General features: G+C 38.4%; 6 protein-coding genes across 14 annotated transcripts; 3 read left to right on the top strand and 3 right to left on the bottom strand.

The window, feature by feature from the left end:
- Window positions 1-16,326: 16,326 nt before the first annotated feature.
- MAP3K7CL (MAP3K7 C-terminal like) lies at window positions 16,327-44,567 on the bottom strand (the record flags this gene model as incomplete). Its single annotated transcript, XM_080612906.1, has 5 exons — window positions 16,327-16,507; window positions 24,895-25,010; window positions 35,034-35,092; window positions 44,193-44,301; window positions 44,550-44,567. The coding sequence occupies 5 exons, from the start codon at window positions 44,565-44,567 to the stop codon at window positions 16,327-16,329; spliced, it is 483 nt and encodes a 160-aa protein (XP_080469032.1).
- A 16,972-nt stretch (window positions 44,568-61,539) lies between these two features.
- Window positions 61,540-72,799, top strand: CCT8 (chaperonin containing TCP1 subunit 8). 3 transcript variants are annotated; one of them, XM_080613429.1, is made up of 15 exons: window positions 61,540-61,653; window positions 63,250-63,340; window positions 63,900-63,979; window positions 65,052-65,201; window positions 65,466-65,646; window positions 66,372-66,433; window positions 67,089-67,226; window positions 67,667-67,845; window positions 68,742-68,808; window positions 68,886-68,973; window positions 69,074-69,189; window positions 70,489-70,560; window positions 70,716-70,880; window positions 71,290-71,409; window positions 72,574-72,799. In XM_080613429.1, exons 1-15 carry the CDS (start codon window positions 61,594-61,596, stop codon window positions 72,649-72,651), a joined length of 1,647 nt encoding a protein of 548 aa, XP_080469555.1. In that variant the 5' UTR covers window positions 61,540-61,593; the 3' UTR covers window positions 72,652-72,799. The 3 variants fall into 3 exon arrangements, with proteins under 3 accessions (XP_080469555.1, XP_080469554.1, XP_080469556.1); XM_080613428.1 differs by lacking the exon at window positions 61,540-61,653 and adding an exon at window positions 61,767-62,089 and having other exon boundaries at window positions 63,260-63,340; XM_080613430.1 differs by lacking the exon at window positions 61,540-61,653 and adding an exon at window positions 62,000-62,089.
- Window positions 72,800-74,897: 2,098 nt separating this feature from the next.
- On the bottom strand, window positions 74,898-95,641 carry USP16 (ubiquitin specific peptidase 16). 4 transcript variants are annotated; one of them, XM_080614025.1, is made up of 18 exons: window positions 95,519-95,641; window positions 93,417-93,512; window positions 90,669-90,847; window positions 89,937-90,040; window positions 87,447-87,550; window positions 85,513-85,694; window positions 84,366-84,458; window positions 83,554-83,684; window positions 83,103-83,190; window positions 82,231-82,309; window positions 81,277-81,368; window positions 80,838-80,894; window positions 79,510-79,677; window positions 77,873-78,542; window positions 77,082-77,173; window positions 75,811-75,897; window positions 75,335-75,491; window positions 74,898-75,229 (listed from the first exon to the last, which is right to left on the bottom strand). In XM_080614025.1, the coding sequence occupies exons 2-18, from the start codon at window positions 93,475-93,477 to the stop codon at window positions 75,105-75,107; spliced, it is 2,469 nt and encodes an 822-aa protein (XP_080470151.1). In that variant the 5' UTR covers window positions 93,478-93,512; window positions 95,519-95,641; the 3' UTR covers window positions 74,898-75,104. The 4 variants fall into 4 exon arrangements, with proteins under 4 accessions (XP_080470151.1, XP_080470152.1, XP_080470153.1 ...); XM_080614026.1 differs by having other exon boundaries at window positions 85,513-85,691; XM_080614027.1 differs by lacking the exon at window positions 75,811-75,897.
- A 472-nt stretch (window positions 95,642-96,113) lies between these two features.
- On the top strand, window positions 96,114-98,545 carry RWDD2B (RWD domain containing 2B; the record flags this gene model as incomplete). Its single annotated transcript, XM_080612912.1, has 4 exons — window positions 96,114-96,320; window positions 96,399-96,466; window positions 97,230-97,595; window positions 98,308-98,545. The coding sequence occupies 4 exons, from the start codon at window positions 96,114-96,116 to the stop codon at window positions 98,543-98,545; spliced, it is 879 nt and encodes a 292-aa protein (XP_080469038.1).
- A 2,145-nt stretch (window positions 98,546-100,690) lies between these two features.
- LTN1 (listerin E3 ubiquitin protein ligase 1) lies at window positions 100,691-132,862 on the top strand. 4 transcript variants are annotated; one of them, XR_013956471.1, is made up of 31 exons: window positions 100,691-100,793; window positions 102,669-102,872; window positions 103,182-103,280; window positions 104,203-104,433; window positions 105,478-105,530; window positions 105,970-106,150; window positions 106,830-107,003; window positions 108,095-108,285; window positions 108,898-109,045; window positions 109,421-110,206; window positions 110,708-110,749; window positions 111,792-111,984; window positions 115,220-115,459; window positions 116,442-116,595; window positions 116,896-117,046; window positions 117,762-117,963; window positions 118,870-119,029; window positions 119,188-119,292; window positions 119,546-119,688; window positions 120,504-120,639; window positions 122,097-122,241; window positions 124,073-124,286; window positions 124,571-124,808; window positions 125,935-126,009; window positions 126,928-127,114; window positions 127,556-127,727; window positions 128,474-128,694; window positions 129,200-129,394; window positions 130,053-130,220; window positions 130,992-131,119; window positions 132,227-132,244. XR_013956471.1 is itself a non-coding variant. In XM_080614005.1 (30 exons), exons 1-30 carry the CDS (start codon window positions 100,752-100,754, stop codon window positions 131,052-131,054), a joined length of 5,142 nt encoding a protein of 1,713 aa, XP_080470131.1. In that variant the 5' UTR covers window positions 100,691-100,751; the 3' UTR covers window positions 131,055-132,862. The 4 variants fall into 4 exon arrangements, 3 of the variants coding, with proteins under 3 accessions (XP_080470131.1, XP_080470130.1, XP_080470132.1); XM_080614005.1 differs by having other exon boundaries at window positions 104,203-104,262; window positions 130,992-132,862; XM_080614004.1 differs by having other exon boundaries at window positions 130,992-132,862.
- Window positions 132,863-135,384: 2,522 nt separating this feature from the next.
- HEMK2 (HemK methyltransferase 2, ETF1 glutamine and histone H4 lysine) lies at window positions 135,385-142,168 on the bottom strand (the record flags this gene model as incomplete). The annotated part of the gene is made up of 6 exons (XM_080614227.1): window positions 135,385-135,841; window positions 136,854-136,995; window positions 137,723-137,806; window positions 139,271-139,361; window positions 140,565-140,654; window positions 142,026-142,168. The coding sequence occupies 6 exons, from the start codon at window positions 142,166-142,168 to the stop codon at window positions 135,690-135,692; spliced, it is 702 nt and encodes a 233-aa protein (XP_080470353.1). The 3' UTR covers window positions 135,385-135,689.
- Window positions 142,169-144,179: the final 2,011 nt, after the last annotated feature.

Genomic DNA, 144,179 nt, shown 5'->3' with positions numbered 1-144,179 from the left:
TCATGTTTCACATACGGAAAATGGGGAGAATGAGCTGAACTGAGCCAGCTAGTGACTGTGCTGTATGGTGGCTATTGGATGACACAAGGAGGTGTATTATACTGCACATTCCTTTCAGGCAGAGAAACTTAGCAGAGGCTGCACAGCTAACAGTGTTAGCAGCAGAAATCTTAAAATGACAGTTTAATTAACAAAGGTATGCAATTTTTTGCATGCAGAGAGCAAAACAAGAATTAGATACTTTTCTCTATGAACTTATTAAATACATGCAGAAATAGAATGTAGATACAGAGTCGTGACTGTTGCCTTATTAATAGATTGTAAGGTGTAGGAAAGGAGGAACAATCCAAGGGCATGTTTTAACAATGTTTCAAGACCAAAGCACTAGATGAAACAGAAACATTCAGGAATGCAGATGAGCTGCCACTGCAGCTGGGAACATAGGCTTTGGGATTGGCATTTATAGCCTATGTAAGTAATGTTTATACAAAATCACACAATTCTAGTGTTGTAAGCTAAATGCTTCAGAGAGAATAAAGTATAGTATATTCTGAGTCCCTTCTCTGCTAGGACATTTAGTAGAGTACATGTCAAAAAGCAGAGGAGTAGTCCCACTAAGATCTGAATGAGCAACTCTTCAAACATCTATTCAAAACATATCCCCACTTTGGGATATATTGGAGACCATTTTTTCTCCATCATTACTACCACTTGGCAGTTTCATCGGTGGCACAATATGATTTAGAAGATGGAAATAATGTAGCAGAATGGGAGGGAAACTTCCAAACACCATTCTTAAAAGAACAAGGAATAACAGCTAGCTTGTATGAAAACCTTTTTGAGAAAATGCTCTTGTATAATAATCAATTACTGTCTTTGGAAAATTACCTTTTTTCCCAACTGGTCCCTACTGAGGCTTCTAAACCTCCGTGTCAAAGTTCATTCAAATCAGCTAAAACTGTAAACTGATATGTAAACAAAACACAGTTTGAGGTTATACCAGTTCTCTCATTGTGCAAATCTTGTCCCTTTGACTGAGAGAGGTCATATGTCAGCATAGTCATGTTTATTTGGATTAGTGGCTGTTCTTCTACCAACAAGAAAGTTGTAACTGCTTTCATGTTGTTTGCAGTTGTTTGTAAAGGCATGATGACTAAGTGTCGTATGTTTCTATTAATACAAAGATGGTTGTCTTTGATATCAATACTTGCTGTTGCATAAAGCAAGAAATACCTTAGATACCTCTTAGAAAACAGTAGAAACTTCTCAAATGCACATTGCAATATAAATTTGGTTTTAAAAGATCTCGGTTGTACAGTGCCAAGGAAGCCTTGTTTCTGTCAGGGCATGAACAGTTTACTTGTTTTCTTGTTATGTGCCAATTGCAGTAGAAATGATGTGGCACAAAAAACTGCTGACTGAAGAGTTAGTTGTATTTTCTAGGTATTTTTTTGGTTTTGAAAGAACACTGTCAATTATCTCAAGTCCTGCAGTTGTTTAAATTCAACTTCTGCCAAGTTATTACACTGCTAATGCTGGTAAGAATAGAGAAACCTACCTTAGAAGCTGCCTCCTAAGTCATATCTTATTGTTTTCAATATTAAATATAAAATGGTATTAAATGTCTCATCTTATTTGTCATGACATTCCTTAAATGACATTGTATCCTAACAATTATGTAAAGAATAATATTGCATATCGTAGAGCAGCCATCTGCTGCTGCAGATAGGTGTGATTTACTAGAATGGAGAACAACCAGAAGGATGTGAAGTCATGTGCACTGGTGCAAGGTGACACAACACCACAGGTACTATAAATCAGTATACCTCAATGAACAATAATAAAGATGAATCAATCAAGAAAGACAGCATTTTTGCCAGATGAGGCATGTGATGGGGCCCTCTGACAGCTAAAGCACGATCTTACAGGCCCTCAGCCATAATCTGAAAGCAAGTGCCCCTGTGGAGAGCTGAGCAGACTCACAGCCAGGAGCTTTCCAGTGGTTTGTACAGCCCAGACTTGAGGGGATCTGCTGGGCTCAGTGTCCGTTCTTGGAAGGCTCACTGTATTATCTGAGGTTTATGCACCCATCTGCACTTCTACCCCAAGTTTAGGTGGGACATCTAGATTATGCTTAAATTATTAGCAAAAATGTTAACAAAAACTTGTGCTGAAAATTTAAGAACAACATTTTATTTGCAAGCCCTGCTGTTCAGTCGTTCTTCTGGGGAGCTTGAAGATGTGAAATATTAACTAGGGCAGGGAGGCAGCTTCACAAATCACACAGCTAGCGTGTTTTAAACATACTGCATGAGATACGGCAGTTAAAACAGCAGTTGTGAGCTGGTGATAGAGTAGCACAACGGCAAACACTGGGCTGTGGGAGGAGTTTGGAAATATACCTAGGTATATCTAGAGATACAAATATACCATTATCTAAACCTGAGGTCCAGCTGTGGCCTGAGAGAGCTGGTGCCTCATCGCTGCTTAAATGCTCTGCTTGAGTTTTGGGGTGCAGGAGTGCTGAGTGGCATTTCCAGTGTCCCCGGTCCGTGATCACAGTGCATCTCACATCTGATGGGCACAGGCAAGGCCCAGCCTCCTACAAAATGGAAGAAAATGCAGCAGTTTTCCTTTTGATGGGGACACCTAGCTAGAAACAGAAAGTACTCAGACCCTCACCTCGGGGCTATGAATTATATCAATAAATATAAGCATAAAATTTGGGTGGGGAGCCCCAGTACCCAAAAGTTTCTTGTTTGCTCTCCCCCCACTCACAAATATTACAAAATCTGCTGCACAAGGACCCATCTGCCATGTGAGAGGATAAGCATTCATCCTCCACATGTGTGCTTTGTCCTGTTTCACCTGCTTTCTAGTGATGGGGACACTGTCTTCAAAGCTGACAAGGCTTTACATTTCTTTCCTCTGAGCATTTTTGAACTATTTTGGTAGAAATTACTAGAAAGTCACGGATAACAAAAATGCCATCACCAGTTTTCATTCATGCTTCTCATCTCTTTCTATTCATTAGCTCTTCAGACATAAGCCTGTTTCTGTTGATCAGATGAAACAGCTACTCTCCAGAACACATCACAAGGATTTTATTTTAATCCATGTGCATTATTTTAAGCGTGTAATTGATGGGTTATAAAAATAGGCAGCAGGCCATTAAATATGTGAAAATTAGCTTGACATAAACTGAGCTTGTTCTGACACTGTCAAGGTTTCACACAGCAAAATACAACATATTGCCAGACAGATTCAAGATGTGCTTGATTCATTGGCTAGATGGCCACCATAGTTGAGCAAGTATTATGCGATACATATATTAAAAATTAAGCTTCATCCAAAGGGAAAAAAAAAGTGGTATTTAGGTTGATAATACCCCAGAAAATCCTTACTGTGAAAGCATAATATTTAACCACTGATAGAATGGAGTAGAATTAGTTAACCAAAACCTCCTTCGGTAAACAAATTTGAAGTGCTGAGAAAAGTTGTATTGTTGTCTGTTGAACATAAGCTCACCCTGCTGACAGAAACTGTTGAAGTACAAAATATGTTTGCATTAGCAGATAAAGGCAGGAAACAAACTTCTAGGAAAATGGGTTCCAGGCAGGAAAGGTGCCTCCAGACTATCAATACCAAAGCAGACATAGTAGAGTCCTCTCCCTGCCGACAGCTGGTGAAAGAGCAATAAGGGTATACTGAAGAGAAAAGTTGATGCTGTTGGTTAAAAACAACCCCAAAAAAGAAGGATCCCAGAAGAGCACTGAGGAAAAATGAATGAAGTGGTCAGTACAAGGCTGGAAAGCAGAACAATTATAAACCGAGTAGTTTATTGCCAGAGACTTGAAATCAGGGGAAAACCCATTCAGAAATTTAATTGACTGTTAGTAAATGAAGACAGTTATTATGTTGCTCCCAATAAATTCCAATGTTTTTAAATGAAATTTTGGTGTGTATATTAAATTAATTCTTCTATAGAAGCAGCCATCTGACAGCAGGTTGGAGCAGTTCTGGTGAAAAACGCAGTGAAATGGTTCAATTCCCGAAAGGAAATGAGGAACAAAAGTTCTAGCAGAACAAGAAAGTTCAGTCCTGAAACTACTCATAAACAGGATTAGAAAGCAAACATTTCTACTTTATAAGAATGGACTGTTGGTCCATACCAATGATGCATGGGTAAACTGCACATAGATCTTCCAGAAATAATTAGGCAGAAGGAAGGATGAAATTGGAGCTGACTTCACAGAGTGCATAGGCCAGCTTTAAAGAAAATTAGTAACAAGATCCAGGAAGGAATCACCTGGAATAGCAACTGAAAAAAAATAGCAATCCAGATCAGCTTGTCAGCTGTTCAGAGTGAATGCGCAAAGTGGGCTGCAGATGGGGACACGGCAAAGGCTGCCGGGGAGCCAAGGTTCTGGCCTCGTTTCCTCTCCAGTGTGCTCCTGCTTGGGGTCCCCAAAAGCTCCTGCAGCAGCGGGGGTGAGCCAGCAGATCTGTCCTGGGTTTTTAGGTCCCACAGACTGACTCTGGGGAGGAGGGTGGCAAGAAATCGCCGTGTGCTTTTCTCTCCGTCCTCTGCACATGAAGGGAACAGTCCAAAACAGTTTTCCAGGGAAGCCTCAAAAGGCCCACCTACAATGTCATAAGGCTTACAGTGCATATCTATCTTCTTTCCAGATCTTTATTACTCTGCTAAGATAGAATGAAAAGTATATTCTTAAGCTGAGACATCATCAAAACCCTCTGAAGGTAGAAGTGCAGAAGAGCAAATATGTTTATTTCCCCTATTTCTTAGCTCAAATCACCAAGTAATTTCTTCTTTTAACATATGAAAATGCAGTGTCCTACCACTAATCAGCTGTTGGACTCCAGGATTTTCATTTATCAGGCTTCAGACCAGAAGCAGTACAAAGATGACACTTCTTTGGTTTGAGTTTCTTTAATGTTTTTCTTTCACAGACTACGTAAGTACCAAATGATCTTGTGCCATTTTAAAGAAGCTTCAGGCTAAACCCTGAAAAAGACCAAGTTCTTCTTGAATATCGATGTCTATATAGAACAAACAACTGTCCATTTGTATCTCATACATCTTCATTGCAGCACCACAGTAATATTTGATAACTTCTAAAACTGTATATGAACAGGACTGTTTCCATTGTGTTTTCATCTCGTTTTCTTCTGTATCTCCTTTCGCTGTCGAGTGCTCTAGAGCCTCTGTGGAGTTGCAGGAACATTTGCTCTGCAGGTTTGAAGTCTTCTTGGCTTCTTCTTTGCCACCTGATGGTGCCTCTGGAGCCCTGGTGACAAATGGCCACATTTTCTGTCCTCTGAAGACCTCCCTGCCTTTTGCCAGTCACATGGAGAGCAAGAGGCAGAATCAGCAGGGCAAAGTGTGGAGCAGTCACTTTTGCTCCACTTTCACCTGCAAAAGTTGGAGGTGGCTCCATAAGGAGGGTAAGTCACATGTATATGCTACACTGTGCATGGCACACAGGCAGGCTTTATTCCAGATCCTTAAATTCAAGAGAGCAATGGCTGTAGCTGAACAGACATACCATGAGAATTTCGAGTCCCCCTTCATGTGTGCTCAGTTTGTACTCATGCCATACCCGCCTTTGTGTGGTTGGCAGAATAGTTTGTTAATATGTATTTGGTTTCTGAGAGGGGTTTTTCAAGCGAAGACAGAGCAACTTGTTGCTGATACTACTCAGAATCTGAATTTTAGGTGCTTTTTGTGTCCACATAGCATGACTCAAAGTACCAGGAGTCTCAGTCTTAACAGCATTCCCAGAAGGCTAATACTTAAGTGCAAAGAGCCAAGTTTTACATGAATGAATGGCTCCTTTATACAGATGCAAGATCCAGTAAGGAAGAGGCCCATGGAGACCCAGCTGGTGGATGACTGGACTTCAAAGTCCATATACAGTCAGGGAAAAGTGAAAGACCTCTACAGAAGGCATGCACAGTCTGAATAAATGCTTACTCCCTGCTTTGGACTCTGTTCCCAGAATAGAATCAGATAACACACAATCTGAATTGCTTACATCTTTTTTGAACTGGGGGACCGTCTGCGTTATCTAAGTCCCTGTCAGATGTCTGAGGAGATCTTCATGTAGTCCAAATTTTCAAAGGTAAAATCTGGCTTGCTGTGATGTGTCAGGTTTGATTTATTTCAAAACTGAGATATTCAGAAAGCCCTATCGCTCAGTCCCTGAGAATGAAGCCCTGAAAGACATGCTGCTTCCCCAAACACTGCTTCGCTTTGAAAACTTGATTTAAATTATATAGCGGGCCGTGTAAGCCCACTGTGGACTACTCCTCTTCTTCTAACCTTATCCTTTAAGTGGCATTGACTTTTACAACTAAAACAATATTTAGAAATTTATTTAATAAATATTTATTTATTTAACAAATACTTATTTAACAAATGAGGCTGGAAGTTCTTAGTTATTTATTTATTTTGAAATAAAAGTCCTCAATAATGCTTCAGTAAGGCTGAGACTAGCTGAAGATGATGTGTTTCATAAATCCTCTGCTTGCTTCAGACAGATATTAAGTAACTCCTACTCTTGAAATAGGAAAGTGTGTAATCAGAGAAAAAGCTCCAAATGCTTAAGTTCATACTGAAATAGTCATCTTGTTTGTTCAGCTGTACATATCATGATAGGTCTGAGCTCACTATGTATCTTATAAAGACACTCTAAGTTCCTTATCTTTTTTAAGTGTATGTTTTAATACTCCTGGCTAGTTAAAAAGAAAAAAAAAAAAAAAAAAAAAGACAAAGGAAAAAGGAAAAGAAAAGAAAAAAGAAAAGGAAATGGAAAGGCAGGGGGAAAGAAAGGCAAAGAAGGGAAAGCTTTGACTTTGATAAGTAGTGATTAATGATAATAAAGCAAATCAGAAAAGTAGCAATGGATTCTAGCCAAATTTAAAGGCACAATATTCTTCGTTCCTGGGTCCAGGTGTTTGATCATTTTGTATTTGAACATGAAATCTTCCTCCTCACAGTTTACAATGACCAAAGGAAGGGTATTGACTACATGGGAGAATCAAATTGCAAGATGACATCACAAGCAAAATTGTCTGTGGTCATGTATGCCTGTCTGAAGAATGCATTTGCAGGGGTGAGCAATCTGTGTGCTGAACTGTCTCCAATGTACTGAAGCTCTTGGGTTACGGAGTAGGTTCAGCTAGGAAATACTTTAGCTCTAAGTCTCTTTTTACCACATACAAACTGAAAATTTCAAATGCTTATTACACATCTAAATTTGAGCAGGCATTTACGTGGATGGTAGAGAACACACTTTTAACCCAAGCACTCCTCTTCTGCCCAGTTCCTACATCAAAAGAAGGGGAAGTTTATCCAAGAAAATGGTGCCGCAACTACAACTCTGAGAAACATTTTATTTCTCTATCTCATCCTTGAAGCAGCTGAGTTCTCCTCTTACTGGAAGAACAGGGAGGAGTACATGAAGGGAGAGGAAAGGAAGAATGGGACCTATCTGACAGACACACTCATGGCATTTTTATTCTACTCCAGTATTTCTGGTAAATTTTTCCAAAGAAAAGGAGCATTTCTAAAATTCTTTAACAGTATTATGCTGTTACTTTTCTAGTTAAGAGCCATTTCTAGATGTGTTTTGCAGTGCTTTGTAAATATTTGACATTTCTTCTGTGTTTGCTTGCTTTTTTTTTAAACTCATATAGCTCCATATAATGACCCTACAGAGCCGCTTCATGAGAGCTTGCATAGCTGCAGTTGGGTGGGTGGGAATAAATGCGCTTACCAGCAATGACAAAAGAGAATGTTTTCTTCATTACTTCTGACGTCTTATGCCAGCATCTGGCTTATTTGGCAGCTGCAACTGGACCTAGACTCAGCCCAAGGCACTGGAGCAAGATGCCTGAGTTCTGTATGTACCTCATGGCATAAAGGTCCCCCCTGCTATTAGATGCTGTGAGGCCCTGTTTAGCTCGTTGACAGACAGCTCAAGGGAAAGGTCCCAATGTAGCACAGTGTTTAAACACTCCAAGCACATAATTAAATTCCAATGAACTTTTAACAGTCAAGTTTCAAGCTGAGGTGCTTGTCTCTCTGGCCTTAATCCAGCAAAACACTTCAGTGCATGAATAAAACTTTACTACTGTGAACAGTCCTATTGGCAGATCAGTGGGAACTACTCACTGCTTATAGTTAGGTATGTGTTCAAGAGATTTGTTTGATGTGGCCACAGTGCCCCACGATAAGTGCTGTTTTGAACCAGGGCCTAAATCCAGTTTACCATGTGGTGCCTTTTTGGCGTTGCTGATTACCTATGAGAGAGCCTTGTTTGCTTAGATGTGGACACCCTAATTTCAGAAGCAAAGTGAAGCACTTTTAAATGCCACTTTCTCAAAAATTCAACAATGATTCCCTTTTGGACAGCAATACAGTAGTAGATTTACATCAGAGCACTCTGGCAGCCACACTGTGAATTAGAAGTCTCTTCAATAGAAATTACAGGATTAGGAGAATATAATAAACATCTGAAAACACTGCACATACAGTCATACTCAGGACATACACAGCTATCTAAAACTGCAAGTAAAATGTTGTCTACTGCCTTTGGTAAAATCCTCCTATTTTCTTTCATCCTCACCTCTAAGTGCAGTGCAACTAGAATTTCATCTCCTGCCAGGTTTTAGCGAAGTGACAAAACATAAACCTCTCAAAGGGGAATTCTGAAACAGCTAAAACAGAAAAGCAAACCTATCGGCATGCTTTTTTTCTGCTCTTCTTCCTTCCAAAACATTCGAGGAACCCAAATTTTCCAAAAGCATGGTTGTTCAAATAAACTGTGGGGTGGCAAGAGCCACCATATTCATTGCTGGTTAAACAATCCTAATATTCCAGCACAACCACTTTGGGTTGTTGAAACTTGAACTGTGGCTGGAACATTGCCCATCCATTAGGACACTCTTCTGAAGACTAACACTTCCCGTGTTCAGATTACTTAACCTAAATGCAAAGAGAAAAATAGGAAGATAGCACTTGCGTTTTCTTTTAGAAAAGTATAACTCATGAATGCCAGGCTGTATGAGATTTAAGGCATATTAAAATTTGCCAGCAAAAAAATAGGTACATTATTCAGTTGTTCTGTACTGTGTTATTTAAAGAATATTTGATTCTTAGTTTTTGTATCATTAAATAAGTGCTTTATACAGAAAGTGCCTACAAAGTCTAGTACTTTGAAAAACTGAAGCCCCATAGGCCAGATTTCCAGACACATAAATTCATCTGACCTCAACAGAAGCACTCTGCACAAATAAAGGTATTACTATAAAATTTCTAAGTATTATGAGCTATTTCAAATTCTCCAGGGTGCCAGAACTCATTTAACTTGGGTGCTCATGTTAGCTGTTTTCCAATGTGTTGCTGAAAACTACACCTCTGTTCAAACTGCACCTTTTGTACAATGCATCTGTACTTTCTTAAAATTATTGGATATCAATCTTTTGGTAGTTTCAGATGTGATCAGATGGTGAGAAATTAGTATACTGCCCTATATCTAGGTATATAAACAAGATATATAGTTTAGTAGCTATAAACACTGAAATAAACATAAACCACTTGGACAAACATAATCGTTTACCCAAAACTTTTTCTGAGAAATCTCCATTTGTTTTGTAATGATAGTGGTAGATATCACATTGCCCACCAGAGGGAGCTCATACAGGCAAATGTAAGGGTCTGTTTTATAGGCATAAACTAATGAGAACTATTTAAAGGGTTGTAAAAAGGTTTAAGCACATTTTTAGCTGTTACTGCATAGCTGGAAGTAATTTATATTAACTTGTAACTGTAACGTTTTTGGTTTGGTTTGGTTTTCCTTGAAAGAACACTCATTTTTTGAAATTATTTCACATTCTCCTCAGTGCATGTAACTTCATGAGGAGGTAGTATTTCATATGTGAATAGTAGGCTTTTTTTCTGATTAGACACGAAACCAGGGAGTAAGGTCCCTGAATAAGCCTAATATTTAGAACAGTATTTATAGGAGTATGCTTGAATGCGCCTCTGTCTTCCATAAATATTAACACTTCCCTTGTATTTCTTTTTATGTGTAGACATCTAATCAGCAAGTGTATATACTGACATACTTGCAGAACATGAATACAAAAGGGTCTGACTGCAAGACAGTTAAGATTTTTGGCAGGCAATGTTTTTAAATTATGCATTTACTTCTAACTACTCTAAAGAATACGGAATGGTTGGTTTATTTCAGCTATCCAGGCACTGCAGAGGAATCTGACAGGCAAGAGTCAAAGGAACAAGCTGGGGAGAGTACTGCAATGAAACGGCTGTGGAGAAAGTCTGTAGATGTGGATGTTTTTTTCATCACAGAACATCACATTACCATCCATTCATGTGGGTAACTGGGGATCTAGTTAATAAAAGCACCAAAGTCTAACTGTGCAGTGAAAGCAGCAAAAGCCCATTAGTGGGGATGCATTTATTTCAGTACTAACATGTCCAACCTTCAGTATAGTTTTTACTATACATAGCCTATTTATCAAGGCTGTAATTTGTTTATCTTTAATGTAAATACAGCACTTGGCATAATATTGGCCTCAATGATCCTTATGGGTCCCTTCCAACTAGAGATATTCTATGTTTCTATGATTAGCAAAATAGTCATATACTGATACTGGTTATTCCTCTTTCTATAGAAGAACCATTTGCAATGCTGTGAGCACCTTTATCACAGTAAAGCTCTGTTTATACGAGACATTAGACAAAACCATAAACTTAATGAAGTAAATATTCCAGTATAAAATATTCGTGTAGGCTAGGCTTGGAAAAGCCTTGGGAAACATCCAAACAAAAACTGCTTAATGTTAAGGACAACATCCTATACATCCCACTGGTGCAAGCCATAAAATGCAAGAAAGCAATGAGTTAAGGCACACAGCTCACTCACCGGTTCCTCTTCCCAGCTGTGACTACTTCCTTTCCATCACTTACATTTCTCATATCGCTTTACTCATTCTGAGCACCCAAGGCACAGTCTGGCATCTGGCTGCACATTTGTTACATCAGCACACAGATCCTCATTTCATTTCCCTAATTTCTGTATTAAAATTTAATACAGAATTCAGACAACTACATCCACAGGCCACCCGCTCTCATGTTTTCCTAACAAGTTCGAAGAAAGCAAGCATATCTGACAGCCAGCACCTGCAGGCTGTCAGAGTACCTTGCTGCCATATACAAGCAACGAATCACAACACATTGTGCGACTGTAACGTTTGGAAACCATCTCAAGCACATGGTGATCATCAGACCACGTCATGAGATCACAAGTCAACCGGATCTGATCTCTAGACTCATGCTGGTAACTCAATAGGGGGTACAGATCCATGGCTTGTGGTTGGGGTTGATTAAAGGAACTGAGGTTTGGAAGGGGGAACTGAGGATTGGTGTGTGGAAAAGCTGAGTGACTCGCACTCTAAATCTTGTGCTTTCTACAGTGTAAACCACCAAACTGCAGTCTAGAAAGCCTGGGTCTAGGTTAACAGTAATTTGTGGATGATGGTCATCTTTCATTCATACAGGTATGAGTAACACATTACATTCCTTGTCATGAAGAACTGAAGAACATAGAAATGACTGGCACTGTCCCAAGTAAGGTAGATTTTTTTTTTTCCATTGTTATTAAAAAAACCCAACTTTTTTTGAATTTAAAGTGCCAGCTGCATAGTTTTGATGCACATCTGAAGGACCATCTCAGTAATTCCCAATTTAACACTGCAAAACCAAGGGACGCAGAGGAGGAAAAGGTAAGATCGAGGCTGCCCGTTCAAGTCTGCCTCGCTACATTTGCTCCCTCCTTACTGTGTACTGTACTACAGTAATGCAGTCACAATGTCTGGTCTTGTCCCAGCAAAGCCCAGCCAGACGGACTAGAGGGGCCAGCTTTTTGGTACTTGTTCCATAATAGCCCTAGGCCTTCATTGCTGTACACCTTCCAGGCCTGTCATGAAGAAAGTTAGTAGTTTCATCCTAGGCTTTCCAAGGATGTTCGGCACCATATTATCCATGCATATACATGCCAGGACACTCTTACAGGAGGGAAAAGACCCTCAGCACTGTGGGTGTGCATATATGTCTGTGGAAGTATGTGCATAGGAGAGAAAGGTCATGCCAGACCTCTGGTTTTGTCAACTGTCCTTGCAATTCTGCTGGCCAGAGCCAGCACCCCTCTTGCTACATCCCTGCCTGGATCAAACTTCCTAAATTCCTTTCCCTGCAGCTCTCTTCTTTGATTCTTGCACATCGTGCACCCTCCACAAGGAGAGAGGCAAGACTCCTCCAGGCAGCAGTCTCCTTTACACGCTTCCATCTTGTGCATTGAACAGGGAAAGAATTTTACATAGGAAAAAACAGTGACCCCATGACTAAGACTGCAACTAGTTCATTTCTGCAAGGTGGTTTGTGACTGGAGTTGGAGCGGCACATGCCAGAGCTCCCAAGCACATAGCCCAGAGGAAGGTGGAGAACACCTTTGTCAAATCCTTGCATATTTGTGCCCCCTATGAACAATGTGTAATGCTCACTAAGCCCAGATGGCAATAAAACCCCTGGGGGGAGGTGGCACACTTTGAAAGATCATTAACTCACAAAACCAGCCAGTGTAAATTTAATCCTGGAAAGGGAAACATTAAAAAAAAGCTGCCAAACCCAAACCTGCTGCTCCTTATCTTCCAGGCTTTTCAAGTGTAAAATTGCGCTGGCCTCTGGCTGTTTCAAGACTGCATGAGTCATATCCGTCCTAACTGGAATACTTAAATTGAGCTTGTTCAGCATTTGTTACGATGGAAGGAAGTTAGTAATAATAGGAAATGGAAAGCACAGATCTTGTTTTTTCAAACCCATGTACTTCACTCTTTTCTTAAGGGGTCCGAAGCAAACACCTTTGTCATCATAGTGGTATGCTTACTTTTGCTAACCTGAATAACCTGGATAATAGCAAGAAATATACTTTATCTGTGTATCGGACTGTATCTATGCAGCTGTATGGATTTCGCAACTTCTTTTGTCATCTGAGCCTTTCACATGTCTTTCCTTGTCTTCTGACCACTGGTGAATTGCCAGCAAGAGCCTCAGACTGCACTGCTGTTTTCCTGAATACAGCCGCAGTTGTCCCAGGCTGGAGTCATAAGTTATAAAATTGAACCTTTCATTGGCTGAACTCAAAAGCTGAAACTACCTTCTAAGTCCTTGGGTGAAATATGGTGTAAAAAGATCTTTGAAATAGTTGTATAGATCTCTTTTTTACAGTGCTATGCTTACAATGGACCTATCTGCAGACCAATTTAAGATCTCTCCTTAAGTACCAGAAGGATATAAATCATATTGTCTGTTTGGAAATTACAGCATAAATTTGATACATGTTTTCTTTAAAAACTTAATTTCAGCTATTGAGTCAGCAGAGCTACACAGTTTGAAGTTATATATAGAGGAAAAGTTCATCATGTCAAAATCGGAAATTTATTGAATATGAAATGGTTATCATTATTATGCTCTTGATAAAGAAATCAACAGGCGGATGATAGATACAGCAGTTACCTCTCAGAAGGCTGTTACAGCCAGTTTTACTCTTTGCAACACTTGAATCATTGTCTGGGTTGTGTTCATTTTTCTGCATTTTTATTTCACTTTCCTATGAATATTTTTGGAAAATTCCATTCATCTGCACTCCTGTCTTTGAATCCCATTTCCCCTGACATTTTTTCTTTAAAAAATTGTTTTCACGAGACACTTTCTCTTCCTTGGTAGTTCTATATCAGTTTTACTCATTTGGACTGTGATTTCTATGAGTCACTATTCTCAGGCACATGAGCTGGCAGGCAAATATATTGATACAAAGCAGTTATTTTTTCTTTCACCAGAACTAAAAGTAGGGGGAAAATTTGACTGCAAATAGCCACAGTCCAGATTAAATACAAATCTATTAGTTTGGGGTGTTTTAAGAGTTCCCTATTTGTCCAGTCTGGTAGCTGGACACCACCATGAATTCGGTGTTTGTACACCTGTAAAAACGTTCCCTGAAGACTTCCATACTGGTCAGTATCTATCAGTTAGGAAGACCATATTCCCTGGCTACTCACTAATTGCTCTGTGCCACAAACAAGGCCCAGCTTTCCTTCTCCACACGACTGTGAAGAAGGAAAACCCTCAGGTTTTTCTCTGAGATATGATCTGTTACTATTCTGACATACAAAGCATAATGGCTGCACTTAAATAGAAAATTTTAAGGTGAACACTGTTATTTGCAAGTAACATTCCACTGTCTGATCCATTTCCATCCAAAGCCAGTCTGTTAATGAAACAATTTTATGTAATTTGCACAGTTTTCAATTAATTCACTGAAATCACCAGACTGGCTGACATTTTCAATGCTAGATGGAAAAATCTCTGACTAAAATGACAAATCAGTTTTTAAAATTAGAATCCTCTTGTTCAAAACACATAAATACAGACAAAACTAACACATCCTGGATTCTGGAGTGACCTGTGCTCAGAGCAAAGCTCTGAAGTCTGTACATGGTGTTTCCTATCAGAGCAAAACTCAGACAAGGCTTTTCCAGCATTCCCAGGCTTGACATCCCAAGTGCATTTTATTCATTATGTATTTTTTCTCTTCAGCTTTCACAAGATGTAGTGAAAACTGGACCAATGAAAGAGGAATAAATACAGTGGTACACTGCCTGTGAAGCATCCCAGTAGAAAGCATGTGCCTCAGATCGGGGATTTCCCTTCGTGTCTCTGCAGTGGCCAGGGTAAGGTAGTAAGCAGTGTGGGGCACCTACACAGCCCCTGCTCAGGTGGCTCAGGAGGAGAAGTGGAGACAAGGCCGTCCTCTCCCGCTGCCTCCTCATATTCTCCTACTGCAATGTCAGGGGCTGGTAGTAGCCTGGAGCCTGTTCTCATGCCTGTGCTGCAGGGAAAACTGTAGGTAGTTAGCACAGATTAAAAAAGGGCATCTTATATTTCTTATTGTACCCTTTGCTGCCAGAATTACTGGGGAACATTTTGGTGCCAAAAGACTTCCCCAGGAATTGTTCTGATTAACATAATATGCCACTTTTATAATAGTTTAGTGCAAATCATCAAAGCTAAAGTTCTGGCAGAAATCTTAAATTCATAGTTTTCAATTACTAAGACACATTTCAGGATTAACGACACATCAAGTTCAATTCCAACCTCATGAACATGTAACAAACTGCCACTGTCAAGCAGAGTTAAAAATACAGGGTGATTTAATAATATTCAGAACATAAAATGGCATTTCTATATCCACTTTTAATGAAAAAAATACTGTATGAATAGAAATGGAAGTATAGCAAAGGAATTTCAGTTGATCTAGGAAAATACAGGGATAAATAGAGCAAATAAGATTAACATTTTACTTCCAGGTTATTTGGATATAATGGAACTCCTGTCCCTACTTACAGCCGTTTATGTTTCAAAACAGGCCATAAAATAAGAACAAAACATCCTCACAGTACTTTTACTGACATATTTTCACTTGAAACTATGATGGTAGTATTCTTATGGTAATCTCTTGCGTTCCCAAAAGTACAATAAAAAGACTCTCAAGTTACCTTTATGCTCGAGGAAAGAATTTCTGACCTCATTAGTTTTCTTTTAATTTCATTACTTGCAAATTATTACTGGCAGTACACTCATTTGATAAAAATAATTATGCTACTTCAATTTTTAATGTGCAATTTCTCAGATTTTATACAACACTGTAAAGTTGACATGGGATAATGAAGTATAGTTTTTACCAGTGAGACCTGTTTTAATATAACTTCCAAACATTTCAGGCATGAGGAAAATAATTAAAAAAATCTTCACCAAACTAAAATTAACATACATGTATTCCATATATTAATATTGTCCCTGTTGTATGCCTTACTATGGTCCAAATTTCCAACACAGAGACTATTTATATCATTTTCTAGTGTGTCCATATCTTCTTAAATTGGAAGAAATATGTTTAGAAAAGAAACTCGATCTACTAGAACATATAATGGGGATAGATTAACTTCAATTATGTTACTTGAAATAAAATATCCATTATATAATGGATGAAATATCCATTATATTAAGCTACTGGATGGCAAGCATTAAATCAAATATAGACTTCTACATACTCTGTATCTGTAGCAAAGTATTATAACATATTAAACAGACCTTTATTTTAAAATCTCTTTCCAGCACAGGACCAATCCTGTATTAACTGCCTCACGTAAACTAGTTGAGAGTTATGAGGACCCCTGTCTCTTTTGGTACTGTATTCTGAGCTTTTCCAGTTGCTCTACACACTGTGTCTGGGCCAGCTTCAGTGTTCGGTTCTCCTCTGTCAGTTCTGCATACTCCTTGGCCAGCTGAGCAGCATCCATGCTTTCTTTTTCCACTTGTTCCAGCCTGGCGATCAGCTCCTTTCTGAGGATTACAAAAAAACCCCCAAAGATTAAAAATGGCAGTACGCAAGTATTTGGCATCATGTGTTAGGTTAAAGCTGGGCTATAGGTTGTTAACATGCTATTTCTCGACTTCCTGTGAAATAAAGGCCTAGGAAATTAATTTGTTAAAAGTCCTACCTTTCTCTTTAAAAAATGAAGCTGCCAAAATCTCTGACAGGTTTGCTGTTCAGTGACCAAACCTGCAAGATGCAGGGGAAGTTTAGATGGGATATAAGGAAGAAATTCTTTACTGTGAGGGTGGTGAGGCACTGAAACGGGTTGCCCAGGGAGGTTGTGAATGCTCCATCCTTGGCGGTGTTCAAGGCCAGGTTGGATGAGGCGTTGGGTGGCATGGTTTAGTGTGAGGTATCCCTGCCCATGGCAGGGGGGTTGGAACTAGATGATCTTAAGGTCCTTTCCAACCCTAACTATTCTATGATTCTATGATTCTATGCTAAGATACCTTCAAGTACCTCTAACTTCAGTAAGAGCTGAACATGCAGTTCATGGGGGGAGAATCAAGTTCCTGGAAACCTCATGCTAATATTTTGCCTGAAGAATAACAGGTAATTTTTTTCTCAATACCAAACAATTTGTTTGTTTTCTGGGTTTTTTTTTTTGTTCTGTTAGTTAGATTTGTCAGTAAATTCTGTGAAGTACGCCTGGTTTCCTACTCTCTGCTACAAAAGAAATTACTCTAGTAAGTAGTAGGCGCCTGAATCTGAACTACATATATTGTTTCTATAATGTGTTTATGCTCAGACCGGTTTATGCTGAAGAAGAGTGATACTGCTGCAAACCTGACCCCTCCTGGTCTTTCTAAGAGCAGACGCAGGATTCAAGCAGGTGCTTCTTTCTGGAGGGAGTCACACAGTGCCCTGTATTCCCAGAGCTGGGCAGGAGCTGCAGTCTCTTGTATAATATCAACTGAAATTACCTCAGCACAAGTTAAGATAAAAGAGGTCTTAAAACAAAACACACTGAAGGCATGAGTAACTCACAGGGTATCTAATCGCTTTCCACTTAGTTAGCCAGCAGGCTAGCCTGGCCTCTGCTTTCTTTCCCCTGAAAGTCAAATCATTTATTCACACTTGCTACAGGAAATCTCTTCTAAAAGGTTCTCAGCTCTTTTGATCATTCTATCTCAGAGATTAGTTAATCTTTAACTGTTCATAGACCTCTGACTTTATGTCTCAGTCGAGTCAAAACAATACTTATAGATCATCAGTGGGAAGATGTAATGCCTTCAAAGTGGATAGCCTTTACCACAGTCTTTAAAAGAGCCCTCTTGTCAGGCTGGAACGGTGATTTAAGACAGGAAATTCCTACAGCTTAGCAATTCTATCACTACAGGTCAGAGTATTCATGAAATGATACCATTTCAGTGTTTGCTGATCACTTACATTACTTATAGCTGCAAAACTACCAGTTACAGCAACAAAACTGTAAGCACGCAGGTCTTGAAAAACATTTCTATTTGGCCTTCTTTTAGAATCAGTTTGATCTTAGTTTGATCTTTCTCTGTCTCTACTACAGCTTTAAGTGACTGCAGAGTTTTCCCCTAGTTTAGCTGACTGTTTACAAAGTTACTGCAGTTCAAGGAGTCAAGTCAGCAGAGAGCCCTGGCATACTCATTTCTCCCATGTTTCCCATAAAAAAAAAAAAAAAAAAAAAAAAGTTAGCAGCCATTATAGCAATTTTAAATCATCCAAAAGCTGCAGTGTATAGAAACCCCCCTGTAGCTAAATACGTTGCCTTTGTTTTATACCACTGGTGTACTGCACAGGAGCTATGCTGCAGCAAAGCCTCTTCTGTTTCCTTTCACCAAGCTCACCAAGCTCTTAAGAGAAAACATCAAGAGCATATTTTTGTTCAGCAGAATTCTATTAACATTTGGTATATTAGCTGTAAAAATTTTAAAAGCAGCATTTCATTCCTCTTCACTTGGGCCATACAAGATCAACCAGTTTTTCACATTGGCTAAAATGAACTTATCTTGCTAGACAGCTCCTATTAATGGGACTATAGGCCACAAAGGACTAATTGCATGTATGCTTTAGAGAGTGAGAAATGCATTTAGCGACAATAAGGTTTTACAAGTATGGCATCTTTAATCACTTCAGTCTCTTAGGGCTTCCTCCAGAAGATTCATGTTTCTTGGGAGCAAAAAAGAGCTTAGGAATATTTCTTTGGAATTACTCTACTGGTGCAATGCTGGACTGAAGGATTAAATTAAGCTCCTCCAAATTACAGACTGTTGACTCAGAAGTGTCCAAACAAATTAATTCAGAATCATTCTTCATTTTCTTACACTTTAGGAGGTTCTTAAAGGGAGATGCAGCAAAAATATTAAGAAGTAATCAGCATCTTAAAAGCAGGTAAACCTTTTCCAAAGGGATTTTTAGTAAAGAATTAAAAGAAAGGTACTAACTACTCCATTTGGACTTGAGCCAGGAGTGGCACAGACAGACAACATGCAAACTCAGACAGCTCTTAATGAGTGTCAGTCCTGATTTGATAAGATGAGGCTATGTGCAGGCATGGCTTTTGTGCCACTCTCTAGTAATACCCAAGCAGCACAGATAACATTTTTTTTTCCCCTGGGATTTAGCTTTTGTATTAAACAAAATATAAATGCATTAAAATCACAATATACCCATTTCTGTAGTCCACAGTCTAGGACTTCCCTAGTACAAAGCAGTTTCCTTGCACTGAGGTAGCAAAATTGCCCGCTTCTGAGTCAGCAGAACCTACTTATTCCCTTCCCATCAGGATCAACACCTGTTTATAGGGTAGGGTGATGTTTCAGGCAAATACTGTCAGCCTGCCACAGAGATCTAAAATTAGAGTACCAGGGAATTGCTAAATGTTATGAATGGTATGGTTTATGAAGCTCACAAAAGGATGAAGACAGTAACTAACATTTGCTTCTGATCTAATCCAGGATTTGAACTTAGCTTCCAGAGGTTAAAGAACACCATACTAAGCTCTTGCACCATCTAGCCTTTGTTATGGATGCTTAATAAATAAATCTAGCACTGTGTAATCTATGTTTCCTGTTAATGGTTACCCTGAGTTTAAATATTAATGGCATTCATAAGGTATTTTCTAAAATGGTGCTGAGGTACTTGAAGCTTCAGGACAATCTGTAATGTACAGTTTAAGTGTTCTTTCTCAGGGAGGGGTTTGGGTGGGAAGGGAAGACAAGTGTGATTTGCATCATGAACCAATAAACCACGAGCCACACCAGAGCAGAAGAAAAACCCAGCATGGTCTTTGGGAAATTATTTCTCTTGTCCTGACCTTAACAACTGACCATGCAGAGAACAGATTTCCCTTACAGAAATATTCACAATGAATAAACATCAAGAAAAGTGGCAGACAAAGCAGATAAATCTATCTGAAGACAAGTGTATTTGGACATCAAGAAAAACTGCTTCCACAGTGCAAAGAGGCACACTTGTCTTTCCTCCATTGTGAAGAACATATTCAAGATCATGCATCTCTGGTACTACACATTTCTTCCCAACTAACAAGTGTCTGTGTGTTCTGGTGGGCATAAGATCATTTATTCTTCCCACATTTGACATGGCTTTCAAATCAGGAGGAATCATGACACCCTGTAACATAACTGCTGTCTAAGGAGACTGTTTTGTGTGTTCAAAGTCTACTAATTAATGTTTAAAACAAGCAGACAGCCTGTTTTAATGTAAATTAAAACATGTCTTAGATGCCAGCACATAAAAGGTCCTTAAGTATTCATAACTGCAATAGGGCAAGCTGAGGTTTCTCTTTCTACACATAAAATTGTAATTTCCACTGCTTGGCACGATGATGAAAAATCAGGTCTAGAATGGGAAAATTACTAAGATAAAAAAATTGCCTTTATGGTTCATACCAATCTTTTCCTGCAGTACCTGGAAGTCTGAAGACTACTCGTCTCAATAGCGTTCCAAAAGACACTCCAGAAATAGTGTACCTGGAGAAACCATCTGGACTTGAGACCTTAGAATCAGTCCTATGGTCATGAGAGCATGCTAAAGCATATGGAAGGATGCCACAAAATTGAGCAGACGTCTCCACTGCACGTCTGCTATAATGTATGTAAAAGAAGGAAACAAAACATATCCATGGCAAAGAAAAGGAGTGATCCTAAACAAGGTGGTAATCAACTGATATTTTCTGGAGAGTTATATTAGAATTATCTGGGGGAGGAAAAAGAGAAAACCAGCCAGTGCTAAGAATATAAGATATAGCTAGCAACCATGGCAACTCTAATATTTAACTACATAATCCAGGGTCATTATCTAGTAATAGCAATATAACAAGTGCTCAAAATAACCAACCGTCCCATCCCTTTCACCCAAACTTAGATACCCAAAAACATCTGTTATGGAAATACATGTGTGTTTCTGGAACATAAATTAAATTACATTCTATGACCTAAATGTGGTGTGCTCTCTCTTCCACACCCTTTTCTTTCTTTTTGATCATGTCTTCCATTCCAGAGTGATCTTGTCCATTGTGCTACATATTGCTGGCATAAATGGGAAAAGTTCAAGTGAAGGGAGCAAAGCTATGATTATTTGCATTAGCAGAAAAAGGTACCCAGTGTTGTTTTAAATTCTTTCAATTCTTGCTTCCTTTGTTTGTCTTTTTCCTGAGTAACTTCTTTCCCCTTCTTATTTGCTTTGTCCTTTGATTTTCCTTTTTTTTTTTGAACCTGCAACCACCCTTTCTTTCACATTTTGCATTTTCCTATGAAATAGTTGTTGTCTTCTCTCCCACTCCCAGCCTAATACATTCTCTGGCCATCTATATGGCATACAAGACAAAGAGGCAAATAAGCTCTGGTTTTGGCTTGATGAAAAACAATGCTTGTCATTTCACACCACTGTCTTTCTATACTTCAGCTAATACTCGATCTTCACACTACAGTGAGAGACAAGTCAAGCTAAGCATAATTGAAAGCCTTTGAAAAGTTGCAAAAGAGTAAATTTTTTTTACTATAATAAAACAATGTTATTCAGCTTTCTATTTCTTGAAGATGCCTCCTTTAGAAACATACCTGCATGTATTATTTCCTCCGTAAAAGGTTACACTGGACTTTGGAGGTTGAAACAAAAATTATTTAAAATGGAATGAATAGTATTACATTTTTTTTTTTACTGAAAAGCTCCAGTTCCTGTACGGACATTTATGTCAGGTTGACTTAACATTATTTCTTCCTCATAGCCAAAAATATTTGCTCAATACATTTTCTGCTCTTCTCCTGATAATTATTGTATTGTGTGCACAGTGTACTATCAGTAGGCACCACAGGTGCAGTCACTGCCTGGTGGGACTTGACATTTTAATTCCACAGGTGAGCTGATCTGTGGAGAGGAAGTTCAGAGCACTGGCAGGGGTACCATCCAACAACACTTCTAGTTGCCTTCGGTAAAAATGTATGCTGAAGAACACTGCACAAAGTGTTTGTTCCCACTACAAGGGATGAACCACTGTCTTTGTCCATTTTATCAAAATAATATTTAAAAGAAATAGACAACAGATAGCAGGTGTATTAGGCAATTATGAACCTTTACTTCCATACATTCAAATTCAAATGTAGATGATAAAGACACCTGCAACAGCAGCAAATTTCAGAAAGCTGCAAACTCCATCTTTTAATCAGACTTTTTAGAAAAAGCACAAAAGCATCCTTTGATTATGAGAATGGAATATTCAACACATGACACACATGACATCCATCCTTCTCCAATTCATTCAGTATATGATACCCCATAAACTTCCTTTAACTTTCAAACTGTAACTGTTTAGAACATTTTTAGATATAAATCAGTGATCACTAGACCAAAACCCTCTTTTACTTTTTTCTTATTCCTTCACCTCCGCACTTATACTCCCTTTCTATCTAGTTTTATATAAAAATCAAGGCCAATGTGTTCAGATTGCGTATACCTACATACCTACATGTGCCCTAATAACTTTTGAATCCATCTTCCCATTTTAGCTAAACTTCATGTGGCAAAGAGGTCCCAGTTAGTTTCTGGAAGGTTTTATGAAAATAGACTGCTACAGAAAGAAAAGGCATCCCAAAGGGGAAATGCAGTGTTCTGAGACCTTCATGATACCTCCTTCAAAATACTACAAAATGGAGAATCTGACTGGAGGGAGGAGTCATAAATAATTTACATCTGGAGGAAAAAAGCTTCCCAATGCCTGAAGGACCACTTCTTCAGATTAAGAGATTTGGAAGGTGGTGAAAGGTGCTGCACTGGTGTTACTCCTGTTTAGGCATTTCACAGCTACACAGCATATGAGTATCTAGGCCATAGATACATAATTAGAAGGCACATAAAAATCACAATAATATAATTCTATTTGCTGCCTTATTCAGCCAACCTTGTTTAACATATGTTTACCAGGGCATGAAATCCTCTATCCACAGAACAGGTTCTGCAAAGGAAGCAGTGGTGGAAGCTTCCTCACATTATTCTACTGTTGATATCCATTGGTGGAATGAAGGAAAATGCCAGCCTGAAGCCCCTAAATTCATCCATGACAACCACTGCTGAGAGGCTGACTTCTGGGCTCAGAGGTTGATTAGGGTAGTCTTGAGCTCAGGTAAACAGTTTTGTGCATATATCTGCCATTCCCAAGGAACAAAATATTTCTAATTCAGCAAGTAACACAGACTCCATAGATAAACAAAAATGCATTCACATAGTTTTCGGGTTTTTTTCATTCTTTTAGATGCAAAAATATATATGTGAGTCTAGTTTTCAAAGGCTCCAAGCTTCATAAATGTGATAACTGGTTCAGGGATGTGTCAGTAATAATAATGCATTTATGTTTAGTAGACTTTAAAAACCAAATGATCTAAGGTCACCTTTATACATCAAAAGTTAAGCACTTTAATGCCAGTTAGTATTTTATATTCCGTTTGGATTTTCAGAGAAGACAAACATACATGGTTTCCACTGAATTAACATGGTTGCTAAATACACATGTACGCAGATGATATTAGACAATCGAATTTGACAAATCATTGTAAAACTATCTTAATTAATTATCTTCTCTACATCTTTTTAAAAACACCAATTACTTTTGATAGGCCAAGTTTAATTAACGATGAATCAAATGCAAACACTGGGACAATGTTTTTTTCTAACTTTTGTGCCAGTTTGTCAGCAACTGAGCATCGTGAAGGTCCTACAGTGGAAGGGAATTTGTAGAGGGAAACCTCAACTAGTTCCAACACTTTAGGCAACTAACTATATTGTGCCTATAGCCATCAACCCTGATAAAGACAAGTTCCACTTTCTTACCCTGCATAGTTTGGATTCAAGGTCATCTTTGGCTATCTTACTTGTATGAGTACAGGATTTCATCAGTCTCCCTCCCATCAGCTTGACTCTGCAGCTCAATACTCCCATAGATGCAAATTTGGCTGTACTGCATGGTCAGCTGGTGCAAAGATTGCTATGAAACAGATACAGTGGTCCAAAAGCCCACTCAGAGTAATAGTAACAGAGCTATTTTGACCCCTGTTGCTATACTACAAATGTTTCTGTTCAAGAAACATTTGAAAGAATGATGATGTGGTCTTCATTTTCACAATAAGTCTGAGATCTACACTGAGGTAACTCTCTGAGGAAGGCAAAACTGCTAGAGTCACCTTCAGTGTGAATGTGAAAATAAAAAAGAATTTGAAAGAGAAAGTTTACTTAGCAGTAACTGTTATTACTTGGGGTTTGTTGTCTGTTACAAACTTCTACTACTCACCCTCTTTCCTCTCTCTATTAATTTTTCAGGTTTCTTGTGGAAAGGGACTGAAAATCACAGAGTGCACTTTGCCATTTAACAGTCATGCAAAGATGACAGGGATATAAGTATAGGTCATAGACAAGGAAAAGTCTCCAGCTTCTGCACTTTTGGTATGAACACCTAAAATTTTAATGTACACAGAGACAATGCACCTATTAGTAAACAGAAAAATGTTCACTAATATTGTCAAATACTCTAAACTTAACTGTTCATTAAAATGTGTAAAGCTAAATTGAAGGAAATTTCCCTAAAACTAAAAGAGGGCTCACACCAGCTGAACTAGATTGGTATGTGACTTGTAGGCTGTCAACGGAGGTTTCAAGGGACATCTGTATAACTGAGGGCCCAGAACTATGACAGCTCTGTGTCCCTAGTGGCCTCAGTTGATTCTACGGAACAATGGCCTAACTGTTGTGCTGTACGGTGACTCTCAGGCAGAGGTGTAAGGTCAGAAAATATTACATGAAACCCCCATGTTTGAAACAGGATTTTACAAAGAGAATATACAATAGTAAATACTTTTGGAAAATTACTCACTTTCTTTCTTCCAGCAGAGCAATTTCTTTCTTGACCTCATGGTACTCTTCTGCTATTTTGCAGTGCTGTTTGTACACCTGCATAGATTCTTTAGAGTCATGACAAGGAGGCAGTGGCTTTAAGAACAGAAGAAGAAGAAGAAAATAGTGCTTTTGAATGAAATTTTTGGAAAAAAACACACTTTGAAAGATCCAATAATTATCTTAATTCCTGTGAGAATACTTAGAGAAATTTTGCCTCACCCCACAACTGCAGGATACAGACAAATATTCCTAGTGATTGCCTTTTGTGGAGGGGAAAAAACACTTCCCCACATAAAAATATGCATAAACCTTCAAACCTTGTAAGGATTTTCAGAACTTTACTTGTCAACTTTGCAAAGTATCCCAAAAGATTGTTCAAAGAAAGATTTTCTCCCTTAATTTTTCAGCTACAGTTATATAAGATTGCTAAAGCTGATGCATTGATCAGACCCATGAAAAAATATGTATGTTTTCACTGCAGAAACTGCGGCACTGAGTAGAAGGGTAATTTGAGTGCAAACAAGCTCTTATTCTCCAATTCTGCAAGATGGCAAGAAAAGACCTGGAAAGCTATTGACTAAATACTCTTTTTTCATAGATGCAATGCTTATTCCAGCTTATTACTAAATGGGACAGGACCATGAACTGGGACACTGGGGCTGATTCTGCTGGACTCAACAGGAGTTACACTGCTGACTCCAGTGCAGCCAAGCTTTCATGATGGGTTCTATCCCAGTAATGCCTCAAGCTGCAAGTAGTTTGCTCAGGAACATACTGAGTTTCTCTGCATCTTTAATTCCTGTAGAAGAAGTGGATATATTTAGTTAGCAGAAATGTCATGAGAGCTATATCAGTTATATTTGCAAAGTGTTCTAAATTTCCATGAGAAGTGCAGGTGAGATTGAGTGCAGAAGGATGCATCAACTAAAAAAAAAACCGACCAAAAAAAACCCCAAAACCAAACAGATAAAAAAAGATACAGCAAAGGCAAAAGCTCCGCACCTCCTAACCTAAATACCAATGTTATTGAAGCAAGACTGTAATTTGTTTTTTTTCAATGCACACTGGATGTAATAAATATAGCAAATAAACCCACTCTATCCTGGGGCTTCTCACATGATTTTCATCCAAGATCTTAAAAATATGGTTTTGTTAAGTGTCAGTGCTTTTTGATCCTTAAAAAGGAACCTAATTCAGGCTTCAGGCTTGACTGTCACATTTGGGCTACAACACTTTCAGGAAGTGTAGTATTTTTAAGTCATTAGCCATGAATCAATTGACTGTAAATGAACTCCAAATAGCATGCTTGAGCCACCTGTCTGAAGCAAAAGGAAGCACTTAAAATAGTTCCTTTACTGTCCAGTTAAATAACATCCAATTGCCTTTCGCAATATAAGTAGGTTATTTTTTATTTCTTCTTGTCCCTCTTTGACTCTTCTCTGTAGTGTAATATTCCTTCAATGACATTGTTAGGGAAAGCACAAGTCTTCAGACTTTTCATATTTATGATCTTGTAAACATTTGTTTAACTAAACTGGAAATTTAAATTTTACTAAACATATTCAGAGACAAAGATTAAAACTATTTTTATCCAGGAGGCAGGGTAAGTTGGCTTCAGATGTACCCTAATGCACAGATGTAATTAATGCATGGACCTCGCAAGTACTTGCAGATAGCATGTGGTTCCTCACCCAAACTTTAACACAAACACTCATTTTTCATGTTTCAAATGTGAAATTGCTGTGGCAGAACTGTTTCACAGCATATTGTTTCATTCTCTCTGAGCTTGGAGAATTTGAGAACCCAGGGAAAGGGCAGTCCATTACTTGATGCATCTGGTCCTTAGGAAAGCGCTTTTAATTGCATTTCAATAGGGATGAGCAATAGCACCATCCACATAGCCACCCAAATAATAAGCATAAATTTAACAAGACAGAATATAGAAGTCTCAATGCTCTAATCCAAGAATGCAAGGGTGAGCCAAAGTAGCATCTCTGGTATCTACCACAGATCAGCAAACAATGAATGTGTCACAATAAAACAATTTTGAACAGTAACCCTGGGGAAAGTCCCCAAATGGTGATACTTCAAAAGAAAAAAAAAAATCTTGCTTTTGCTTCCAACTTAATTTCCGCAAATCTAGCTGGTTTAAACCAGTTTAAAAATTCTAGCAGCATTCAATTTCTATATTCCAGCTTCCCACTCAAATGATATATATAGAGAGCTAAAAATTATCTAGTCATGCTGAGACTTAGTATCTAATTCCCACTTAGACCAGTTGCTGACTTTCAAACCCCTTCCTATCATTATTCCCTCTTCAGTGTCATTTTTTCATACACTGATATTTTATCACTCAAAATAAACTGACAACAAAAGATACAATAAGTTTACTAATATTCTGATCATAAAATTCTCTATATCAAGATTTTTTTTTAATTTGGATGTATTTTTACTTCAAAATGTAAATTTGATTATGTTTCTGTATGACTGGGCAATTTGTTTTGCTATTTTTTAATTTTGAAATTTCTAAGAAAAGCTTTGATGATAGTACCTACAGTTTGAGTAATTTCTGGCCAGGAGAACGTGAAACAAGCTTATACATTCATTATTTAGCAAACACCTCCACTGCAATTGCAAGAAAATATGGAGAGATAGAAGTCTGGTCACTTCTTTGCTGCTCACCAGAAAATTCAAGCCAACACAAAAGCACAGATAAATTATTTTACCCATGTCTAATAGCCTACTTTTTTGACATAAACAAAAGTGCAAAGAATTAATGATACATTTGTTCCCACTAAGAGAAGCATTTTCAGAAGACGACAGGGCAAACTCCTGAAGAACAAATTCAGAAACAGAGGCAAAACTTGCTTGTTGTTTTTCTTTATTTTTCGCTTGTTGGAGGGCTAACTCCAACTGGCCAGCAGACCGTTAGAGACTTAGCATATTTCCACAGAAAAGAAAACAATAACAGAATAATAGCAATTACTGGACTAACCCATATCATCTAAATGGGAATGGGAGAAACCTGCAAAAACAGCAAGTCCAGTCCCCTGTTATTGGAAGCATATTTTGCCATTCACACACTTGCTCAGTTCTGTCTTAGAAAAACTGAAGTCCCCTGCCCAGTTGTAAGACTGGCCCAGAGCCTCACCAAGGATTAGAAGCATTTTTCTCATTTCCAGTTCGGGTTTCCTGAAATAGGTTTGTATAGTACCAGCACTATATTTCATTCAAATGGTGCCAGCACTATATTTCATTCAATTTTTTTTATTGTGCCAACACTGTATTTCATTCAAATGGTGGTTCTTTGTCCTACAAGTTTTATCCCTGAGATGTACTTACAGGGAGTTCTCATATACTTTCCAAGACCCGTATCTTGGCAAAGCTGCATTCCTCTAAGCATACTAAATGAAATTTCTATTTGCCTTAGCTTATCCAAACAGTCTTTCTCTGCTCCCCATTCATAGAATCACAGAATTATAGAATCAACTAGGTTGGCAAAGATTTTTAAGGTTATCAAGTCCAACCATGACTGACAAGTCCATCACTAAACCACGTCACTAATGGCTTCATCTACACGGTTTTTAAACACTTCCAGGGACGATGATTCCTCCACTTCCCTGGGCAGCCTGTTCCAATGCCTGATCACTCTGTGAAGAAATTTTTCCTGATATCCAGTCTAAACCTCCCTGCTGCAGCTTGAGGCTGTTTCCTTTTGTCCTATCATTTGTTACTTGGGAGAAGAGATTGAAACCCACTTCACTACAACCTCCTTTCAGGTAGATGTACAGATCAATAAGGTCCCCCTAAGCCTTCTCCAGACTAAACAACCCCAGTTCCCTCAGCTATTCCTCATCACACTTGTGCTCCAGACCCTTCACCGGCCCAGCTGACCTTCTCTGGACCTGCTCCAGCAACTTCCGTTCTACCTGGAATGACTTTTGTGAATGCCTGTGGCCAGGCCATGGGAAGTGTTGCAGATGCTACCCTGATGGCATTCCTGTGGCAGAGAACTGGAATTCCCAGCAGAAAGCATTTTTCATCCGTGAAGTCTGTAATTCTTTTTCTATTTTATTTTTTTGAGTTCATTAGTTTATCCAGGTGACTAATTACAAAAATCCTTAATAAAGTTCAATTTGCAGTATATATTTTTTTTCACTCAGGAGCCAACAGCCTTGCCTTCATTTCTCCTTAGGACAGCCCAAGCTTGTTACTTCATGAAGTATCTTGCCCGTCCATAAATTAATACATATAAAAGTATACCTGCTACATAAGCAAAAAAACACCCCTGACAAAGAAAGTTATATTTAATGGTAACAGTTGCTACTTCTAATCCTGCTTATTTCAGGCTTCGCTGTCATCCACCCTCATTTTCCTGTGCTGGCAAAATATACACACACAGCATCTCTGATTTTGTTCACCAAGTTAGTAAAAAAGCCATAGTTTTCAGTCACACTGGTGTTGTATCCTACTATTCCCAATTTTTCCTTGTGTTTTGTTGAATAACTCACTATGACATTGACAAACATTCTACAGAATCCAGCAAGCAGACACAAAGAGATCCTGTTATAGGCTATTCATAACTGCACATATCTATGTATATGTACATCTTTACAAGACATGTGTGGTTTATTTAGATTTTTGTTTGGAATCCAGGTATGAAAGATGTGGGAAGATGATATGCAAAGTTCATGAGGAAATAGAGCCTGAGCAGTTTTGCCTGTTTCTTAAGAAAGGCTGAAGGAGCTGTTCTAATTGAATTTTTGTTGGGGGATACAAAAGGAGAGTTTTCATCAATTTTTTTGCTTCACCACTCCCATGACAAAGTGTGTTTTGCCTTGCCATGTGAATATCAGCATTACATGTCCACAGAAGTTGTATAGTTGATAGTGTCACCCAAGTGTTTAAAAACTCTGATATGGTTTATTTTTTTAATTCACCTTCATCTGTTTGCATTTACATTTTGGTGGTAGTATAGGGAAAGAAAAAAAATCAAAACTTTCTCCTGAAAAGGTTAAAGAAAAAGTTGCATCATGCAGTTTTTACAGCTGACCATGTGGACTCATTTCAAAGACCGTCTTCAGCACTGGTTTCACTTTTTGTCAGTTAGGCGATTTTCAGTTAGACTAGTCTGGAAAACCAGAAGGTTCAGTGCCAATATTTTGCACGTGGCCTATGTTCATTACATGGCCCCGTATACTCTTCCATGATGAAAAAACCCACATTATTCCAAGCCAAAGTTATAGCTGTGTATTGCAGCTACTTTTTGTTGTGCAACAGGAATTCTTCAACTAGTTTTAGGTATCTAGTCTAGGATATATCAAGTTTAGTCTAGTTTTACCATGAGAGTAAGCAGTTCTCTTTCCTCCGAACAATGAAAGTCAACTGGATGTGAGAAACTAAGAGTTTTGCTCTACCTTTTTGAGAGATTTTCCATTCTTTTCTAACCTTAGTGTGATGCTTTTACTTCGTAAACATTCATGTCTTACATAATCTAATTTAAGATCACAGTTATCACAGCAGCATTACAGGAGACTTATCAAGTTCATAGGAAATAAATCTAATTATAGAGCACCACAGTACTCTGGGAATTCTCTTGTAATTTAATACATATTTAAAAAATACAGTATACTCTTTAAAAACAGAATATACTTTCAAACTTTCTAAAATAATTTGTATGCATATAGCAAGAATCCTGGCATTCAGTAGAAGCAACAGTTCCATTATTAAAGTTTCAGAGTAAACAAGGGTTCTGCTAAATGCTTGTATCACACACAACAAATTGTCCCTTTCATAATCTTTTCCTTGCTTCTTTTATGTAGATGTTTCCCACTAAAGCATTAAAAACCACCCCTTGACTTCACAAACTGATGTTATAAATGGTTGGAGCCTTTTCTCTGTTGCAACAATTTTACAGCCACCTAACCCCATTGACCTCAACACATTCGTAATACATGACATAAAGGCCTCTCTCAATCTCATGATTCCATGAGAAGAGATGATTAAGAATTACAGACCACCCTGTGCATCCGTATGTGACTTGTGTTCTTCCCTCTTCAGGATCAAACTCTCAGCTGGAATAAAGACTTTGGTGGAGAGGAACTGGGCAACTCATGGGAAATGCTGGAACAGAACGGCACACAGGGCATAGTAATGCGGGTGTTTAACACTAGGTACCTTCCTCTATATTCAGTGACATAAACAACAAGGCCTTAGGTGCTGATGTAGGTGTCTAAATATAGCAGATATCCCGTAGTAGAGTGTCTGTCACAGGGGCCACCACCGACTATGCAGCTAATCAAGGAAACGCCTTCCAATGCCCAGTCCAACTTTTGCACAAGGCAAAGGTTAAGGTTTCCCAATAACAAACTGACAAATGTAGCAAGCCTACCCTCCCTGCACTACTCACCACACTGCTCAAACAAGGATGGGGAGAAATGACACTGAAGCCCAAATATGCAAGTGTTTTACTCTCATTCAAAGTATTTCTTGTCAGTGGGAAGAGAATAATTTCCAATACTGCAAACAAAAGGAATTGAAAGCAAGAAGTTTATTAATTTGAGCGTTGCTTCACTGGTAGCATATAATGAACAACTTCATGGAGTTTTTTTAATAATAAAGCTGCAAAAGAGACCAGGCTTTTCCCTCATATAGCTTAAACTGTCTGGTTGACCACACAATTTTTGTTTTAAGTAAAAAATAAAATATAACAAAACAAAACCAAAAAAACACCCCAAAACAAACAAACAAAAAAACCCCAAGAAACAAACCAAAAGCAAATTTTTGGAGTTAGAGAATTGATATTACTTTCTTACAAATTACTTATTGGAATTTCTTCCTCTCAGAGTAGTAGAAAAATGTAACATTCAAAAAGGTAGTTGGAGAAGACAACATTTTGGTCTGAACTTAGCTAGTAGATCAGGACACTAGACTGATCATTTTTATGCTTCAGCAAGAAGCTGTAACTTTCAACCAGCATTGCCCTCTAGTAAGAGCCCTTATAAAGAATTAGCTATTTGTAGTTAGCCTCCTAGAAATACCTTTTCCCTGGCCAGTCCTACCTTTGCCTCTATAAAGTTGGCACTGGCGCTTGGGCAGCAGGGTTTACTACCCTGTCAGGGGGAGGCTTCACTGAACTTTGCCCTGCCATCGGATACCAGTGCCCAGGGAGTAGGTATGGTAGGATCGTGGTAGGAAAAGTGGGAACACTAGGTAATTCTGCTCAAACAGCCAAGTTGTCTGCCAGGGCCTAACATAGGAGGGCAAGGGCTTGAAGCCTAAAACAGAGGTGCAAATTGCTTGGTACTCAGGCTGTGGTCTGCTGCCTGCATGCATAAAATTCTAAGGCTCTGATTTTCCAAGTCACTCAGTGAACGCACATAACTTTTAAGCTGCTTTCAAAACCCAACCTGAAGGTAGGCCTTTTAGTTTACTTGTTTCATTTTAAATCAGGTTTCAAAAATTTCCTCTGTATGTTTGAAACCTGGAATTTATATTTTTTTCTTTTTATGTCTATTATTATATAGCTACCTACCCTGCAGTTTGTTACTTTAAATAAAATATGAATGCTTTTGACTGCATTAATGGTACAGTGACAAAAATCTTGCGACTCTAGATGTCATATTTCTATTATGAAAATATGTACCATCATTCTTACAAATTCAAGCATTTCAGGCTGCTATGCCACAATTAATTAAAGGGCTCATTTAGATGGCACTTCCTGTATGGTACTTTATACTAGCTAACTTTGGGACAGAGAAAGACATGGGTAGAATGACTACGGAAGCCCATGTTGTAGTTTGCTTCTGTAATACAAGAGGTACCTGTTTCAAAGCTGGTGTGGTTACGTTAACATAAATTGCAACCATATGCTATACTGGGCTGACACACACTTAGCAATCTGGATTAAAAAAAAAATAATAAATTAAATAATAACTTTCATAAATAAATAAAAAAATTAAAATGTAACTAGGCAAATCATAATTTTGTTTACAGCTATTGCTTGTTCGAAATTTTAAAACAGTATAAACATAATGTAATTAAATTAAATTGTTACAAATTTAAGCTAGGATCCAGATTGACAAAACTTAAGAAAATTCAAGTTTTCATTGCTAAAGCTAAATGCACTGTTATCTCTGCACCAGCTCAGAACCCTGGGTTGACTTAACTGTCTCTGGTTGAACATAAAAGCATCTAAACTTAAATATGCACAGAAGCTTGAAAAGCTAAAAGATGCAGCACTACCGCTAATTTTATACTTTTGAGTGGTTGAGTCAGCCAGATAGTTGTCTTAAGTTATCCTTTCAACTACCTCAGTATTCCCCCAAAAAAGTTTCCGAAGGATAATGTAAAGAACATTACCTGAATCAAAGCCTTTGACTGTTTGTTTGAATATGGTATCATATTGATACCATGAGAATAAAGGAAGGTTCTCTTGAAAAAAAGGTCAAGTACTTAACAGACAAGAGAGTGTACTTTGTGGAACTGCCCCAGCGCATACTTCAAAAACTGCGACAGAATGGCTATCATTTATCCAGCAGACCTGAATGCTTCCAGAGGAGCAATTTCAGTCTATCATGAAACTGCACATTTAGAGTACATTATATGTTGTGGAAATGGGTCGTAAAAGTCCTAATGAAAAAAATCACTTGGCCTGTAAAGTATCTAAATCTAATACTAGTAATCTTGGTTTTATATGCCAATAGCAGTAATGAAATCATACTTTGCTCTTTTAGAGCACTCTTCACCCACTGATCTCAATGCTCTTTAACAAAAAAGCTAAAAAGTATTAACTTCATTTCAGAGATGAGGAGAGGCATGAAGCAACTCCTCTAGGATCACACAGTGTGTCACTGACAGAATCGGAAACAGAATGCAGGTTCTTTCAATTCAGCGCTTCAGCCACAAAACAATATTGCTTTTCTGAAATTTAATTCTTCTGAAGGAAAAAGAGTATCAATCATCTTAGCTGCACTGAAAGATCAGTGGAATTAAAAGGCCAATATACTACCTTGTTCCTTTCAGGCCAGATCTTAGGTTGCTATTTATTCCTTTAATCTTTCCTAGTTACACCTAAGGAACTTGGCCCTATTCTCAGTATTAGAGGGATAGAGCAAGAAGACTCTGTGTCAGCCTCCGTTTCTTCCTCAGTCATCCTTTTGAGAGCAACAGTAGAGAAGTCAGTCCCTTAAATCAGCAGCCCTCCAGTGTTGTCTCAGGAGTTGATGAGGACAGGAAGGATGACATTATTGGACAAGACGGTCTGCTAATGCCTTTCTCAATTTACACTCAGGAAACAACTGTGTTCATATTGAAATATTAGAGGAAGTCTAAATGCTCCTGGGAAACAGATGATCTGAAGTAGTTTACAAAAGCCAACAAGCACTCCAGAACCGCCACAGAGGAAAGGGGAATAATCCCTGGATACAGAACTGGCTCTGTGCCTAGTGAACCATGGAGTTGCCATCAACTGCCATCTGATTGTCCTGTATACCTGGGTTCCATTGTCCTACAGTGACAAATGAGACTGTTCACAAAGAGATTCACCACTTTTATCCCGTGCTGTCTGCAGACACTTGCTAGGACAACTGTTAGGGTTGCTGACTATGCCGCATGAACTAAAGTAACTTTGAAAAGACTCTTACCGATCCTGATGACTGGCTTTAGTCACCCAAAATTAGAGATAAGATGGCACTACAAAATGCACCTTTGCACTCTCTTGGAGTGCTTCAGAGAAAGCTAATCATACCAGTCTTAGCACAGTCTGTACGCATGAGAATATAATACCTGGCTCATTCCTGCTCCCATCAAAACCACAAGAACTCTCTTCACTGCATTACAGCAGTACCTGTTGTGTTTTGTACAGGAATTGTACAAAAAATTAAAAGGCAGGTGAGATTGTTAAAATAGTCATCTCCCTACAATTGGATTAAAAACGTCATATAAATTTTTATGCAGATCTTGAAAAGACAATGTTTTTCTTCTGTGGAAATATACAGTCTTATTAAATACTAACAGGTTAGAGAAGCACCACTTTCACTCTACTGTAGCAACCAGAGGTTTCTTATCATAACAAATATAGTGAATGTGAAGTAGAACTGTAGTGAAAAGGTTTACCTGCAGCTGCTGATCTAGTTCTGGAAATGTCAGAGGGAAGTTTTCAGAGGAAGTATCATCTAAAAGGTAAACAAGATGTTAAAAGTCAATGTCTGCTGAAAAGGGCATTTCAAATGATCTGTTTAATGCTGTTCTACATTGCATGTATTCACAATAATACTGTGATCCTGCAAACACCTTATCTTTCTACACTTGAGATACCTCAATAGGCTCCCTGAAAGTACTAATGGGTTGGCAATAAGTAAATGTTTAGGTGATGGAAAGACAAAAGCCTACTTTGTATTGCCATCATTAAAACCTAAACAAAGCCAGTTAACAGAGTAGAACATGTGATAACTTAATAAGAAAAATGAATCTAAACAAACAGTCTTTCTTCCTGAGCTTTCTATTACACTGCAAAGTAAAGAATCTTCTAGGGACAGCATTCTTATTACCAAAGTGTTCATTACCTGAATGAAGGGAAAGGTATCTTCCCCATCACAATACAATGACTTACCAGGGCTAACCCAACAATAACAGAAAACTTTTCTCTTAGCACACAAATGCAACCACAAGAACACACAAACCCTGGGAACTAGAAGACTTGTGATCAGAATGGAGAAGGCACCACAAACTTCTCCATACTGCAAAGGAATGTCTGTAACCTGTAGATAACAATCCTTATGAGCTAGAGTTAGTTGACTCATGACAACAGGCCAAACTGTGTTTTTATTTATTTCTTTATTTTTAGTACAGGCTTCCAGCAAAGGTGGGACAGACTGTGCCAGTTACGTCAGTGTTGTGAAGTGGACACCTGCCCACTAGTAGCTGGACTGAGATCAGAAATATGAATCATACTTGGTGGCGTCACAGCTAGCCACTGCAATATTTCTTTCTCAGTGACTTTCACACTATCAGTTTTGCACTGGATTGTGATGACTGTTTATGCATCTTACTACAGGTTACGGGAGGTCAAGAGAAGGTTACTATTAGCAAGCTTACTACAGTTATTTGTAATGTGTCAGAATTAAATAAAGATGGTTCTCATAAGAGAAAATTGCTAACACAGGTCAGATCCTGCAACCTGCTCTGTGCTGGCAGACATACACACCAACAAAACCCCAACAAGATTAAGATTACCATGTATCAAAGCAGGATTCTGCATATTCTTAGAGAATACAGACTAGGATTTAAGTTATCCGTCAAATACTTGTTTCCTGTTTTTCCTACCCTCAGTGGTCATACAGCAAAGCAGGTTAGGGACAAAAAGTAAAATAATTCACTTTACCCTATGAAGAATAAACAGGGGGGATGCCCAGAGAAGAAAAAAAACCTCCAGTGATACAGAGCAAAAAAGCAAAAGCTCTTGAATTTCCCCAGGAAAAAAGAGAAATTCTATATTTTCACGGGATAGAGGTTTTGCTAGTATGATCGAGAAGTCATACCCACTTCCACACACTTCATTTTTTACGCTATGTCACAAACATGTCCATTCTGGAAAATACTTTAATTGTTTTCATTGTATAGAATTGTATCACACTGATATGTAAGTGTTTAGCTTTAATTTGCTGTTGCTTTCTTCACAAAATTTAAAAATAGACTAATATTCTAAAAGAAGAAAGATGAATCATACGGCACGGCTAAAAGGAAGGATGGAACAGGGCTCAGTCTGATTAGGGGTACAGCTGCTCTACAAATATTTGGCTGAATAGCTGTTAAATATTCTGACAGAGATATTGGACCAGAGTTGTGGACAGCAGCTAAGCTGCTATTTGTTTTGACAATTCCAGAAGTACGATCTTTGGTACAGTAGCTTTAAGGAGGGACCTCAAAAATTTTTAACATAAGAAAAACAAAGCAAAAACAACTTCAAGAATTGTAATGAAATATCAGCCAAAAATTGCTTTTTCACTGCATCAGATATTAACAAGAAATTAAAATTAATACAGTGTCAGAATATTAGAAAATATATTAGATTATCGTCAGAAGGGAACCAGTAAGAGAAATGTTTGGAAATACTTTTAAAAGGATGGGATGGAAACAGAAATTACTATAGAGGAAATCCTTTCAATAAACAGATGTTCTCTTCTTATTTTTTGAACTCAAGTGACTGAGTCAATGGTACTAAAAATAGAATGTATTGGTATCCTAACCATTATGACATACCATAGTACATTTTATAATGGGCCTGCCCTAGCATCCATTGAACAGCTGCTAGAGTTTTTTTTAGTTATGCTAGTTTAAGACTTGTTTAAATCATCGTCTGATGTGCAGAACATTATCGAGAGAAGTCAAGGACTTCGGTGGTTTGAAATTTTTCTGAGTTCCTAATTCTCTTAGGCTACTCTGAAATTTTCAGCTGAAATATTTAGTTTACAAAAACTAACAGAAATTCTCACAACTAACTGCAATCTTGCTTTCCACAAAAAGAAAAGCTTTCAGTGAAAATAAATTACTGCATCAGGTCAGTCTGGATTTCACTGTAGTCAAAGTAACAACCACAACAATAACAGCAAAAATCACTTGGTAAAACATAAACACATTTATATATCACACAAGGGGAAAGCAAATTACAGCTGTCATTCAACTCCTAAAACTTTACTGAGGATATTTTCAGAAAGTCAAGAGGAAAGATACAAAGTCTTGCATTTTCCTCTAAAAGTCCCTATTGCCCTTACAAGCTTGAATACTTGGGGTTATGCAGGAGATTGGACGAAACCACATTGGCTTCCAGCCTTAAAAAACTATGACTCTGAAAATCAGAAACACTGAAAATGTCTGAAATATCAAAGAAGGTACTCTAAAGATCAAAACACTCTCATAACTATCTCTTCATCTGTCTATATTTGTTCTTTTCTATTCTACATCTCCTTAGACAACAGAATTTAGAAATAGCTCATTTTCTCCTTCCTCAATTTCTTAGCAGTATTTAATGAGTTGATTGTTATAAGGAATCACTGACATAATCAAAGACTCCCTTTATAATAAAGTTAGTGGCTTTTCTGTTCCACAAAACCCTGAAAATAACTAGGCTGATTCTTCATCTGGTACAAAAAGCATCATGCTCCTGTGGTCACTATTTTACTGCTCCCTTCCCTGTCACTCATAAAGAAAAACAATTCAAGCTAATTGTTGAAAACGTATTTTGTTTAAAAATAAAAATATAAAAAATTCAGAGACTACAGTTTGCTGCAACTGAAAATGAATCAAGGTTCTAGTCACAAGAAAAAAAGAAAGGAGAAAGAACATACACATGAATGTTACAGCTATCCGAGCAAAGTTAAGAGCACTAACCTATTACGTGAAAGAGATCAGGGACGTCATTACAACCACATAAGTCAAAGTTATCTGTTGCATTATTTCTAACTGAGTAGCACTTCCTGATTTCCCATCAGATCCTGAAACTAATTTTGCAATATAAAAGTATTCTAAAGGTAAAGTACCTTTACCCCAATTACAAGATGAACTCTGCATACAGTTTTTTAACCAAAGGCTTGGTTCATGTGTATGGGATAAGGTTTGGGTTTTATGTTTGTTTCATCAGGTTCATTCATCTATTTTGTTTGCTCCTGAAATCTGTCACTATAACAGAGAGCATCTGAGGGATGGTCTCTTGGGAAATTACTTCCTCCTTTTGCTTTCCATCAGCTGGGCTGAGACAAAGTACCCTTCTATGTCAGAGCCAGCTCTCTGACCATTCCTACATCAAAACTAACACCACAACAAAATAACAAGCTCCCTAAGCATTCTGCCCAGTCAACTCTCCTTCATGCTTAAATGGTGTGACGGGCACCTTTGTGTAAGGGCAGCAACGTTAAGCTGCTCAATTTTCACTGTCATAGAATCATAGAATTAGTTAGGTTGAAAAAGACCTTTATGATCATCAAGTCCAACCATTAACCCAACACTGCCAAGTCCACCACTAAACCATGTCTCCAAGCTGCTCATCTATAAGTCTTTTAAATAGCTCCAGGAATGGTGACTCAACCATTTCCCTGGGCAGCCTGTTCCAATGCTTGACAACCTTTTTGATGAACACATTTTTCCTAATATCCAGTCTAAACCCGCCCTGGCACAACTTGAGGTCATTTGCTCTTGACCTATCACTTGTTACTTTGGAGAAGAGACTGACACCACCCTCGCTACAGCCTCCTTTCAGGTAGCTGTAGAGAGCGATAAGGTCTTCCCTGAGCCTCCTCCCTGAAAATGAATGTTACCCACCTTTGAAACCAATACTAGCCCATTCATTTCCTACCACAACATCTTAACAAGACTCTTCTGCCATTCAAGTGACTACTTTTTGTCTCTTTTCATTGCCTCCTCTCCATCTGGGGATGGAGCTGTGTGGGTCACTGGGTGTGCTCTTTGAGGAGCAATCTACTGCCCAGGTAAGTTCTTGTCTCTCTGCTGATAGTACCTATTAATACAAAAGACAGGTGAGTTTCTAATGTGTAGTACAGAGATCCACACAAGCCATCTGATTTAGAGGACTGTACAGTATTAATACTGATTGTCTTCATTGAAAAGGCTTGCTACTTCTCAGTGATGTCCTAATGCATTCAGTCACCTGGTATATGCTAATGTACATTTGAGAATGAATCACACTTTCTGGAAAGCTTCAGTTATTCAATCATGTTCTGGCCTCTGGAGATTCCAATAGCCCAGACCTCCACCACATAGACGAATGAGCAAAATCCCTCATATTTTGCTGTCTGACACAATGTCTGACACCATTAAGTGTAACACCCCAGTCTCTTCCTATATGGCTGCTCTATTTAGCTGAGCTGTTGGATACAGGCAATAGTTAATGAATACTTTAAGAACAACATCTGATTTACTTGCAGTATAAACCTGCGAATTACACTTTCTCAAGGATCTTCACAAAGACAGAAATAGAACATAAAAATTTAAATGTGTTGAAAGCATATTAAGGTTGCTAAATCAAGCACTCAAAATTTAGGAAATGCCAATGACAGCTCTGCTTCCTTGAGTAACTGGGTTATGATCCAGTCTTTAATTATACAATCAGGTACTATTTTTTTCTCCTACATGCGTGGGTAAGTGTATTCAGATCTCTTCCTCCTAAATTAAAGAATTAAATTAGTAACATAAGTAGGCTGTTATCCTGCAAGTGGATCAGCTATTACACAGGGAAAGTGCCCAAACTCAACTGCAAGTACCGCAAATCACAGTGGAACAACACTAGCAAACTGTGTACTGGGGTCCATTCTTGGTCTTAGGAGGACAGTGAGATCCAGAAGCTCCAGTCTGGTTACTGACAGACAAGCATAGACTCATCGAATTCGTCCTGGAAGGCTGTGTGGCTAAGTGACTGCGACTTGGCACTGCTGAGTGAAGCTCCCAGGCTTCTATTCACAGCCCTGCCTAACATGACCTTACACAACCTCACAGTTACCTCACTCGTAAAATAGTGGGGAATGGTCACTGCCTGACCCAGGAATAGGCTATGAAGGCTTGCTCAGTAATAAGAGTTGTGGACCTTCCCAAAATAGAAATGGCCCATATCAGAAGAGATGAGAGCAAAACCCTCCTACTACATATACCTTCACCTAAGCCTAAAGCATCCTCTGATGTATGCGCAGCCACTACCCCTTTGAGGGTATCTCACTTCAGTTCCTGTCTAATTTCCCAAAGATCAAGCCACTTACTTGTAGGTTGGGTATAGTTTTAGGAAACTAGCTTTTAACATTTTAGCCATGTATTTTAGCAATCCCCACTGGTTTCCAGCCAGTACCCTATCTACTGGTAAGCCTCTGTTGCCATTACAACCAAAATGAGGATGGAAGAGGGATTTGAAGGTTGCTATTGAAGAAGCAACTATTGCAAAAGAGTCTTGCATGATCAACTGTAAAAGCAAAGAATTCTTCATGGTCACTAAGATAACAAAGGCATAAAGAGGAGTGAAGTAAGTCATTTGCTATTCTTGCAAAAATATTACATTGTTCCACTGTCTGCAGTTTCATTAGAAGATGTATGCTTTGCCTTTGCTGTCAGTGATTTTTCTGGAGAGTGCTATCAGAGGTAGATTAATTTCAAACAAAAGATATTACTAATAATATCAAACTGAGCAACTTATCACCACATGTCACTAGCAGAACTTTTCATCTAGAGTCAAGCTTTTACTCTAGGAGGGAAAGTGAAGAGATGTTTACCTATAAACCTTCCTCTAGAACTATTACACAAAACAAATCCACTTCTCTAAAATTAATAAAGCTCCTGTTATAATCATTGTATTTTAATATGCTCAGTAAATAAGTCAGTGATCTAAATTAGGACACGTTGAATTTGTTTAATTAAATTGATTTTGATAAACGGCAATGAATTTTCTATTTGGGAACACATTCAAATTTCAGAACACCAAGTTCAGTTTAACTTGCATTAGTTTTCCACTGATAAAGGTAGGCTGAAATAATAGTATTGAAATTCATTAAATTAGAATGGTACCTTAAGTCAAACTGGTGCAATACAGTGTGCAGACACACCCTGAGAAACCTATGTTTGATGCCAGTTTAGTGAACCTGACTGAAAGAGCCAAGCATAGATATCTATATATACATGAATAAGAGATACACAATAAAACTGTCTTCTTATATAGCACCCTCTCATGGGCTGCTCCTGAGACTTTTAAGGAACTGGTTAGCCTACTTCCACATTAAAAATACTGCTCAAAGTTGGCCAGGATTTCAGTCATCAGGTGTTGACTGGCAAATAACACAATTAAATTATTTCTTGTACACTCAGGATAAACCAGCTCCAGTCTTGTAGGTCAGTTAACACAAACTAATCTCTTCTGAGTTGAGAGCAGTTTCTCCTTTTGCTGCTCCTCACACCCAGTGCTTGGTTACAATCCTAGCCAGTGAGATAATCACCACCCAGAAGAAACATTCCATTTCCCCTTTTTATATCCAGTTATGCTGCCAGTTCCTCCTCGTAAGCAGTTGTACAGCCCCCGGAAGGAGAATGCAAGCCTTTCTTGGTGAATCTGTTACTGTGCCTTTCAAGTGAGGTAGAATTTAAGGAAAAGCTTAAGTCAGATAGATTGCCTCACCACTTAGCCCTGGTGAAGAACATTTTGTATATACCCAAGCAGTACACAAGCCTTAACGGATGATTTACCATCACCCTTGCAGCTGGTAACTCCTGTTTGAATTGAAAACAAACATCCTTATCAAGGAGAAAGAAAAGATTAAATATAAAAAAAGGAGAAAAAAACAAGAAGAAGAAGAACAAAAAAATAAAAGCCAAATATGGAATACCTAAAAGTCTATCTGTAAAATATTTGAAAAATAAAGTGTTAAACACTTATTTATACTCTCTTGATTCAACGATGGTTTGCTGGAAATTTTCAAAGCTGGTAGAAGTTTTTTTCCTTTGCCTTCTTTAGATATATCAAATGTAATATCCAAGTTCAGGCTTACTACTAAAAGCAAGAGCAGAATTTTTCTGACATGGTAAAACAGTATGCTGTTTTAGACCTCCTGATAGAACCCAAGGGGATGTGATGCAGAGGAGCTGGCCCTCACTTTACTGGTTGCTGTTTAGTTTCATCAGTACTTACAGAGATTCTGGATTGCATACTGTAGGAACCCTTGTACATATACAATAAAAGATTCAAAATCACGGAAAAGTTTAGCCAAACTGTAGCAGAAAAAGATTACCTTTCTGTAATTGAGTTTATTTCTCTAAATGTTTAAAGAAAGGCTGTAACTATTAGCAGGATAGAAAAGTAAAAAATAAAATATGATGCAATGTTAAGGAAGCTAGGCTTCCTGCCTTTCATGTCGTCTTCTTCCAAGCTATTCACAACCTTGTCATTTCCTACTGGCGTCTCTTGTCACAAACCACCCTGCCCTCTTTGATTTTCCCATGGTCTCAGCTTTCCCTGACTTTTTTTCAGTATCTCACATAAGCATTCTTTTTCCATAATTTGTAAGAGCACTCCCCTTTCTTTTACATCTCTCTTCAAGACCTATTTTTGCCACAATTCCTGTGAGAAATTTGCCATGTTACTATGCCTTGAAAGATCAGAATGATTCCTTATTACTTTCTATAATAAAATGTAATTACTAAATTATTTTAATCTACAAAAATGGGCACATAGCCACATGTACTCCTGAGCTGAGACTGATCTGCAGTAATATAAGAAGATATTTGGTTTTAGATTGTCTTGCTTAGGGAATAAGATTCTGTTTCAGGCTTCTAGCTGCAAATTAATATTATACAACAACTATCTAGGAAAGATAATGCATATTCTAAAATACTTTTAAAATGAGAGAACTGTATTCAAACTGAGACTATTCACACAAAGCTCAGGAAGCAGCCTCACACATTATCCTGCAATGCATAGCCTTCCATAAAGCATCCATCAGCAGTGAGTTTCAGTTGGGCTTATCAAAGGTCCTTATATTTCATGCCATAAACACATCCCAACCCTGGGTCCATGCACCCACCTTTAGCAACAGCACAGCCAACTTTTTTTGAGATGATTCACAGCTTCCATTTTACTTTATTTCATTCTAACTTTTACTGTTTGGCAACAGCTTCTCTAGACTTCAATAATATTTAAGGTGAAAACTAATAACACCCATCTATTCCAGAGATGAAAGGATCCATGTATGTACAGGGTATGTTTGGGGAAATTAATACTCAACCAGCACTAGCTGACAGGATAAGCATCAATGAAATTTCTGATGCTTTCTCAGGGCACATGCCATGTGGGGGATCTGTTTCCTGAAACCTTTCATCAAGCTGGGCACAAGCAGCACTTTCTGACCTCCCTGCTGAAGGGAAAGTCTCTTCCTGCTCTTAGCATCATCCCCAGTACATGTCATTTTTCTTTTCTTGTTTTAAAATTCCTTAAAATCAGACATACCGCATACGCAGGTAAATTCGACAGTTAATTACAATCCAAATTATATTACTCAAACTACTGAAAGAAAGCTAAGATCTAAACCATCAGGCTCGTGGTTTTAGTATAATGAAATTGTTAACGGAAACGTTTAAAAGTTATCAGACAGGAAAACTAATCACATGCTATCACTTAGGGAAAAAATCCACCCATAACACTGGACTTCATTTGATATTGTAAACACTGGCAAGAACATGTAAAATTTTAAAGCAATAATTTCACTGTGGTTTACTCCATAAATTAAACTGTACCTGGGGATTCATTCAGGCTGAAGGCAATTCGCACTGGTTTATCTGCAGGTACCCTGGCGGTGGTGATCATGTGGGCACTTGAGTCAATGCTTTTACTTGTTTGTTCCAGCTGTAATAATACAAACAATATACTTATTACTTATACTTATTCAACAAATGAGGTTTAATGCTTTTCATGCATTCATAGCTATTTTTCTCATTCCAGCTAAGCAACGTTTAGAATCAAAGTCAAGGGAACGCCATTTCACTTTTCCATTTAAAAAGGATTTTAAGTGAAATTCAGTGCTGAGACTGCCTTTCTTTTGCTATTTACAGATTAGAAAGAACGATGGCAAAGGAAGCTTCCCCTCTCCTCACCTGCTTGCTCCCCGCCATTGCCCCTTCAGCAAGCCTTGACTCGTGGCAATGCTGCCTGGTTCTGAAGGTGAAGAAGGAAGAAGGGGTGGGGAGTTGAGAGTAACATGACCCCAAGCCTGCCATGTGATTGGAAACGTGCACACCACTCCACATGGTGTCAATGAGGAGACACCCATCCTCCTAACTTCCACCCATACTCCCCCAGTCAAACTGTGCCTCATAGTCACACACTTAATGGTCAGAAAGTTACTGGGTCTCCAAACCTTGGTGGTGATTCTTCAGTGGAACTCTGTGCAGGTGTAGGGGTCTGTCTGCATGGGTTTGACTCCTGGATCGGGACCTTATTCAGTCCTCGGTCTTTCTTCTGAGACCACCAATCCCAAAAAGTAGTTTTACTGAGATGAAACCCTGTCCATTAAGAAAACTGCTAGTTCATTTCAAGCAGGGCACTAAAGAATTGTTGAGCAACAAAAGAATAAGCCACTACTGATCTGTAATGGTATAATTAAAGCATCTCTGAACACTCAAACGTTGTACTCAGAGCTCTACTGTGTATATTTAACCTTTTGACTGGTTTTGGTTAAATTCTATTAAATAGCTAAATGCAAATTTAATCTCCTTGTATATCTAGCACAAAGCTGCTAAAATTCATAGATATTAATCTTCTGATTAGCTCCATGTGTGGAGAACATGAAGTCAGTGGGACATCATGCGTGAAAAAGATCTGCGCATAAAGAAATTATTTTAGGACTGAAGACTATCCTATCCAGAGTGCATTGCATCCACACCAACTATGTGGACAGTTATGAGAGTCACTTTCAAATTAAGATAAAAACTCCTCAGTCAGTTCCTCAAAAACCAAACTCTTCAGGAAAATGCGATTAATTTACTAAAAGTTGTACCACATGTCAGTAGACAACTCAGCATTTAGCTAGTGAAAGCAAAAGCCAGTTTCCTAAGCCAATAGTCTTGCAGTTTTTCAGTAAAGTAGCTATTGTATTGCACAGAAATCCAAACAACTCATTCTAATTTACACTTATGTATTTGGCAGTCTCAGAAAGTCAATAGAACAGAACAATATTTCAGGGTTATAATCTTCCTTGGTGATGCACAAGTGAATCAAACACTTCCCTGGCATCACTGCCTTGCAATCAGTGGGGGAGTATCAAATTTGCATTTGGCACATTAATTCCAGCATTTCTTTTCTGTTTCCTCTCTCTGTCTTAATATTTAGCTAGCAGAGTGATACAGTTACCCTGTAGCAATGCTACACAATAAATTGTTATTTGAAGTACATAATCCTTTCTTAAAATAACAGCAAATAATCTAAAATGATTACTTCAAATAAATTTTACTTGGAGCAGAGAGTGTCTCCTTCTACTAATACATGAAGGATATCAGGTATCGTTCTTTATTCCCCATTTCTAATAATCAAGACACAAAAATTGAACTGGTATCTATTGGGCAAAGACAAAGAAAAGTCAACTAAACTGCAACAGTGTATGCTTTTGGACTCAGGAAAAGATCCTTGAGTCAACTGAAATATTCCCTTTTGAAATGCATTGCATGAGACTAATAATTTTTACCTTCTGAGCATTATTGATCTCTTTTTTCCCCCCAGACCCTCACTTTATAAGAAACATCTGAGACATCTCATTGTTCTTCAAAAACAACAGAACTACTAATCAAAAATTCTTTATTTCCCTTCCACACCTCCCAATACAAAGAAGAAAAAAAAAAAAAAGAAAGAAAATAAGAGATTTAAAGTGATAAGCACATCCTTGAAACAAGGCTGTTCATCATTCTGTGTTGTTGGTACACAGTCCCCTGACATCTGCTTACTATCTCAAGTGGTATTCCACATAAGAGTATACTTAACATTTCATATCACAGCCTGAGAAACAAAAATGATGCACTCTGCTTAGGTTTTAAATTTGCCATAAAATTATAGCTAGGAGCAAATCTGTTTTTTTATCCCAGTCACATACTCTGTGGTCTGTGATGTCTTTAAATTACCTCTTTTAACCATCTAATATGTGAGGGCAAAAATCAATACCCCTTAGATAAGCAAGGGTGAATTCTACCATAACACAAAAAAGTGTTTTTATTTTATTCCAATCCAGAAAAAGAAATCTCATCTTTGTATGCAGCAGTTATCCTCCTATCCATATTTTTTTATATTGCATATATTCCTTCACTCCTTTTTGTGCAGAGTCCTCAAGCTCTTCATTACAAAAAGCAGTCACAGAGAACAGAGAGGGATGGAAGCAGCCTGTGTGCAGACAAAGTGATACAGGAAACACACAGACCAACTGTCCCCAATTCCCCACCTGCTTTCTCCATGTATGAAGAACAATATCTCTGTAGACAGAGATGAGGGTGAGTGGGCAACTTGGAATTTAGTGAGATTTAATGAGCCGCTCTCTTCTTCACAACAATCGCCTATAGATCTGGCTGCTGCTTCTCCATGAAAAACCTGCGGCAGAACTCAGATTAAGTGCTGTTACAACTCTATCAATTTAGTTCAGTTTTCACACCTGTTGCCTTACCTCACTTAGCGGAGTGTCTGCACTTGTATAATCCAGGGCCAGCCACTGCCTTGGCTTGTCGTTGCCTTTATGGAGTAAAGCTTCAATAAAAGAAAAGGCTGCACCTGCTGCATAGCAACAAACTGACAAGGTCTGAGAAGCTGAGACAGCTGTCAGGGCAACATGCTGCTACCTGCACTTCCCATAGGCTTTGCTGTCCCAAAAGATCACCCTTTTCCACTTTTCTCCACAATTCCACTTTTCCTTCCTCTCCTTGCCAGTGAAGAGGGATTATGATGCTGTCACGCTTCAGGGAGGAAAAAATCCTTCTGTCACAGGCATTATTAAGCAGCAAACTGTGGCGAGCCCAAGATTTTTAATTCATTAGTCCTGGCAAACTTAAAATACAAACAGACTTGCTTCATAGGACAGGAATGTTTTCAGCATGACCCAATCAGTGTCTGTGTCTATTCCAGCAAACTGGCAAAGATAGCATGACTCCAGTCAGCAAAAATGTCTGCAGCTCCAATCAGCTTGGGCTGACACTGCCAACTTGGACAGGCTACAAGCGAACTATCAAATGATAGCAGCAACTATCAAAACTAACAACAAGGGATGGGCTTGGCCTGTTAGGCTGGGTTCATGTTGGCTTTGGTCAAGCCAGGCTTGTCTAATAGCAATAATAGCCCTGCACTTCTGAGGAGGCAACGGGCAAATTTCAGAATGCGTATGCTGTGAAAGCAGATGTATTTATAGATGCGCTGGTGATGGCAGTGATAGCTGAAGCTGACTAAATCAGAGATTTGACTGAACTCAGAGGATTTCCTAGTGTGATTTCAGATAGCTTTTGTGATTTTTTTTAAACCACAGGCAAGCAATTAGTCGATAAATCTTGAAGTATCACGTGAAAGGTTAATTTCTTCAGCTTAAACTTTTATTCTGTAGCTGTTCTGTAGCTGTGTCACACACATGTACTGCCTACATGACTCCTTTGATTGACTGTTAGCACAGTTACTTGAACAAATGAAGAACTGGAGAGTTACAGAATGATTACACAGAATATCTTTATTGTTGTGTGCTTGAAAAGGGGTTCTCTTCCTTTTATATTTCAAAATGTGTTTTCAAGGTATATTTTATGTTTTTAAATTACAAATAGAGGTTTATCTAACTCAGATCTCCTGTATAGGCGCATTGCTAGATTCTCTTGGCTCAGCAAAGATACAGAGGTTGCAGGACAAATAGAGGCGTGAAGGTCTGAAGTCAAGTTTTCATCTTTCCTCACCCTTTCACCTTCTGGCCCTAGCCCAGGATTGATCTAATCAGTGCAAATCTCAGGAAACCAGCAGTTGCCCTTGTGGCCTCAAAAGACCCTTTCATACTTTGAAATGACTAAACTGCAAAGATATTCTATCCACAGTGCCTTTCCTCCAGCAGTGACCCAGGCAGCTACACCATTAGTTAGGTATCCGATGAGGCCGTCTTTCTAACTGCAGTGTGATTTCAGAGCAGACTATGGGCTCTCACCCAAAGAGTTAGTGAAAAGCAGGACTGCAATTCTGACTACACTGACCATTTTCTCTTCTCTTGATGTGTTTCTGAAAAGATTGAGGGTTCCTCCCTGTATGTCTTCTTTGGAATGAGAGGTAAGAGGGATTTGTCTATGATCACAACCATTACAGCAAATAATGTTCCACAGCTCAATAGCATCACCAGTACTACTCGATAACATCAGCAGTTGATACTGATCTCCGGATCCAGATCTAATTACTGCAAAAGTATTTGTTTGAAGATACAGAAAATCCTGGCTCCCGTAAAGCCCCTACAAATATTCTGCTTCAGTTTCCATGGAACCAGGGTGTCCCTGAGATCATAAGACCCTCTTCTGCTTTGTATGGACAGATGGTATTTAGGTGGCATGAGTGCCTTCATTACATGCCATTACAGTAAAGCCTAAAAAAGCCTTTCTACATAAAATCTTAAGACATGCAAGGTCTTCTATAGCCATGACAGCAAGAGTCTTGGACAGAAATGATGTCTGAATAGCCCAGGGGTGTGTTTTCCAGATGGCTCCGACACTCCACATTTCCAGACTGACACTTCAGTTGTACTCAGTTTAAATATTACGTGTATTTGCAAATTGAATTCAAACCATTTTATATTTTGTATCCATTCCACACATATTTTTAAAGTGTCAATGTTTCTAGTTAAATCTATATTATTATACACATTTTACAAAAGAAAATGGAATCACCTTTGCTTAATATGCACACTCCTAAAGGGGTGTGCTGTGAATCATGCTAAAATACCAAAACTGCACAAACCTAAAGGCCCCTGATTTGCATTTAAATATCAGTTCTGTGCTTCACACAATGATTAGTCACCTGAAACCACTACTTTATGGAAGGTACCGTATTTTTAGAATGTGAGAATATTACAGCGTCCTGTATACAGAACATTAAATTTGAAACATCAGTTGAATGATTTTACTGAAACCATTTTATCATCTATTTATTGTTTGGTCTATGGTGCTAAAACTCCCAACAATATGGATTTAAACAGCACATTTTAAAAGGTTCTCTAAATTACAGCAATAAACTAGGGAGGATCTTAATTTTAAACAGTGGGAAAATTGGCATCCAAGATGCTTCACTTTGGAGACTTGCTCAAATTAACGGTCAAAGGCATTTTAAATTTTGGGTAGGGGTAAATCACACTGCTCTTATTCACTAAGTAGGTGACTAAGATCTGTGTATCTAAGAAAATTACTCTCCCATTTACTGCAACACAAAAAATACTTCTTTATAACAGGCTGCACATGCACCTTACAGTCATCTCCGTAATTACAGAATGCAGGTTTTTTGTGCAGGAGTACAGCCTGCCTTGTTCCCTTTTCCAGCATACTCTTAGTCATCAAATGCCTGGTATTCAAGCAAAATTCTTTCAATCCTGTACATTACGAAACTGGTGATATGCTAGAAGAGCGTATCATGTTTTATTCATCAAAAATATATTAGAGGAACACGCACTAAATTAGTAACACTGCGACTTACTGATATGCAGTAGTAGAAACACACAAATTTGTAACAATTTTTAGGATGAAGTATCAGTTATTCTACAGATGTAAAAAAAGCCAATATCTGCTGTCTAATAAAACACCTGTTGCCCTCCCTTTTTTAGCTGTGCTACTTTCAATTTATCTCAGTTTCCTAGTATAAGGAGTATTTTAGTAGCATATGACTTCATTCATGCTAAAATGGTGTTTCAGATTGCCAGCCACTATTTAAAAATGCACTTTAAATATTCTATCATATTGAAGATGTTCCAAGAAGAAATCAAAAAAATAAATTAAAATGTTTTGCATAAAATGAGACACAGAGCAAAAACTTCATTTTATAGATTCCTCTGAGTACAAACAGAATCCCATTTTTGATGATTTCTGATGAACTTATCTGCACCAAATTTTGGTAAAAATAACACTGTGGGAGGGATTTGGCCCCCTTTACTGACATCAGGGCTGATCAGGGTGAAGCTGTTCCATGCTGTAGATAATTGATTTTGAAAGTGTAAGCATTGGTGAGTCACATCCTTTAACTCCACGTTACCTGTAGAATTTCCAATACCATTTGGATTACATAGCTCAGAATTTGCCAGATATTAAAAGCTATATGGTATATTCCATCTGTCTGCTATGGCAATTGAATAAGTGCCTTCACACCAGCCATGAAAATAGAATTTCTTTATTGACGTGGTCTCTTCTTGCAGTCCATAAGGATAACCATTTCAAGTCTGTATGGAACTGGGTAGAGAAGTGGTTTTTACTAAAGCAGCAGTTATCCTAGGTGAGATCCGAACATCCGATATGAAGTAATAAAATCACAGTTTTCCCAGCCAGAAATCCAGAAACAAAGAAGAATACTTCTTTCTTGTCTTTTGGATAATGGAAAGGTATAGATCAAATATAAATTATTTAGTCTTGTTGCATCTTACTCACAATCTGACCTCCCAAGTCCTGACAATCAGAGCAGCCAACAGAGCACTCCATTATTCTTCTTAGATACTTCCTCCAGTTTCCTTGCCTGTGCAGTATTTTAACACAGGTAAAATAATGTACTTTCCCCAAAGCTCTATAAATCTATAAATCATAAATGGCCAAACCTTATCAGATTAAATGCAGTCATTAAAACCAGCATGAAACATACTGACTTAAAAAATAGGATGAGAAACTTTTTAATTAATGGCAAATTGACATGTAATAGCTGAATTCACTTATATAGGATCATACAAATCTAATGAAGGAGGCCATTGCAGAGAAATTAAAAAATCAGCTCAATCAAGATAATGTGGATTTACAGGAGTTGACTCAACAATTTTTACACCTGCCTTAAGACCATCTGGAAACAACCACATCTTCAATCACTTGAAAACCCGACAGGTGGAAAACTCCATCACTTCCACAGGAAACTCTGGACAGAAATTGTGGGAAGCTAATTCTGCTGAGAGAAAGAAAACTGAAGCCTCTGAGATATGACGCTGCCAACGATCCTTGCATGTCTCTTGCAAAGATGAAAGCTGAAGTTAGAAACATTACTGGAAACGCCTCACTATTGTCAGAAATCAACAGGTGCAAACTTACATGCTTCACTCACATCAGCACAGAGATGGAAATAACCTTTAGAAATTAATTACAGGAAGAATGATGATGGGTCACCTCAACAGGGAATACTGAAGGTCAACATGGATGGACAGCGTACAGCAATTCACTGGGAGATCAGCAGCCTAACGTTCAAAGCTAGCACTGGCTAACTAGAAACACCATCACCTTCTTGCAAGTACTTAAACACAAATGTTTCAGTTTTGCTTACCAGTTGTGCCACTAAAACACATCCAACTGTTATAGAATAGAAAGATAATTCTCTCATAAAAGCAAAGTGATCACTTTATTTCAACTAGACTTGCCATTCCTTAAGAGAATGCTTAGCTTACCTTAAGAATGTACCCGAAAAAGATGCTATAGTACATTACAGCCTCACTTATTGATGATGGCTGAGAACATCATGCTCTCATGGATACATGCACAAGACTTTCAAGTGAACACACACTTTCATGAAGCTTTGATGCTCTAAGGAAGAATTCAACATCCAGAAGAATGTGGTGAAATCCTCAAAAGCAGCTGGTATTCTGCTCATACTTGAAACCTCACTGCTGATTCAGCACCAAAACTGCTTTAGTCAATAGTGCGAGTTGCAAAGAGAAGACATTTAGAAACAATTAATGCTAGAGTGTTTATTACGAAAAATTTTCATTAGTAAATGCAGCCTATAATAGTCCAGGAAGTTCTCACACCTCCTCTAGATATTTATCTTCTCTCCCTCCCTGAAGAGAAAATCTATGATTGATATTATAACTAGCAAGAGCACAACAGACAGTTGTGCACTGTGGTAGATGTATTAGGCACATGACCATCACACAATGACAGGATGTGTGTACACAAATTCATCTTGTTTTGTAGAATGGACTATATTAAAAAGGAAATCATTATGGTTACAAAGACAAAAACTGCCATTATGACCGTCCTCCCTATTTACAGCTGGTTTGGACCCCTTGTGCATCTCTGATACAGTCTTTAACGATGGGTGCCCAAGTCACTTTCCCCCATGAGCCCAAATTCAACCAAATTGCTTGTTCTAATGAAAGATACTGTATTTTTATAAATCCAAACATATTATCTTTTTATAAAGGTGTATGAGGAAAAACAAATACTTTGCTCTGGCAGACAAATTGTACAAGACAATTCTGAAGGCTATCTTACCCAGGGACAGCTCCTGCCCAGAAAACAAGACTACCAATTTTCTATTGGTTCACTGACGAGATGAAGTAGGGTAAGGAAAACAAACTGCTTATTTTTCAGAGGGGGAAAAGAGCACTTGAACTTCATTCTTCCTAAATGACTACCCATCATCCTGAGGCTGACTGCAAGTGAAGGACCACGCATTACCGTTTTGACATTAATGCCACAATCTTCCTCTTATCACAGGACTTTAATAAGGAAGAAGCAGATACACTTGTGATCTAATCTTCAGGACTAAGCCAGTGATATTAATACTCCAGAATATTCCCATATCAAGTCACCCACACTATACTGTTTAGTGCAATACTGACAGGAAAGACTTGACATTATCTAATTAGCATTAGTCAAGATGACATACTGCTTCTAGAAATGACACAATATTGATATTTCTCACAAGAAAGAAATGCAAATAGGCTCTGCCATCAGTTTCGCACTAAAAAAAAATGCAACAAAACCCAACAACAACAACAAAACCAAAATTAACAAAATGCTCACCTTTTTTGTATAATTTCGAGTACTCCAAAGGGGAGAATTCCAGTGGTTTTATCACTTGAACTGAAATATTTCTGCTACGGGATTTTTTACAGATTGGCAGTAATGACTTTCAATAATATTGGTTACCTTTGAAAACCTGTAATTCCAAACAATAGAGAATAGGCATTAATCTGTTAGTCAGTTACTTAACAACTACTTCGCATTATGAAAAGAAGCAGCAGTTTAGCGAGACCTGCTCTTCAATGCTGCCCCTTAGAGGACATACTCGAGAAATTCATCCATCTCGTGTCAGAACCTTTGAAGACAACACAGAAAGAGCTGGATCAGGACAGTATAATGGTGCACCATTCTAAAACTATTAACTATTCCTCATACCACGTTCCTGCAAGCCTATAATGACATGGCGGGTTTGATTTTACGATTTTCTTCATGTGGTCATCACAATAATCTAAGAACAAAATGAAATTTCCAAACTAAATCTGTACCAAATATTTTTAAATTTCTTTTTTTCCCTTTTATTTTTTTTTTTTAGCTCTCTTTATTAGTCTCATCAGAACAGAGCATTTTCTTCTGTAGTTCTCTGAATGTGCCAGCAGTAACAGAAATTAAAAAAGAAATTACCGGTTAGATTGCATCATAGAGGAACGGAGGCATGAAGGCACAATGAAGTACTCCACTAGGTGTGAGAGTTCAACATTCAGGGACTCTGAAGGCCTGAAAAGCAGGTACCAAGCTGCTGATGAGAGAAAAGGGAGTTACACTTGTGTTTTCAAAATCATTGTTAATAGAATCACACACTGCTGAATGACTGCTTTGGGTTTCTTGTCTTTCCCAAAGATATCTTTCTGAATTCAACTCCATTGATTTTTTTCTGAGTTTATGCACAAAGCAAATCTAATTATCAAATGTCTGCTTTAATTAATAAAGCAAACTAAGTTCAAGTGAAGCAAAACCATACCAGTATGTTTTGGAATCTGTACACTCTGCTTTCCACCACTCCTTTCTGTTTAACGTGGTGTCCTCTTAGCCAACCTATCCAAAGCCTTCGTAAGTAATGAAACAAGACAATTTCTCTCAGAGTTTCTGCAGATGTTGGGAACATAGACGATTCCCTCCTAAAACTGCAACCTGCTGATGTTGAAAGTAAAAGAGTGGAAGTATGGCTTGCTATTCAAAGCACAGGTTTAATGTCTTCTGCAGGCTCTTCCCAGCTGGCTGATGACAAGGACATCTGTTAGTGGATCAAAATAATGGATGTGATGTAGTAAATGTTTTGGACCATTTTCATACAAGGCAATGATTAACAGACAATCTGCTGTGAATCTCACAGTTGCCTTACTGATGTTCATATTTTACTCAAGAGAACCTGGACCATGAAGATGCGTAACTGCATAACAAACACTTAGACATTCACTTCACTGTACTATGTTAAAAAAAACCCACAAAAAGCCCACCAAAAAAACCCCAGCTCCAATGCATCACACGTGAAATCTATTCTTTGTTGAGCAATGAATACCCAACGTGCAGAGTTGGTAAGATAAACAAAACTGACAATGAAAAACAGGTTGGACAATTGTCCCTCAAAAGCAAAAAATGCAGAGATTTATTTACTGTTCAATCACTGTTTCAAGAATCTTAACCCCAATTCTGGTTATCAGTCTGGTATCATCCTTTTGCTTAGTTCACTCATTGCCATTTCACCCATTCATTGTGTAGTGTTCAAAGCATCTGGACATCAAATACTTAGCAAATACATGTAAATCAGAGTGAACAAAGTAATGCAGTATTTCAGGAGCTTTATATATCTTCCTAGCACAGTACAAAACCCAGTTTCTTCTGATTGGATGCACATGAGGGTGGTTTTTTTATTAAAGAAACCTCCAGGACATTAACTTTATTTTCTGTTGTACATATTACAACAATGGTATATTAATAATTAGCTATTTTGTTATTAGAAAATGTTCTCTGCTTATTCTTTATATGTAAACTGCTTTGCAGCGCTTAAATGATACCTTGGTAACTGTCCATACTTATTCATATATATATGTTACTTTATTTTTCTCTATTATGGAACTTAAATAGCAAGGATATAGCCTTCAACTTATTGGGTTTTTCAGGCAGTAGGTGATGTATCTACTGCTCAGACATGAGACCACTCTTTGAGGATTTAGCATGTAATACTGGAAACAAGTCCTGTGCAATAGTTGCAACTGTTGGCATGAATCCATTCCGTGGCCTTTAGCCCTTACTACACTATGGCTTGATTCCCTTATTTATACAATGTGGTATAGTATCTCCTGCTTTGAAGAAGTGCACAGCATTGATTTATTAACATATCTTTAAACACTTCAGGAATCATGTAGGAAAGATTACGCATTACTGTGTGAGTTATGATTCATAGTTACAGCTGAGAAGGTTATACAGTGCAGAAATGAGGGTTGCAAAGGTGTCTTCAGAATTCTTTTGATTCACAACCAAGCATAGATACAGGCTAATTTCTGAGGTTCTGAAAGATAAATGGGGCTGACAGAGTAGCCAGGAAATAATGGGGAGTTTCCCACATTATACTGGTGGCTCACACTCTGTGCTGGCAGGAAGAAGGAGAGCGCCCTGCAGACCCTGGGCCCGATTCAGAGACAGGTGGGCCAGAAGACGCCTACTGACATGAGTTGGGGAGAATTAATGGATTTCTCAACAAGTATATTCAGATGACACAGGATTAAGAACCCTAAAATTAATCCCCAAATAAGAATGGGGATGATAAGAGAAACATGATTTGTAGTTACTTGGACAAGATCTTCAATACTATATGGGTAGAGAAAAAAAAATTGGAAAAACCTCTGTCTTTGTCCTGAAGCTCTAGTACTATTTTAGACCATCCTTAGAACAGATTGGGTATCCAAGTCAAGGCATGACACAGTGAAGAAAGAAGACCACAGGTCTCAGTGGCCCAGATGCCAAGCAATGTAAGTTGTGGTCTTGATCTCAGAATTCTACCTTTTATCTACAGGGGTTTTTTTCTGCGTATCTGTAGAGATGGAAGAAATGCAAATGAGGTGCAGTAGTAGCTTGTTTCCAGGAGTCTGCAGACAGTTGGTATTCATCTTACTCGTTGTGACTTCACTTAGGTGCTATTTCTGCAGAAGTCTTCATCTATTCAATGCTGAGCCAACCACCCTCTTCCACTGTTTCCTACCTTTTCTATATTACAGCCTAAAATTCCTATTTCCATCACTTCTCAGTTTGATGTTCTTCAAGTTCCCACATCCACATAGGTACTGATAAATTCTTCCTACCCCAACAACAACACCTGAACTCAATAGCAGTTGGATCTTGTGCATTCCACTGGAAAAAAAAAATCTATATGACCACTTTGAAAAATTAAGAGAAATGTTTCTCTAGCCCTCACTTGATTATGGATTTGACCTCCTCATGCAAAACAGAACTCATCATCTAGAAGACATCAATTTTGCCCAATTATGCTTTCTTTTTTATGACATCAAAACAAAAAAGACTTCAACACTTTTGCTTTGTCTCATGAAGCAGAGGCTCTTGAATTTTATTTTCATGTGTACTGTACCAGTGTCACACCATGATTTTATACCTTGATTGTACTTGCAATACAAAATCAATACAAACAGCATCAGTTCTGTTCTGAGACTACTATCCTTTCCAATCTTGTTTGTTTAGCAGAACCTCTGAATTGTTGTCACTTGTGCAGGTAGAATCAAACATACTGGATACTTAACTCAGCTGGGGACTGTCATCACTATTTAGTTAACATTTTCAAATAATTTACTGATCCCATGCAAAGGCAATACTGCTTTAAAATCTCCAGAAGTGCTTTCCAGTGACTCAAACTGTCTTACTACAGCAGAAACCACATACAACTGAGGTAAGAATACACAAATGGCAAAGTAATCTTGCTTTCCTGTCTAGCTTGCAATCTTCTGCACCAACAAGTGAGATAAGCCCAGGATGAGGGTTGCATTTAACCCAGGAGCTGTGGACCAGTGACCTAAGAAATACTTAGTTGATTAGAAGTGCTCCAGTTGATTAGCGTGCTCCTTCTCATCATATCATAAGTGAGATAAACGCAATCCGGGAAAAGCTGATGTAACTGCTGCTGCTGTTACAGGAGAATTACGTTAACCCTGAATGTTCAGCCCTACAGACTGTCTCAGGTATAAGCACAATCCTCTGCAAACTAAGTATGGCCCTCAGGCTTCCCTCAAGACGCCACTCGCATTTTTTCATTGGCCAGATGTCAGTGTTGTTGGACAAACACAGTCAGATGTTACACCCACAACTTCAGCAGGCATTTTTCTATCCTTGTTTTCCAATCGCTCAGGTTCCCACTGCTGGAAAACCAAATAGAAATCAACATTCTGCCCTTTTTATGAACTTCCCAAGATCTTGTTAAAATTTTACCATCCTAGAAGTTGACAAATGTGTGCCTACAGATAAGCTGGGGATTTCCACGTGTACAGTAATAGATTTTGGCTGGTGAAAGGGCAGCCAACTACCAATAGCCAACCCTCTGACCTTTGGATGGTCTTTTAGCATGGCAATATCTGTGCAAAATATAAATGGTGTAGACGAGTAGCTAAAAAAAGATCAAGGCCAAGTCAAAGTCGGGATTAGACAGCGAGTCCCAAATAACTTCTGATTATAACAGAGAGAGATGTTTTAGTAATAGTTTAATACAGATAAATATATTTGTACATAATATATATTTATAATCACAAATATACATATATATTTTAGCTTTATTGGTATTCTCGGTTTAAAAGATGTAGTTAACATAAGCTTCAATAAAAGCACTGTAACAACAGGGCAGTTCAAGAAGTACTTGAAGATGGCATAAGGCAGCACTGCCACAGTGAGACTGCCCTTTCTCCCTTCCTCTCTCCTTGTGCCACTCCCAAGATTTTGTACAGCCATGTGGTAAGCAGGAAACCTGAAAGCTGGCTAGGCTTCTTTTGGATTAGTCTTAATGCAGACCAGTTTCCTAATCTGGTTGATTGCATGGATGCACAAATGCTTGTCAAGAGAAGATTTAAGAGAAGGGGAAGGAAAATATAGTTGTGAAAAAAGCAGGCAGATATGGGACTGCCTTTGTGCTTAAGCCTCTCGCTTAAAACACTAGACCTGCTTCTTTAGCATCCTGCATACTATTGCCTTGATGTGTTATTTGGCTTGACGAAAATCAGAGAAGTAGAATAATACCAATGCATACTAATGAACTCAGAAACATATTTTAATACAAATGGTATATGAATTTAAGCCCAGGTTGGCAATCCAGCTAGGCAAGTGATAGGATCCTACAGGAAAAGAACCATGGACTTTTCCAAGACTGCAAAATTTCCAGGAAGCCATTTTATCATTTCACCATTTTACTTCCTAGCTGAGAAAAATGGTACTCATGTTAAGTCCTGCAACAATGAGGTAGCTATATCCAGATGATGGCATTGAGAATGTAAAATAGACTGCAAAAATTACAAAACTAGTAAGTGTTGATGAATCACTAGAAATTTGCCTGAGGTCATGCAGATTATTAGTCACAGAGAGCTGAAACACATCCTGCCATTGCTGATGAGCAGTTTAACCACTTGAGCCATCTTTCCTCTCTGCCCTAAAATAACTGTGTCTTACTAGAATGCATTCAAACTATTGACATAATGCCCATGACTATGAAAAGCCTTCTACATTGATTTAGGATTAAGTACCTCCCCTCTGATCTTTGTGGCCAACAACACATTACAGAAGCCGCTTTAAAAAATAGTTTCTAGTACCTTGGCTGTAGAACAGGACAGACAGTTCCTCCTTTTCTATATAAACTGTGGTGCAGATACATTGGAAAAGCGAAGAAAGAGATAAATGTGGTTATACCCCCTGTTTCAAACCCCAGCTCTTTCTTTTGAAAATGCCCACACTCCTTGGTCATGACAGGCAGGGCTGAGTAGGTTCCCTCTTCTACTTCAAGCAGCATCTGCCTATGAGTAGTTCTAGCAAAACCGCATACAGATTTTTTGAAGTTCATTCACAGGGTCCTTTATTTAGTTGTGCTTTCTATCATCACTCTTTTTGACAATGCCATGATGTGTTACAGGTTAAAACTGACTGAATTTTAAGACTTACACGACAGTACACCTAAACCAAGTACATCCTCTTGAGGCTGCTTAAGCAACACGTATCAAGAGATTTGATTAACCTTGCAGGCAGCCTATCTGTGCTGCAGAGGTGGAGCAACTCAGCCTCTGTCAGTACATATTGCTCAGATACGGTGTGGCCCAAATGCAGCAGTATTATTCTTAAGGCCTTGAAACAGTATGCTTGATTTTGTGTGGCACAGAAAAAAAGCCAATAAAGCTTATCAAACACAAAGCAGCTTCATACAGAAGCAGCTCCACTGCCTCCTGGCTGGACCTCAGCTATTTTATAGAGATGTCATGGTGAGCCTCCTAAGTACTCTGTGTCCTGTAGCACACATACTACTTGGCATTACCCTGGACAATGAGGACTTGACTGTAGTCTTCCTATCATAGAATCGTAGAATGGTTTGAGTTGGAATGGACATTAAAGCTCATCCAGTTCCAACCCTCCTGCCATAGGCAGTGACACCTTCCACTTGACCAGGCTGCTCAAAGCCCTCTCCAACCTGGCCTTGAACACTGCCAGGGCATCCACAACTTCTCTGGGCAGTCTGTTCCAGTGCCACACCACCCCCATAGTGAAGAATTTCTTCCCTATACATATTCTAAATCTACCCTCCTTCAGTTTAAACCCATTCCTCCTTGTCCTGTCATTACCTGCCCTTGTAATAACTCCCTCTCCAGCTTTCTTGTAGGCCCTTTTAGGTACAGGAAGGCTGCTATGAGGTCTCCCCAGAGCCTTCTCTTCTCCAGACTGAACAAGCCCAACTCTCTCAGCCTGTCTTCATAGAAGAGGTGTTACAACCCTCTGAGCATCTTCATGGCCTACTCTGACCTCGCTAAAGCAGGTCACTGTTCTTATGCTGGGGGCCCCATTGCTCAATACAGTACTGCAGGTGGGATCTCGCAAGAGCATAGAAGAGGGGGACAATCACACTCCTTTTGATGCAGACCAGGATACGGTTTGCTTTCTGGGCTGCAAGCACATGTTGCCAGATGATATTGAGCTTCCCATTGACCAACAACACCCGCAGGCCCTTCTCCTCAGGGCTGCTATTCAGACTATCAGTGCTATCAGCACATTTTGCTTCCATCTGAACAAGTCAGGTCTGTACCAAGCAAAACACTTGACTGGAGTCTGCAAAGTTTTATGACCAGTTTTTGCCACCAGTGGCAATGAAGACTATTAACTGTTTCTGGAACATGTATGTATCACTTAATGTACTCAGAGAAACACCTGGGAAACATGCTGCACTTGCCAGTGAAAGAAAGAAGCCAACATCTGCCATGGTCACCATATCAGCTTACTATATGGCTGATGATTCCTAGGAAAGATCACCAGCACATAGCGCCTCTAACAAAAGCAGGCAGTGAGTTGGACAAAGTACAATAAATCTGGCGATGCTCTCCTACCTGTTTAAGAAAAACATGAGCAGGGGTCTTTTCCTTTTAAATAAGCTACATAAATGTTACATAAATACAGCAACACTGAGATGACCATTTACTTTCTTTGGTCACATTCACATAAAGCAAAACGCACAGCCACAGGACAAGCCAGTCACAGAGGTTAACAACCTCTAAATACTCCCCATTCTATCAATCTCTATTCTTTTAGAAACCCAGCAGCCTTTACCCGGTGGTCAAGCTGACGACTAGGCGGCCTTCTGACGGGCTCAGCCAGGCCTGCGAGCAGAGAACTATAGCAGGAGAAACTGTGCTGTAAGAAACCCGGCTGTAAGGAAAAACCCGCCAGGTTGCAAAGAACGGGCCCCGCAGGCGCAGATAAACCGCGGCCTGCGCGCAACCTACCGCCCATTCCGAGCGGGAGTCAAGCACACAGCCCACCGCCCCTCCTCGCGGCCCGCCTTCCCGGGGCGGGGCAGCCCAGCCCAGCCCAGCCCAGCCCAGCCCGCCCTGCCTGCGAGCTCCCGGCTGCCCCGGCGCGCCTGCGCGTCTCCCGCTCTCGTCTCTCCCGTCGTCCTTAGCGCCTCACGGTGCCAGGCCCTAGCGGAGCGGAGATGGCGCTTCACGTCCCTAAGGCCCCGGGCTTCGCCCAAATGCTCAAGGAAGGGGCGAAGGTGGGAGCGGCACTGGGCAGGGACCGTTCCCTCCGAGGGGGTGTGGGATGGGAGGAGGGGGCAGGGAGTCTCAGCGTAGGGGCGCGGGGAAGGTTCTGGAAGGCCGGTAGGCCCCGGTGCTCCATGCGTACCGCGGGGTGGGGACCCGGGTGGCTTTGCGCTCCCCGACCCCCCCAGCTTGGGATCTTTCGGCGGCCGTTGTGGGGCGGGGACTGGCCCCGGTCCGTGCCGGGCCGCGCCGTTGGCGGCGAGAGGGCGGCGCCTGGCGCACGCGGTCTTCGAGAAGGCTCTGCTGCGGCTGCATCATTCCCGTTCTCTGCACCCGGAGGCGCTGCATCTACTTCCCGCCGCCCCGGTCCGCCACAGTCCTTCCCGAGCAGTGCGCCTGGAAGCTGTGTCAGGAAGGCGTGTGTCTGGAGAGCTCGTATAGGTGGTGGTCAGTAAAAGTCAACCGAGCCTTCTAGATTTAGCTGCTCAGAAGTGTCCCGATTGTTATGTACATCCTTTGGCGCTATTATTGTGCCCATAAGAAAAGTACCTCTGCTAGAGTTGTAGAGTAGCAGACAATTTTATCTATATTTCCTTTCCATAAATCCGTTCTCATTGTGTGTAACGCTAACATAGTGTAGATTTTGGTAGTAGTCAGAGACTGTTGCTAATAAAGGAGAGGCATTCTTTGAGAAAGTGGGCAGAAAGAAAGCAGGTCTGTTGGGTTTTTCTTTAATTGCAGAGGAAGATAAAATTTCTGGTTGCTGCTACTTAATAGAAAGGAAGGTGAAGCTGGCAACTCAGTTTTTCTTCTCGGACTCTTTGTTGGAGACAAAAAATGGCATATATCAGGAGTAGGGGGAGAGCAAGGAAACAAAGTGGCCTAGGTACTCTAATAGAGATTCCAAGGCCAGAACAGCAAGAACTGCCTTTTACAAAAGGAGGAGGCAGCTGGCATTCTGAGATTTTGTTCTTTTGTAATTAGAGAGCAAATATTAGAGTACCTTTCTCTCTTCTCTTACGGCCCACACAGTATGTTTTACCCTGCTCTTTCTTCAGGCCCTTTCTGTGGATCCCTCCTTTTCTTAAGGCTTCCAAACTGAAGCCAGGCTGCTTGGCTTCTCAAACACAGATATCTTATAGATCATTATGAATTTTTATTCTCTACATGTTTGAACCTAGAACTGAGTTAAATTTTTGTGGAACAGCTGTGAGCAAAGAAGCATGTGCAAAACTGTGTGCTTACAGAACCTTTGCCCCTCTCCATAGTGAAGTCTAGTATTGGTTATTTTCTATTTCCCTTTGGCATGCCACTAGCTCTTTTTGAAGACTTAGGACATGCAAACTGTATTGAAAACTGAGTCACTGTTCAGATTTTCTGTTCAAAGCTTACTGAGCCTGCTGAACTGCCTAGTTGAGGAGTACACAGTAGTTCTTTTCTTGCTGTCTTTGGGTAAGGTTTAGTTTCCCTTTTAAACTTTTAAGTGAAATGCAGGATCTAGGTAGATGAAACCATAGACTCAGTAGATTATTACTGCTTTGATGAGAAATGACTAGTTAATCCTTTTCTTTCTTTGTTAGCCTAATTCTAAATGACTTTCTTTTCAGCATTATTCAGGACTAGAAGAAGCTGTCTATAGGAACATCCAGGCGTGCAAAGAACTTGCGCAAACCACTCGTACAGCTTATGGACCAAATGGTAAATAAATCCTAAAATCAGTGTAGTGTTTTTGAGCAGATGTTGTGTTTGAGGAAGCACGTTGGACTTGCTCTGGAATGCTAAAAGGTCTTTGTGGCTGTATAGCTCGGGCTTCGTTTTGTTAGCTCTTGATTTATGCTATACCTGACTTTGCCAGTTTTTTGTATGAGTTTTTGTCCTTTTTGCTGTCTTGCTGCTATGTGGAAGACCTACAGAAATGAAAGGAAGGACTGACTTGGTAGATAGTTATAATGAATATACCCGAATTATGTCTGGCCAGATATACCAAAGCAAAAGTTGTTCTGCAGTGTTTGTTAATTAAATGATGTACTAATATTCTTCTGAAGAGAAAAGTGCTTATTCAGAAATTATTGATTTCTCCTCATTGTAGCACTCTCTCAAGGGTTATTTCACAAAAATATTTTGGTTTCTTGAATTATAAATAAGGTTAACATTTTAATGTATAAAATATACCTGAAGTTTATGGAATAGTATCTATGTACAAAATACTGTTTTCCTAATGAATGCTTTTTTAAATTTTTTTTTTTCCTTCCACAAGGAATGAACAAAATGGTTATCAATCATTTGGAGAAGCTCTTTGTTACAAATGATGCTGCTACTATCTTGAGAGAGCTGGATGTAAGTTTTCTTGCTTCAGAAGATGTCAGTTGTGAGCTAGTGTTTCCCTTCATGGGTTGCTATGATTCTGAATGTTTAATTCATGCCACCCTGACAGATGATTTACATATGTCATTTTGTAAGTCATTGACACCTTTTACTGGATTTGAGTAAAGTCAATGCACTATATCCACAGCAAGGAACAGAACTATTCTGTGAAGCAGCATTAAGTAGTTGCAGGAAATTCTTAATAATTGCCTACTTTTCGTCCCCCAAACCAATGTAGATTCAGAAGAGTGCATGTCTGGACAATGCAGTGTTTGGAAAACTCTTCATGAAACCACTGTTATGTTAATCTCCCAGTGTTGGTGGTTGCCATAGACTCCTGTTTGCTTAGAATACGTTAATTGCATTTAAAGAAGCTGAGGATATAGCAGCATCCTCCTGTGGATACAGTAAAAGTGTGGGAAGACTGATCTGTCATAACTTTTTCTCTTACAATCAAGTTAATATTTGTGTTTTGATACAAATAATGCTTTACTGATTTCTGTACTTACTGATAGAAATAGTGTAAGTATTTCCTTAATGCAGTGTGTTAATGCAGACTACTTATTGAATCTAATGAGTCTTGCATATTACTTTCTGGGATAAAATGACAGTGGTTTTATTGCCTTGGAAAGAAAGGGAAAGCAGTGCAATCTGTAAGCAGAAAAAACACTAAACAGGTATTTAGACATCTACTTGGCATGTTATGCATCCAAATTCAGCTTGAAGATCTAAACTTCCTGTTGCAGAGCTTGATTGTGAAACTATTGCATCCTATAAAAATAGTACAGAACCAATATCAGGGATGTCTGATTTATGTTGTAGAGGGAATGTTCAGATCTCTGATTTGATTTTCTTCATACATATCATTTGCGTACTAGGGAAGGTAGCCAGTTAAGATAATCTGTCCTCTTTTACCAATTTTGTGCTTTCTTAATATATTTAGGTACAATTTAAAAGAAGAGAGATTATACTGGATGCACAGAAAAACCTGAAGCTGTAGTCTAGGTGGAATTTTAGTAACTAAGATATGTAACTTCTTTTAAAGGTCCAGCATCCTGCTGCAAAAATGCTTGTGATGGCTTCCCACATGCAAGAGCAAGAAGTTGGAGATGGAACAAACTTTGTCCTTGTTTTTGCTGGTCTTCTTCTGGAGTTAGCAGAAGACCTTCTGAGGATGGGGTTATCAGTCTCGGAGGCAAGTCATATTGTCATTACAACTCGCAGAGCTTGAATTCACACTAGAATTCTTGGGTCATGGTATTGTGAATTGGCTGCTTCCTTCTGAAGTAATTTTTTAGATAGATGTATATGAAGAACAATAGTAGAACAGTAGTTTTGCTGCTTGTGATTTCTTGCTACCCTTGTAAGCTTTTGCTTTTGTTAATGTTTAATGGTCCTTTGAAAAGAAGATACAAGCTGTATGAAGTGGTGTAGTGAATATTTCTTGTTTGCTTAACAGGTGATTGAAGGATATGAAAAAGGTTGCAAGAAAGCCCTAGAAATCCTTCCAGACTTGGTGTGCTGTTCTGCAAAGAACCTTCGAGATGTTGAAGAAGTGGCGTCTTTGTTGCACACTTCAGTGATGAGCAAACAATATGGCAATGAGCAGTTTTTGGCAAAGCTTATTGCTCAGGCCTGTGGTAAGTGGACAAGAACAGATGTGTGCATGCATCTAAAAAAACTGAATGGTTTTGCTTATGATTGTTACTAATGTCTTCATGTGAGATAAAAGGTATGTTTGGTTTATCAGGTTGAATTGGATGGAATGATTTAGCGGGTGATACGAGTATAACCTTTCTTGTGTTGAACTCTTCACTGGTATTGTGGCTCAGAAAAGGTCTGTTTCCTACTAAAAATTTATAGGAACAGATTTCTAGTCTTCTAAAAGCAGAAACCACCTTTCTTCCTCTTCCCATTTGGGAAGTATGTTACACTTCATATAAGCTGTTGCTAATCTCAGCCACAAGAACAGTGGAAGCAGGACCGTAGTTGTGTTGAGTTGTTGTTTTCTCCCTTTAGATTTCTGGGGAAAAAAAAACTTTCATGCTTAGTTTTAAGTGTTTTCTGAAAATATTCTATGTCAGACTTCACTCTTGAATGTACGTGTGTAAATGGATATTTGAATTTAATTAACTGAGCTGCCTGAGTAAGTGTTGCTTTCTGATTACTACATTGTAAAAACAAAATCTGTTTCTCTTGATGCAGGTTATTAGCAAATTAAAATTGCCTTAAATTTAGGCAGGCATCTCAAACCATTGAATTTTAGTACTTCAGAAAAACTCCAGGCATTATTTATGGTCATTGTTCTACTTCATTCATTAACCAGCACAAATTAATTTTTTTTTCATTTATTTCCTCCATACAGTTTCTATTCTTTCGGATTCTGGTCATTTCAACGTTGATAATATCAGAGTATGCAAAATTGTGGTAAGTTGGAAGTAGCTAGCTTTACTGTATTATCAAGGTAAACAGTTTAATGAAAGTTAACTTTCAGATCTTTAAATTTCAGAAGCGCCTTTTATATTCTTGTTTCTGTTGAGTTGTGGCATGCATAGTAAGTTTTGGAAATTGGTCTTTATATTCCTTATTTAGTGCTCACTAGCAACTTTCAGAAACAAACATGAAAGTGTACACTTAAGTCAGATACATTATTGTACACAGGGATGTTGATTGCATCTTTGTTGTAGAAGCAGTCACAAGATTAGACGAAGATGCAGGCTGGCAGAAATGTAGCTGTCTAATCTTGCATTCTTTTTGTCAGGCTTCAGTATAGTGTGTAGGATAGGAATAAGTTTATATCTAGGATGAATTTCCCCTGCTAATAAATACATAACAAATTGAGCACAGAAAACGTATGTCATAGGCTTTAGCTGGACCACCAAATAATCTTAAAATGGAAACCTGTAAGACAATGTTTGGTGTTGCTAAATCATCTTCAGTCTCATTTCTTTATGCTACAATGAAAACTTAGGTTGCTACATTCAAATGAATGTAAGGACTGCCTTCCCTAAAGGGTGTAGTGCAGCTTTCTGGCAATAAATGATTGTTACAGCTTTCCCCCATTCTGTTTCTTTCCTTTCAGGGTGCTGGTATCTCTGCTTCCTCGGTACTGCATGGCATGGTTTTTAAAAAAGAAACTGAAGGAGATGTCACTTCTGTCAAAGATGCAAAAATAGCTGTGTATTCCTGCCCTTTTGATGCTATGATAACTGAAACTAAGGTATGTTAAAGCTCAGAATAAGTTGTATATCTATTTATGCTTATGTGCTCTTATTTTTAGACTTAACTATAAATATTGTTGACACTTGATGATTGAGATATTTTTGTTAATATTGAGTTCATTAGTATAAAAAAAGTTCATAGAAAACATCTGAACCCAGTTTTACTTCAGAGGGTTTTGGGGGTTTGCAAGGTGTTTTTGGTTTTGTTAGGTTATTTGAGGTATGTGCTAGAATGTCTGAACCTCAAGGTTGTCTATAAACGCTAGAGTGCCATTTTTTTGACTTCTTTTCCCCCCATTGCCAGGGAAGGGTGGCAGTATTATAAAATAGGATGACTTGTGGTTTATGGATATGGTTGGGAGACAAAGTGATGGGTCAGAAACTTCTAGGCATGTAGTTAACACTGAATTGATAATTTATGTGATTTATTTTTTACTAGGGCACTGTACTTATAAAGAATGCTGAAGAGCTGATGAATTTCAGTAAGGGAGAAGAAAACCTAATGGATTTGCAAGTGAAAGCTATTGCTGATAGTGGTGCAAATGTAGTAGTAACGGGTGGCAAAGTGGCAGACATGGCTCTTCACTATGCCAACAAATACAATCTTATGTTAGTCAGGTAAGTGCTAGAAGAATGTAAAAACATTTCACCTACCAGATTTATGAAATGTACTTGCCATATTGGAACTTGCCTCTCAAACAAATTGGAAAGAAACTATTGCAGACTGTTTGGTTTTCTACTGATCAAAACCTGAGTGGCAGTTTGGTTGTTTCATAGCATATGTTTCTTGATAGTATTTCACTTCTGTACGACAGCTGATCAGGGAGTAACTTGTGTATATGGTACTGTTATACTGGCTTTAAGTGTTGTTATAGCACAGCTGAAATCAAGAATATCAAAATTTGTGGATCTAGTAAAGAGGGATGTGGCCTCAGAGGCACGTAAGACTATACCACAATGGTTCTGCCTGGTCACAGTCTTCATGTGGTGGTTTAGCAATGATGAGATGCCTCCGTGCACCACTGATGTATTGATGAGTGGAAGAACTAATTCTTAATCCTTTGTTATTTTTGTGGGCTTTAAATCATCTTCTCTAAATAAAGCATATTTGTACGTCCTTGAACTATATTCTGCGCAACATAAGTCAGATTTACTAGCTGTAGCTCTCATCTCACACAAATAAGTGGACCTTTGTCGAAAGCTGGAAATTTATTGGTACCATCCAAAAAGTTTGAACTTCTGGAAATAGAGCATGATACTGTAATCTTTTTCATAACAAAGAGAGATCATTATAGAAGTGCTGTAAAGATCCATTCAAGTCTATTTGAACTACTTACTTGTTTTTAAATTCTTAGTTTTGCATAGCATTCCTGAAAATTGTAACTGGAAGAGATGAATGGATTTTATAACTTGGTGCAGTAAATCTTGATAAACGTTATTAGTTTACAGAAAGCTGCCAAGTTAAGAGAATATTTGTATGTGTTAACATTTGTTCTGCAAACTTGTTTTTAAAGGTTGAACTCAAAGTGGGATCTGAGAAGACTCTGCAAAACTGTTGGTGCAACAGCCCTACCCAGACTGGTATGGACTTTTCAAATGAGTAGGAGGGAGAGAACTGATGAAGAGGTTCACCTCGTAACTCTTGTTTTTCTTTACAGACTCCCCCTACTCTAGAAGAAATGGGTCACTGTGACAGTGTGTATTTATCAGAGATTGGGGATACGCAGGTGGTTGTTTTTAAGCATGGTATGTTTGTTCCTTACAGCTCCTAATGTTACTGTCCTAGAAGTATGATGTTCTTGTGTTTTACCTCTAACAAAATTCAGTAATGCACATGTCTGAACAGAAAAAGAGGACGGTGCCATTTCTACTATACTCATTCGTGGGTCTACAGACAATCTGATGGATGACATAGAGAGAGCAGTGGATGATGGTGTAAATACTTTCAAAGTACTCACAAGGGTAAGTAACCAGTTACCAAAACTGAACTATATAGATGAGTTTGAAGAGAAACTCACACTTGCTTTGTCCTCATTTGCTACAAAGGCTGTAGCAGATACTCATTAGCTTAGGAACCTTCTTGAGGTGTAGAGAAGACTGTGTAGATGGCTGCCAACATTGTTGTGAATGCAGTGTACGTGAAAGATGGTGCTCAGCTGTGAATGTACTACTCTTAATTTTCCACTAAAGAATGAGTTCTTGAAGATGGATTAGTTTTACCACATTGTAATAGCAGTCAGCTATTGCTTGACTATTTCCCTAAATGTTTTATAATGCTCCTTGGAAGGCAGGGACAGAGAAAACCTAGATAGCTTTGTCACTGGGGATCAGAAGGAACTGACTGATCAGATACTGAATTTCTAGTTCATTGGTGACAAGATGCGCTTCTTCCACATACTACAGATAGGTTTTAGAGATGGAAGAATTCAGTTCTTCAGAGTTTCTTCTGAGCAGCTTTTCTGGACTTGAATGTTCATCTTTCCTTTTATTTATTTTTTTTTTTTTTTAATACAAAAGGAAATGATTGTGAATTTACTCAGACGATGGCATGCAAAAAATGCTAAACTTCTGTTTGACACTTAATGTCCTGTGCGTACCAGGACATGCACACAGAGTTACAGTGCAGAAGCAGCCATAGTCTTTGAATTTATTTTTGTCTCCAGGAGTTGGCCTGACGTATGGTTTATGATGATTACTTTTCTGTTAGACTGGGAGTTCTTCAGTGAATCCTGGGTTGCTAAAGGATAAACAAAATGCTTAATTTAAAAGAAAACAAAAACTCCAAGCACTTTGTGATGCCTTAAACTTAGTGTACAGTAGATTGGTTTCCTGCATGGTATTTCCCAACAATGGAATGTTGGGAAAGTTAATGGAAAAGGTGAGAAAGTCTAGGAATTCTTTTATTAGTTAGGCAAGAGTTTAAATTACTTTATAAAAACCCCAAACCAACCCTCCACCCAAAAAACTCAAAAAAACCAAAAAAAAAATACCAAACCCCACAGCCAACCAACCAAACACAAATCCCACTGCATTATTATTTTGCTTTTACGTGAGAAGTTATTCTTTTCAAAGACATTGGAACGAGTGAATAAATTCTGGTAAATTTCTATTGTAATGCGTGTTTGTTCTGAAGCATATTCATAATAAGTCTGCATGGGAAAAAGTTCTGTTGCATTCTTCATAGAATATATAAATTTTTAAAGTGAAAATTAATACCACACTTTAACCAGAACTTTGTGCTTTGGGATGGTATGTTCACAGGATAAACGTCTTGTTCCTGGAGGTGGTGCAACAGAAATTGAGTTAGCCAAGCAGATCACATCCTATGGAGAGGTACAGCAAATGGGCACTTTATTTTTTTTTTTTTAATACAACTTAGACACACATATATACTTATTTAAATATATATGTGACTTATACAAATATATATGTATTATTTTATACCTAAATTTTTTAAATGCTGACATGGGCTTTCAACTTCACTTTAGACTTGTCCTGGGCTTGACCAGTATGCCATCAAGAAGTTTGCTGAGGCGTTTGAAGCCATTCCTCGAGCACTGGCAGAAAACTCTGGAGTAAAGGCTAATGAGGTCATTTCCAAACTTTATGCTATGCATCAGGAAGGGAACAAAAATGTTGGATTTGATATTGAGGTAAATGGCCTTTTGCATTACTTGGTGCTTTGCTGTACAGGGTTATATTTAATATATACATAATTCATACTGATAGAAGTACTGTAAATCACTGAAGTTGTGTTGTATGGTCTAGAAGAATAACTTCTTAGAGTTCTAATAATCAGCCAGCAAGCGGTTAAATTCAATGTAGTACAGTAGCCTTCTGTTGAAGGTCAAGTGAGATACTGAACTGATGTGATGGAGAATAAGTCTTTAGTAATTACTTAGTCTTCCTGCTAATGGATTAGGAACAAAGGTTTTCTGAAGAGAGGAGAGGAGATTAGAAAAGTGGTAACTTGTTTTAAACCTGTAACCGTGAAAACCCAGTAACTTGCTAGGTGTAGAAGCCTGATGAAGTTCTGAACAATGTTTTCACCCTGTCTGATAGGCTGAAGCTGCTGCTGTGAAGGATATGTTGGAAGCTGGTGTACTAGACACATACCTTGGGAAATCCTGGGGTATCAAGCTCGCTACGAATGCAGCAGTAACCGTCCTAAGGGTAGATCAGGTAAGATCACAAGTAATTTGGGCACTGAATTGAAATCTTGAATTAAGTGTGCAGAACACTAGTGCAGAAAGTGAATCTTCTTGGAATGCAAGAGAGAAAAATAGAATACTTGAAAATGTGGTTTGCTTATTGCTGAAGGCCTAGAAGTTGTTCTCTGAAGAGCTCATAATTCGGAATGTTGTAATATTGCCACTTCTGTAGGACTTGACATTTTGATACTTGTAGTCCAGAAAGTTATCCTAACTTTTGTAGAAGCAAGATTTTTAACAGAAGAAACCTTCTCTCATATATTGTTTTCACATGAAAATCCAACTTTTAGGGAAAACAGATGTTATAATCTTAATGATAAAAATGTTAATTTTGTATATTTTGTGGAACTTCAGCAAAAATGTATTTGCATGTAAAATTTCTGTAGATTATTATGGCAAAACCAGCAGGTGGTCCAAAAGTCCCTAAGCAACAAGGACATTGGGATAAGGATGACTGGAAAGATGAGCCTGAAAAATAGTGTGCAGTAAGCTGTCTCTAGCAGAGAGGTATCTGTGTGTAAGCACATGCATGAGTATATATTGACAAGCACATGGCAGATGATAACATTCTTGAGGACGTGACACTGCTGTCTTAGGTGTGCTGATTGCTACATTTTGTATTTATGCCTTTGCAAAGGAATTCTACTCCTAAAACCAAGCTTCGATAAAGTGATGACAAGTGCAGTCTTAGTTTTGCTTGTCGCTATCACAACTACAGAAAAAGAGCCTTTCACATGGTAGGATGGGTGGACTTCAGACATTTAAAGTGTTACTCAGTAAAGTTTGGACTATAATTCAGACTGATAGCTCTGATAATTCTGCTTTCTGTAGGTGTGCATTGTGGAAGCTCATCACTCCTATTTTTGCACTCGCTTTCTGTAGACTAACCATAATTTGCATGCAAAAATGAGGTAAAAGCCCTTTTCTTGTGTATCAGGGCTCAGCTTCTGCTATTTACAAAAAAAAAACCGAACCCAGACTAATGTGCGAGTATCTCTATTAGATAAAAATAAGATTGAGGCTTAGGTTCAGACTAGGGAAATTGCGTTAATTTTAGTGAATGTTGACAGAATCATAGGGCTGTAAGAGTCTGATTCTAACCTTTACCTTTTTCTGTTCCCTTTTACCTTTTAAGATCATCATGGCAAAACCAGCTGGTGGCCCTAAACCTCCATCAGGAAAGAAGGATTGGGATGAAGACCAAAATGCTTGAACAATTTAACTATACTTCTTAAGTGACATGATAATGTGAGTTTTTTGATATTCCAGCCAGAGCCTGTCATGATGTTTTGCTCTGTTGCCTTTAAGTTATGAATGGTGTCTGATGGAGTGCAGAACTTCAGACACACCAATAAATACACTTGCTGTTAAAACGTTAACTGTCACATTATTTGGAGTTAGCATGATGTGGTTGTTCCCAGGCATTTGTGTGTGGGTTGACTTTCCTCACCAGGACAGGGGCAGAACATAAGGTGAAAAAGCTCAGGGGTTGAGTTGGAGACAGGGAGATCCCTCACTGATTACTGCTACAGGCATGTGCAGAAAATAAACTTACTACCAATTAAAGAGGAATTGGAGGGTGAGAAGAAATTAAATCTAAATTATGTTCCTGTCCACCTCCCCTTCTTCCCAGGCTAAGTGTATTCCTTTATTTCAACTCCTCTACCTCTTCCCTGTGCCTGAGTGGTGAAGGGGATGGGGAATGGGGGTTGTGGTCAGGCTGTAACAGGCTCCTCTTTGCTGCTCCTTCCTATGCACACTTTTCCCCTCCTCCCCTACCACGATACAGTCCGTGTTGAGCTGCTTCAGCATGGGGGTCCTCTGTAGGTTGTAGTCTCCCAGGAACAACTGGCTCCTGCAGCAATGCTTGCCCCAGTGTGGGTTTCTCATTGCAGACTGCAGCTTCCTTCAAGGCACACTCGCCTTAACTCTGGCCTGGGAGCCTCCGGGGCTGCAGTGTGGAGGCCAGTATTGTCCTCTCCGACCTGCAGGCAGACAACCTGCTTCAGCATGGGTTGTGAGGGGTGCCTGGAGCTGCTCCCCTTCTTCGGTGCTTGCAGGGCTGCTTCTCACACTTTTCCCTTCAAGCCCTGACAGCACTGTGCTTTCTCCAAGGTGTCACCATCTTTGGCTGAAGGGCTCAGCTGTGCCCTGGTGTGGGTCGGTTAGAGGTGGCTGTGTCCAGCAGCAGCCATGCCCAGCCTCTCCTCAGAGGCCACAGCTGCACCCAGTACAGTGGATGAGGGAGACTATGAGAGACTATGAGCCTGCTGCAGGAACTTCTGTAAAGCATAATCTAATTGTTGTAGCTCTTCACTCCTTGCCCAACATCTGAGTGTAAAAAGTCAAATGAATGTTGTAGGAAAGAAGTATGGCAACAGGTTCATTTATTTTTGTTTCATACATCAGCTGCATTGTCACCCTTTAAGAGTCTCCATGCTCTCAAAATGGCAGCCTGACTGCAGTGAACTATATCTCATTCTAATGGCCTTAAAAACAAAGGCTGGGCAGCACTAGCTAGCATGATGCAGAATACTGGAATCTTTCAAGTGAAGCCTTCTGTTAAGATTCTTCTTGGAAACTAAACAGCTTGTGCGTCTTGGAGTAACTTGAAAGGAGAAATGCACTTGAAATTCAAGCCACTTCAGTAATTAACGCTTTTATTACTCTTGCCGGTGCTACTGTTTCACAGCCAGAAGGGAGTGGAAGGCTAAATCAAGTCTAGAACTATCTTATGCCTAAATAAGGCTGCCATACAGCAGCTACACTAATGCTTGCTTTATAGTCTGTTGCTGGTGTGGCCAAAAAATAAACTCAGCAAGTTTTCAGAAGGATTGGCATACTGCTAACAGTCAGCTGCACAAGTGCTGCTGCTGCTGACTATAAGGATAACAAGAACATGTTAAGACTGCCCATTTCCTTAGTGAGGTTGTGAAAAACGCACTGAATGTAAGCAGCTGCTGCTCTAGCATGGACAAGCCAAGACTTATGTGAAACCCAATGTGGAGCCTAGCCTGTGGATAAGAGAGCTTTATAGTTACAAGTCACTGCAGGAGTAGTTTTCTTCCCCTCCCCAGTGCAGAAGGAGTGCCTGTAGCAAAAGGGAGAGAAACCCAAGCTCCCGGCCTTGCCAAAATACCAGCAACATTCCCCTGTGGAAGAACTCCCAAAGAGTTTGCACACCGGGCACTCCTCTATTGGGCATAAACCAACAGCAGAAAAGGAGCTGATGCTGAGTTTGTCTCAGCTTTAAGATGTGTAGGAAGAAACAGCTTCTGCTTGGAACCTAGTTCTAAAATACACTTAGAACAGATGATAGCCAAGATAACTAGTTTAAAATTGAAGCTGGTCCCTTTAAAGTGAAAGCTGATGAAAATGTATAGCACTTGCAGGAACCTAAAAGTAGTCATTCCTTGTCTGCCAATGCACTCAACAGAAACTCAACACTGTAATTTTGTAAAAGACCTTTATTTAAAAGCAGTGAAAACACTGGAAAAAGTATAAGTTAATCATTTGTCAGTATGTCTAAGAAGCATAAAGGATACTCCTGCGGTTGTATACAGTAGCTACAACATGTTAAGACCATGATTTGCAAGTCTTTTCCTTCTTTCAGACCACCTGAAGATAACCACCTCTCTTCACCTATAAGAAGGTTTCTCAGATGAGTTAAAGGAGTCGCTCATAGAAGAGAAGATAGGCTTGAGAGCTCAGCACTTTTGATGCGGACACAGCTTGTACGTGGGTGTCACTGATGTGGAACCACTGCCCTTTTACTGGTTCAGTTTCTAAAGCTGTGAAAGGAAGAATTTAGGAGTAAAAGTTATTATGAAGAATTGAAGCAGTCAATCCTGTACTGTTGTGCAGTAAGAATTTGTAAAATATTTCAAATTATTTACCTTGAGGAGATTGTCCTCGAAGGACAAGATCAGAGAGATGGTTGTTCATACTTCGCATTTTAGCATATGCAGTATAGTGCCCAGACCTCATTGTTCCACTGTGCTCAACAACTCCATAGAGAGAGTACAATACTTTTGTATTCCCTTCAGCCACATTCTATAAAAGCAGAAGTTTAGGCATGCCAGTCAGGTACTGGGTTTTAAGCAAGGCTAGAATGCAAACTCTTCACTTTGCTCTGATCTGTTTGCTGATGAAAGGGAAGCTGGTCACTGCAGATTCATGCAAGCACTACAGCTATGTATGGTCAATGGACATACACTGACTCAAGTACAAGCTGCACTTGCAAGTTACCCTGTATTATCACACAAAGTAACTGAAGCTTGGCAAGCATTCTACAAAGATCTTGCTAAACAATTTAATCTTGAAAGCTTGTTAGAACATGGGAAAGGAAAATCTGATTGTTTTCCCCACTTACTTTACATTTAGCTGTACAGAAAGGAGCCAAGTCTATCACTTCTGGAAACTTGATATGCCTGTTAACCTTCCGGAGATTAAATCCAGCCTTAAACAAAGTAAAATCCCATAAGGTTAAAATGTAGGTATTAAAACCACATTTAGTTACTAAATGTTTTGGGTTGAAGTTTCAACAATACAAAATCAGATTTACATTACACAAAATTGGGGAAAAAGCAACACTTTTTCTCTCCAATGCCCAAGATTTCCCAGCAGTACCTCCTGGCCCCCACATGCTGCGCTGGAGCACAAGTTAACATGGCTCTTCAACTCACTCTTATGGTAACTTAAAGGTAGCAAAAGTGGAGAAAGAATCAGCTTTAATGCACTTATGTAACTATGAGGACATCTCTTGCTTCTCAGATACTGTGATATGCTTGAGGATCTAATTTTATATCGTCAGAACTGATGTAAATTCTACTCCTGCCCTATGTAAATAATCTTCCAGTACCAAACTAGAAAAACAAAAGGAGAAGATGACAAAGGTTATTTTCTTAATTATGTTACAGTCTCTTGGAATAAGCTACACATTTCCATTTTCTCTATGAAATTGTTTTTCACCTACTTAAAGTTACCTGCCTCATTTTTCAAGCTTTTTGACCAAAACACTGAACGGCTTTAAATTCAGAAGAGGCGGTACTGTCTCCCATCACCATCCTATTCCTCTTTCTTGAAAACCTAAAGCCCTGAAATTTTTCCTACAACTTGGAAAAAACGTAAGCCACTTTACTTCAGTGTCTATAAATAAGACTCAAGTCACATTGCTCTCCATTCTCCATGCTTCACCACCACCACCACCTCATAAGGCTCAGAATCTTCTCTTTCCCAATTTTATGGACCTATTTGTTACACTTATTTAGTAAGGGATCTTATTCTATCTGTACTGAACTGCTGTAGTAGCAGGAAACAATTAATGCCAAGATGCTGCTTAATCCAGTAAGCAGTAACAACAGTGAGGGAATGTACTGCAAATAAGCCCATAAAACAGTGTTTTCCAGGTAACTAATGGAATATTCTTTCGGGAAAATACACCCCAGCTCCTCAAAGGCCACAAAAAACAATGCTGCACACCAATGCCTTCTGAACATTGGAAAAAAAACCCTAAACCAAAACAGTCTCTCATGAAAATATGCTAACATTAGATTTAAGTTAAGCTAGTATTATGTGGATATATACATATTAAACTGATACTATGTACATATGCATTTTTGCGGTTATCAGCCTGCTACTTACCTGTTGAAACCTTTTTAAGTGAAGAGTTAAAACTGGAGGTGCAAGAGAGATTAGCATCTGCTTTTTGGCATTAGTATAAATATATTTTTCACCTGCAGAAAAGAAAAACCACCAATGATTAATGTCTAAACAAACGTTACACCAAGAATTTATTTTCACTATTTAGGCTGCTCTAATGTAATCTATTAGAACTGAGAAATGGAATATTCCCCTTAACCTGATGAACTGTACAGCTGCCACCTTGCAGATTCCATATCACAAAAGTAACCCCTCATGTTATTAAGCAATGTCTGCACAAGCAGGATGAATTCTTCCCCCTTCTCCACAAGTCTCATCATCAGAAATTGCATGCAGCTTTTATCGGCCTTTTGTGCAAACACCAACAGGATTTCCCTATTACTGTCTCAGCAGAATTTTGACATTTAAGGAGTAAACAGGAAAAAAAGTCACCTGCTAAATCTCTACCCCCTACATTTACCCACAAAATTTATTTTTAGACTGCAATGCCCTTTTCCTCCCACCAAATCCAAGCCCACTCCTCTTTTTCAGTCCTGCAGTATTCTGTACCTGAGCTTGTGACCCTACTATTCTGCTCAGTTAAGAACTTACTTGTACTAATCTGTATGAAAAAAGGTTCTCACAACCTACCCACTGAATACTAGTTCCACATATCCAAGTTAAAGTTATACCAATGTCACTTTAGGGACATTGCTCTCCACTCCCTCACCCACCCAAGCAGCAGATAGGGACATATTTAGAATATTTGTTTTCTTAAAGATAATTTGTCATACTTTTTATGGTCTTCTTTGGTCCATAATGTCTTTGTGTACATACATCACAGAGTAGTTTATTGTTCTCAGTAAGTTTTTCATTACGGGTAAACTGATACAAACAGTGATGGATTGAACCTTCTTCCAGGTTCAGATCTTCCCTATTTGCAAGAGTACAAAATGCTGTCTCTGGATCTTCAGTCAATACTTCACATGTCTTGATGGGAACAGACTGTAGGTCATCTAAGGTACTCATATCAGATTCAGCATTGGGACCCAATTGTAGTTTTGAAAAGTCAGTAGCAAGCTCTTCCTCATTATTTTCATCATCTTCATCTTTCAAAGATACATTGTCAAATCCATTGACTAACCCTCCAGGACAATCTAAGCCTTCCATAGGGAGATCCCTGAAAGACTCCTTTTCTACACACTCTTGTTCTGGCTTTCCTGCATTTTCATGCATGCTCTGGACTTCTGTACTATTTCCCTGTATACTCAAGTCTTTTTGAGTTAAGCAGCAATCTTTGCAATCATTTGATGATTCCTCTTCTTGCTTCATATCAGGCATTTCAGAGTCAATTTCTGCCTCTGATTCTTGGTTGTATTCAACATCTTTTTCTGGCTGTTCAGTTGCACAGATATCTGTCAAGTGAAGCACCTTTCCTTGAAGTTTTTGTTGACGGCGTTGGCTCTGCAAATTGGAATATATAACACAGAAGAATACAAAAACCAGAGCAAGTTTAAAATATATTTAGCATTTATGACCATTTCTTTATCAAAATTTTTGTAGTATGCCATAGATGCGTAGGGTGGGAAAGTAATCTATGATTTAATAACCAGAGGTGATTAATATACTGAATTTATTCTCACTGAGACAGGCTGAGAGAGCTTGTTCAGCCTGGAGATGAGAAGGCTCTGGGGAGACCTTATAACAGCCTTCCAGTACATAAACAGGGCTTATAAGAAAGCTGGAGAGGGACTTTTTTACAAGGGACTATAGTGACAAGGGGGAATGGCTTTAAACTGAAAGAGGGGAGATTTAGACTGTATTTAGAAAGAAATTCTTCACTGTGAGGGTGGTGAGGCACTGGCACAGGTTGCCCAGAGAAGCTGTGGCTGCCTCATCCCTGGCAATGTTCAAGATCGGATTGGATGGGGCTTTGAGCAACCTGGTCTAAGGGAAGGTGTCCCTGGCCATGGCAGGGGGATTGGAACTAGATAAGCTTTAAGGTCCCTTCCAACCCAAACCATTCTGTGATTCTATGATATAGTTCCCAATGTTCCTTGTTACACAGTATCTTCAAAATACATTCATGATTCTCTTTAGAACACAGACAAAAGAAAGGATAGGGTTTTGTGAGTATTCTTGCAACCAATGACTAGAGAACAGCTGCCTGAAACAAATTAATTACTTCATACAAGCATGAAAATTCCACATTCCTCTGGATATTAGCTTATATATAACACAGCAACTCTTAACAGAATATGTAACTTCTTAATAGCAATGATGTAGATAAAATTTGTTTTATCAGTTGTGCATTTTACAGAGGAGAAATTCTAAGCTGTCTCCTGCATCTAATCAGAGGAAGCAAAAATTTTGTTTTACTAAAAGTTGCAAGCACTTCATTAATAAAAGTGAAATACTGATCAAAACCAACCTTGGCTTGTTTTTTGGCCTGTTTCTTTGTTTTTTTCTGAAGGTGCTTACTTGTACCAGGGGGCTCATCTCTTTGCTTAAGGTAACAGTCATCGTTTTTTTTCTCTTCATCTTCAGATTCCTTTTCTTTGTTTTTCTTAATGTTTCTCTCATTTGTAGTTTTTACTTTCTATAAAAAAACATGCAAAAAGCCACAAAACAACCACAGAAGTAGAGATGTTACTGTCCTGAATAACAAAATAGTATTCAAAAGAAAACATTATGGATGAGATGTTATCTGAGTTTTCAGCTCAAGAGAAAGCATTTTAGTGACTATAACATACAACTAACTCATTTATGCCACCCTAATATTTACAACAGAAGTGCCTCACTCCAGAGGGAACCCATGTGAAACAATGACTTCCAGAATGAAATAGTATGAAAAACCAAGGGCCAAATTCTAAACCTGTAAAGGGGCAACATTACCTTTGGCTCTAACAGATGCAAGTCTCATTAAATGCACTGAAGAGTAACATTTTACACAAACTGAGAGACTTTTGCAGTTGAACTGCCTGCCACAGAATTTGTTTACTTCTGCTACAATGAAATTTGTTTGTTGCAGAAGACATACAATCCCTTTGGTTGAGGGGGTTTCATTTTTATATTTACTCTTTAACTTTTGTGTGAGCACGGCTGCATAGCAAATCTGAAACATTACATATAAAGATTATCAATATGAAATCCAAAGCAAATCAAGCCTAGACACTCAAAGAATATCTGGAGATCAACCAAATAAAATCAGTACTGATCAAATAAGTAACTACATTCTATCCTACCAACTTTATTTAATAACCTGAATATTATGAGAAGTATTTCTGCATTTAGCACAGAAAAATGGATTAAAAAAAAAAGGGGCACTCAAGCAACCACTTGCTTGGTGGCACCCATCACTGTCATGCAATTTAGTTTTACAACAGTGAAGATGAATTGGGAAGCCTTGTTTTTTGAAACTCAGCCTTCTACAATAGTGAAAAAATATTGGTACATTCCAGATTACCACCTAAACCAATCTCTACATTAGAAACATTAATTGACAAAGCAGCAAGATTACCAACAGACTATCAGGTTTTCTAGAGAACATTTATGTGCCACAACCTACAGGAATGACTCTCATAAAAAAAAAAAAAAAAAAAAAAAACTTATTTTGTATCCTTCTGGGCAAACTCAAAAGTTTCAGAAGAGACATTTAGAAATATGCATAGATTCATTCCCTACTGATTATATAATAAAGGTGTTTTCATGTAAGGGAACAAAAACTAATGCAAAAAGCAAGCACGTACAATTTCTTACCTGATCATCTAGTACAGGAAGCGACAAATCAAGGAAAGGCTCATGGACCAAGGATACCTTTAAATGAATATTCAAAAGTCCAATTCAATTTTGTTTGGAAGTGGCTGGCTTGCTGTCAATAGGCTTATTTGTACATAGCCTTGTTTGCATTCAAGTCATGTTTTCACAAGTGCATACAAACATAACACAGCTAATCTACCTTCACAAACAGCTATCCATGACTAAAATATAGCTTTATAACATAAGGGAAGAAAGATTCCAGCCAAACCATGCTGCTTTTTGAAAAGCATGCAGCTAGCCAACTCCTAGAAGTGCATTAAATCAAAAAAACTTCCCTAGTTTCACTTATATCTACATAAAGCTATTTTGGTGTTCTCCTACATTACATAGATTACATAAAATTATACTCTAGGCTATTCAAAGTGGACAATTTACTTACGGTTCTGCATTCCTCACACATAATTGTACTGGTTAATTCTCCACCAAAAATCCGATCCACAAAACTCTGTATTCCCTTTTTCTTTTCATATTCTGAGAATTGACAAAGTATATAGTAAAGTCAGTAATATTACATTGAATATACTGACAACCAATTTAGTTATGGCATACCACCTTAAAAAAAAAGGTGAATACATATACAAGATGTATGATGGAATGTGTTGGTCTGTCCCAGTTTCCTTCAGACATACAGTAAGATTCTTAAGATTCTTTCATATATCAAAGAAATGGAAGTGAAAACAGATTTGCAGAAGACAGCTTGACTGAAGCAACACCTTTACCACTTTCTCAACTCAAACACATTTCCTCATTTTCTCAGAAGTACTGCATCCCAGTAAGAGTTCCCGTTTTCTCTCAGGACTTAACTCAAACAGCTGTCTGAACCTAAAAACCAAGCACCAACTTTGGTCTGTATAAGTGTCCTAAACCAAAAGCGATTTCCTCAAGCTGTATTTTCAGTGTAGCATACAATCTAAGTTTAAACTTGTTCTTCATCTTCTAATCTAAGTGATGTTGAAAAGTTTAAAAATTCTTCTCTTCAGTGTTTGTTTCCCTTTTATACCACTGTTAAGTACAAATGGATTATTAGGTGAACATTATTAAATGAATAATTACATTAATGTGATAATATTTGAATAATTAAACACTACCCAAACATATTTTAATGTATAATGCCTATAGAATCAACTCTCTCTTAGTCTGTTAAGGTTCGATAAGACACTTAAATAGACTTAACACTACTGAGCCCTATATTCTAGATATACACATACTCAAGAGTTCCCATAAAGTTGTGCAATTAAACATAAATCTTTTAGTTGATACTGTTAGTGTTACTTTGGGTACTTCAATGAAACAAGGTTTTAAATTATCACAATATCAGGAACATACGTTTTACCTTTAATTTTCTTTTTCATTTCTTCTTCATTTTGTTTGTTAGAGTCAGTCAATGCCTTCAGTATTCCAACACTTATTTGCTGAAATTTTCAAAACAAACACATGCTGTAAAATTTCCTACACTAATTTTGTTAACTAGTTCATTTCACAAAATGTTTCAGATGGAGGAAAAAAATTTAATCACCAGTAATCAAGAGAATCAATACAAACCACCACAAATGCCAAAAGAGAAGAACAACCTAGAAACAAGCTTGCAACTGTAATGTTGCAATTAGGATGTAAGAAAGTAAGCCTAAGGGTAAAATGCTTTTCCAAATAAAGTGAGCTTTCAGGCATTTCAGAAATCAAGAAAAAAGAACATTTCTTTAGGGACAGTATACATATGCCATGCTTTTCTGTAGAAATTCTGGACAAATCAATCTATTTCTGAAGGACAACAGACATTTATATTAGTAGTGTTGAATTAACCAAAGACTTTTAAAGCAAGCAAAACTGAACCTTTCTACTTGACTTAAGCATAGAGAATAATCAGTTCCCTGCCTTGTAAAATGGCAGAAAATATCATTACCTTAGAAACCTAAACAGCACATGCAATATATGCAGGAGATAATATTTTCATTTAACAAAAGTATTCGAAGACGGAAGTTTGTGGCCTGTAATACCCATGGTTGATCCTTCACAACTGCACTGCTTAGAAGCTGCCCAGTTCTACAGCTTTGTAGCTCATCTGCTTGAAGTGTGTGTTATGAGCAGCACAAACCACTCTCAGAGGTCAACTTAGGAAGAACGTTCTTTCTCCTCTCAGCAGAGGGGAAAGTCTTGATCTACAGCATGAAGAAGACAGGTTTGCACAACTATGAAATTAGCACTCACTTGCATTTCTTCTGATCTCATTCCATCAAGTAAGTAACGAAGCAACTCATGACTGTCTTGCTGCTGATAACCTTTAAATCGTATTGCTCTGTTAAGTGAAATGATGGTTGTAAAGTATAACTGAACTTGGACAAAGGAAAAACAATTCACATCAGACATAAAAGGACAAAGTCTTAAGAATGTATGTATATAAAACCAACAAATTTCTACATATGGTGTTTTTTTAAAATATGAAGCTAGCTAATCAGAATATGTCACTGTTAATCTTTCATTTTACTTCCGTTCATTTATATTTTGCTTTTTATCCTCTTCTTTCAAAACTTGTTACATATTATACAAATTTTACAGGCTATGATGTGAGCTCAAGAAAAAAAAGGGACAAAACAGTCTGCTTTTTAAATAGCAAACTTTTTTCATACTCGCTATGACATGCAATTGTAAAGATACTCACTTTTTACAAACCTGAGCAAAAAGTTCCTTAGGAGTGACGACCCCTCTTTTTGTCTCTTGCATTTCTGTCAGGAACTGATACATGGCTAATGTCAAAGGACCTGGCTGATCTAGTTTTATCAGCTGAGGTTCCTGTTTTAAAGAAAAGCAACAAAGTTGTTTTGCCTTAATTTGGTGACAGATCCTTCTGGAGTAAGTTCTCCTTACCTAAACACTTCAGCACTTGAAAACGTTATTACAAACAAACCCTCCAAAATGGCAGTAAGTTAACCTAACAAAAACAATCAACAGGTGGATTCTATTGAGATGAAACCAAAACACTGGGCTAAGAATCATTAATTATTTATTGCTTAGTTGCAACTCTGGATGTCTTGCTTTTATTAGGAAAAAACACCCCAACAATTTCTTAAAATGTACAACCCTTCTTTCCCTTCCAAATCCCTAACTGTAATGAGAGGTGTGTTATTTCAGTTACCACCACAGACATCCTCTAGTTTCCTATTTTGTATTTAGACAAGTGACACTGTAGGAAAAGTTATACATTTTCACCCTTTAAATAACTTAATCATAATGTAAGTACTAACAACTGACAACTAATAGCTAACGAATCACTGCTCTTTCACTTTGAATGAACGACCTCTGTGGATTTCAGAAGCAGCTTTATGGAAGTCAGTGGTGAAGTTCCCGCTGATTTTACATCTTAATCTTATTATTTAGCTGAAACAGACTTAAAATCCAGAGATGAGTGCTTCTTGATTCTTTAACAGATTCGGAAGGTGAAAAGAAACAGTATGGAAGTTGAAGAATATATACCATGGATAACTCAGGTGACTCGATTTTAACTGTTGTGCCAGGCATTTTAGCTTCTTTAAGCAGCTCCCTCAGGACTGGAGTTTGTGATAAATTCTGTAGAACATAAAAGAAAGAAAAAAGTTGGTAACTGGAAACAAGAGGAAGCGCAGTTGAGTTCCACTGGTCATGGAATTGGCAGCAACCAGATTAGTATCAATTTATTTTTCCCAAATACAGAACTAGAGTGGTAACCATCACTCCAGAAATTCTAATGGTGTCTAACAGTTAAAGGTACGTTCCATACAGCTAATGAGACTGTCAGGTGTTCTCTCTGTATTATTTTAGATTGCAGAAACCCTACATTCTTCTACAGACTGATCTTCTGTCTATTTCCTAGTGTCTGTTTCTAAAAATCAAAAGGTAAAAACCAGTGTGTATATTTACTTGGTTTAAAACATGTTTAAAACACAAATTGTTTACTAAAACCTGTGAGTAGGAATTTTGACTAAAGCTTCAGTATCAAAAGCCAAAGAGCACAAGATTCATGTGTATTACAACTTGCATGTAAAGAGCAAGCTTATGATATCCAAACACTGCTTAGATGAGCAAGACACACAAGATAGCAATGCAATATGCTCATCCTGTTAACATCTACTTTTGTTTGATTTCCTGTTGCCAAGAGAAACATTTGTGTTTCAGTAAACACCCATGGTGTTCGGGTATTAATCTCTTATATTCTAAGAGGTCAGCAAGGGCGATGTGCCAGACTATTTTTTTATAAAAGCAAGAATTTGGCATGCTCAGTCTGCATCAGCAAAAGATGCTGTCCCTCAAAGACAAGGCAGTTTGTTATATTTTCCCTTTCAGCAAGTCTGAACCTGCAGCTCCATTTCTTCATATTTCTCTGGGCCAATACACTATTTTTAGAAAGAACCCATCATTCTTGGCAGATTAAAAAAAAAAACACAAACAAACAAACAAAAAGAAACCCCAAACATTTTAATTGTGTCCTTGTAAAATACTGGTGGCAGGGGAGTTGTGGGCTGATTGACTTTGGGGTTTTTTTGGTTGTTTTTTTTTTTTCTTTTTTTGCTATTCAAAGGTTTGGGTTGTTTGTTGTTGGTTTGTTTGTTTTTAAGGTTTCTTTTTTAAGCAATAACTACCATACCTGCATCACTGCATTAAAGAAACATGTATTCCCCAAGTTACTAAGTCCCTTCACAGTCACTTCTGAGTTAGTACTTGAATTAGAACTCTCTTCTTTAAGCGAGACTTCTTTTTCTTGCTCATTTTTGCTGTCTTTTTCTACTTTTTTATTTTCAAATTCTTTGTTTTCTTGTTGCTTTTCTACTGAAATAATAAAGAAAAACATACCACATATTATCCAGTAACAAAGAAGGTGCTAGGAAAAAAAATATAGGCATCAGCAATTTATGATGTTTAAAACTTAAAACATATAATTAATTCTGCAATTGTGTAATGCTATTGAGGTAGGTTCTTAAACTGTCTAGGTAACAGGAGTTGAAAAATAAACCAAACAAAAATATCAACAAACCCCTGAAATGTCATTTCAGATCAGCAGGCAATTTAAACACGCCACTTGGCCCACAAGCCATTCATACCATCAATCTCTGAATGAAACTCTGCATGTGTCATCTGAAATTTAATTCCTGTTGCAAAATTATATACGCTAGGACTTTATACAACATCCAACATGATGGCATCTGAGATACCCCCTTTGACTGAAACGAAATGCACAGGCCTTCCACTGTGAACGCATTCGCATGTTCATTTCATGAACCTAGGCAGATGAAACTGGAAGGTTTATATTCTTGAAGACATTAAGATGTCTTCCCTAAAATTACTTTGGTGTGTAGTTCAAAATTTCAATGACCATAATAAAACCATAAAGGAATTCTGGTTAATTTTCAGAATAACACCGACACTGGTTCTGCCAGTTTGGCAGTCTACTATTGATTCAGTTTCTGATAAATAGAGCTGTGAGCCAAGATTAACTTTAAAATAAAGTAACACCAGCTTAGAGAAAAAAAGGGCAACAGACAGTACAGTCTTTGCAGATGGACAAGAAACGGATGGACAACAACAGACAGAACACCTGAAGCAACAACTGCAACCAGGTATTCATTTGTTTTCCAGTTCAAACCTGAAAAGGAGAATTTTGGGAACCAGTATGAAGGTCAAGGATATTAGATACAGAAAAACTATGCATCTGGAAAAGAGTGACCAAAACCACTCAAAGATTCTGGTCTCTGTGGGAAAACCTCAGCTGCTTCCTGAACAAATATTTGGAGACAGCCACTTGGCATTGCTGGATGGTTGTGATCTATTTCCCAAGGGGGCTACAATTTCACCCAAATGTGTAATTTTTGATAGCTATAAGTTACAGCATTTATTCTGATATGCAAATTCTTCCAGGTCTTCTAGTGGAAATACCTTGTAGAAAAGCAGTTTTGCCACTGTGGAAAGTGGGAGGTTTTCCTGGGTTTATCTCCTTTTAAACAACCACGTTTTACAGACAGACTGCAGGCTGAACATGCTGTTTTAAGAGAGTTCTGAAGGCTGCAGCTACCTATACCAAATGTACAGACCCAGCGGACAAATAATTCCATCTGATACATTCACAAATACCTACAAAAATACTTTTAAACACTCAAAGTATCCTTTGAATCTCAAGACAGACTAAGCAATTCTGATGAACAAACACAGCACTTCTAAGTACTGAAAGTCAATTCCTTACAGAACAACTGAGCAACACATCAGAAAAAAAAAAATAATAAAAGACAAAATAAAATCATATTTTTTTTCCCCTCTTATTCCTATATTTCTGGTCTGTAAAAGTTTAGGAAACACTGAGCAAAATCCTGGTCCAATTAGGTTCATAGGTTAAAACAGTACTTATGCTATCAGAACTCTAACACAAGAGGGAAAAAAATCAAAAAAGAACAGGAAATTAGCTTTTTACTTTAACTACAAAGTGCTCAAAAAGTTAAATCTAATTTAGTGTACATTCTGGATTTACAGTAGTGTCTCCTACATTTAAGGGACTTTCTGATTTACTGTATGCATACTACAATTATTTACCTGTATGTGATGAGCCAGTGCAAACTTGTTTTCTAATATAATCCACAGTCTGGCCCAATCGGCTTGAAGTACTATATGGAACTTCATTATCACATATGTAGCACCTGTCTCCGCCACCCCAGAAAAGAAAGAGAATTAATCCTATTTTTTTTTCTATTGTTTAAAATTCCTAAACTATTTGCTTGTTTGATGCAATTCATTACACAAAATTACAAGATTTATTTTAAGGTTTAGAAGTCTTGGAGAAGAGTTCAATCTATTTCTAATCAAGAAAAGAAAGCTTAAAAATTATCACTACTAAATTATTTCAGTGACTGGAGGCTGTGAATTACAAGTATAAATTGGACTCTTAAAAGCTGTGCTTAGAAACCTTGTTGCAAGTAAAATAAATACAGGGAAAATTTTGCCAAAAATCAACAAAGGTATCAGGCCCTAAAGGAAATTACTTACATTGCTATGGCATGGAAAAATACTACAAGTATTCTAGCCAAGCAAGTATTTATTTTTATTTAAATTGGGTAAGAAATAAATTGTTGTCCTCCATTAGTCCTGCACATTTTTATTTGCTCTTCCATTGCTGATACAAACCTATTTGTGTCTTTATGAGCAAGGAAGTGCATGGTTAGGCCACTAGTCTGTTTAAAACAAAATTGTGAGAGAAGCTGCAGTGATAAAGGCTTGAGTAAAATTCTGCCAGAACACATACAGCTGAAGGAGAGCTGTATGTATAGATTTTTGCAGTTCTGCCGAATCAGCTCTTTGAATAGGTGGCAAAAAGTATTGAAGAAATTGCAAATACTTCACACCTTGAAACACACAAATTACAGTTCTTAGGCACAAATGCATTTAGCAGATTTCAGGATTACCATAAATCAGACTATTTTCTGATATTAAAAGCAGTAGAAGTTTGCAGCAAAGTGCTTCCCTAAATCTCCAGCATCCCTGAAATTAGCTGCAATTTTCACATTTCTTCATGTCACAGTAAAAAAATTGGCTCAACTTTTGTACCCCTGATTATGTACTTATTGTCTGTCTGGTTAATTATAAAAATAGGCATTCTTACTCCTGAATAATAAATGATAGTTATTTCCATGGGTAATGTTTACATCATAACCTTTTATCTTTCAAAAATTTTGTAGGTAACCTTGAAGGAATCAAGGCATTGGAAGAAGTTAGTTTTTTTTTCCCAGTGATGACTGGTAGGGGAAAAAACATAAGTAGGTCCAACTGCTATGTCATGCCAGTAGTGAACATGCATACAACAGCACTTGTCATACACCCAAAACAGCAGAACTTAATGAATTACTAGAACTCTCCTCTTTCTCTCCAAGTTCAAAACATTTCTTTTAACTGTTTTCTCTTTTAACTGTTTACAGGTACTATTTAAATGCCAATTTCAACCACAAATGCATACACACCATAAAAAGATTTATTCACACATTCATAGCATTAATAAATTCTGACCAAAACTGGTTTTGCTTTTGTATACCAGGCCCGCTGTGAAATACAGTTCTTGACTGTAGGTTTGATTTATAATAATTTATACCAATGTATCAATCACTGAATAATTTCTTGTGCAAGTTTGTACAACCAAGCAATTCGAGAAGTAAGCAAAGCGACTTGCTTCAACAACTTCCTCTCAGCCGCAAGCACTTAGATTTAAAAACTAAGTTTTAGAAAAGAGAAAATAAAGCACTTCTAAACTGTATTTTTAACACGAATTTAAATTAAAAAAGTTCACTAATTCATTAGTAATGCATGTAATTAATAATATCTATTTCCATTCTAGAATTCAATGAAAATATTGATCATTACACATAAAAGTGTTTAATATAATCAAGTAAGAAGATCTTGTTATATAAAAAAAGATTCTATGAAAATGAACATAGTGACAGATAATGAGTTCTAAAAAAAAGGGTACTAAGTAAAATGAAAATTCTATGTCAGGCACAGTATTTGTGTATAACACAGTTTAGAAAATTAAGGTTTCCCCTTATGTAGTGCACTATTCCCTTTAAGAGAAAGATATACTACCAGGGAGACGCAGTTTGTATCGACTGATCCAGCAGCATTTTGTAATTCTACAGTTGTGCTTCTTAACTATACCTATGCTAGTAAGAAGTCACACTTATTGAGAAAATAAGTTCGTCACGAAGTGCACTAGAAAGGAGCTTCTCCCAACACTGAAAGTTAAGATTTAGAGCTACATATCAACATTGGTTGCCACGTGTTAGTATTCTGACCAAGCAAAAGCAGCATTTACTTGTTGGTCGATTTCAACTTCAGTTACAAAAATTTTCTAGTTATGAATTTTTTAAGTAGTATTTATTTAGCAAATCTGAGCAAAGACTGCTGAGAACTTTGTGTGTGGAAATTCTTTATACCCGTCTAAAGGTAAAGCCTAGAATTCACAAAGAAAAGAAAACAAATTATATCCCAGTCTCTGATGCCCTCTAGCTATGGCTTATAACTGTTGCCTGACAAACTCACCATACACTCCAGTTGTCCAAACTGAGAACCAAACAATGGGGATCTGATCTTGGCGTTTCATAATGCTTTAAAGCATGCTGTTCTTGAGAATTTCTGCCACAGCCCTATAATATTGATAACCAGAAGTGTCACAAAATCCAGTTGACTATCAATGAAACATAAAGTCAAAGTATAAACAAAGAATTAAAATGAAAACTGTTTAATCATGTTAAACTATTTAGGATGGTCAGGTCTCTATTTTAAGACCCTTATTTCTGCAGACAGAAATGGCTGTAGAATACCTATAAAGTTGCTCAGGGACAGAACATTTAATTTACAAATTCCAATTTCAACAGCTTGAAGAATGGAACAAGACAAAAACCTCTTCAACATGCAGAGTTCTAAGTTTACTAAACTAATGTGAGCATAAGATCTCATTGTAAAAATCACAAATCAGGAGCATTAACAGAAATTTTTATTTTCTTAGGACTTTCTAAGAAAACAAGTCCTCGAGGTGGTGTTCTAGCCTTAAGCCTGCTAAATGCCTTTGTGCCAAGCTTCTAAGTACTGCATTTCCAATTCAGAGCAGATATTCTTGAATCACACTACAGTAGATGAAATTATTTATGTACCTATTCACCACTTTTAAAATTATAAAAAGAATGTAAGAGTTGAATTAGAAACTCTCTTGTTCCACTATATTATGGGGCACTGAAAGATATTAAGACAAATTAAAAACAAAACAAGAGATACCCTATGGCCGCATTTTAGACATAACCATATTGAAGGGCTTTCACTGGTCTTCTCCTCAGGCTTCTCTTGTGTCTTGTTATCTGCCTTGCAGTCCTGACAAACATGCCATTCCACATTCAGCAGTGCCTTTTTCAGATGACCTTGTTCTAATCCTTTACGAATATGCTTGCACACAGGTTCTACAAAATAAAAAGCATGAGAAGGTTGTAGGTATCATAACAAATGGAAACGTCAAAGACACAGACAGCAATCCAGAAGCTAGGATAGCCTTTCCAGAGTCAAAGAAACACTGACAATTTAGCAGATATAGCAGAAAGAAACCCTTCATTACCTCCATTCACATACAGGGATATTGTTACTGCATCCTAAGCTACAAAAAAAAAAAAAAAACCAAAACCAACCAACCAACCAAAACCCAAACAAACAAAAAACCAAACAAAAGAATATCACTCAAACCCACATTTAGTCAGAGCTGTTGACAAAACTTCTGCATAAAAACCTACCTACTGTGTCAGGCTGTGGGCTTCTGTTATTGTGGCCTTATGATTGCCACACCACCCAGGATGCAGGCACAACCCGCTGCCATGATTTCCAGTCACCAAGGCAGCACCTGGCTGGCCTATAAAATGGAGGTTATGGAGGTTGTGCTTCTAGCTGGGCTGTGTCAGTGAAATTATACAGCAGGCAATGGTAGAAGCAAATAGCAGAGTCATCCTGCCTATACCATTATCACTTCACACTACAATACTACACCCTTCTTGGAGCTGCACCTTCTGGGCGTGGTGTGAACTCCATCTATTTAACCACACTCTATTAAGAACGGCTGCACTGAGACCAGACATATGTTGCTAAGAGCTACCATCAGGAGTTTAATTACCTTATTTCTTCTTTGTTTAATTTTTAAGATTGCTGGTTACACTACACTTGCGTGAAGAAAAGCTGTAAGCTTGAGTCATGAACAGAGAAATTGCAATTGACAAAGAGCGCATATGCAAACTGTTTCAAGATCTTCCAAAGAAAATGAAAAAATAAAAATTATAAGAGAACACATTTTAATCCCTCCCCCTTTTTTCTCTCCTGTGTACATTTCTAAGACATTTAGCCTACATCAGCCTACAATTCTTCACTATTTGCAGTTACAAGTGTCTAAATTTGAAATACACGGTCAAATATCTGACAGTGCAGTTACCTCAAAAGTCAAAAAATCCCCAAACCGCATGATAAAAGAAAATGCTGTATGTACTTAATATGTTAAAAATAAATAAAATCTCATTTTTGTGAAACTATTATTAAGAATTACATAGCTGTTTACATAATTCAACTGTCTTAAGTCCTTTGCTACAGAGGTACCTTTATTGCTCAGATTGCATAAAAACCTCAATTTATCTTTGTTGGGGATCATATCCAAGATTACAGCTTCGAGACAGGAAACTTCTCTTGGCATGAGCTGAAATCAGTGAAAAGCTTTGTATCTACAGCTCTATTCCTCTCCAAAATTATAGGATTTTACCAGAGTACAAGCGCAAGCCAATAGCAGCCAAATACAGACATTTAGATGCACTTTTTAAGCCTTAAAAAAACCCCACAGAACACCACACCAAAAAAACCTCCCATCAAACAACCCACAAAAGCTTCATCTACAACTTCAAAACTGTCTTTTTAAACAAAACTTTTGTTTATTGCCACTACTACTATAGTGGAATTATTTACACTGATCAATCTTAGTTTACATCTGTGGCTTTTTCAGGACTTTGTCAGGGTAAACCAGCCAAAGTGAGATGGCATCAGCAAATGCACCATAACCGATTTCTTTGCTGGAACACTCAGAAGAGACATTGCCCTTGATTTCAGGAAGAAAAGACAAAAGAAGCTAAAAAGACAGAAGGCAACACAAGACCAAGACAACCAGGAAACCAAAGTAAAATAGACTTGAATTTAAAATAGGCCATCACACCAAGCCTCCTAGCTGAAACTGTAAGTGCCCTCTAATTAGCATGGCCCTACTCGTTTGCCCAGTCAGGACCAAAAAAAAGGATGGGCAAGACACAATCGGTGACCTGGTCAGAAAAGGTGGTAGAACAGACTACTACACAGCACAAGCAAAATTAAGAGCTAGATCAACCAAGGTAAACAAGATCATGAAATTTCAAAACGGGGGTGAGCTCCAGCAAAGCTAGAAGGGTAACATGAACTTGGGATTAGCAACAGAAGGCAAGGATGAGAAGGAGGTTTTAGCCAAGAAACATCATGACTAGAGAGCTAAGATGTCCAGGGACAGTACTAAGCTAGGTGCTAGTGTAAAGACAAATGGTTTCACAGAAACATTTTAATCACAATCTTTCGTGCTGAAGCAAGAACCTTCTGCAACAAAATCTTCATTAGGAAAATGCTCCTTAAACCTATCACAACCAGTTTGGCAGCTGACTCTGCAAACCCTTTATATTCTGAGGAATTTTATACAATCAATGTAGGACTAAAGAATTGTGTGGCAAAGTTTCTTGAAAACCAGAAAATAATCCTAATTTTCAAGACAGGATTATTATTATTACTATTATTTTCTAGCATACTTAACCTAAGTAGCAACCTAGTTTCTTGGCAGTCCAGTTTCAATTATACAAACCTATACTTTGTAAATGAGACTTCAAAGCCAGTGACTAATGTACAGGCCTTCTAATATTAATGAGTTTTCAAGCCCTCTTTGAGGTTAAAACAAACATTAGGACCACAAACTTCTCAGAGGAAACACACCCAGCGTATCTGGAGACTCATCAGACTGTGCAGGTTTGCCTTTGATGCGTTTCTTTCCCATATTTGTAGTCTGTAATTCTTACATGGAACAGTGACCTAGCAAAGAAAAAATAATAAATTAGAAAACAGGCTTTGGTTTTACTTGCTCAGTGCTAAACAATACATTATTTCTATGGCCAAGATGTTCCTTGAGGTGAATTAACTTGTTTTGACTTTTCAAAAGAAAATAAATTAATTATACTTTAACATGAAACAAACATAACTGTTGTATAAGCAAAAATCACAGTGTGAACTATAAAAGTGAAATGATTTAAAACCTTAAAGTATTATACAAAAGATGGGAAACTTACACATCAAAAATCCCATAAATCTTTAGGACTTGTACTTTAACTAATAACAGGCAAAAGAACTGGGTTTGTCCCAATTAAATCTTGAAGTTATTACAGTCTTTCAGTTTTCTTTACTGCAAGTACCTTGTATCTTCGAAGAAGTCTGGCACACACCAATACTATAACCTACTTGAAAATACACGCACAATGGGAGCTGAATTTTTTTCAGTTTTTTCACTGGGGGAGATTAATCATCACCTTCCCAACCTACCAACCAACTAATTCAGAAGAGGTCTGTTATTTATATGCCTGTAGATCCTTCCAAACAAGAGTAATCCGCCACTACAGAGCTCCAAGTCAAGTACTTGCCTTCAAATATATTTAGCTTCTAGTCTGTAGCCCCATGAGGTCTGTGCCTTAACTCACAAAAGAACATTCACAAACATCAGGTAAACTTAAAAACCAACATATGCTATACAATGAAAGCACACAACCTAAGCAGGTTCAAAACCAGGTTTATGCAGCCTTACATAGTCTTCGCAGGTTGGCCTAACCCTGCTGTCCACCCTTCACATAAACATGTTAGCACAGCACTAAATCTGACTTGTATTAACACTCATCCTTTCAAAACCATTTCTTAGCTTGGACTCACCAGCACACCAGCCACAGAGAACAGCTGCCTGTGTAGGGCTGTCACAAACAAAAACTAAAGCCAGCCCAACAGAACTGGAGAGAAACTGAGCTGGGAAGAGTTTGGGCATGATAGCTGTTAGGGGTGAATCCTCTGCCGGAGCATTCACACACCAGTCGACAGACACGGCACAGAGGACTTTTTTAACAAAAAACCTTTTTGAAGCATGCTTTTAGGACAGATTACCCCGTTGTTGAATGACAGGCAGCCACATCATCAATAGCAGAATTATCAGGTTTTGCAAATTAGCATTCAAAGTTTGTTCAGGAAAACAAATGACAGTTCATCCGATGAACTACCCCCCCAGCCCACAGCACGCTTTTCTGCCAAAATCTACAACATTTGATCCTACACGAACAACTCTAAACTGTCAAAATCCCTTCCAAATCGACTTTGCTCCCGTCGGGAGGTCAGGGCAGTATAAACACATGTAGCTGTTAGTTTAACCCATACTGTCTCTGGATGAATTTGCCTAGCATACTCCTCGCTAGCCTTTTCACGGAGCAGTCCGCGCAAGAGTGCTGCAAAACCAGCAGCCAGAGCAATAAAAGGGCAATTTGGGTGTTTTGGGGGTGTTCTGGTAAGACAGAGCGGTGTGCCAACGCCCAGAAAAACACCAGGGCGCGGCAAGCGCCTGCCGCAAGCACCAGGCCGTGCCACCGGACAACAGCGGGGAGCCAACACTCCCTGTCCCGGAGGCAGCCAGGACCCGCCGAGGCGGGAAGCAGGTGCGCCCCGGGACTCAGCACGGCTGGTCCCGTCCTCCCACCGCCGAGCAGGTCCCCGGGCGGGCAGCCACCCTCCCCCCCACCTCACCCCACTCACCGCGCACCGGGCCACATCGCCCACGTGCACCCCTGCCCAGCCCCGCCGCCGCGCACCCCACCGCGCTGCACCGCCCCACCTGCGTCCGATTGGCCTGCTGCAGCACTGACAGGCATCGCAGCCAACAGGACAGCCGAGTATCTCGGCCCGGAGCGGACGCTGCGGAACGCTGGAGGAGCGAGTCCCGGGCCGGGGGAAGGCGGGCAGCTGAGGTGATAGGAGCGTGACAGCAGTATCGAAGGGCTTCCATGCCTTACCTGACAGTGCCTCAGGGTGCAAGGCTTGGTGGTGCATGGCTCCGTCGCGAGGCAGCCCAACAGCTTCACCTCATCTTGCAGCCGGTTGGGCAACGGTCACCAGCTGCCATACGCGTTTCCGGCGCGTTGCATTGTGGGGCCGTGAGGATACGGCGGCATGGGAAGGCAGTGGAGGGAACCGGGATGTGTTTGCGCATGCGCAAGTGCAGCGCGCCTTCAGCCGCTCGGCTCACCCCAATTCTGTAGGGTGAGCTACTGGTGTTGGGGGATGGTGACTGGGGCTCGGGCGGTAACGTCTAGCTCTCTGCGGCTGTTGCAATAGCAGAGGCGGCTCCGCTCCAGGTGTGTGGCCTTGTGAGAGGGAAATGTATCTGTTGGCACAGCACCACATCCTGCCCTGTCTCAGCTCTGGGGAAACCTCGCAGGCTGTCACAGAGTGTGTTCGTACTGCTAAACTGCTCGCATGTATGAACTAGTTTCGAAAGGCTTGGTTATAAAGATTAATATGATTTAGTAAGAGTAGTTCATGAACTTTGTCCCGTATTCAAGCCTTTATTTTCTTCCCTCATTTCCTCTTTCTTAGGAATCAACAGAAATGACTAACCGAGAAGAAGCTGAGATACAAATTTCAGAATTGGATTTACTCTCTAGCATGTTTCCTTATGAGGAAGAGTTCGTTGTGACTGACCAGCTGGCTGTAGCAGAGCTAAAACACTATGTTGAAAATGAGTCTGCAGAGATGCCATCTTCGAAAGTTCAGTTTATACTGAATGTAAAGCCAGAGGTCTCTAATGCTCCTATGGTATGGTAAGCATTTATTTTTGATTTTGTGAGATTTTAGGGCTTACCTGACCTGAACACTTGCTTATTTGTTTTTTAGGTGGAATTCTCTATGGCCTGTGCTTTACCGTTTAAATATCCAGCTGTTCTACCAGAAATTACTGTGAGGTATGGCATTAAAAGTACAGGTAACAAAAACTTTAGAAGCTATGGTGTATTACATAGATGCAGTTATAGAAGGAAAAGGCAGTCCCTTTTTGATAGTTTCCTGTCAAATTAAGCCAGAAGGACAACAGTGTTGAAGAAAAACAAATCTACAAGGTTATGATTTCTCTGTTGTCCTCAGCAAGTAAGTGAGAAAAATAGGAAAACAGTGGAGGAGTGCCATCTTCTGTACAGAGGGGTTACACATAGGTACCATTCATAGTTTTGATGTTAAAGAAGAGAGACTGTTGTCCATTTTGGCAAGGATTAACACTAGCCAAAGGAGTAAAAAGTTGCTTGGTGGTCTTGTTCTTCCCTTGTCAAAATGCTGTCACTTGCAGGCTTCTGGTTTTTGGTTTGTGTTTTGTTTTGTGGGTGTTTTTTTCTGTGTGTTTTTTTTTTTTTTTTTTTTTTATTGGAACATACCTGTTTAAAGAAGTAGCCCTGCATATTGCAGAAAGTCAGTTTAGCCACTATACCTACTTTTCAAGTACATTTTCCTTGATTTTCATTTACAGATTAGTTGTATTATATGTGAACTGAAAGAGCACACCCATTAAATACTGATTAACACCTTTTCATAGCTAATAATGACTTAAATAATAGCAAGTGTATACCATTTAAATGCAGCCTGGGTTTTCTTGGCAGCTTGAAGTAAAACTGAAAACAAAATTTAAAACCATCTAAATTGTAAGTGTATTACAACTGCTTTTATATTTTTATCTAGGTCATCGTTATTGAGCCGCTCTCAGCAGCTTCACCTGAACTCGGATCTAAAAACATATTTGATGCAAAACTGCAGTGGTGTGCCCTGCATGTTGAGTGCAAGAGAATGGGTTAAAGACCATGCAGCTGCTTACATTGACAAGGAGATTTCATCTTCCTCAGTGACAGCATCGAATGCCACTCAGTCAGAAGTCATCATGTTCACTCGACTGTGGATCTATAGTCATCACATTTACAATAAGCAAAAGAGAAAGAATATTATTGACTGGGCCAAGGAGCTCTCTCTGTCAGGGTTTTGCATGCCGGGGAAACCAGGTGTTGTTTGTGTAGAAGGTCTTCAAAGTAGTTGTGAAGAGTTCTGGTCAAGGTTAGTTTTTCTTTGTTCTTAAATGTCATTAGTAGTTAGACTATTACATTTTTCATGTTGTATATGTGGCCAGAAGGTGGGAAATCCAACCATCTTCCAGCCTGTGAAGGTCTGCAAAGTACGTGTGCTTATCATAATGTATTTCCAACTGTGAATATTGACTGTAGTGTTGGTTGCAGAAATCAAAGTTGCTAGTACCACACAATGCCTATTCATTTCTGTTTTATCTTCCTCTATATTTCACTTGTATAGCAATGGACTGCAGTACCCTAGTTGCATTAGATAAGTACGTTGTTATATTTCTCTGCATTCATGTTTTATTCTGCTCCTATCATTTATACTTCTGGGTGGTGCAGACTAAATGAACATTGTTATTTGATTGTAATAGCTAAGAGAGTACGAGAATATGAGAGTTCTTAGCACACGCAAGGCAGAAATAAGCACTGAAGTTGAAACCACATCTTCATCAATTATTTTGTGAGCAATAACATTAAGGTTCTTGAATCCTGAGGCAATACAAAGAAACAAGCTCCTGCTTATGGAAGTGTTTGCATGTGAGTGGTGTTTCTGTGACCACCCAGGGAACCATTATCCCTGCCAAAGATATAGGTACAAGGATTTTGTTGACTTTTGTGATAATAGCTATTCCATAGTATTTTCTAAAACAGTATTTATTTTATAGGCATATTCATATTTCTCCATTTTCTTTCAGAGTGAGAAGATTAACGTGGAAAAGAATTCTCATTCGGCACAGAGAAGATGTTTCTTTGGAAGGTGGAGGACATGCTGAGATTCAGAAACAAAGAAAGTTCTCCACTTTGGAAGAAAAATGTTTTGATGCACATGGTGCCAGGGGAAATCATATGGATTTGGGGCAGCTATATCGGTTTTTAGAAGAAAAAGGATGTGCTGACATCTTTCAAATGTACTTTGGGGTTGAAGGGCATTGAAGGGGTTGACAATCACCACTGGTCCAAGCGTCTACATTTGTAAGTTAATCTTCATAACAGATTCCTTAGCTGTTCTGCAGGAGTTTATCAGAGAGGGAATTAATAATTTGTGGTTTTATATGATGAATCCAGTTTTCAATGAAAACAAATATCTAATGAGATGCTGAATAATGAAAATTAAAATAACTGCTTTATTACACTTTCTGGATGTTTAGGGTACATACCTAATTATTGGGAAAGAAAATATGTTTGATGAACTACCAGGCCATTATAGAATTCTAGGGTGAATGAATAGATGTAATTGTGGTGAATGCATATATGAGTAAAAAGAGACAAAATTCAAGTGTTGGTATCTCAGGAGAGATACCAAAACGTTTGTATTATTTGTTGCTGTTTACATACACTACATGAAAACTTTTTTGTAACAAGCTTTTATTCTGCTTTCTATCTGGAAAGTATATTGAGCTGTGATATTGACATTTTATTAAAAAACCCAAACAAACAAAACCCAAAACAAAACCAAGCTAGTCAAAATAAAACAAACAAGCACAAAAGGAATGAGCAAGTTCACAGAAGTCTTGCTTAGGCAAACAGGATGAGCTAGGATGCCTAAGGCATAAGAATTTTACATAGGTAGACTTGTGTGTGCAGAGAGACGCTGTGGTAGCTTTCTACTGCACCTGTAGCTGAGAAGCCCAGTCTCTACTCACATTAGAGTGGAACGTTACCCACAGATGAGCTGCCTTATGGCAAGCACGCTCCAGAGCAGGGAAGCAGTCCTCACTGGTTTGAGCTTGTGGAGTTGCAGCCAAGTAACAAAGTGAATTACACTGCACGTGCTCTTCAATACTGATTCGGAGGAAACTCCAGGAACAAACTTGCCAACAAAGTTTTCAAGCTGACAAGCAGGTATTCTTTATTGAGGCGCCGGGAGACACAGGGGATAGCTCCTCCTAACGTGTGTCTCTCCTTATTGCTCCATACACTGCCTTATATAGATGTTGGGCATACATACATATTCATGAGGTTACGTATGGATTACATAATTTTCCAGAAAGTTCCCCACATGCATACAAAATTGTGGTAGGGGTCTGTGAGGGTCGTTTACTTCTTCCAGCAGTCTTCATCACTTCTGGCTGCCTTTGACGCATGCACAGTAGATGCTCATACCAGCTTAATTGGATCGTTAACACCAAAGACATAATAACCCTTCTAGCTTCCTACTTATCAGTTAGTTTAACTGTAGCCCATCCTGGACACCTGCCATTCCCGGATACTCCTTATCCCTATGTCTCGTTATTCTAGACTATTTTTCTTAAAACTATGTCAACTATAACGACTTATCTTGCACAAGAATTCTCAGTGTTTTCTCTAGCTGTACTCTATTTTTCCCTCTACATATCATGCCCCTCAGTAATTTTCCACTGCTACTGTTACAATGCCATTAAACTTAGCATTACTTAAAACTAATTCTAAAAGTTTATATATTCCATTTTATGATTTTATGTCCCCCTTTGTTTCAATACAGTTTCAACAAAGTTGCATCATAATGATATTTTGATTTGTTTATGGATTGTATATCTAAATCACATGTGCTATGGGCAGGGACACTTTCCACTAGACCAGCCTGGCCTTAAACACTGCCAGGGACAGGGCAGCCACAACTTTTCTGGGCAACCTGTTCCAGTGAGTCACCACCCTTATAGTAAAGAATTGTTTCCTAACATCTAACCTAAGTCTACCTTCTGCTAGTTTAAAGCTATTCTCCCTTGTCCTGTCACTGTATGCGCTTGTAAAAAGTCCTCCTTCCTGTAGGTCCCTTTAGGCACTGGAAGGCTGCTACAGTGTCTCCCCAGAACCTTCTTTTCTCTAGGCTGAACACCCCCAGGGGTTGCTTGCTTCTGATGTTGAAGATCTGTTAAAATTCCCAACATTCAGATCTCTGGTGTACACTCGGACACCTTCCGTAGCAATACTCCTCGGTGATTTCCTTCGGCAAGCGCTGATTTGCCTCCGATCCTTTTACAGATCCCAGGCTTTTGTAAGAGCGCAGAAACAGCGCCGCTACCCAGGGGCCTCAGACGGCTGCGCTGACGAGACAGCCAGGGGCGTGGTCCCGCCCTCCCGGAAGTGCCGCCTCTCGCGCCCCGGCCGCGCGCCTGCTGTCTCCCAGCTCCTTCCCAGCGCCGCTGCTGTCACCATCACTATGGGGGGAAAGAACAAGCAACGAACCAAGGGCAATCTGCGGGTGAGCGCGCCCTGTCCGTGGGGCCCTGGTCCCGTGCTGCTGGAGAGACCGGCGGGCGGTCTGGACGGGGAAGGTGGCGGGGCTTGGGCCTTGGCGCTGGGGCTTCGGGCACTGTTGAGTGGGTTGATGCCGTCTTTCACCTGCCGGTGCCCTGGGGACTGGGTTGTAGGCAGCCGGAGGCGGCCCCTACTGGCAGGCGGCGCAGTCTTCTGGCCCGGCTTTGCAGGCGACTCTTGGCCTGGGCCCTTGCTTCAGGGCAGTGTGCCTGCCGCTTCTGTGGAGTTCGTGCGGGCTTTCCAGGGAAGAGTAAGGGCAGGGGGTGTAACCGGCAAGTCACTGCGGATGTGAGTTCAGCGAGGTACCGCTGGGTAGTGCATTCCTCTGTGGAGTGGTTTGGAGCACACCTGTTGTGTCTTCGTGAATCTTTTTTGCTGCCACCGGGCCTGAGGTGGTGGCTATGTGGCACTTGATTGGTATGGGAGAACTGGGTGTGAAGAGCTGTGTTCAGGTGATGTAATCATAGAATCATCAAATAGTTAGGGTTGGAAAGGACTTTAAGATCATCTAGCTCCAACCCCCCTGCCATGGGCAGGAACACCTCCCACTAAACCGTGTCACCCAAGGCCTCATCCAGCCTGGCCTTGGACACCGCCAGGGATGGAGCATTCGCAACTTCCCTGGGCAACCCATTCCAGTGCCTCGCCACCCTAACAGTAAAGAATTTATTCCTTATATCTAATCCAAACTTCCCCTTTTTAAGTTTTAACCCATTACCCCTTGTCCTATCACTACAGTTCCTAATGAAGAGTCCTTCCACAGCATCCTTGTAGGCCCCCTTCAGATACTGGAAAGCTGCTACGAAGCCTTGATGCAGCCTTCTCTTCTCCAGGCTGAACAGCCCTAACTTTCTCAGCCTATCATGTAATACCTACATGTGTTCAGAGAAGATTAGAGAACACAAAGAAGCAGTCCTTATATTTGAGATTTCACATGCAGAATACAGATACAGTACTCAGGCCTGTAGGTACAATAGTCAGGTAGAATGTGGCTTATGTACCTCAAAAAAATCAGAAAAGTACAGTGAACTTCATCAAATTGTCATTAGTTTAAAAACAAGTAAGCAAACCCAAACTCGCAAAACTGCAACATCATTATGAAATAAAAGGTATTTGGATTATAAGGTATCACAGAGAACATTAAAGCATCAGTTGGTTTGGGGACAATCTTTTGAGAAGAGTGTTGTTGAAATAAATGTGAGCCACTGATATGATGGCAAGGTGTTCACTTAACTGGGGCAAACTAGAAGAGATCCTGAACTCCAAAATGCTCACTGTAGTACTAATGGGATAGTATTACACTCTGTTATGTTTGCATCCTTTCACTCTGGTCCTATAAATCCTTCTTGGCCACCTTGCTGCTGATATCATCTTTTGTTTCACGCGTATTCTTATTTTTCCCAATGATATGAAGAGCATTCCTTGGGAGCTGTGTCAGTCCATATGCAATAACATGAGAAGAACTAAGAAAACCAGAAATAGTGAAGAAGGGTAAATGGTTTCTTAATAAATTGTTCACTTACAGAAGGACTTGTGTGTTATACTTTTTTTGTATGTGTATAAAACCAATAATTTTTTCCGTAAGTATTCATGGATTATTAGAAAAGAGAATGCTGATTCTGAAGTGAAGAATAATTTTCTAGGTCAAAGTTTTATGTTTAAAGCATATGTGGCATCTTTTTTTTTTTTTTTTTTTTGGTGAGATTTTGTTTTAAATAAAAGGTTGATTCTACAATTTAAATAGGAGCATTATTTCAAATGCAAACTAAAGTAAAATGACTGAAGTAGATAACTGACTTATGTCCCTGGTTTTTGTCAGCCTTCTAGCAGTGGCCGAGCTGCAGAGCTCCTCGCCAAAGAACGTGGAACAGTGCCTGGGTTTATTGGCTTTGGAACATCTCAAAATGATTTAGGATATGTTCCTGCAGTTCAAGGAGCAGAGGAAATAGACAGCCTCGTGGATGCTGATTTTCGAATGGTATTGCGAAAACTTTCTAAAAGGGATATCACAACAAAATTAAAAGTAGGTATATCCTTTGTCCTCTCCGTGGGAGAGGAATATATGAAGATAGCTAGTACTAATTTCATATTGATAAATTTGCTAGAACTGCAATCCAGTAGGTGTCTTGGAGGACTTATGAAAAGGTCCATCATGCAGTGCTGATGGAGCATTCATAAAAGTAACTGTAGATTCTGTAGAAGCATCTAATTAAGCATCTAATTGCAGGAAATTAATCGATTTTTGAAAAAGGGAGTTGCAGTGTATGTTAGAAGCTGATAAATTGCGGGACATCTATTTGAATTCTTAAATCGTGCTTTTGATATTTTTTAGGCTATGCAAGAATTTGGAACAATGTGCAAGGAAAGGGAAGCAGAAGTTGTTAAAGGTGTTCTTCCTTACTGGCCAAGAATTTATTGTAAAATCTCACTGGTAAGTATTAAAGTATCTAAATTAAAAAGCTCTGTTGATACTTCCTATGGAAATATCTGAGGTGGTCTGTTATTGATACATCTAACTATGTTGGAATTACTGACTTGTTCTAGGAACAAACATGAAGTTGAAGGAAAGTAATGTTCTTTATTGTGGAGATATTTCAGTATTGGCAGTGAGTGGAATCTTGAACTGTTGAGATCTGGGCTCTGCTTACTGGATGAAGATAGCTGTTTGTTAGACCTTTTTGTTTAAAAGATGACATTTCTCTTCATGAAAAGTTCTTTTATGTCGATTCCAGAATGGCTAAAGAGAATGTGCTGTTTGGTTAACATAACTATAAATATTTTGATCTAGGACCAATAGCTGACTAGACTTGCTATTAAAAAAAAGAAAAAAAAAACCCAAACCAACAAATACTGGACAAAATTAATCACAATGCTGATTTATAAAAGCAATTCCTAGTATTTCTTTCAGGAGCCAAGAACATAGAAAGTCATGATGATATAAATTCACACACAAAAATTGGATAATGATGCACAGTTTGTGTAGGCTTATGGTTGTTTTAGTCAAGAAAGTGTCTTCAAGTCTTCCTGTTTCTCTTGCCTCTTGTCTTTTTGTTAAATGTTTGTTTAAAGTGAAAATAGAAACTGTCATTAGGGATATTGGGAAAAGGCTATAATTTTGAATTTATAACACATTGGGAATATGATGCTGCTAAGATGGGACTATCCCCGTACCTAGGGTTACCAAGACTTTTGTCGTGTATTTTCAAATCTGTGTAGCCCAATTCATTGCAAAAATGGCTAAACTGTAACACAACTTTTTTCTTCATCATCACTTCTGCTTTGAAGTACTTGGCACTAAAGGTATAATTCTTAAAACAATAAACTTTTTTTTATTATTATTATTTTTTTAACAGGATCATGATCGCCGTGTTCGAGAAGCAACTCAGCAGTCTTTTGAGCAACTGATTCTTAAAGTAAAGAAGCACTTGGCTCCCTACTTAAAAAGTATCATGGGATACTGGTTGATTGCTCAATGTGACACTTACTCCCCTGCTGCTTCTGCTGCAAAAGTAGCTTTTGAAAAAGCTTTTCCTTCAAGCAAGCAACCTGAAGCCTTAGTATTTTGTAAAGATGAAATTCTTAATGTGAGTTTATACTTTTCTTTAAGGCTCTGTGTTGAATATATGCCAATTTTTATTACAAGTTTAAAACTCATCCTCTCCCATCTGTTCTTCATGGTTTAATTTCTTCCTCATCTGAAGCTTTGCTCCTCCTAATGTAAAAACTGAGGCAAAAACACATCCTCTGTTTCTCTGACTTGCAGTTAGAATAACTGGAATTGGAGAAAAGAGTATGAAGTGAATTTTCTTGTGTGCATTTCTATGTAATGATGCTCAGTCATCATGTTATGCTGACAGATGGAGTAATGATGACAGAGTTTATCCTCAGTGGTAAAGGACTGAATGCTGAGCTGTGTTTCAAAGAGCCTCTACAAATTTAGTTCTGACCAGAGTTAATACTCTTCTGCCAGTCGTATATTAAACTGAACTGACTGAATTTAAAAAGGTCAAAGTGTGCATTGCGGCCCATCATATGCAAACATTACCATTCTTGCTTTGTCTCAGTTTGCATTCTTTTTACCAGAAGCATGTTGGCATACAACTGCAGCTTACAAAATACTGTGAAGCCTTGGTTCAAACAGTACCGCAGCTACTGTGTTCAGCAGGAGTCAATTAAATTATATTTTTGTTTACCAGCATGTCTAAAATGTATTTGAAAGACTTGACTTGGAGGTTGTGAAGTTTTAGAGCTGTTTCTGAAAATTTTAAAGACTATCATCATGTGAAGACTGTCTTCATCATGGACTGTAGCGATAGGATGAGGGGTAATGGGTTTAAACTTAAACAAGGGAAGTTCAGGTTAGATATAAGGAGAAGTTCTTTACTGTGAGGGAGGTGAAATGGGTTGCCCAAAGAAGTAGTAAATGTGCCATCCCTGGCAGTGTTCAATGCCTGGTTGAACAGCGCCTTTGGCAACATGGTCTAGTGTAAAGCGCCCCTGCCCATGGCAGGAGGGTTGGAACTAGATGGTCTTAAGGTCACTTCCAACACTAATTATTCTGTGATTCTATATTATTAGCATAAACAATCAGATTCTCATGTGTAATATGTGGGGGTTTTTTCCCATAGGTACTTCAAGATCACCTTCTGAAAGAAACACCCGATACACTCAGTGACCCGCAGTACGTTAGCCTGCTCTAATGTATATGGTTTAAGTCTTAATCTGTATTTGGTTCTGTGTTCCTGGAGGTAGTGGATTCAGTTTTATTTTAGGAGACAGAATAGTTATTTGAGTCCAGATCCTGGCAACTTTCTCCGGGACTTAACATTTTCAAAGGCATTTATACTTACCAGTATAATTCTCGTTTCAACTCTTTGAGGAATAGCATTTTTGAATAGGTGGAAGACAGATTACTTGAAACTCTCTTTTGCTAACACTTTGTAATGTGATTTGGTAGTATCAGAACCTATGGAAAGTTTACATACGTACATTGCTGGTCTCTGAAATCAAAAGAACATAGAACAGCTCAAGACAGTTTAGTTTACTCAGTTTAGAAGAGCTTGAGAAGCCTTCCGATTTATTTATGGTTCACTTAAATTTGTTTTGCTTTGTTTTCTGAGAACTGTACCAGAGGAAGAAAGGGAAGCTAAATTTTTCCGGATTCTGAGCTGTTCCTTGTTAGCTTTAAAGAAGTTGCTGAGCATGTTGCCAAAGAAAGAGGTGCATTCACTGGAGGGAAGGTTATTGTCACTTCTGTCCCAAAACAAGTTTTGGAAATATAGCAAAGATAACATACCACAGGTGACTTTTTAATTTATTCCTTCTTTTGGTTGATTTTAATTAAAGATAATACACTGAACCTAAGCAAGCGTTAATTACTTGTATCCTACAAGAATGAGCTTTGTACTTTGCTGAATTATGTTTCAAACAGCCTTTGGATTTCTAGGCCTTAAATAGATAATATAATTTTAAACTTTGCCCAGTAGGCTAATCTGTTATTTATGCGTCACCACCATCTACTTCTTGGTAATCTGCTGTCATTTCAAATTAATGTAAAAGATACAGACTGTGTCATCTTACTGCTTGTGTTCTTAGTGCTTTTTGGAGGTGTTTTGGTTTGGTTTTTTTAAACCATTTTATTGCTCTTTGGTCTGCTAAGACCAGTGGTGCTTAAAGTAATTAATTGATTCTGGTAGTAGTTTGTTTAAAAGTTTTAAGGTGTGTTTGGAAATATGCCTTTTGAGAAGTATATTAAAACAAAATTTTTAAGAAGCATTTTGTAGCTAAAAAATTACTTTTAAATAATTTTAATGCAGGTTTATCAATTTTTCTTTTAATATTTAAATGTTTGCGGATGTGATAAAATATGGGGATCATGAGTTGTAAATTATGATGACTTTGAAAGGAATGTGGAAAAACTGCAACAAAGTGTTGTAATTTGACTCAAATTTTGTTATTTTTATTCTGTGGCCTGTATCAGGTTCGCTCAGCTTTCTTTGAGCTGGCTTCTGCTTTTTGCCAGTACTTGCCTGAGCTGATGAAAGCTGAAGCACCAAGAGCTTGTACTGCTGTTCTTCTCAGCATTGATGACAGTGATGCAGTGGTGTGTCCTGCTCTTTGGGAAGCTGTACTTTATACTGTCACTACTATTGAGGTAATGTGGGAAATCTAAGGGGCAGGTATTTTACTTGAGTTTAACTTTTCACCAAGTGCTGTTGTTCTCTGTGTAGAATTAGGAAGAACAGCTTGACTGGGTTTTAGGTATGATTAATAACATAAACTTATCAATGCTACATGCTGTTTTTTTTCCTCCCTCCTTAGGGTTTCAGTGTAACTTTCAAATATATTGTATTCATCATGTCTTAAAATCAGATGTTTTATGAGTTTACTCAAATTAACCTGAATCGCTTTGATTAAATATAATTATTAATAAATAAAATGATACCTAAAACCTCTTTCTTGGTTAAAGACAGTTACAGAAATGACCTGATATGCATTTTTGGTTTGTTTGTTTTCCCCTTCTAATTTAATGTTTGGTTCTATAACTTTGGTAGGTTTTTTTTTTTTCTTTTTAAGTGAAATACCAGCTTTGAATTTATTAGTTTATTAGGGATGAATGGTGTTGCCATAGACTGAGATGTTTTGAGGGCTTAGTGCTGCTGATCTCTTTTGTAACGGCTGGTATAAACTATAACCATTTATGGGGGATTTATTGTTCAGCTTTGTTGTTCAGCTTGCTAAAATATAGGTATCTGAACTATGATAAATCAGATGAGATGACAAAAACCTTTAGAGTATGGGGATAAGTGCCAAGGTATTTTGTAACCATCAGAAAAATTCTGAGGGGAATTTTGAAGTTAGTGATTCTTCTAAAGCTAGGGTTTTGAAATCATTGCTTATTCTTAATATTAAGAACTCAGAATTAAATACAGGACCAATGCTTTACAGTGATTTTTATGAAGCATCCTTAAAGGAATTATTAAAGAGAAGCCTTTAAGTGCATTTTGCTAACAAGGAAGGTCAGTTGGTTTTAAACAATGCAGGAACAGTTTTATCACATTAACTTAAATTTGCAAACTGAGATAGGGAGAAAGTGATTCTTAAAAATACTGGTAAGTGAATTTAAATTGTACAATAACTTGTTTCAGCTACAACACAGGGAGATATATTAAATATCTAGCTTGGGAGTTCTTTCAAGACAACATATTCTCATTTAATTTACAATAAGTGTATTTCTTTCTGTAGGACTGTTGGGCTCATGTAAATGCCAAAAAGGGAGTTCTGCCAAAGCTGTGGGCAGTGCTTCGAGAAGGTGGACGAGGACTAGCTACCATTATATACCCAAATCTCTTGCCGTTCATTAGCAAGGTACCTCCTGGCATTGCAGAACCAAAGCTGGAATATTTCAGGACCTTTTTCAGCTCTATAATTCAAGGGTATGAACAGCAAAATTATTTATTTATTCTGAAATCAGTTTCCTTTACATTTGGAAACAGAAGTCATAATTTTTAAGTATTTAAAGATGAGTAATAACTCACAGTTGTTCAATCTCAAACTGGCTATGGTGAAACTTATCGTTTTGTTTCGTAGTTTGTTGGGGTTTGGTTTTCGTTTTTTTTTGTGGTTTTTTTTTTTTTTTCTTCTGTAATGACAGAAAGTGATAACTTTCTAAACCTCTGAGGTGTGTGTAGAAAATTGCCAGGAGTTTTGACAAACAGCTGAAGTAGTAGACAGTATGCTTGACCAGATATATTTCCTTTATTAATGTAGTTTCGGGTTTTTTTGTGAATGCTAAAACTACATGAAAAAGTTACTTTAATGTAAGTTACGTTAAATACCTGGGGGTATTGTTTGGATGCTTTAAATATGTCCTATTGAATTTGGTTTTATTTGACATCCTGTCAATGGTTCTGTGATTCTATATTCTTATATTGATGGTATCTGGATAAGAACAACATAACCAAGTTTACATTCATGACACACATACTGGGTTTCTCAGAAGCTCGTGTGACTGACTGTTCCCTTCCTCCAATGTTGCCTTTCAATAGGTTGTCAAGTGAACGAGCACTAGCCAGCCCTTCAGAAAGTTCAGCAATTATAACTGCTTTTATGGAGTGTCTGCGCTTTGCCATACTACAGAAAATAGTTGAAGAAGATGACCAAAAGCAAATTCATCAAATGCTTATATATGACCAGGTATTTATTAGAAATATGTGATATTGAGTGTACATTTAATAATTCAAAGTTGAAGAAAAATGTACATTTCTGTAGGATTTACTTCTGTGATGAAATTTTCACTAGATTCTATGGAAAAAATAATTCTACTGAATTTAGTAATTTTTTTCTTTCCCGTAAAGTCACGCCTTTCACTGTGCAGTTTAAATTACATTAAAAAAAAAAAAAAATGGCATCCCACCCTGTATATTTTTATTAAGTGTTCAAACTTGAGTAATTCTGATATTTGCAGAATTACTTCTGAAATATTTTTCCAAATTATTTCATGGTATCATAAAGAGTAAAATGATAATTTAATTGGATTACTGTTCTTTGATAACTTTTTTGTCTTTGTAGCTAATTCCTCTCACCGATGCTGTACTTAAGGAGCCCAGGTTACAAAATGGACCATTATTTTATCAAATAGCAGAAACGCTGAGCTCCTGGGAAGCTAAAGCAGAACTCCCCAGTGATGATGGCACAGATGAAGTTTTCCAGGAACTGTTGTCAAATTTTTGGGACTGTCTTTTAAAAATGTGTGTGCTTCATGTTGATACATTGGATGCTGATGAGAAATCATTGTTTGCCATATCTGGTATGCTAGAAATTCTTCAGAATCCAAAGAGTGCTACAAAACCAAACAACAGAAAATCTCTAAAAATCAGATTTACAGATGAGGATGAATCTGAAAGAAACACAGAGAATGGAAAGCTTATGGAAGTGAGAAATAATGACTCTGAAATAGAGGCTGATTTGCAGCATTGTTCACTTCTAAGGAAAGAACCTTTAGGGAATTTAGTCTGCAGACTTGCTGAACTGAGTATTGTGTATGTGAATGAACAGAAGTCAGAACAGCATTTGAAATTTCTCGCTACCCTGCTTAACTCTTTTTCATCAAACAGAGTTTTTCAAGTACTTTTAGAGCAGGGCAATGATGCAAGCTCTGCTCAGGCTGAATCCCACAATGAAATGAAAGTTTATTATGAAAGTCCATCTGTACGATTTTTGTATATGAATTTAATAACTTGGCTGAAAGAAGACTGGAGGAAAGACACCCATTTTCTGGTTGACATTTTGTACAGTGTGCTTAATTGTTGCGACAGTAATGATGAAAGGAAAATCATTCTTGACAATTTAACAAAGGTATGACTTTTAATTTTGCTAGTAGTTTTTATCAAAGTGACTAGTCTTTTTGTGGGTTGTGGCTAGTTAATAATTTTACTTTGGAAGATAATCTACAGGAACTTGGATACATTCAACATAAGAATTTAGGATTTAGGAAGGTTGACATAGCAGTGTCATGGTAAAAGGTTGACACATGTCCCTATCTGTATGGTATAATCAATAAAAAAAAAAAGTAACATCAGAATTTTTCTGGTCTTGCTGCTTTATACAGTGTGCTTTTATAATTGGTAGCCTTTCTTATAAATATAGACCCTTTCTTATAATTCATATAAATAAATATGCGCAGTAGAGAAAGACTTGGAAGCCAAAAATAACGTAATCACTAACTTTGTTACTGAAATGTAGCAACTTCTTCTATCCCTTACAGAAAAGTTGTAAACAAAGTTAAAAAGGTATGAAATACTTCCTGTTCAGCAAAGAATTTGTTAAATGTTAATAGAATTTTGTTTTACTTTTTAGATGGATTTGAAATGGATTATTTTTCTCCAGATAATTCAAAAGGTACCTCTTAAGACTTTTTTATTCTTGTTTTAAATATTTCCCTGACGTTACCTTTTGAGAGTTGCATGTGTTTGAAATTTTTTTTTTTTTTTTTTTTTAAAGTGGTGATAATTTCAGTAGTTTGAAAATCTTGTACTAATAGTTTGAGTGTTCATTTTAGCAACAAATGGTAAAACTACATTTAGTGCAGCTAATGTTAACTGCATTTAAGTCTGTGGACAGTTTTAAAAATGAAACTATGATATCAAAACAAAATCATCTTTGTCCCTTCTATTTTTGGTCAGTTGGCTCTTTGAGCCAGAGGGATTCCCGATTTCCTTCTAGTTATTCCTTTTAAGATAGAAAGAATGGAGTTGGGTATTAGACCAATAATTAAAATGATTATTTGTATCATCACCCTCACATCTGGCTTACAAGGGAAAGATAATATTTCGTTTTTCACATGAGGTACTGAGAGACTGACATTTATATGATTGCTTGGGATGAAATATGAAGCATATTGCAAGTTTTTGGACAAGAACTCATAGCACTTGATTTGCAATCCAGTGCATTGACCGCAGTATCTTTCCTTACAGATAATGTGAATTTTGGGTATCCTCTTTTTTTGTGATTTTGTACCTTATAATGGCTTATCACCAAAATAATTTTCTGATTTGCATCCTATTTATTTTTAGAGAAATTCAGATACTGTAAATAGATTTTATGTTGCAAATTGATGACTAGGTTGGCTGAAATAAAATGTAAGTTATCTTTATAATGCCAGTGTAGGCATTCCCTGGGCTCTATAGTTGGAGAAAAGGGAAAAGAAGGCTTTCAGAAGGTGACTTGTTTCACTCTAAAGTAGAGGTCTAACCTAGCCATAAGTTGCTGTCTCTGACAAAAAGAAAGTTGAGGGGGTTGTTGCAGATGTAAACACCTAGAGGCTTATTGTTTATGACAGATGATACAATTCCCACTCTGTATGTGCAGGTTTGACATATTGGTCTTACGCTTAGTAATCAAAGTTAATACCCCGAAAGATTATTATTTTCTTGTGATTCAGGCGTGTTCAAGCACAACAAAACTTTCCTTGATCTCTGACTGGCTGAAAGGAGATACACTTGGAGAAAGACTTGTAATGCTGACAGACGATCTGTGTCACCTGGGTTTAAAACCGGTAGCCACCTCATCAGAATCATCATCTTCTGAAAGGTGGACCCTCCTGAGCTTAGTGTTGTCGCAACACGTTAAAAATGGTAAGCATATTTATTCCGTGGAGTTTGTGAAGTGTTAAGAGGGGATGTGTTTGTGTTTGTTTTTTTACCTGAGCCAGTTAACCATGTCCAGTTTAATTTTGTAAACACTAGATAGCAGCAGTGACATTGTAATTAATTTTTTTTTTTTTGTCGGTATTGCTAAGCGAAAGTCAGTGTTTAAAGAGCAGATTCAGATTTGCAAGTCTGGAAAACCTGAGGAAAATTTAAGAAAGTTTGAGTTATTAGCTGATGTGCTGTAAAATAATACTACTTTTTAAACCAGAGCATCTGACATTTACATTCAAAACTAGAATATCAAAGATCATGGTTATGGACCCATGCATGTGGTGCTAATGGCTTCTCACAGGACCTGTAAATTGCTTTGAGCCATTTTCCGTTAGATTCGTGTACTTTAAAAACTCTCTGTGTGTATTTATGCTATATATGCAATCTGTTTTCTATTAATAACCTCCTGTTTCCTGTCTTCATTGCATTTTGTGGTATCTGTCGTGTAGACATCTAATGGAGTTCAATTTCCTTGATGTTTCCATGTAAACTTGTTATTTGTGTTTTGTTAAACTCAGCATTTGCTTTGATTCCCTGAGGTAACATACTTTGGTTTATCTGACAGCTGGGCACACTTGTGGTGCTTTCATGTGTCAAAGATTGCATGCAACAAGTTGACTGCAGTGGATGTTCACAGGTAGTGCATCCTGAAGATGCTGTAGGATTGTTACTTTGGCTACTGGAACTTCTGATGTAGAGGAGCATCAGGAAAACCTGCTGCCTCTCTCCAGAGAGTTTTCAACAAACTTGTTCACTTATGAGTCAGTGATACCCTGGGACTGATTTTCCAGTGACTTTGCTTTTGACTCTAGAGCTAGAGGTATTGCTGACCTCATTTTGGGCTGGGTGCTGTGTGACCTGGTTTTAATGCATGTTGGGTGAAGTCTAGACCTTCAGAAGCTATGGTGATTCTTGACTTAGTGATTTGGGCCAAAAAGAGTATATGGACTTTAAAACAGATTTTTTTTTTTTTTTCAATCTCTCATCTAAGTTTTTGAAGGTAAACTGTCATCGATTAAGTGAAAGGGCCTTTCATGGATCAGTAACCTGTCAAATGATATGAATTAAAGGTGAAGAAAGTTAAATACTGGAATGATAATTGTTTCTGATAAATTATTCGGAGTAATCAAAACTGAAACTTCACATAGCCATAGCAGTATGTTATGATATTGAATGAGTAACTGGTATGATTACAGATGAAATTCAAACCCAGTAAATATCAAAAGTATACATGGGAAGAACACAACTATTCAATAATAGGCTCTGAGCTGTTAAAACTCAGAAAAGAGATCTTCAGTCATTGTAAAGGTTCTCTGTAAGTAGTGCTTATCAATGAAAAAAAGGAATACAGCTTATTAGGAGCTGCTGTGAAAAGAACAAGGGACAAATGAAAATTATTATAGCATTGGTGTGTCAGTATTTTGAATATTGCCTGTAGTTTTGGTCCCTGCAATATTCTTGTCACCTATATGCTGTTGAAGAAAAAGTGTTATGGAATTAAAATGTTCCGAAAGAAAGACGGCAGGAGTGGCTAGGCAAATGCAGTGGCTTCTGCTTGTAGGGTGTCCTGGGTTCAGCAGTAGCAGTCATTTTTCTCCTTCTTAGTAGCTGGTGCAGTGCTGTGTTTTTGACTTTCAACCTGGGAACAGCGCTGATAACACCGATGTTTTTAGTTGGTGCTCAGTAATGTTTACTCTGACCAAGGACTTTGTGAGTCTCATGCTCTGCCAGGGAGGAGGGGAAGCCGGGAGGAAGCAGGGACAGGACACCTGACCTAAACTAGCCAAAGAGGTATTCCATACCACAGCACGTCATGCCTACTATATAAACTGGGGGCATTTACCCAGAAGGGCTAGATCACTGCTTGGATCAGGCTGGGTATTGGTCGGTGGGTGGTGAGGTGTTGTATTCTCTTCCCTTGTTATTTCCCTTATCATTATTATTACTGGTGGCAGCAGTAGTGGTTTTGTGTTATACCCTAGTTACTGGACTGTTCTTATCTCAACCTGTGGGAGTTACATTCTTTCGATTCTCCTCCCCATCCCTTCGGGAGTGGGGGGAAGAAGGTGGGGAGTGAGAGAGAGGCTGTGTGGCTGGGCTTAAACCGCGACATAGGAGCAGTAAAACAGACTAGAATTTTTCATCTTGCAATGAAAGTGATTGGGGTGGGGTTGTGGTAAAGAGCCATAAAATCATAATATATATGGTAAAAGCAAATAGGAAGAGATTTTTCATTGTTTAGATAGGTCTAGGAAAAAGAAAACTATAATTCTTCATATACTTCATAATTAAACAACAGAATTCACTGCCACAAGATGCTGTTGAGTTTGAGAATAAATGGGATTAGCCTACTTCTATCCCATGAGAAATGGAATAAGTGTATTCGTGGAAGATCTGTCTGAGTAGGGTAATTATATGCAATGGTTCAGGTGTAATCTCTGGCTCACAGTTGTTGGCCAGAAGCTAAGAAGGCATAAAAGGGGAAAGGGACCACTCTGCACTTGCTCTATTTTATATACATTTTGCTTAAGCTGCTTCAGCTGGTTTAGAGAAAGGATACTTTGCAATGTGAAACTTTGGCTAGATGATCTTTTAACTGCGGAGTAAGAAAGAGAATTTAGCTATACATTAGACTGAAACGACTTTGCACTTTATTTTGCGTTCAAATTTAGTAAATAAAAAGAAAGGTACATGTGGAGACATGGTTAGCAAGCAAAGGTCATGTTCCCATGTCTGAGCTTAATTAAGCACAGATTCTGTGAAAGTGAGAAAAAACACCAGTTGTGTACAGTTGCCAGCAGTGGAAAAACCCTGGAAGTTAACCAATAGAGATAGAAGACCAGCTGGCCTACCTTGTAGCTAAAAATTGTCTGTGAACTAGGAGCAGAGGAGGATGTGTATATGAGCAGGGGAAATCACTGAAATGCACCTGGAATGTACCCAATGGTGTATATGCCAACCAATCACTACGGGAAGCTGTGTGTACGTGGCAGTTTGACACTATATATACCCATTATTTGAGCACAATAAACGGATCACTTTTATCAATCGTATTGATTGTGCATGTGTTCCCTCTGTGTGCGACGACAGGTACATATTTATATAATGTCTCTTAATGATCATGTTTATCAAGTAATCAAAGTATGTTGTCTTTTCCTCTCCCTAATAGAATCTTTGATTGGTGAAACTTTTGTTGAAAGGATTATTGATAAACTTCAAGCAGCTCTGTCTAAAGCTAAGGATCTTTCTGAAGCTGGAAATACTGAACCATCGGTATCTTTCATCTGTGATGTAGCCTCAAGCTTTTTCAGTTCAGTTAAAGGATGTTTACTGATGCCATCCTCAGAAGATTTGCTGCTTACCATCTTCCAGCTGTGTGCTCAGAGGCAGGATGCTATGCACTTAACAGGTAATTTGGAAAAAAACTTCAACGAAACTTTTTTGTAGTTGATGATTACATCTGAACTCTTTTTCATGAAACAGATTAAAGTATATAATAGAATATTGAGTTCATAGACATTGAGCTTGCGGCTGTAACTCACATGAAAATTTGTGCTTCAATTTAAAATGTCAGTAGCTACTATTCAACATTAGGTTGAGTAATACATCATTACAAGGATTTAAACTTTTTTTTGATGCTTCAGCTATCTTTTTGGCTGTGATATTAAACACTTTTTGGAGTGTTACATAAATTATTTACGATCTATGAAGTACAAAGAATGAGCTTTTGTTTGTTCATTCTGCAGTATGGGGTTCCTATGAAAAAATGTGTGCAATCACTTCATAAAAGATACATATATTTATTCTGAAACCATTTATATGGATCAAGTTGCTCTGACAAATTGTGACCCGTTCCTCTCTCCACCAGTGTCTCATTGTCAGACTGAGATCCTGATTTATATTCTTTAGTCCAGAATTTGGATGATAAATCAGTATATGCATTTACTGACATGGATACAAAGGAGGAAATGTTGCAGTGGAGTCATAGAACTGAAGTAGGATAACAATAGCCTGAAAACCGCTGCTCCTTTGTAAATGACTCTTGTTGTGAATGTTCGGTATTTCAGTATTTTAAAAAGCTCTGTGGTTTTGAAGACCGTAGGTCATACTGCAGAAGACAACAGGAACATCCCTCTTAATCTTAAATAAATACTACTTTTGTGTTGGGCTTAATTTAAAATTGCTGTACAACAAGAAACTTGTGTATTTGCCTTTGGTAGTTGTTGCATGTAACCACATAGAAAAAGGAATTCTTTTTCTGCTATAGGACTTCTAGACATGCGATTGTTGCTTGATATTGTAGGCTGTAATTTGAGTTTACCTGTTTGTGGTGGGTTTGCTTGTGCTTGTTGTTTTGTTTTCTGCTTTTATTTTCTTTTTCCCTGCCATAGATTTACTTGTATGTAAATTAAAACACACTTGGATGTCTGGAGTAAATTCACTTGTGCATCAACTTCGGAGCATGCAGAAACAGAGTACCTTCTTGCATAAATCTGCACTGTGGGTCAAGAATCAAATTCAGTCTTCTTCCTTGGATGTTAAAAGGTAATTGTGATGTACATGTCCATTTCATAATATATTCTCCAAAACAAAGTAAGATCAGTGCTATACTCTTCTTTATTTAATTAGCATTTTACTACTAAGAGATGTTTCAGCCTGTCAGAGGTGAGAACTGCAGGTGGGAGAATCATTTAAAAAGCCATTTCTATAGTATGTATGTAGCATTGATACAAAGTATGTAGCATTGATACAACATACATAGCATTGTATCAACGTAAAATAAAGCAGCTTGCTTTTACTGGAGAGTGTCAAACTTCTGTTTGCAGTGTTTTCTCTTTCTCTCAGCCTTCAGATTTTGATCTCTGCAGTTAGTGATTTGTTGTCTAAGCTTATGGAAGCTGACGGGCAGTCTGGATATCTTGTGGGAGCTTATGTTGAACATGTCATGCCAAACAAAACTGAGTGGGAGAAATTGCACAAATCTCTATCTACTGAGGTATGAAAATGGTAATAGACTTGCATGCAGTAGTCAATCTTACCTCAAGTCTCTGTTCTTTAGGGTGGTAACCATTCTTTATTTTGACATGGCACTGCAGTTATGAATATGCATATGTCTAGGCAAAGGTTCTTTTCAGCCTCTGTCAATGATAGAGGACAAATTCTGTTTGTTTATGGTCCCATCCAGTTTTACTGTGGAAAATAATAATCATTCTTTTCTGCATGGAACACCAGCAACTTGCTTTACCGTCCAGGAAATTTTATCTGAGAGAATATGGATCATGAAAATGCTCTTATCTTTAATTCTATAAGATAAATTTTGTGAAAAACACTAATATTTGCAGAGAAACATGATGTGCTGACTATAAACAAAATGCTGATGTGCATAGTGTGGAAAGTGGGGCAGGACTAAACTTCCTGTCCAACCAGGTATCTTCATTAACTATAGTATTTCTTGTAAAATTATTCCAGTTCTAAAGATGCGTATTTATTTCTGAGGCAGCAATGCAGTTTCAAGCTACTGTTGTCTATTTAGGTTTTCAAATATGACGGAGTGGGTCTCCGTGACCATTGTGCTTTTGGTGTTCATTTGTATCTTTCATGGTTATTTTTTTAACAATTCTGAATTTTCAAGGTTAAACAGATTGAAGCTCTTCTATGCATGATTAAAATGTCAATTATTTGTTCATACTCTTCTTATGCATGTATTACAGTGGATGCACAAACCTCTTTTGGAAGGAAGGCTTAGTATGAATTGTGAGCCGTTGGGATCATGTGTCAAGCTGTGTGGCACAACTAAACTTCCAGGCCATCTGTGTACTTCAGCCTTATTAAGTAAAATGGTGCTACTTGTATTGGAAAATGATACAGTCCATGAAAATTGTGATGTTGAAAGAAGGAAAATAGATAATATAAGTAAGTGGTAAAACTTAAAGGAATTTGATTTTATCGTAGTTGGAAATTAATCTGAATTGATAATTAGAAATGGGTATTTAAAGCTTGGCACATAGGAATGAGAAGTCATCCTTTTATCTCTTGAAAAGTATAAATAATGCACAAGTCTAATGTATGTATTTCTAGGGCCTTTTGTGATTATGTACATGCTGTCTCAACAGGACTTTGAATTTGGAGGTTTCAATTTACAAAGAACTTCAGAGTTGTTCATTGCCAAAACATGTGGTGCATTGGCATGAGTGGGCAATAGGAACTTTATCTATGCCATCAAATAAATGCCCTGAGAGTTTAGCCATAACATAAAGATATTTTGAGGCAGCAGTTTTTCTTAATTCTACCAGGTGGAATCTTGTTTCTTTATAGAATGCTCAAATTAGAAGCAGCATTATCAAATTAACATTTTTATCTCTGGAAGTCTCACCATGATGAGAAGCATAATTGTTCAATAAGCTAATAAAGAAAACGCATGCTGTTAGCATAAAATTTATTTGCTTTCTGGACTTAAATCTTGAGTACCTTGTCTGCAAGAAATACATATACATATATATATGTGTATATATAAAAAGAATAGAGACAAGCTACAGTTCTTGTCATGCTTGATTTGCTTTCAAATATTCTGAACTTATAGAATAAGTTATTATAGCTTTTTCTTTTGTATTTTATGATGCAATGGCAAATATCCAGTTCATGCTCTGAAGCACCTGAAATCGCATGTAAATATCATCTTTTTTTTTTTTTTAATGCATTTAAAAGTATATTTAAAAAACAAACCCAAAACCCAACAAAACCTTGACCTGAAAATTCTTGCTTATGCACTGAATATATTCAGCAGTTGTTTGTAAGCAACAGCTTTTGTGGTTTGATTAGTTGCAGAACTGTTGTACTCATTACAATGGGTTGAAGAGTTGGAAAATCCTCCTTATCCACTTCAGGAATATCTTCATATGTTAGAAGAAGTACACATCACCTATGAGAAGTTCAGGATGCTTAGTGATACAACTGGCCTTCAGCAAACAATATTTGATAGGTATGTAAGAACAAGTAAACCAACTTGTCTGCGTATTTGCATTTTATAAAGTGCCACCATATTTCCTTATGTGTACTGACTCAAACTTCAAACGCTTGTGTTGTGAACTGAACTGCGCATCTGTTGATATTAACCAGGGTCTTTCTTCTTCTTTGAAGATCAGAGGAACATGGAAGACTCTGGTCCTTAACCATGGCTAAAGTGATTCGTGCAGAAAATGCTGTACCCTGTGAGATGAAACAACTTTTTAAGACAACAGAAGGGTATTTTAATCCTGACGCTTATAATTTTTTGTTTGTTTCAAATGTTGATAACGCTAAATGATACTGATTCTGATGAATGACAATTGAAGACTGAAAATTTAGTAATATGTGTATGGTATGTAAAAGTGAGACTCGGCTTAGTGCCTGGGATTAGTTATGTCATAGGATCTTTCATCATTGTGAACCAATTGACATTTTGTTTACTAGTTGAATTTTTGGATTTCATTCTATGATGTTTTGCTTGTACGAATAGGTTTCCACCATTAACAGAGGGCAGATTACATACACTTCAGTGTCTGTCACCTTTTCTGCTTGAGGAGGAAAAGAATGAACTTGTTTTCCACTGTGTGGCCAAGCTTATGACATGCACACAGACAGAGCTTTCCAGCACGGATGGTGAGTACGTTCTTACCTCAGTCCACGAGAACTTAAGAATGTTATTTTGTAATTTAGATAAAATGTGTTAATACTGTTTTTCCTAGAAATACCTTCTCAGTTTGCATGTTTCTGTGCTGTCTGGCATAGTAGTTTTCTGCTTTATTAAGGAAGTGCAAGCTATACTGCCTGGTACAAAATTAGAACTAAAGTATTTAGGCTGATATTGTTAGAAGAATTTTGATATTGCTGTATTTTAATTGTCTGATTTAAACACATCTATAAATACTGAAGTTTTCAATTAATCATTTAGGCTTTACACAACATGCAAAAATACTACTATTGTCAACTGGAAGTGTCATGATTGTATTTAGATGCTTTAGCAAGAGCTCTTTCACAGCGTATGTATGATTTTTTGAGTAGTTCTTCCAGTGCATTAGATATAGTGTGCAGAGTCAGAGCTGCTGTACATACACTTTCAACAGCTTTTGAAAGGTCACTTGGAGGTGATTGAGATGTAGCACGCTAAGCAATATTATAACACATTTTTAGTAGCACAAATAAATTTAAATCATAGCAGATTTGTGGTTAGTTTGAAGTTCTTGGTGTTTTTTTTTTTTTTTATGAAGTTTGGGTTGGATATAGTGGTTTTGATTTTAATGATGCCATCTCTGGGTTAAGTGTTCAAAGAAGAAAGTGTAGGCATTGTCCAAACAGTCTTACAGTACTGGTGTTAAGTTCAAATAAAAAGATCCAGTCAGTTGACATACATTGTAACACTTGTTTTCTCTTGATAATAAAGGCCTATTGAGTATGGTATTTTTATTATGTTACAGGAGCATTTGGGTGTCTTTCCATTTTGAACTCCTGCTTGAATGATGGTACTATTGATTGTGATCATCTACTACCTGGAATACTAAAAATCATAATATCTTGGAAAAACAACAGTGAGGACAGTTTTCTCTTTAGCTGGTGGGTACAACTTTGAGATAATTTGACTTTTCTTTTAATTTCTAAAATGAGTTGTGGTTTAAGCCCAGCTGGCAACTAAGCCCCACACAGCCACTTGCTCATTCCCCCCTCATGGGATAGAGGAGAGAACCAGAAGGGTAAAAGCGAGAAAACTTGTGGGTTGGAATAAAGACAGTTTAATAGGTAAAGCAAAAGCTGCATGCACAAGTAGGGCAAATCAAGGAATTCGTTCGCTTCCCATTGGCAGGCAGGTGCTCAGTCATGTGCGGGAAAGCAGGGCTCTATCACATGTTAACAGTGACTTGGGAAGACAAACATCAACGCTCAAAACTCCCCCTCCCCCCCCCCCCCTTCCTTCTTCTTCCCCAGCTTTATATGCTGAGCATACATCATACAGTATGGAATATCCCTTTGGTCAGTTGAGGTCAGCTGTCCTGGCTGTGTACCCTTCCAGCTCCTCGTGCATCCACAGCCTACTCCCTGGTGAGAAGCATAAAAGGCCATGGCTCTGTGTAAGCACTGCTCAGCTAGAACATCCCTGCATTATCAACACTCTTTTCAGCACAAATCCAAAACATAGCCCCATACTAGATACTATGAAAAACATTAATTCTGTCCTAGCCAAAAAAGCACGAGAGTTTAAAAGTACAGAGTGGTTATTAACTCAACAAAATCAATTTGTAAGTTACAACTGCTATCCACTACTCTAACATTACATTTTTAAGCCATTGTAGAACTGTCTTCATGTATCTTATAACTCATGCTGAAGAAAATTACCTGGGTGGTTGAAGGCTGGGAAACTAGGAGCTTTTTTTAATGCACCTAGGTATCAAAGGTTTTCAAAAGTATTCAGAACTGACCAGTTTTTGTAGGTGTTGCTCCAAATTCTGATTGCCTATTTAGGTACCAGAAAGAAAACTTGGATAGTAAACTTAGGCGGCTGTTGTTTAAAATTCTGTATCTGCAAATGTAGCTTAGAGATCTTCCAGCAAGGAGTGAAAATGTACTGAAGTTCATTTGTCTTGAGTATAATGAGAGAAATCCAGGCCACAGAGTCTTGAAATAATATATACTATTTGGACTCTTGAGTGCTTATATCTTATTCTTAAAATCAGTAACTTAAATGATTATTGTGTTGGTGTAATTAAAATTGTTAAATTTCATAGTTCCATGTAAGTGTATTACTTGAGCAAATATGTAAATTGTACAATTTTAGAAATCTTTATAACATGCAAATGAGCAAGTAGCTCCTATAGTCTCTTTTGTACCTGTTGACTGGCTTATTTAAACTTGGCAGCTAATATAGTATTCTAACTTTGAAAGACAGAGTATCAAAAGCACATAGGGCAGAGTCTACTGTGACACTTAATTTGTCCCAAGAGGAGTGAAGACAAGAATATAAATACTCATGTTTACAACATGAAGATTTGTAAGCTTTAGTTGTATTTTTATTACAGTAATCTGAAAGAGACAAGTGCTCAATTGCTTGGTTTCAACATAGAGGTGATCCGTTACCTTCCCTTGTTGCTGAAATATTCCACAGCTCCTTTGGACAACAGTGAATGGGACTTCATCATGTGCTCCATGCTGGCATGGTTAGAGGTAATACGAAAGAGATTATTACTAACCATTGCACTGTAGCTTTTAGTAGGATCCTCCTGATGCTCTCCAAACCGGATGGATTGATGCAGGGGAGGGGGAAAGGCAGAACAACTGAAAAAATAGGCTACAAAATAACTAAATTTTTGTAATCTTATTGGGCTGATTGAAATTTCATCCTAAATCTTTGAAAAGTTTATGTTAAAAGTTCGCCTATCCATTTACAAAGTGGAAAGTTGGGTATGATATAGTAAACCGCTATAGAAACAATGCCACATAGCAATTTGAATAAAGATGCATGAGGATTGCCAAGAGGAATGGAAGTCAGAGTGTTCGTAATATTTCAGTCTTAAATTTTAGAACATGGTGGGGCCTAACGGGTTTAGTTTCATCTGATGTGTGTTAACTTTATAGTATCTCAGAATAATGATTAATATTAATAGCTGGGTACCCAGCATTTTGAGGATAACTTATTTTACATATCATCTCTATTAAGATACGGAACTAAGAAAATAAACACTTACTGCACGAGTGCTCATGTTGCATCTTCACTTTTGATGTACTTACCTTTTTAGATTATACCTTGCATGTGGCAGGGACCTAGTCATCTCATCTTAGCAAATATTTGTCCCATTGATGAAAAGAATTGTACAAAATCCTTTTGTACTGAGCATTGACAAAAGTCATCTATCGCTTAAAGGCACAAGCAATGCTAAATCTCTGGTTTCTTTTTGTTTATGGAGATGAAATTACCTTACCCTTGAAGCAATATGATATTTAGTGATGGCACTGGTGGTTGGAAAATAATTTTGAAATATGCCTGCTGTAGGTCTCTATGTTGAAAAATAATATCTCTTTAAGACCAAAGTCTAATATGACATATAAAAATTAACTGAATGTAAAGCAGTATCTGCATTGCAATATCAAACTGATCACCTGAAACATCAAAATGTATTCTGACAGTGTTAGAAAACAGGTTAGAGTGAACAGCTGACTACTTTATTTGTTAAATAAGGATGCAGAATCCCTCACCCTGTCACTACTAAGGGCAAGCTGGAAACTTCCATGTGGCCTTTCTCAGTCTTGGGATTAATCTCCTTACCTATGCTGTATATGCCTCAAAACTGTGAATTTTTTTATTGAAAAAACTCCCACCAAAACCCCAAAAAAACACAACAAACAAAACAACAACAAAAAAACCAACCCAAATAAACCGAAACAAACAAAATCCCAACAAACTACTATGAAAAAATTGTTGCATAGATAAGTGCTTGGGAATATTTTTAATATTTAATGCTATTCCTTGGGGGGAAAATAGTAAGAATATAAATTAGAAGAATAAACTCTGCTGGGGGAGAGGTAATGATCTCCTGATAGCCACTTCAATAATTTCCAGCTTATAGTAGTATATTGTCAATTTCCTTCTGCAAGTTGGAAATACAAGTATGATATAGGTATGGCTTTTGTGTTTGGGAGAGGAAGGTGAGAGCACTTCACGTGCCAATTTTGGCTCACTTGGCTGCACAAGTGCCACAGAAAAGCTCAGCTGCATACATTTCTGTTTGAATCCACTTGGTGGCAGTTTCTGTCATTGAAAAGAAGGTCACATAAAGGAAGCAATCCAGGATTCTAAATGATGAGACTTGGAAATTCATTTCAGTAAATCTTGCTAAGGTACAGATTACATTTTTAAACTTTCCCCCAGTCATATTAAAATGGTCTTTGCAATTGAGTTTTCTTGGAAATTACACTTTCTGGTATACACAGGAAATGTGAAACATATTTTAAAGTAAATTTATGGTTAAGACATCATCCTCTTATTTTTTCCTTCTAGACAACAAGTGAAAACCGTTCACTTTATCATGTCCTGCTTGTGCAGATTTTTGCTTGTGTCAGTTGTGACTTGGCATCTGCCCTTAGCACTTACTTTGAAGCTGCAACTCCAAAAACTACTGAAAACCTTCCTGTGAACTTGATCAGAGAATGGAAAGAATTCTTTTCTGAGGGAATTCACAGTTTGCTATTGCCTTTGTTGGTGAAGGTCACAGGCAAGTATATGGCAAGGAGGGTCATAGTGGTACCCATCAGGCTATTCTGAAATGTAACCCAATGGGCAGTTTTTTTTATTTTATAGTAATATTATGTCAACATAGTTTATAAAAAGTTGCTTTTTTTTTTTTAACACTTACATGCTAATTAGTAAAGTAACTGCACTTAACATTGTTATTCTTAAGTTTAAGTGGATTCTGATAAGTGCAGTCTGAGTTCGTAGTAAATGCTTGTTTATGATATCATCCATACACTCTATCTCATTTTTCTCTGTTTTAAATAGGAGAAACCAAAAACGCATCTGAAGGCTCTTTTCAGAACTCTGTGTTAACGTCTTTGGGTGAAGCTCTAACTTACATCTCGAAGGACCAGTTGTTAAACCATAAATTGCCAGCAAAGTTTGTTGCAGGCCAAAAAACAAATCTTCCAGATAAGCTCCAGACTCTACTAAATACATTATCTCCACTGTTGCTTTTCCGGGCTAGACCTGTACAAATTTCTGTCTACCACATGTTGTATAAGTAAGAATCAACAATTTCTCACTTCTGTCACCTTCCATCCCATGGTTTTTTCCTAATTAAAAAAAAAAACAGACAAATAAAAACCAACCAACCAAACCAAACAAACAAAACCAAGAAAAACCCAAACTAACCAAACGGGGAAAAAAAAAAAAAACAACCCAGAACCATGCTGTAGAACATGCGCTTATAGATGTATGTTTAGCAAACTCATATTCCATCATGGAAGAAAATCCTTAACTGGGCAATTTGTGTTCTGTATTGGAGGACATTATATAAAACTATGAATGCTAAATTTAATTGTAAAAATAGACTAAGTATATACTGAGAAATTTTACTGCACTAACAAACATATATTCATGCAGTTTTATTTTCTGTACCATACTTACATAGATAACAGTATTGTAACTATAAAGCTATTTAGTTTTAGCCCCTATTCTAATACTTGTAGCATCCTAAAATAAAAACTGAATTATTCCAGGTTTGATCTGGGTCTGACTATTGTTAAATAGTATGGCCTTTTTATTTTCACTAATTCAGAATAGAAAGTAAGAAAGTGAAAAAAAAATGTGTAGTCGTGTGAACTTTCTGGATCTCTCTGATTCCTAAAGAGAGAATACAGAATTTGAAAAATACTGTGCACATTTGGCTGGTCAAAATGCAGGTTGCAAAGCAGCTGCTTTAAGCATAAGAACCTCCCATTATCTTTCACTTACATTGAGGCATAAACTTGCAATAGCTTTATTCTGATAGACAAATTAATTGAGTTATTTAATTATATTTATTTATATTATTTTATATATATTATTATATTTTATATATTATAATATAATATATTTTATAATATATTATAAATATATTATATTTAATTAATTATAATTAATTAATAAATTCCTGAGTGACTCAGGAAGTATAAAAAGTCTGGAAAAGAACTGAACAAGGCTACATGCTCATTGGCTGTTATTCAGGAGCCATCTTTGCAATGGTGACATGACTCTTAAAGATTCTGTGTTGTTAATAAGGAATAATTGCCGTTATTTTATTGCTTATCATTAACTTGACACTGATAAGCAAAGAACTGTGCATCATAGTAAAAATTAAATCTGATTTCCTTTCCCTATTTCTGTAGATTAATGCCTGAATTGCCGAAATTTGATGACGAAGATCTGAAATCTTACGGTGACGAAGAGGAAGAATCAGCATTGTGAGTATGTTTGTCTCATGGGTTTGTTGTGACTCTTCTGTATTTTTAAAATGTGCTGTAGCAGCTGAGATTTGCAGCATAGTGGTCACGTCTCAGGAGATGTTAAAAAAAAAGATATGGCTATGACAATAGGGTAATAAATATTAAAAATATTCACTATAATTGCTTAAATCTGCCTTTGTGCTAAAACTGCAAGCAGCATTTGCAATTGTTTTCTAGGTACAGTTACTAGAGTAAGCACAACGTACGTGCTTTGTATTGTGAAATCTTCACAGATTTTTACTGGACTGTTCTATTCAGAATGTGTCCAGCTGCACAGGTAGCTTCAGTTACATCAACCTCCAATATTGACCTGGGTGTTGTATAAAGCTTGAATACAATAATAAGTCAACAGTTTGAAGAGGAAGTATGATAACTGTTTAAAAAAAAAAAAGAATAAAATCTTTTTTCTTCACCCTAGGGTTCACTGCCTACCTTTACTATAGAGCTGCAAAAGGCTTTTTAATCCAAACCCAAACCCAACACGTGCAGTGATTAGGAGATCCATTGTTCAATTGCTCTTTTGTTGGTGTGACTTGCAAATAAAGCAAGCAAGCAAACCAGCTCTGCATGGCGTAGATTGAATCAGCTTACACATAGACCACTTCCAGGTTAAGTGGTCAGCATTCAGTTTATGCTTGTCTTGCAAAAAAAAACCAACTGTCCTTTCAGGAAAAAGAAATTAAAAATGAAAAAACCTTACATTCACACATTTGTGCTAGATTTTAAAAGTATTTTTTCCTTGAATAAAAGGTCCCTTTTATGTTCTACATACATAGTTTTACTGACATGACTTTTCTAGGAAATCTGTGAATATAAATTCAGTTAATGCTCTGCTTAAGATTTGAATTTACTAAACCAGATAACACTTTTCCATAGATCACCTCCAGCAGCTCTTATGTCTGTCCTGGCCACTCAGGAGGTCTTGCTAGAAAACATCCTGGAATGCATTCCGGTTGGAGAATTTGCAGTTATTCAGCCCTTGAGCGATGAGTTCTGCCTTGTTCTGGGATACCTTCTCACTTGGAAATTAATATTAGCTTTCTTCAAAGCAGCTTCTTCTCAGGTATATGTTGAGTCCTTTCCTCTTAACTGAATTTCTTAATATACTTACTTGGTTTGAATGTTGGTGTTTCATTCAGCCTTTATATTCTTTTAATTATGCGCCTATTGATTTTGTGGAATTAGTGGAATTCTGAAAGCATCAATAGACTTTGATTTCTGCACTGCAGTAGTTAAGGCTGGTAGTATTAGAGTAATAAAGAATTAAGATGTATCAATAGATGATTCTTGCATTTTCAAACAAGCTTGCTACTTTTACAATTTTCTAATCATTCAAAGTGATGCAGAGAACTAAGTCACTCTTCTAAACACTTGTTCTGAATCATAATCTTGCTTTTCTTCCCTATAGAAACAAATATGTATCATTTACAGGGGAAGCTGTATTTGTTAAGTCTCATCTATATGTTATGGTTTTTGGTTTGACTTTTTTGTTTTACACTATCAGCTGCGAGTTCTCTACTCACAATACCTTAGAAGAACTAAAAGCTTGAATAAACTGCTTTATCACTTGTTCAGGCTTATGCCTGAAAGCCCCATCTTTTCTGGGCCAACTTCAGAAGTTCCAAATAAGGACACAAAAACCTTCTTTACTGAAGAGCTTCATTTAGATGTCAAAGGTTAGTAAAAATTGTAATTGTGCGTATTTTAATACATACTTTTTGAAATGTTTGCGACATTAAATTATGTGTTATTTTCATCACGCTGTTCAGAAGACCCAGTTAATCAACCATGATGTGAGAAGGTATGCTGGTTGGGTTTGGGTTTTTTTTGTTGGTTTTCTTTTTTTTTTTTTTTTTTTTAGCTGAGAAACACGAAAAAGACAATTAGTTTTTAAAGTTGCTTCACTGAAATTGTTATGTACCTGTATAGATGAGAGCAAAGGCACTGAGTTTCCATTTCTTGTTATTTTGCTTGAATACCACTGTATGTTGCAGAACAATTTACCTGGATGACAGTAAGAAAGAATTACTAATGTGACATTCCAAGAGAACGATTTCCCTTATCTCTTTATAAACTTCTATAGGAACACTGCAAACATCAAAAGTGCTCCAGATTTCTTACTGTTTGCTCCAAAATGCGCATTTTGTAGTTTCTAGAATGCAAAATTATTCTTGACTTCTGGTAGTCCACCTAGAGTTAATCTCTAAATTAGAAGATGAATTTCCATTTGTGAACTGTTAGCCTAAGAAACAGAGACCAGACTGATGGAGAAAGACAAGCACTTAAGGTAGTGAGTATCTAAGGAGCATGTACATGACATTCTGGTTCCCACAGTTACATTGGTGTCAATATGTTTGTACATGGTGTGGAGGAATTGACATTTGTGATTAACGCTTTTCAACATCCTTTCTTTCCCTCCCAGGGACAAGAGTCCTGTCATCCCAGATTCCGCACTTGGCCTGCTCTGTGTACCATATAACACTGAAAGACCTTCCAGCCATGGTCAGGCTTTGGTGGAATAGCTGTGAGAAACGTGTCTTCAATGTTGTAGATAAGTTTACAAGCAAATATGTCAGCAGTGTGCTTTCTGCACAGGAAATAGCTTCTGTTCAGACTAGCACACAGTTATTTAATGGCATGACGGTTAGTAAGACTTTTTGTCCTTTTTCTTCTAATTTACTTCAGTTTTTCACAACCATTAAGAAATTATAAGACTGTATTACAGTGTGTTGTATGATTGCATTTTCATTGTTCTAAATGACTGATGAAAACAACACTTAGCTTGGTATCTGTATATTAAGTTGATGTTTGTTAATATTCTGCTTGGAAAAAAAATACAAAAGAATGGCGTTTATGATGTTGGAGGTGGTAAGTGGAAGATATGGCTATCAATACACTTACTTCAGTTTATTAAAAAAGTCAGTAGATTGAAAAATGCCTAGTAATTTTTTCTTTGGTTCCCCAACATATGAGTGGATTTTTATTTTCCTTAAGAAGAGTGTTTTCCTGGTCTAAGAAGATTATTTAATGTGTGTAGTAAAGTATTTATGTTTTGTGTATATATATATATATACACAAAAATATAAAGAAAAGATTAGTGTATCTTTGTATCTCTATATATGCTTTTTTTTTTCTATTTTATTAATAGGTAAAGGCTCGGTCTGCAGCACGGGAAGTCATCGCTACCTATTCAGTCGATGATATATTTATTGAACTAATAATACAGCTTCCATCAAATTACCCACTGGGATCCATAACAGTTGAGAGTGGAAAGAGGGTTGGTGTGGCTGTACAGCAATGGCGCAATTGGATGCTACAGTTAAGCACCTACCTTACACATCAGGTAAGTGTAGAGGAAGCCCCTAGTTTTGAAAACTGAAATTCAGTCATGAGAATAGAAAAACATTCCTAGTGATGCAGTATTATTTAGATCTGTATAGTGGATCTCATCAGTAGATCTCAAAAGACTTCATAGGTTTGTTCACTCTTCTATCTGCGTCTCTCCAGATCCTGGAACACAGAGGTAAAATTATTGGCCTAGTAAGTCCTGTTAAATCCATAGCCAAAGTTGGAAATTTAGATCCTTTAAGACTTGGGCCAGTGTCTGCCATATGTGGCAATGCCATTTCAACTATCATTTGAAGGAAGGAAAAAAAAAACCAAACCAACCAAAAAAAACCCCAACCCAAAACCCAGTACATGAAATTCTGTAAAAGACTGGTGGTTGCTGAGGTTGCATCATCTGTGGTTAGAACAAAACAATGATTGAAAATTTTAAAATCCCCTTTTAAGTGCTCCTAAGTGCATTCCTTTCATTGCTTTTCTATAGACTAGACTATCATCTGTATTTCATGCATTTGCTCTACAAATTATTCACCACACATATTGCATATAATTTCAGATAAAGCCTTCAGGCTTTGTTTCCTTCATCTGCTTATGCATAACAGTACAAATACTGTGAAGGAATTCTGCAGTATTAATAGCTCTTTTCCCTCTGTTAGAATGGAAGTATTATGGAAGGATTGTCTTTGTGGAAAAATAACGTGGACAAACGTTTTGAGGGTGTTGAAGATTGCATGATCTGCTTTTCAGTCATTCATGGTTCCAACTATTCACTTCCCAAAAAAGCTTGCAGAACATGCAAGAAAAAGTTTCATTCAGCTTGCTTGGTAAGTACCTAGACTAAATCTTTCAAATAGGCAAAATATCCATTTGTAGTTTGAACCAGGAACTTCTGTTGTAATACCATCAGTTCTCTGTTATGTTATTGGAGTATCTGGGATTAACTAAACTCATGAGTTATGTGTATGGCTTTTGTACTAAGATGTAAGAGCATGTAATGAGAGAGGGGTTGCTACACTTCACAGATGATAATGATCCATTTCACATTCACTAAGACATAAGCCTTACATCTACGTAGGGTGTAGCAACACCATCTTGCTGTTATCCGCACCAATATGGGAATGGAAAAGGTTAAATTTAATTTGTGCAGCATGCTCTTTAGTAAACCATACTGATATGGACAATTAACATTTAACTATACCCAGGTCATTGTAGGCAGTGGTTGTACAGAGCATACTGGAACAGATTGGCACCTGTATGGACATGAAATGGAGCGATTATTGCTGCTTTAAAAATGCTAGCTTTTTATTCTAAAATGAGACTGGATGAGAATTCCTTTGTGTCAGGCTTTTTAGAATAAGACTTTAGTATTATGTGTGTGTGATGTGTATATACAAATACATGTGTATGTACACATGCATACATACAGAAGTGGAAAGGTCTTTTTTTTTTACTGTTACTTGTTTGTTTGGTCTTTTTAAAGTACAGTTAGTGCTTTGATAATTATATTAATTGGCAAATAATAGTTATTATTGGCGATAAACTGTCATTCCTGAGAGCTTGCATGTGTATCTTAAACCACTGTATTTCTCTTTCAGTACAAATGGTTCACATCGAGCAACAAATCCACTTGTCCACTCTGTCGAGAGACGTTTTTCTGAACTAAAATGGTCTTTCTCCTTTCCATGAGCTAAGTAATAAATGAAGAGATGGCAAAAAAACTGTTGTAAGAAGCTAACTACTTGGAAATAATGTCAGTTACTTTAAATTCTTGACTAGTGGGATATATGACACATATTTACCTCTGGACTGTTTTTTGTAATTTTGAAGATTCTTCTTTGATACAAAGAAATATATAAGAATAATTTATTTTAATGTGTATATTTTTAAGATACTGAGATATATTAAAAGTTCGGAAATAATGCAGAGTTATGTTTCAAAAGTGGTGTTTAAGCCACAACATAGTTGATTAAAACCTCTTATTTTAGGTGTATTCTAACACAGTGTCAGGCACTTAACCCAGCTCATGCCTTTTAATATAGCAGGTAAATTTAACATAGGTGGTATAAAACCTTGATTTTTGGTTATAGTGTGTTCATAATAGTTCCTTTTATGGGGAAAAAAGAATATTGTTGCTGTTAGACATTAAGGCATGGATCTAGGGTGACAGCCTTCGGTTAAAGCATAAAATTTAAACACAGAATGTTTTAAATTAACATGCTTGTATACCGAGCTTTCACCTTTAACAACCTCATTTCCCCAAAATCCCTTAACCATCCAGCACCCTAAACCCATAAAAACTTGGAAGCCCAAGTCAGTAGAATACAATCATTCCTGCATGACAATGGAAAATGCTACCTATTTATTGCCAATTGGCTTTTAAAGAGAAGGCATATGCACTGATCAGTTCTTACTGTTTTAAGTTGATGTCTTCATTAGCTGGCAAAGTAGGTATCACTGAATGGACACTGTACTTCCACTGTCCCAGAATTACAAGGACTCCAAGTGAATATGACAGATGTATCAAAACTTAATATTGTTGCCAACTATACATTTTCCATGCCTTTTATTTTTTAAACAGCAGTAGCATACTAATATATTCAAAGTTGAATGGTATTTGTGGTGAGTATCTTTTCAAAAGTTGAATAAAAGGGAGGGAATAAATAAATTTTAAATGATCTGTGTAGTGCTGGATTGTTTTCTGTTCCTTTGTGTGATAAAGTTTCAGAAATTAATAATACAAATTTTAAGATAACAAGTTGGTCCCTTCTGATGTGGAAGCTCTAGAAATGAGTTTTAGCTGTTGATAACTTAAGTCTGTTATTTTTAACAGGTAGTGCTGACCTTCCAGAGGAGAAATTTCTTCACAGTTTTTGAGACAGACAGAATGGAAAGGCTTTAAAACTGGTATTGAAAAGCTCTAACTGGAAATGCAGATTAAGGAGCAAGCTGTAGTTTTTCATTTTTACTGATACTAAAACTCCAGAGTTGCAGGAGACAGCGGTAGAGAGAGGTCAGGAAAATTGAACTTATGATTTGTTGAACTGGATGCTTATATTTCCTTGTGCAAATATCCAGCTGTTAGATAGCCCAGTGCAATCATGTTCTGTGGAAAGGATGTTTGTTACATTTTATTAGTTTCTGTTCTGATCTTCATTATTCTGTTCTTTATAATTTAAACCTGCACACACTGTTGAGCATTGCAATATATGCCAGATAATTGCCCGTTTTTATCTTTGATTACCTTTTAAACCCAATTCTTTACTTATAACTGAACACTAGACATTAATTAAACTTCCTTTTGTTAAACCTGTAGCTTTACTCTATTAAATGTTTTGGCTACGTCTTAAAAATCCTCTTTTGATGTTATGACTTTTGCTCAGAAACTTAACTTTGCTAGCCAAAATGGTTAACAACACAAAACTTGTAGAGTGGTGTAAGGATGATAGTGTATTGGTTCAAACAGCCCTGCGGCTATGATTGTTACTTTAAAAGCCATGATTTACAGCAAAGTAAAATCACTAAGCATAAAACCTTTTCTCCTTACAGCTTTTTAAGGGAAAACTGAACAAAAAAGAAGCATTGCTTAGCAAAGGGTCTGCCATCAAGTCAGGTCCTAGAAGTAGGAAGCAGAAATACAACTCTGTAGAGTTGTCTACTTGGTAAGCTGCAAGAACAAAAACTTTGCTTAAATTTTTCAGCGGAAAACTGTGGAAACACACATCGCTTCAGATGGTCATAAAGTTTCTCCCCAGTTCCTCAACTTTGACAGTCCTTAGACGAGTCCCAAGTGGATGGTAGCTTCTCATGTTCTTTTGCAGTAAAAAATCTCAAGTGGGCTAGCTAGGTTTATAGTCATGTGTTTCTGCTAACAGCACCGACACTTCTCATGTGTTATTCTCCCTGTTCAAAACCACCTTTTTTCAGTCTCCTAGTTAAAGTTTTTGGGTGGTCAGTTCAAAGCGTGGAAGAACTTTTAATGTTTGTGCAAGCTGAGTAAGCACAAGAGTTGTAAGTTCACTTCTGAAGTCTTAAATGGAAGTCTCTTCAGTGCCTCAGCATTCTACAGAAAAACCCTTGTGACCCTGGTCCCTATAGAAGAGTTAGCTAATGGCTTATCAAACATCACTTGACACAAATTCTTAAAGGTTAGGGTCTCTGAAAGCATTCTCCCAGGCAGTGCTAGGGAATAGAATCATAGACTCATAGAATAGTTAGGTTTGGAAAGGACCTTAAGATCATCTAGTTCCAACCCCCCTGCCATAGGCAGGGACACCTCACACTAAACCATGCCACCCAAGGCCTCATCCAACCTGGCCTTGAACACTGCCAGGGATGGAGCATTCACAACCTCCCTGGGCAACCCATTCCAGTGCCTCACCACCCTCACAGTAAAGAATTTCTTCCTTATATCCAATCTAAACTTCTCCTGTTTAAGTTTTAACCCGTTACCCCTTGTCCTGTCACTATAGTCCCTGATGAATAGTTCATCCCCAGCATCCTTGTAGGCCCCCTTCAGATACTGGAAGGCTGCTATGAGGTCTCCACGCAGCCTTCTCTTCTCCAGGCTGAACAGACACAACTTTCTCAGCCTATCTTCATACCAGAGATACTCCAGTCCCCTGATCGTCCTCGTGGCCCTCCTCTGGACTTGTTCCAACAGTTCCATGTCCTTTTGATGTTGAGGACACCAGAACTGCACACAATACTCCAAGTGAGGTCTCACGAGAGCAGAGTAGAGGGGCAGGATCACCTCTTTCGACCTGCTGGTCATGCTCCTCTTGATGCAGCCCAGGATACGGTTGGCTTTCTGGGCTGCGAGCGCACACTGAAGCCGGCTCATGTTCATTTTCTCATCAACCAACACCCCCAAGTCCTTCTCTGCAGGGCTGCTCTGAATCTCTTCTCTGCCCAACCTGTAGCTGTGCCTGGGATTGCTCCGACCCAGGTGTAGGACCTTGCACTTGGCATGCTTAAACTTCATCAGGTTGGCACCAGCCCACCTCACAAGCGTGTCAAGGTCCCTCTGGATGGCATTCCTCCCCTCCAGTGTATCAACTGAACCACACAGCTTGGTGTCATCAGCAAACTTGCTGAGGGCGCACTCAATCCCACTGTCCATGTCACCGACAAAGATGTTGAACAAGACCGGTCCCAACACCAATCCCTGAGGGATGCCACTCGTTACTGGTCTTCAGCCAGACATTGAGCCATTGACCACAACTCTTGCATGCAGCAAATATTTTGAGAAGATATGGGGGGTGAAAGAGATAGGGAGGATTGGTTTAGTATTGCAATGTATTAGCAGTGGTGCTGCATCTGAGACTGTCTCTGCCATTGTGCTGCATGTGAGCAAAACATCTAAACATCTTCCTTGTTGGACTGTGCCCACTGCAAAGCACACATCTCATGTACACCACTGGGGCAACTCTACATGAACCTTCTGTGGGCAGGAGGAGGAGGAAGAAGCTGCAGAGGAAAGCTTTTCATCTGGATCCAGTGATCAGGAAATAGCTTCCCATAGAGGGAGGACTTTTACTCTACTTCTCCTTAAAGTCCTTGTTTCCAACTACCCAGTAACCAGCTTTTTCAATAGCATCACTTCCTTTTCCCACTCTTAATACCTTTTCATGGATGAGAACTTTTCATTTCATATACAACAGTACCCTCCTTGTAAAATGACATAAGAGGGAACACAGTCACCCTACTGTTGCCCGTAAGACTTCAGGAGAGTAATAGCTTGCTTTTGCTTTAGGTCTTGATATACACTTACTGCATCTTGCTGTTCAGAAGTACACCATTTCCTTGCAAGTGAAGGAAACTCAGTAATTGTGCCTTAGACTTGTAAAAGTATCCGATACCACATCAAACTAAGTAACACTGATTCTAAGTATTCATTCAAATACAGCATAGGTATAGACAGCAAGCTATTAAAAGGATATATTAAAGGTATTATAAGGATATATTAAACCAGGAAGAATTATATCAAGTAAATTATTTTAATGAGCCACAATGACAAAATATACAAATACCTATTTATAAAGGAAAAAGTCTTCAGTGTTTAAGTGCAAATACAACAAGGCAGGGTATTTCACAGTTGCCCCTCAACTGTCCTGTGGATGGCTAGAGGACCACTACACCTCTGACAGCCAACAGTAGCTGGCTGACATCCAGAATAAAAATAAATATAGAATCTTGATCAGTTTCACTGCAGTAATCAGGAAGTGAAGATACTCTTTAAGCGGATGGAAAATCTTGGCTTAAAATTTGATTGGGCAATTTCAGTTCTCTTGTGTTCAGCTTTCTGCATGTCTAGTGTCTGGAAGATGAAGAGCAGTTATCAATGACTTCCTAAATCTGAGGATAGTAAGTATCTCTGGTCCTGCTTGTCTGGAAAGTACTCGTGTGCCTTCTAAGCCATGTTTCTTCATTGTTTCCAGGATTTCATCTGTAATTGAAAGTGTAGCATTACAATTGAGTTAATATGGAAAGCAGCTGTAAAAGGCAGTGCTAAAGCATCTACCAAACATAAGCTGTAAAACAAAGATTATAGACTGTGTTGTCACTAAGTTTTATGCAAAACAGTCTTCCACCAAGAACAAACGAAGTCTACAATTTGCTGACTGAAGTTCTGTGTTTTGGTATTATTAATAGCAATAAACAATTCAGTTATGAAGCTAATTTGTAGAAGAAACTAAAATTTGTAGCACCTTCTCCCAAAAGCTGCCTGATCTATGGGGTGTGAAAGAATGTTTCTTAAAATTAGTTGATAATGTATAGCCATTAAGCACTAGATTGGAAGAAACAAGTCTGCATCTTTTCTCTATGCCTGTCAAAATGAAAGACTTCACATTCCCAACTGAAGGCTCTTGCCTTTGAAGTTCACACTGTCATTCTCTTTGATGAGGAAGGATGGGCCTGGCTTTGTTATACTTAGTTCTTAAGATTTACAGTCACCTTTCAAGTGTGGAACTGAAGCCCACACTTGAGTGTGGGGTCCTGACCCTGCTGAGGTCAGGACCTACATAATACCATTTTCCAAACTAAGTTAGGGTGTTCTTTTGGTAAATTTGGATGCAAAAGCCATGAATTCAGGAAAAGGACTCCAAGAGACATCAGTTTATGTAAAAGTCCCTCTGTAGATTAGACACCCACATAAAATTAAAAGACGAGAAGCACAAGAGTCCACAGAGATGCCATGGGCTTTATGAAGCAGGCAGATAATGGTCATCTACAGCATTTCTAAATGAGGACCTAAAACACCTATATGAATGTCAATACATGCTGTCAATCTTGAATTAGTTGCTGTCACCACGTGTTAGATTCAACTGATGTTGTGTACTACTTTTTCTTGTTTACTGAAGTCTGATAAGCTGGAGAACATTGCAGTGATCAACATTTTGATTAATATAGTGTTAGATCTGGTTCGGCACACTTAATGGTCCAAGGAAAGTGATCACCTGGATTATTTTCTTTAATTGTGACCAAGTAGAATAATCCTTCTGGTGAAAGTAGGTCTGGTACTAATGGAAAAACTCTATCCATTACTTCTCTGCCCTTCTTGCCACCAGCCCAGGATGCCGCTATTCCGTGGCTTTCCACCTAGAAGGAATGAAGGCAAAGATTGTCACAATACAGAATGATAGAAGGGTCACTCAGAAGAGAAACCCTACCATAATGTCTAGTTTTGGATGTCTGCCATTAGAAATCTGTCAACTTTAATTCATCAGATTAGTAAATGCTCAAAGTGATAATGTTTCAGCTTGAAGCATGCAATAAGTAATATGAAACAAAATTACTTCAAGACTACTTTTTACACAGCGTACAATTTTTGTTTCAAGTTCTACTCTTAAACTGGATTAAAAGAGCTGCATTTTGTCATGTGCTTTTTACGTATTTTCTTGTAATGTCTTATGAGTGCGTTTGCCAAATGGAAGGTGGCCAGAAAACCCTTTAACTGTTTTTGGGTCATCTGAGAACAGCAACTACAGAAGCAGAGGATATTCTGCATTTTCCATTGAAAGTCTTTCATGGGAATGCCTTAGCATGCCTAACAAAAGTCTTACAGTTTATACTTGATGGAGAAACTAGGTCTTGAGAAGCAGCAGCTAGCAATCCTTATTCCCACGTAGTCTTTATAAGCAACTGTAGTAAATAATTTTCACTACAACAGTGCTGTTACAAGAGTGCTGGTCCTACAACATCCCCTATTATTTAAGAAAAAAAAAAAAAAAAAAGAAAACCCCTTTAGTTTTCATAGCAGAACTTATTTGTTTTGCCTCCAACAGTAGAAATATAATTTTTATTGTGTATTTCCAATTTTTCCTACCTCTTCAGAAGGTGTCACCACATACGGGGGATTAAATATCAGTAGATCAACCTTCCCATTTAATCTTGGAGACAGTCCTTTGACCTGTAGATGAGTTGAAGGTTAATTTTCCTTTTTTTTTTTTTTTTTTTTTTTTTTTTTTTTTTTTTGAAACAATGCATGCATTTTGTAAAAATACAGTTACATAATGCTGGATATTCTGAGCATTTCAGCCTGACCCAGGAACACTGAACTTTACTTTCTAAGTGCAAGAGAAGCATCACGAAGAAGTATCCATCCACAGCAGAACATTTCAGTCAGCTTAAAGAGTATGTTATATATGGGATGTAGAACAGAAAGAGACACATATGTGGACACAAAGTTAGATAGATAAGTCAGATATAAAAGAATTTTTAAGTTATCGTTGGTTAATATTTGTTACCCAAAATTACCAATCAGTGACAACTGCAGTTCATTTCTCAAGTATGAGCAGTATTTCATCCATTTTAGATCACATATGTTGTTGTCTTTCTTCATTATCTTTTATAAACACAGATATTTAGGGTATTTTAAACAAACATCTTGCTAAAGAGATGAGAAACCTAGCTTTTCTCCATATCAAGTTTTGTAAGGTGTCCTGGGTTCAGCAGTAGCAGTCATTTTTCTCCTTCTTAGTAGCTGGTGCAGTGCTGTGTTTCTGACTTTCGGCCTGGGAACAGTGCTGATAACGCCGATGTTTTTAGTTGGTGCTCAGTAATGTTTACTCTGACCAAGGACTTTGTGACACTTTGTGAGTCTCATGCTCTGCCAGGGAGGAGAGGAAGCCAGGAGGAAGCAGGCAAAGGACACCTGACCCAAACTAGCCAAAGAGGTATTCCATACCACGGCACGTCATGCCCAGTATATAAACTGAGGGCGGATACCCGGAAGGGCTAGATCACTGCTCAGTCGGACTGGGTATCGGTCAGCGAGTGGTGAGGTGTTGTATTCTCTTCCCTTGTTATTTCCCTTATCATTATTATTATTGGTGGCAGCAGTATTGGTTTGTGTTATACCCTAGTTACTAGACTGTTCTTATCTCAACCCATGGGAGTTACATTCTTTCAGTTCTCCTCCCCATCCCTCTGGGAGCTGGGGGGAAGGAAGGGAGGGAGTGAGAGAGAGACTGCGTGGCTGAGTTTAAACCATGACATAAGGATAAAGTAACAACATACACATTCCCTAATTAAATCAGAAAGAGCCGAGAACTAAGAAATGCATCACATTAGAGAAAGGGCTACGAGAATGTCAGGTCACTGTAGAGGTCCTTGTGCAGCATTTTCCAAACTATATCTACATAATTAAGTCTTAAAATTAATTCACTGAAATTTTAAAGCTTAAATTTGAATTTTAGAGCTGAAGCAGTTTGGTTTTCCCTTGTTTCAGAAACACTTTTGCATTTTACTGTTTTCTTTTTTACTTCTGTGCTTTTTAAGAGGATGCTTGTACCAGGCCACGGTTACTTTTCAGTATTTCTAATAAGTATTAAAAAATTACAATAACTATAAAGATATTACTGAAACATCTTACCAAGTCAGTAATGACTGGCTGAAGGTGAACGTTGTTAAGCAGAGCTGTCTCCAGTGTACAGTGAGCTGCCATTGGGTTAATATCTGTGCATCTAGAAGCAAAATATTACAAAGTCTAAATTACTGGGTACCATATTTGGGTACTGTAACATCACCATGAACCATATGCTTATTTATGTACTCTCAATGAAAACATCCTTTCTGGCATGCTTTACTTCTCAAGTCTATAGCAAAAAATAACCAGTAAAATACACACAATGTATCAGCAGCTAAACCACTCAACACTATGCTGGAAGTTTTAATGGCTGTATGAAAGCTAAAGTGCAGGATTTGTTTTTCAATGCTAGCTCTGCATAAATACATATGCATACAAGTCTCTCATAAGATTCAGTTACTGCTAGCATCCATAACTAACATTGTGTCATCAGACCTCAGTAAGACTAGTCAGTGGCTAAAATTTAGAATTTAACTAAGTGAACTGTCGTGGTTTAAACCCTGTCGTCAAGTTAGCCATGTAGTCCACTCCCTCACTCCCCCCCTTTTTTTTCCCCCGCTCCCCGGAGGGATGGGGAGGAGAATCGAAAGAATGTAACTCCCACGGGTTGAGATAAGAACAGTCCAGTAACTAAGGTATAACACAAATCACTACTGCTGCCACCAATAATAATAATGATAAAGGAAATAACAAGGGAAGAGAATACAACACCTCACCACCCATCAAACGATACCTCCCCCCACCCAGCAGTGAGCTAGCCCTTCCGGGTAACTCCCAGTTACATCCTGGGCATGATGTGCTGTGGTATGGAATACCTCTTTGGCTAGTTTGGATCAGGTGTCCTGTCTCTGCTTCCTGCTGGCTTCCCCTCCTCCCTGGCAGAGCATGAGACTCACAAAGTCCTTGGTCAGAGTAAACATTACTGAGCACCAACTAAAAACATTGGCGTTACCAGCACTGTTCCCAGGCCAAAAGTCAAAAACACAGTGCTGCATCAGCTACTAAGAAGGAGAAAAAATGACTGCTACTGCTGAACCCAGGACAGTGAACACAATAGTAAACTTAGCAATTTGTCTCAGAAGTGGGAAGATGCAATTCTAGTGGCACCACTACTTAATTGTTAAAGAACCTGAAGTAAGTAGTTTAGGCTTGCTTTGCTTTGATTTCCATACCTGTAGAATTGAACTGATATTGCTTTGTGAAAAGAACAGTTTTTAAAATGTAAAAATTGAAAGTATATATGTGAGGGTTAAGTATTGTTTATTAGTGCATGCAGCAGTTTAAGTGCTATTATACTTACATATACAGTGCACTGGATCCAATAATGGAAGAAGCTACAAATGTTGAAACCACACCAGATCCAGATCCTATTTCAAGGCAGATCTCAACTCTAAAGAGAGAAAACTCTGGATGACTTATTTGTAACATATAAGACCACCTACATCAGATGCAGAATTAGTCAAGGCAGTGTTAGAAAACCTGATGCCCTTCTCCCAGATGTGCTGAAATACTTATTATACAGCCTTCAAAGCCCACGACATGTCAAAGCCCACGTCATGTTGCCTGTTTCACAGCGTTTTTCAGGCCTCTTGGTGACCATACAGACAATTCCTTGTGTGTTTCCCAAAGTGGCCTGTGATAACATTTCCCCCATGCCTACTAACATTAAAGTTTCCATTAACTGCACAATCTTAACAGTACAGGCTACATTTTTACAGCATTTATTACAGATTTATTGCAGCAAGACTGAACTCCAATAGAAATTAATGAAGCTGCACAACTAAAGCAGGACTCAAATGCAGAATACCTCAGGAGAGTTTCAGCCAGCTCTGGACATACAGCAGTGGCAGGCAATTTCAAAATAATCACTCATAACATTAACTCCTTGGGCGACTCCTGTAGTGGTTATAGTTACAGAGGCATACTTCAGCTGCTGACACTGGGCAGCAACCTAAGCAGCTATACAACTCTTAAGGCTTCAGTGGGGGTGGGACACAAGCATTTTACCATATTCATAAAATCACAGAATGGTTTGGGTTGGAAGGGATCTTAACTCTCATCTAGTTCCGACCCCCTGCCACAGCCAGCAACACCTTCCACTACAGCAAGTTGCTCAAAGCCACCTCCAACCTGGCCTTAAACACTGCCAGGGATGGGGCAGCCAGTTTCTCTAGGCAATCTCTGCCATGTCTCACCACCCTCGTAAATAATTTCTTTATAATATTTAATTTAAATCTACATTTTTTCAGTTTCAAACCATCACCCCTTGTGCTGTCACTACATGCCCTTGTAAAAAGTCCCTCTACAGCATCCCTGAAGGTCCCTTCAGGCACTGGAAGCTGCTCTAAGGTCTCCTCGGAGCCTTCTCTTCTGCAGGCTGAACAACCTCAGCTCTTTCAGCTTGTGTTCACAGGAGAGGTACTCCAGCCCTCCGAGCATCTTCGCGACCCTCCGCTGGTCTCTGTTCCAACAGGTCCACGTCCTTCAGGTGTTGGGGGCCCCAGAACTGAAATACTCGAATACGTGCTGCTGCCACCGAAATACGGTGCAGCCCTTGCACAGCTGCTCATATGTTACCCCCAACGCGCCACCCTACGGACAACCAGCAGAGCCCGAAGCCGTTCTGAGAAGCGCGGCAAGCCCGGTGTTACCGCGTTCCCCTCGACCAACCGCCCGCGGAGGGGAGACGGAAGTGACCGCCTCGCCTCGCCTCGCCCCCTCCCGTCCATTGGCCGCTCCCACCCCTCCCCGCGGTGCCTACCGGGCCTGCCTCAGGCGGGCCGCGTCCTGCTCCAGCGCGTCCAGCAGCAAGAAAGTGTCCTCGGCCGGCTCATACACATCGCGGAAGGGCCCGTGCGGCCCCACGTGACCGTACCGCGGTGTCGGGAGCGCGGACGCCGCCATCCTATCCCCTCCTACCCCGGGGTGCGCATGCGCTGCCAGACTGAAGACCTGCGCCTGCGCGGACTCCCGCAGCGGCAGAGAAAGGCGGAGAGGGTGGGCGAGCACTGGAGCAATCGCGCCGCCGTCACCGCCAATGTGAGGGCGTCGGTTTGGCCCCGCCCTAGTGCTGGCCTCGCCAACGGCGGCGGCTGTCTCTGCGGCCTCGTTATTAGTGAGCTGCTGACGTCACTGCCGGTGAGCACCGCGGCTGTCGGTGACTTTGTAGCGCTAGACTGCGTCGTGGCGGTGCAGTTGAGGCGATATTAGCCCCCGTCACTGTAATCAGTTCAGGTGTGCGTGGCCATCCCCACAGCACAATCACAGAATGGACTAGGTTGGAAAAGACCTTCAAGATCAAGACCGCCCCAGCACTGCTAAGCCCACCCTAAACCATGTACACGGGTTTTTAATCACTCCAGGGATGATGACTCCACCGCTGCCCTGGGCAGCCTGTGCCAATACCTGATCACCCTCCCAGTGAAGAAATTTTTCCTAATACCCAATCTAAAACTCCCCTGGTGCAGCTTGAGGCCATTACCTCTTGTCCTATTGCTACCTGGGAGAAGACACCAACCCCACTTCACTACAGCCTCCTTCCAGGTAGCTGTAGAGAGCAATAAGGTTCCCTCTGAGCCTTCTCTTGTCCAGGCTAAACAACCTCAGTTCCCTCAGCTGCTCCTCATCACACTTGTGCTCCAGGCCCTTCACCAGCTCTGATGTCCTTCTCTGGACCCAATCCAGCACCTCAGTGTCTTTCTTGGGGCCCAGGACTGAACACAGGATTCAAGGTGTGGCTTCACCAGTGCCCAGTACAGGTGGACAATCGCTACCCTGCCCCTGCTGGCTGCACTACTGCTGATACAGGCCAGAATACTGCTGGCCTTTGCTGCCCAGCTGTCCATGAAGACTGATATGAAGGACCCACTACTCTTGCTTATTGTTTTTCCTTCAGCTTCCCAAGCTAACTGCTTTTTCTTCATGAGAAGTAACACCTTTGCACATGAAGTTAACACAAAGCCAAACAAAAGAGGTGCTGAGGAAGCTTCTAAGTGTCAGTGAAGCACACACGGGAAAGACATCAATACTCAAATGAAGCTCTTTTTTCCAGTTACAAAAGGATATGTTTGTATGAGTTTTTGCCAGCAACACTTGACAACATCCTCAGGCCCAACCCTACAAACTCCAGAATTCAAACAAAAATTAGGTCTGCAGAACTATGAATTGAGGGGAAATTTCAGAGCACCGATCAGGTTAATAATTTGCTCTACACAACAAAACGCAAGCAAACAAATTCTGATCAGAAGCAGGAGGGGTGTACAAGTTCTAATTCCCATAATATGTCTGAGTTCACATATCAATACACTGAACACTCGAATTCTGAGAGTGAGATGAATTTCTAGGTCAATGAAAGGTGATATTAATAAACAGGCCAGAATCTTAAAACATTATGTTTGTATAATTTCAAAGAACATAAGTTTTGGGAAAAAAAGGGAAACAAACAAACAAACAAACAAAAAGCCAAAACCCCCAAAACCACCCCATGAGTAATCCAGTAGATTGACCTTTGATGATTTAAGTATATTTAAAGATTGGGGTGGTTGCTTTTTGGTTAGCCTCCAGTTTTGGCTCTGGAACTGGGGAAAGATAATCAGTTTCCATTTTTCACTTGCAACTGTAAGTGGCCTCTATAAAACAGAGGTTATCTTCCATTCCTATAGAAGAACTTGATTTCCGAGTTGCTCATAGTTCGTAAATGCAGCTAACTCATTTTGAAGCTAGGCTTATTCTGTTTATTTCTGTATCTGCCATAGGTTAGCTTTGCATAGGAATACAGGAGAACACAGAAAGGGAGTTCCTGCTTCATGGGAAGGTCTTGTCCTTTATCCTCCATTGAAAAGAACTGTGAAAAAGATATGTTGTCCTGAAAATTCATAGTTTATCTATTCCACATGAACATGTGAGGAAAAAATTA

This window comes from Psittacula echo, assembly GCF_963264785.1.
Source record: "Psittacula echo genome assembly, chromosome: 3".
NCBI lineage: Eukaryota > Metazoa > Chordata > Aves > Psittaciformes > Psittacidae > Psittacula > Psittacula echo.
Note: the sequence above shows the minus strand (reverse complement) of the source record. Positions and strands in the feature narration are given on the sequence as shown.

Bases quoted from the DNA above. Each gene is read 5' to 3' on its own strand.
- CCT8 (XM_080613428.1), top strand. From the start codon at position 61,777: ATGCGTACCGCGGGGTGGGGACCCGGGTGGCTTTGCGCTCCCCGACCC. The intron at 67,227-67,666 runs GTATGTTAAAGC...ATTTTTTACTAG, and splicing joins CTATGATAACTGAAACTAAG to GGCACTGTACTTATAAAGAA. The intron at 71,410-72,573 runs GTAAGATCACAA...TTACCTTTTAAG, and splicing joins CCGTCCTAAGGGTAGATCAG to ATCATCATGGCAAAACCAGC.
- LTN1 (XM_080614004.1), top strand. From the start codon at position 100,752: ATGGGGGGAAAGAACAAGCAACGAACCAAGGGCAATCTGCGG. The intron at 103,281-104,202 runs GTAAGTATTAAA...TTTTTTTAACAG, and splicing joins TTTATTGTAAAATCTCACTG to GATCATGATCGCCGTGTTCG. The intron at 110,207-110,707 runs GTATGACTTTTA...TTTACTTTTTAG, and splicing joins TTCTTGACAATTTAACAAAG to ATGGATTTGAAATGGATTAT.
- USP16 (XM_080614025.1), bottom strand. From the start codon at position 93,477: ATGGGAAAGAAACGCATCAAAGGCAAACCTGCACAGTCTGATGAGTCT. The intron at 83,191-83,553 runs GTGAGTATCTTT...TTCACTTAACAG, and splicing joins TTTGCTCAGGTTTGTAAAAA to AGCAATACGATTTAAAGGTT. The intron at 77,174-77,872 runs GTATGACAAATT...TCTTTTCTGCAG, and splicing joins ACCAAAGAAGACCATAAAAA to GTGAAAAATATATTTATACT.